General features: G+C 42.8%; 2 protein-coding genes across 5 annotated transcripts; one reads left to right on the top strand and one right to left on the bottom strand.

Moving 5' to 3' along the window:
- The first annotated feature begins 34,693 nt into the window (after positions 1-34,693).
- Positions 34,694-44,478, top strand: LOC135969331 (nuclear RNA export factor 2-like). 2 transcript variants are annotated; one of them, XM_065538786.2, is made up of 20 exons: positions 34,694-34,877; positions 35,104-35,254; positions 35,554-35,637; positions 35,749-35,853; positions 35,969-36,049; positions 36,209-36,278; positions 36,435-36,523; positions 36,683-36,751; positions 36,938-37,047; positions 38,757-38,793; positions 39,192-39,260; positions 39,347-39,402; positions 39,551-39,658; positions 39,779-39,837; positions 39,969-40,084; positions 40,180-40,222; positions 40,818-40,890; positions 41,425-41,607; positions 44,023-44,083; positions 44,230-44,478. In XM_065538786.2, exons 1-20 carry the CDS (start codon positions 34,843-34,845, stop codon positions 44,272-44,274), a joined length of 1,644 nt encoding a protein of 547 aa, XP_065394858.1. In that variant the 5' UTR covers positions 34,694-34,842; the 3' UTR covers positions 44,275-44,478. The 2 variants fall into 2 exon arrangements, with proteins under 2 accessions (XP_065394858.1, XP_073886274.1); XM_074030173.1 differs by having other exon boundaries at positions 36,644-36,751; positions 44,230-44,477.
- A 9,645-nt stretch (positions 44,479-54,123) lies between these two features.
- On the bottom strand, positions 54,124-116,825 carry LOC102133037 (nuclear RNA export factor 2). Of its 3 annotated transcripts, none has more exons than XM_074030172.1 (22): positions 116,714-116,825; positions 73,738-73,833; positions 63,728-63,917; positions 63,351-63,501; positions 62,968-63,051; positions 62,752-62,856; positions 62,556-62,636; positions 62,324-62,393; positions 62,079-62,167; positions 61,851-61,958; positions 61,555-61,664; positions 59,809-59,845; positions 59,344-59,412; positions 59,202-59,257; positions 58,946-59,053; positions 58,767-58,825; positions 58,520-58,635; positions 58,382-58,424; positions 57,714-57,786; positions 56,997-57,179; positions 54,521-54,581; positions 54,124-54,374 (listed from the first exon to the last, which is right to left on the bottom strand). In XM_074030172.1, the coding sequence occupies exons 2-22, from the start codon at positions 73,778-73,780 to the stop codon at positions 54,330-54,332; spliced, it is 1,881 nt and encodes a 626-aa protein (XP_073886273.1). In that variant the 5' UTR covers positions 73,781-73,833; positions 116,714-116,825; the 3' UTR covers positions 54,124-54,329. The 3 variants fall into 3 exon arrangements, with proteins under 3 accessions (XP_073886273.1, XP_065394012.1, XP_005594223.3); XM_065537940.1 differs by having other exon boundaries at positions 61,851-61,919; XM_005594166.4 differs by lacking the exons at positions 73,738-73,833; positions 116,714-116,825 and adding an exon at positions 72,575-72,742 and having other exon boundaries at positions 61,851-61,919.
- Positions 116,826-144,179: the final 27,354 nt, after the last annotated feature.

Here is a 144,179-nt window from a genome sequence, read left to right as displayed (position 1 = left end):
TGGTCCGAGAGTGTGGCTGGTATGATTTCAGGGTTGTTTTTGAATTTTTTGAGAATTGCTTTACGGCCGAACATGTAGTCAACCTTATAATATAATTGTTTGGTTTTGAAAGATCTATATATAACTGTTTGCCTCTGACAGATCTTCTTGTTACGGATGTCTGTTTTTACTGCACTGTGGTCTGAGAGTGTGGCTGGTATGATTCCGGGTTTGTTTCTGAATTTTTTGAGAATTGCTTTATGGCTGAGCATGTGGTCGACCTTAGAGTATGTGCCCTGTGCAGATGAGAAGAATGTATATTGTGTTGTTGTTCCGTGTGATGTTCTGTGGATATCTGTTAGGTCCATTTTGTCAAGTGTTGAGTTTATGTCCCGAATATCTTTGTTAGTTTTCTGCCCCAGTGATCTAGCACTGTCAGTGGGGTGTTGAAACCTCCCACTATGATTGTGCGGTTATTTAAGTTTTTTTGTAGGTCTCTAAGTGATTGTTTTGTGAATCTGGGTGCTCCAGTGTTGGGTGCACATATATTAAGGATAGTTAAGTCTTCTTGTTGAATTGAACCCTTCATCGTTATGCACTGCCCTTCTTTGTCCTTTCTGATCATTGTGGGTTTAAAGTCTGTTTCGTCTGAAATAAGAACAGCAACCCCTGCTCTTTTCTGTTTTCCGTTTGCTTGATAGATCCTTCTCCATCCCTTTACTTTGAGCCTGTGATGGGTGTCATTGCGTGTGAGATGGGTCTCTTAAAGACAGCATGCAGTTGGGTCTTGCTTCCTTATCCAACTTGCCACTCCCTGCCTTTTAAGTGGGGCGTTTAGCCCATTTACATTCAAGGTTAATATTGATAGGTGAGGATTTGATCCTGTCACTGTGCCGTTAGCTGGTTGTTATGTAGACGTGATTATATAGTTGCTTGGTAGTGCCAGTGGGCTGTGTACTTAAGTGTGTTTCTGTGGTGACAGGCAACGCTCTTTTGTTTCCATGTTTAGCAGTCCCTTAAGGACCTCTGGTAATGCAGATCTGGGGTTAATGAGTTCCCTTAGCATTTGCTTGTCTGAAAAGGATTTTATTTCTGCTTTTCTTATGAAGCCTAGTGTGGCTGGATATGAAATTCCCAGTTGGAATTTCTTTTCTTTAAGGATGCTGAATATTGGCTCCCAATCTCTTCTGACTTGTAGGAGTTCTGCTGAAAGATTCACTGTTAGCCTGATGGGGCTCCCTTTGTATGTGACCTGCCCCTTCTCTCTGGCTACTTTTAGTAGTTTCCCTTTCACCTTGACCTTGGAGAATCTTATGACTACGCATCTTGGGGGATGGTCGTCTTCTGTAGTATCTCACTGGGGTTCTCTGACTCTCCTGAATTTGCCTCTCTAACCTATCTAGCGAGGTTGGGGAAATGTCTGTGGACAATATCCTCAAATACGTTTTCCAAGTTGCTTGCTCTCTCCCTTTCTTTGTGGGACGCCAGTGAGTCATAGGTTTGGCCTCTTCACATAATCTCATATTTCTCAGAGGTTTTGTTCATTTTTGTTAATTCTTTTTTTCCCTTGTTTTTGTCTGATTGGTTTGATTCAAACAACTGGGCATCAGGATCTGAGATGATTTCCTCAGCTTGTTCTAGCCTGCTGTTAATATTTCTGAGTGTGTTATGAAATTCTTGTAGTGAGTTTTTTAGCTCAAGGAGGTCAGTTTGGTTCTTTCTTAAAATGGCCATTTAATCTTTCACCTCTTGTATTGTTTTATGGGATTCCTTAGATTCCTTGGCTGCCATGTCAACTTTCTCGTGAATCTCAATGATCTTTGTTGGCATCCAGATTCTAAATTTTATGTCTGTCATTTCAACCACATAGGTCTGGTTAAGAACCATTACTGCACAGCTAGTGTGGCCATTTGGAGACAAGAAGACACTCTGGCTTTTAGCATTAACAGAGTTCTTGGGCTGGTTCTTCCTCATCTGTGTGGGCTAACATTCCTTTAATGTTTGAAGTTGCTGCCCTGTGGATGGGCCTTTTTGCTTTTATATTCTTTGATGACCTTGAGGGTTTGATGTGGTATAAGTCAATTTAGTCAGCTGGCTTCATTTGTGGATGATTACTGGGAGCCAAGCCACAGCTCAGTGCTCCTGGGCTGCATGCTCTAGCCCTGGGGGGCTGGGACGTGTCCACGGTTTTTTTCTCTGGACTCTCAGGGTTTACTACCTGCCCTTCTGGAGGGGCTGAGGTGTTCCCATTCCACTGGCAACAGCACTCTGATGGGATGTGCCAGCCAAAGTACTTCCATGGAGCAGCGGTAGGGCAGCAAGGACCCCGGAATGCATGGGCTCACCAGTGAAGCAGTGCAGGAAGGCTATGGGTGAGAGTGCATCGGTGGAGGAGGGATGCGGGAGGGTGCACTTGTCTGCAGGGGCCCGCCTGCAGAAGATCCCTAACTGTTAGGCAGCATCTGCCAGTGAAAGAGCTACGGTGGTGGCTGCTGGCAAATGCCTCATCTGGGAAGCTGAGGCTGTGCTGCAAGTGGGTGCGGCCAGGGAGGGACGCTGGGATAGGCCAGCAGACAGCGGGACACTCAGATCAGACTGGCCGGATCCCGTGTCCAAGATTTCCCTGCTGTGTCCAGGTCCAGCAGCCAGCAAACACTAAAGCCACAGAGAGGAGTATGGTGAGGCTTGGGGTTGGGTGCCCATGGCCACGCTTCAGTGCCGCTGTTCCCATGCTAAACCCTCTGGACTCCATGCAGGCAAGAATTCTGTCTCTGCCAACTCTCCCGGCAATTCTCCCTGCAATCTCAAATGTCTGTGGGGGTCGTGGGGTCTCCTGCAACTCGGATTCCAGAGGTCCAGGGCGAGAATGAGCCACTCTATGCTTGTTTTACTCGCCCCTTCCCCAGGAGTCACTCAGGCCCAAAAATGAGTCCTGGTCCTCAGCAACCTGATGCAGGGTTCCCAGCTTCCTCCCCTTTCAGCTCAGGGTCTGTGTCCTTCCTCCATCCACTATCAATGCCTTCTTTCCAAAGATCTGTTTGGAATGTGCTGGTCTTCTTGATGATCCGGTCTCTTATTGGGAGGAGTTCTTCCTGTCTGCATCTAGTCCGCCTTCTTTGCCCCAAAGCCTTCAGTAATTTTTAAATCTGAGAATGTGTTAATTTCCCCTTCCATTTTTGAAGGATGGTTTTGCTGGATATGTAATTCCTGATTGACAGGTTTCTCCTTTTTTAGAACTTTGAATATATCGTCCACTGCTCGAGGACTACATATCTCTTATGAGATACAATCTCCTTACTAGTTATAGTAAGCAGTTATCAGTAATAGGAATTATCAGTAATCAAAACTTTCCAACAAAGTCAAGTCTTGGGCCAGGTGGCTTCATTGGTGAATTCTACCAAACATTTAAAGAAGAATTACCACCATTCCTTCTAAATCCCTTCCAAAAAATTGAAGGAGAAGGAACACTTCCTAACTCATTACATAAGGCCAATGTTACCATGATACCAAAGTCTGCCAAAGCCACAACAAGAAGGCTACAAAGCAATATCCCTTATGAATACCGATGTTCAGAATCCCGGATAAAACGCTAGCAGGCAGAACCCTGCAGCATACTGAAAGGGTCACACACCATGACTGAATGGGAATAATTGCTGAAATGCAAAGATGAGTCAACACATGAAAATAAATCCATACACTATTATAACAGACTGATGATAAAAGACCACATCTCCATGTCAACTGATGCAGAAGAAAGCACCTAACAAAATCCAACGTGGTTTTATAATAAAAAGCCTCAACAGATTAGGAAGACAAGGATACTCTTCTCTTAAGAGTATAAATCGTGTATGGAAATACCTATAGCTAACGTCATACTCAACGGAAAAGACTGAAAGGTTTTCCCCTAAGATCGGGAACAGGACAAGGATGCCTGCTTTTGCCACTTCTAACTCAATGTACTATCGAAGGCTCTAGACAGAGTAATTAGGCAAGGGTAAGAAATAAAAGGCATCTAAGATGGAAAAGAAGTTATCCCCTGTCACAGACGACATGATGTTCTATGTAGAAAACCCTAGAGATTACACACACACACACACACACAAAAGCTGCTAGAGCTAATAAATTAATTTGTCAAAGTTGCAAGATCGAAAATCAATACACCATAACCAGTTGCATTTGTGTACGTTGACAATCAACAGTCCAAAAATAATTAAGAAAATAATTACATTTACAGTAGCACGAAAAGAATAGAATACTCAGGAGTAGACGTAATCAGCATTTACCCTGAGCACTACAACACTTTGCTTGAAGAAATTAAAGAAGACATAAATAAGTGGAAAGACGTCCTGTGTTCATGGGTTGTGGTTACTTTTGCGAAAAAGTCTTTCCTGCTCAGAGGACATAAACTTAGTCACTCTCATAATTGTTCTAATATTTTTAAAAACTTCAATAGTTTGGGGGCATACAGGTGGATTTTGGTTAGGTGGATAAGTTCTTTAGTGGTGATTCCTGAGATTCTGGTGCACCCGTAACCTGAGCAGTGTACACTGTACCCAACGTATAGTCTTCTTTTATCCCTCACCCTCCTTCCACTTTTCCCTCCTAGTCCCCGAAGTCCATCATGTCATTCCTATGCCTTTGCACCCTCATGGGTTAGCTCCCACTTACAAGTGAGAGCATACGATATTAGGATTTCCATTCCTGAGTTACTTCACTTACAATAATGGCTTCCAGCTCCATCCAAGTTGCTGCAGAGGCCATTATTTCATTCTGCTTTATGGCTGAGTAGTGTTCTGTGGTGTATATATGCCACATCTTCTTTATCCACTTGTTGATTGATGGGCAATAAGGTTGTTTCCATATTTTTGCAGTTGTGAAATACGCTGCTGTAAACATGCATGTGCTTGAGTCTTTTTTCATATAATGACTTGTTTTCTTTTGGGTAGATACCCAGTAGTAGGATTGCTGGATCGAATGGTAGTTTTACTTTTAGTTCTCTAAGGAATCTCCATACCGTTTTCCAGAATGGTTGTACTAGTTTGCATTCCCACCAGCAGTGTAAAAGTGTTCCCTTTTCACCACATCCACTCCAACATCTATTATTTTTTGACTTTTTAATTATGGTCATTCTTGCAGGAGTAAGGTGGTATCTCATCGTGGTTTTAATGAGCATTTCCCTGATAATTAGTGATGGTGAGCATTTATTTTCATAATGTTTGTTGGCTGATTGTATATCTTTTTTTTTTTTTTTTTTTTTTTTTTTTTTTGAGAATTGTCTATTCATGTCCTTTGCCCACTTTTGGATGGGAGTTTTCTTTTTTCTTGCCGATTTTTGTTAAGTTTCTTGTAGATTCTGGATATTAGTCCTTTGTTGGATGCATGGTTTGTGAATATTTTCTCCCACTCTGTGAGTTGTCTGTTTACTCTTCTGAGTATTTCTTTTGCTGTGCAGAAGCTTTTTAGTTTAATTAGGTCCCACTTGCTTATTTTTGTTTTTGTTGCATTTGCTTTTGGGTTCTTAGGAATGAATTCATTACCTAAGCCAGTGTCTACAGGAGGTTTTCGGTGGTATCTTCTAGAATTTTTGTGGTTTCAGGTCTTAGATTTAAGTCTCTGATCTATCTTGAGAGTTGATTTTTGTAATAAGGTGAGAGATGAGGATCCAGTTTCATTCTTCTATATGTGGCTTGCCAGTTTTACCAGCACCATTTATTGAATAGGGTGTCCTTTCTTCACTTTATGTTTTTGTATGCTTTGTCAAAGATCGGTTGGCTGTAAGTATTTGGCCTCATTCCTGAGTTCTTTATTCTGCTCCATTGGTCTACCTGCGTATTTTTATGCCAGTACCATGCTGCTTTGGTAACTATAGCCTTGTAGTGTAATTTGAAGCCGGATAATGTGACGCCTCCTGATTTGTTCTTTTTGCTTAGTATTGTGTTGGTTATGCGGGCTCTCTTTTGGTTCCACATGAGTTTTAGAATTTATTTTTTTCTAATTCTGTGAAGAATGATCATGGTACTTTGATGGGAATTGCACTGAATTTGTAGATTGCTTTGGGCAGTATGGTCATTTTCACCATATTGATTCAACCCATCGATGAGCGTGGGATATGTTTCCATTTGTTTGTGTCATCGATGATTTCTTTCAGCAGTGTTTTGTAGTTTTTCATTTAGATATCTTTAACCTCCTTCTTTTTCCACTAAGGTTTTTTTTCTTTTATAATTTCTGGAATTTATATTTGTGTATGGAGTGAGATACCAATCTCCTCTCTAAAAAATGGGTATAACCAATGGATTCAGCACTATATATTGAATAGCCTGTCTTTTCTTCAGCTAGCCTTCAGTGGCAAACCTCTCGTGCCAAGTTTTCCTATATTTAATGGACTCTCTATCCTATCAATTATATTGGCCTAGTTGTCATATGAGTGAACTATCTTACTATCTTAATTATTAAAACTTGCTATCTTGTAAGTGATGTCCCCTCCGGTCCCCTCTACTTTGTTCTACATATTCTTGGATATTATGTGCCCTTGGTCCTTCAGTACACATTCTGGAGTCATAGAGTCTATTGTTCCATAGAAAGCTGTGTTGGATTTTTTATTGGAATCACGTCAAATACACAGATTAAGTGGAGAAAACTGTCATCTTTATCATACGGGTTCTTCCATGAGCATGCTTTATATCTGCCTAATTTGGAGTTGATAGTTCTCGATAACATTTGATAATTTTCTCATTTAAAGTCTTAAGCATCTTTGTTAGACTTATTTCTGTGTACCTTACTATTTTGTGGCAGTTATAACTGGTGCTCATTGAAGAGTTGTTTTTCCTCTAAGTGGTTGTTGCTGATTTATAGGAATACAATTGACTTTCTTCTTAGCTGCAATTAATGCCGAGAGTTTGTTGATTATCTCAGGTTTTTCCATACAGGTAAATAATATATTGTCTGTATAGATATGATCGTTTGGTTTTTTTTTTTAATTCCAATCATTATATCTTTTATATCTTTTATTTATTGCACTGGCTAGAGCCACCACTGTTGAGCACAAATGACAATATTGAGCAATCTTGTCCTGTTCTTGATTTTTAAGGATAATCCATGTTAATCTTCACCAGTGTGCACAAATGTTGGTGCAGATTATTTTGTAGATATGCATTTTTCCATCTGTTTTTTTCCGGTTTGGTAAGAGTTGTGTTTTGGTTTGTTTTTGTGTATTCCATGAACAGGCACTGGATTGTATTAAATGATTTTACCCTGTCTATTAAAATGGTAGCCCAATCTTGTTTCTTTCCATTAATGTGATGATTTACATTAACATGCCTTTCTAATGTTAAAGCATTTTTACACTGCTGTGATAAACCAAACTTGTTCTGGTTTATTATCATTTCTGTGCATCACTTGAGTCTGCAGTATTTAATTTAGCATTTAGCTTGAATTATACATTTCCTTTCTCCTGTTATACTTATCTCATTTTAGAGTCAAGATTATCCTCATAAAATATACTTGGGAGTGTATGCTGTTATCTCAGTCTTTGGTAAAGTTTGTATGAACTTGGAATTATCTACTCCTTGAGGTTTTTTTTTTTTTTAAACTAAAGATCTATTATTTTTAATGTCAACTTTTATTTTTAGATAGAATGGTTACACATACAGGTTTGTTACATGGGGATATTGTGTGATGCTGAGGTTTGGGGTGCAGATCCCATCACTCAGGTAGTGAGCATAGTATCCAATAAATAGGGTTTCAACCCATATCTGCTCCCTGCTCCCTCTAGTAGTCCACAGTAATTTCTTTAATGATTGTTAAATCTAGTCAAGTTTTCTATTTCTTCTATAGTTAGTTTAGGCAGGATATGTTTATCTTTCAAAATTTCTACATTGTCTAGGCCTTCATTTATATCAGTATGAAATTGTTTTTGGTATTATCTTTATTGTTTATGTCTAATCATATTCTGCTTTTTAATTTTTAATATTGTTCCTTTGTGTTCTCTCTCTCTTTTCTCGTGCCCACTGCTCTCCATCTTTCTCTCTTCACCAATATTGCCAATGTTGGCTATTTTGTCAGTCTTTTCAGAAACCGACTTTTGGTTTGGTTGATTTTGTTGATTCTCTCTAGTGTACTTTTCTCTTTCTTGCTTTCTATATATAGGTGTATATATATATGTGTGTGTGTATATATATGTGTGTATATATATGTGTGTGTGTGTATGTGTGTGTGTGTATACATATATATATATATATATAGTTTTTTGTTTGTTTGTTTGTTTGAGACAGAGTCTCACTCTGTCGCCCAGGCTGGAGTGCAGTGGCGCCATCTCGGCTCACTACCGCCTCCCTGGTTCAAGCGATTCTCCTGCCTCAGTCTCTTGAGTAGCTGGGATTACAGGCACGTGACACCACGCCCAGCTAATTTTTGTATTTTTAGTAGAGTCGGAGTTTCACCATGTTGGTCAGCCTGGTCTCGAACTCCTGACCCCATGATCTGCCTGCCTCAGCCTCCCAAAGTGCTGAGATTACCATGCCCGGCCTCTATTGTACTTTTCTTTTATTCTTCATTGCTTTCTCTCCTCATATTATTTTTTCTTTTCTTTTTTTTTTTTTTTTTTTTTTTGGTTTTCTTTTGCTCTTCTTTCAAACATGGGTATGACTCTACACAGCTGCACTCAGGGGTGGCCTTTAAAGACAGTGGAGAGAAAAGTATCTCCTCAGTGGGAAGGACTTCATGTCGTACACTTGGTAGTCCACTTTGTGTGGAAAGAGAAATTGCTGGAGGTTAGAATATATGTTGACTCATAGCTTGTAAGGAGAAAAAATGGAGGCCCAGGGATAGGAAGCCTAAGAAGACATACATGGTTGGAAATATGGGAGTGAGCTTGCAGTGTGAAAATTTTTATATCACAAGCTCACACTCAATGGACAGCATCCAGCATCAAAAAGGCTTTGAACAACCAAGAAGACAGAATGACTCGGTCAGCTGATGTCACTTAGCCTCTCTTAACTGCTACCTCATTTCTGTTAGGATGTGAACGTGCACAAAGCGTCAGACAGATTATATGTCTGGGCCTAACAAGATGGGTCTTTGCATTTCATAGGCAAATCTAGCTATGCTGCTGTTCAATGTCCAAACTTCCAGCAGCAGAAATTAGTGTTGAGTGTCAAATATGCAAGTGCATTGAAGAGATTTGGACTCTTCGTTGTGGAATGGCCAATGATCCTTTTGAGAGAAATACAGACATTTTCCATGCCTTTATCTGCCTTCACTTTCATCTAAGATCTTACAGAATGTTTGACCCGCTGTGATGGGATCCCCATAGAATATCCCAGCAGATCAGGAGACCGAATTTACAGCAATGGCCTGTGGAAATAGACCCATGAACATGAGAGCCGATGGTTGTATGACCTTTTGTGCCAAGCAGAAGCTGCTTCCCTAATAGGACATCGGAACGGACTGCAGAAGGAGGCAAAATTTTAATATCATTGGGAGTCATCGTCTGAACTCAGTATACACCTGGAGTGAAGGACATTTGAAGAGCTCTGTGTCCTCAGAAATAAAATAAATAAAATAAAATAATAAAATAAAAATGGATGTGGAAAATAAGAAGTGCAAGCAGGAGTGCCCCAACTTGCCATCACTCCAGTTGACCCAGTTGGGGAAATTTATACAGCTGTACCGGGAACAATGGGTTCTGCTGTGTCAGAAGCCCTGGTCCTCAAAGAAGGATCACTTTCATTAATTGTCACTGATGAGACAAGAGTCTCACTGAATTAAAAGCTACAAATTCCACCTGAGCCCCTTTTATCCTCTCTATGCCCATCAACTAACCGACAGAGAGAGGAGTCAGTGTCCTGACAGGGGTAATGGAATCTGGTCATTGGGAAAAGTGGAGATGTTATTACACGTTGGAATCAAGGAGAAATGTATTTAGCTTCTATGCAATCCACTCAGTGCTTCTTGGTACTCCCCAGGGTTGTCAATAAAAGTACAAGGGAGCAATCCAGACTTGAGAAAGGCAGGGTGACAAGGGATGAAGGTCCAGACAATGCCACCTATAAGCCATTAAGACCATCATACTTAGAAGCTGAAGGTGAAGGGAATCTAGAATGGATGGTGAACGGAGTTAAGTACCTATTTGGCCACAGGACTAGCTGCAGCAGTCTGGTGCGGGCTAGAGTGTGTTCTGGTAACCATCTTCTTCTCAGTTTTCCTTAGTAATGCAGACTCACTGGATCCTGGAGAAGCCCCTCCCCGGGTGCATATGGAGAAGTGGATCCAATCAGTGCAAAGGTAGACTGTGACAGGCACAGAGACATACTTACTAGATCCCCGTGAACTCAAGTAAAGTCTTGTTGCCCCACTTGCTGGCACGGATATCAGCAGATAGCCTTCAGCTGTCACTATTTTCAGGGATAACCCGCTGCTGAAGAGAGCTGTCTTGCCCAAGGTTGGGTCCTTCCTGTGGTATTCCACAACCAGTGACCGATGTAGGTGGGGTATAAATGCCAGCCACTTGGGCCCAGTGCCAGCCAACTCTGGTTCAGCATTTTTTAGCTCCACAACTCCCCATGGGGTTCCCGAAAGCTGTCACTGGGCCTGCACTTGCAGACTGACTTTTCCCTTAGTGTGATCCTACTTTCTTCCTCTTCCTCTCCTGCTGCAGATGTTGGCTCCAGGGAAGTCCCTAGTAAACATCTAACCTACGAAGCTCCACCCCACTGCTTCCTGTGAACAAACTTGGGAAACTCTCCAGCTTTCCTGAATAAGGATTTGCATAATTACCTGGTTTGACTACTGCTGTGTCATCAGCATCTAGGATGGCACCTGGGACACAGTAGATCCTTAATAATTATCGGTTGAATGGAAATATAAAATGGTATAACTACCTTGAAGAACAGTTTGGCAGTTTCTTAAAAAGCTGAACTTACACCCATCATACTTTCTAACCATCTTACTCCAAGACAATTAACCAAGAGAAATGAAAACATATATCTACCCAAAGACTTATACATGAATTTTCATAAAAGCCTTACTAATAATAGCCCATACCTGGAAACAACTGAAATATTCATCATATTATTTGGTGACTGGAAAACACTTGTGGTGTACTGCTTGGTGATTAAAAAGGAAAAAAGTAACACGGTACATACACTCAACAACATAGATAAATTTCCAAATAACTGTGCCTAATGAAATAATCCAGAAGAACAAAAAAGAAACAAACTGTAGGATTCCATTTATATAAAGCTCGGGAACATGCAAACTGATTTACAGTAACAGAAAGCAAATCAATGATAGTCTGGAGATCGTGGAAAGGCTGAGGGACAGAGTGGGGAGGAAGTAACAAGGGACATGAGCAACTTTAGGTAGAGATGAATTTACTCATTACCTTTTAGTGATTGTGACTCCATGGATGTACACGTGTGTCAAAACTTATCAAATTGTGCAATCTAAATGTAAGTGTATACAGTTTATTGCTTGCCAGTTACATATAAATAAAACTGTTGAACTAATTGTTGTTTGAATAAACGAATGAGCTTGTAAAACTCATAACCTAGGACAATCATTTCTCAGATTTCCTACTCAAACGCATAATCATCTGTTTCATATTTCAGAGTCCAGGAACCAGGCCCCTGAGTGTTCACTCTCTAAGGTTTCTAGGAATGGGCGTAAAAGACATGACTACTCTCTCCAGACCCATTCTTTATATGAAAGACCCAACAGCCTTGGTCAAGTTCCAAACCTTAATAAAAGTGGTGCTTAAGTAAATGCTTTTCAGACAAGCAGCCCTGATCTGGCCAAAACTAGATAGCAATAAACACAGCTGATTTTTCATGGATAAATAAATAAATAAACAAATAGGTTGGCTGACATTGTTGGCTCAGCCAGGAACCAAAGTTCCAGCTCAAGAAGTCTGTTGAAAAGATACTTGGTCCTTGGGCTCAAAGACCTATGGTAGGAAGCTCTGAGTAGGATGTGAGAAAAATCAATGTGACAGTGAAAAACAATTATTATATACAACTCTTTTATATTCTAAAGAAGGGGGTTAAGAATAAAGGTCCTTGATGTGCTGATCAGGGTGATGAGTCTGAGGATTCAGTCATCAGAACCTCACAGGGATAAATGGCTCCACAGAGAAAAGAGATTTGAAGGGAATGAGACTGTTCAGGAAGAACAGGAGCTGATGCCCATCCATCTCATGAGGGTATGAGGAAGAGAGGCAAGATTGTCTAACGCAGACTGTTTGGTGACATTTCACTGGGACATGTGCCATTGAATCTCCCCCGTTTGTCCCCATGAAGACGTCTATAAATGCACATTGAAAGTTTTGGTAATCAGATTTATCATTGGTTTGGGGGTCGGAGGTGAATTTCAGCATCTACTGTCAAAGCAGGGCAAGAGCAAAGGTGGCTCTTGGCGCCCTAATAATACTTTGCTTCAGTAAGTTAGCTGCAGTCATTGCAAATTATGTCAGCGGAAGTCGAGTGGTTAAACATGAGCTTTACTTCAGAGATATGGAACAATTCTGAAAGAGAAGAAAAAAGAGAAGATCCAAACTTGCCACAGCTACATGCAGCAGGTTCTCAGTCCTCTTTAGAGTGGTTTAGCTGTTTAAAAACATTGGGTGGGTTCTGGCACGTGCCTAGTGTTTTCCACTCTTACCCTGTTTATGCACCTCTGTCCTGCTTCTTTGATCACCTGCCCACCAGTCCTGAGATTCTCCCAACATGGATGACTTCTCAGTCATACAGAAGAGAATATTAGAGAAGGTCTAGATCGTTATGTTCTCATTTGGCAGTTTAATTGTTAAAAGGAACATTCACCAATATACTCCCACCTCGACACCCACAGAATGTAAAAATAAACCATTGTAGGATGTGGTACAGTGGCTCTTACAGGGTCTTCTAGAGAAGAATGAGGATGTGAAGAAAACTGGGGTTCATATTGAGCCTGGGGTGGAAATCCTGGCTGTTCAGCATGTTGGAAAGTGTAGGGGTGATTGCTCTCCCTATGATGCCTTCCTTGAATACTCCAGGAATTATCCACATTTTCTAGTCTCTGACCATTTTTAGCACCTCTAATACCAGAGTTCTGAAGTTTGTTTCTTGCTGAATTAGTTTCTGTGGTCTTCTACGGACTTACGACTTATTCGTCTGTTTTCTAGCTTATAAAATTTTGCTAACATAGTTGTCTTGGTCTGGTGTCGTTGTCTGATACCTTCTGATTTTTTTGTCCTGCTTTGCACCCCCCATCCCCGGACTTCGTTATTAGGAGTTTTCTGGTGGGAGCATAAAAAGCATTTGCACTCAGTATTCCTGAAGTGATCAGAAGTAGATTGATAGATTCTCTAATGTTCCAGTACCCTTTCATTCCTGGAACGAACCCTTTTTTAATAGACATACACTAGTTAAGTTTCGTAATAATTAATTTAGAAGTTTTGCATCTATAATTATATATGTGATAATTTTTACTGCTCATACTGTCCTTTTTGAACTTGTAGTGTCTAATTTTACCAGCTTCATGGTAGAGACTTTAAAAATAATCTCATTGACTTTACTGACAAATGTCTTATTATGTCTGAAACATAATGGATCTAGAACCTAAAAAAAAATAGTTAATAAAATGCACTCAAATGGATGGAAAGTAGGATACTCTTCTACAGTTTTTAAAAATTGAGGCATCTACTGAGTCGTATAGTGGCCCCTGCCAAATTCCTGTCCACCCTGAACCTGTAAATGTGGCCGTATTTGGAAATAGTGTTTTTTCAGACACAGTCACATTAAGATGAGATCATATTGAACTAGGGTAGGCCCTAACTCCAATATGACTGCTGTCCCTATAAATAGAGGTAAATTTGGACAAGGAGACACAGACACATAGGGGAGTCGCGTGGAGACACAGACGGAGACTGGAGTAAGTCATTACAAACCAAGGAGTGCCAAGGACTACCAGCATCTACCAGGAACTAGGAGAGCTAAGAAAGGCTTCTTCCCTCAGATGGAGCATGGCCCTCCTGACATCTTGATTTGTACTTCTAGCCCCCAGAACTGTGTGAGAATAAATTTATCTTGCTTTTAGCCACCCAATTTAGGTATTTTGTTATGGCAGCCCTAAGAAACTAATGCAGATTTTAGTGCTAAGACGTGGGTTGTTCCTGTCACAAATGTCTAAAAATATGGAAGTGGCTTTGTAATTGGATAATGACTAGAGGCTGGAAGACTTGAGGCACATGATATGAAAACCCTAGATTGCCTCAAAGAGACTGTTGGTAGAAATATGAATGCTAAAGGTGATTCTTGTGAGAGCTCCAGAAGGAAGTGAGAAGAGTTGTAAAAAGTGTTTATCATCTTAGAGAACACATATATCATTATGAACAGAATCATGCTAGAAATATGAATATTGAAACTGCTTACTATGCGGTCTGAGATGGAAATTAGACACATGTTAATGAACACTGGAGGAAAAGTGACCCTTGTAATAGAGTGTCAGAAAACTTGACTGAATTGTGCAGAAAGCAGGTCTTGTAAGTGATGAACTTGGATATGTAGCTAGCTAGGAGATTTCCATGCAAACTCTGGAAGGCGTGGCCTTGTCTCTTTATACTAAAATGTGAGAGGCAGGAACTGTTAAGCCAAAAGGAACCATGCTTGATGATTTGGAAAATTCACAGTCTACCCAGATAGTGCACTATGGAAACAGGGCGAAAGGTGTGGCTGAACAGCCATTTGCTCATGAGACTAGGCATGTGGACCCAACCAACCGTCTTGGCATAAGCCAGGAAACGAGATAGGGTAATCCAGGAAGGACCCACACAGAGCCTACATATCTAGTTGCGTGGATTCCTTTGGCATCCACAAAAACCTGGCAAAGATTTTGAGAGTTTTATACTAGCAGAAATGCTGCCAGCCTGGACTGAAATGGCCGGAGATGGGACAAAAATGAAAGAAGCATGTCTCTGAAGGCAGAAACATGGAAGACCAGACCAGAAATGGCATTGTCATTACCCTGGAGGGCTAGATGGACTGAGTCCCTGACCCAGAAAGCCAGGAAGATGGGGCTGCCTCCCTGGAGGGTCCCAAAATTTGGGGCTGCCTCCCTGAAGGGCCCATGGGGCAGAAGATTGAACCATGGAAGTTTACTCTCGGCCTGAATCTTAATGGACTTTTTTCCTGCTGGGTTGTGAACTTGCCCCAGAGCGACAATCCCTTTAATCTTTCCACCGTCTCCCTTTTGTGAAGGGGACGTCTAACCTACGTCCGTCCCACCGTAGTATTCTAGAAGTAGATAACTTGTTTTCTAGCTTCATAGGCCTGCAGACAGAGAGGAACATTGCCCCAGGGTGGACCTTACCCAAAGTCTACTCGGTAAGATCCTGACAATTTTAGATGAGATTTTGGATTTAGGGTTAATGCTGGAATAGGTGAAGATCTGGGGGATTTGGAGATGGGGTGACTATATTTTACTCACGGTAAGAATGTAAATATTGGGGAGCCAGAGGGTAGACTCTATTGGGTTGAATAGTGCATGCATCCCCCCACCCCCGCAAATTTATGTCTACCTGGAATCTGTGAAGGTGATTTTAATTGGAAGTAAGGTCTCTGTAGATGTAATCAAGTGACGATAAAGTCACACTGGACTAGGGCGTGCCCTAATCCAATGACCGGTATCTTTATAAGAAGAGGAAAATTGGGACACAGAGACAGACACATAGGGAGATTGCCATGTGACAACCGAGGCAGAGATTAGCGGTAAGCTGCCACAAGCCAAGGGATGCCAAGGATTGCCAGCAACCACCAGAAGCTAAGAGAGATGTGTGGTACAGATTCTCCCTTTAACTGCCACCCCCAGCACAAGGTACCGATCTTGCTGACACCTTGATTTCAAACATTTGGCCAATAGAAATGTGAGAGTATAAAATTCTGTTGTTTTAAGCCACCCATTTATGGAAATTTGTTATAGCAGCCTGAAGAAACGAATACAGCACTTGAGTCCTGTTTAGCAAGGATCAAGCTAGAGCTCTTTGGTCACTGTGTCTAGCCTGGTGAACATCAATGGCTGCTTGGGGCAGCCATATGGACATTATTTGTGATTGTGGATCCCTGAGATGGGCCTAGGGATGAACCCCTGTCAGTTACTACAAAAAAAGAAAGAAAGAAAGAAAGAAAGAAAGAAAGAAAGAAAGAAAGAAAGAAAGAAAGAAAGAAAGAAAGAAAGAAAGAAAGAGAAAAGGAAGGAACCCATCACCCCAGGGAGACTTAAGCATGGCACCAAGTTGGTTAACAGTCATTGTTTTTCAGGCGTGAGTACCACAGTTCCTGCCGTAGCATACATTCTCCTTACCCTCAAGGGTATTCATGTGCGTAGCCATGGCAGCCGGTGTCCCAGGGACCGATGATTAAATAAAGAGGGTGTAGAGGAGGAGCGTTTGGCACTCAGCTGCTCCCACAGTGCTAAACCACTCAGCCCTTATTCTACACAGAGCTTTATGTAAGTTTCATTTAATTCTCACACCAAAGTGAGGGTCATTACGGATAATTTTGTCTATAGCTAAATAGAAAGCTGAAACTAAGAAAGGTCAAGTGTCATGAAGTAAAAGAGAGGTTCCGTTAGTAATAGCAAAATGTTGGACTTCAAGTTCTGTGTTCCTTTCATTTGTTTTTAAATTTTATTTATTTATTTTTTAATTTTACAAAATTGTATATATTTACGGGGCACAATGTGATATTTTGATAAGTGTATACATTTAGAAAGACTAACTCAAGCTAATTAATATATCCATCATCTCACCTACTTATCACATTTTGTGATGAGAAGATCTAAAATCTACTTTTAAAGCAATATTGAAATATATGATACATTATGATTAACTCTGCTCACTATGCTGTGCAATCGGTCACCAAAACATATTCCTCCTGTCTAACTGTGCTCCAGTCCCAAATCCTCAGTAGTAAATGCCCCTGTCTCTCCTCAGTGAAACCACTCTTGATTAATAAAGTAGTCTTAGTGTAGTCTTATCTGGGGCTTAGTTGTCCCAGATCTTTCCTGCCATCCACCAGAACCTCTTTGCCTGTAGAGAGTCTTCTGAACTTGAGAAGCTGCAGGATTATGAAAGCCCAGCATGTCATACACTTGCCTGCTCATTGCCCCTTCTCTCACCTTGGCTCTCTTGTCTCTCATAGCAATGTCATCTCAGTATCGGGCATCATGCACGTAACTCTCCTGGCCTGTCACAGAAATGAAGTAAATAAAGTGATGGAAGGAAAAAAAAAAAAAAACATAAAAAAACCCCACAATACCAGTCACAAGTCAAACCATTTAAAACTGTTACTTTTGTATTAGTATCAGACAAAAAAATCAATGTTGAGACAACAATAATTATTTGGAATAAAGAAGGCCACCAGGTAGTCATGATAGAACATTTATCAAAGAGCTAAAAAGTCTGAACTTACGTGCACTCAAAAACATAGCCAAGAAATATATAAAGCACGATGTTCAGAGTTACAAGAAGGTTGCCACAATAAAATCTAAAAGTGCACTATTTTAGAGTTGGGGCAGTTCCAAGAGGTAGCAAGATCCAGGGAGTGCCCATGAGCATGGCAGTCAAATAAGAGGTCTTGCGACCATGAGGCTTGGAATCAGATTGGTTTTCTACATGGACATTGAAGTCACCCGAGATTGTGACAAGATTAGGTGTAGAAACTCTGAACGGGACGTAAAAATCTTTGACCGAAAGACCAATATGTTGGTTTTATTTTAGAAAGCCATCTTTGTAAGATGTCCAGGATGGCCATAAAATTGAATGTGTATTGGCCAGGGATATTTAAACTACAACTAACAGAAAGTGCAAGTCTCGCTGGGTTATCCGATAAGGAAAGACATTTGCTTATATAACTGAGAGTTCAGAGGCAAGGTGAGTTTCATGGTTAACTGAGCCAGTAACTGAAAGATGTAAAGATCCAGGCTAAGTCTTGACCCAACCACTGCTGGATTGGGCATTGGATTATTGGATTAGATTAGACTAATTCTGGGCCCACTCTTGGAGCTAAGAATGTGACCATATATGCTCAAGCACATGACTCTATTGGGAGGAGATACACTGATGGAGGCCTGAGCCCAGTCAGGAAGGTGAGGAATGTATATTGTGTAGGTAAACAAAAATGTCACCTGCAGGTACAGACTCAAATTATATATACCACTATGAGCATAGTAAGCACAATATTCAAGTCCTTCTTGTTTCCTAATAGAGTGACTCTTCGGGTAACAAAGACAGATACTTTATTCAGGAGCTACCTATATTAAATTCATGAATAGGCAGTTACAAAGCATGAGAGCTCTCCCCTGTGCAGTATATGTTTTGGAAGAACCTCAACAGGCATCCACTGTGGGATGCTTGAATTCCATTTTCATTCTTTTTCGATTCGTTGGCAAAGTTTTCTATTCGCTGTTGTCCTGAGATGATGTCGTGTCGGGATTATTTGACCAGAGGTAAATGAATTCTTCATAGTTACTGTTAAGTTTTGTCTTTCTGTAAACACGTGACACAGACTTCATAAAGACATCAAAGATCCTCAGATTTCAATATGGAACAGCCTTAAAAGCCCTGGGTCTTTAGAAGAAAGTCAGACTCAGCCGGGCGTGGGGGCTCACGCCTGTAATTCAACACTTTGGGAGGCCAAGGCGGGTGGGTCACGCGGTCAGGAGATCGAGACCATCCTGGCTAACAAGGTGAAACCCCGTCTCTACCAACAACACAAAAAATTAGGGTTTGGTGGCACGCACTTGTAGTCCCAGCTACTCAGGAGGCTGAGGCAGGAGAATCACTTGAACCTGGGAGGCGGAGGTTGCAGTGAGCCGAGATCCCACCGCTGCACTCCAGCCTGGGCAACAGAGCGAGACTCCGTCTCAAAGAGAGAAAAAAGAAGAGAGTCAGACTCCTATAATGTACCAAAATTGAACAACAACCTTTTCCTCTAATGCACGCATTTATTCACGCTTTGAAAAGAATATGTTTCCATAACGATACCAAATATGCATATGAAAAGAAAATTAAGAATAAGATAATCACCCAATCTGCGAATATGCAGATTTGAAAATTAATTATCAATATATAAATGGAAGCTCTTAATAAAGACGTTGTAGTATCACATAGACAAGATATGTAATGTGTTTTTGCTCATGTTTTGCCTTAGTCTGCATCTACACTGTCAAATGAGCTTAATCGTGTTCACTGGTTCATTATTTGCTAACTCCTTGATGGACTTAGCCAATTGAGCAATCCAACCAGTGAGTCATTCTATAACTGTTGATAAACTACGTGATGTTTTAAATCCAAGGATTAAAAGAAAACACAAACGTTATATATCTTGCATTTTTTCACAGGATCTAATCACTGATAATAATTTATCAGTGATAAGCTGATCACAAGAAACAAAGTGTAAATTTTTCATACATTAAAAAGAAAACAATGTGGCTGGCTATATTTTAAAAATTATCTGAAAATGTTTTCCAACAGAGTATTTTGAGCTATTTTTTGAATTGCAAAATATAGTTGCCTTGAGCAGATAACAAGAAGCAATCTGGGAAATTTAAAATTCTCTACTTTCAATACATTAGAAATCTTTGAATCATAATTGCTCATTTTATTAAATGGTCTTCACAGTGGAGGGGGTTTGCACATTGGACCAGAGAGCTGCATCTTCACATGTGGCACTACTCTTGAGTAAACACCCTCTATGGAATCCCTACCTTTTCACTCCTCTCCATCCTTTGCCTGAAGGAAGTTTTCATTGTAGATGTAATTTTGTACTTGTATGCTGTGGTAATCCTCAAAGAGTGAGCCTATTACCTAGAGCTGTTGAATTTTACCTTGCATTGAGGGGTTGGCATATTGAGTAATTTGCCAGGGAGCACTATCTGCAACTGCTTCTCTTTTTTTCCTATTGCTTGGCACTGACATAAAGTTACTTCTAGCTACGTTAATGAATTTCACAAAGGAACACAGAAAAATATGTCTTGAATGCATTGCCCATAATGATAGAGTCCCATCTTATGCTTTCCCTTGTATGCTGTTGCTAGGTCAGTCATTTTTACTTTCTGAAAGTTAATTTACATAGGACACCTAGTTCAGGTGTATGTATCTGTGTTCAAACCAAAAGCCTTAGAGTATGTTTAATTTAACAACGTCACAACCGTTCTGATACTTAGGGGAGTTCTAAGTAAAGTAAGTAAGTTCTAGAAAGGGGAGTTCCAGTACTCCCCTTTCTCTCTTTTCTGTTAGGTAAAGCCACTCCTCCTAAAACCACTAGCATGGATCCCCAAAATGTCCACCACAGAACGAAAAGGTAAAAGAAGGTGAAGTTGTTCCCGTTAAATCCTGCCATATCACATGCAAGAGAAATGGCTTATCAACCTGTCTCACCCCAGTAGACACAGCGCCTAATAAATTCAGTGCCTAAACTGGACCCCAGACATACGAGTCTTTGTCTGTAGAGTTACCTTCCCCCATTGTTTGTGTATATTAGAGCACTGACAGACTTCCATTGGTGTAACTTAAAATCCTAACAAAGTCCTGATAATCATCTCAGAGAAAGAGCGAATGATATGAGTATCAGGTCTGACAGGAGGAAACTATGACTTAATGTAAGAGTTATAATCAGGATTTGTCTTTTGGTGAAAGAATTTGACCATCATCAATACTGTGTAAGTTCCAGTTGAGCATAGGTGGGCTAGATAAAATTCTGCTCTGTCTTTTACTGGTGATCTGTTCATCTGTATGTAATGATAGAAACTGGGGCCAGGGCAGATACCAGGTCTTGAAGTAGGCTTCCATCCTGTGACTTTGTATAGATACTTCCTAAATCCAACTTGAACTTTCATAATAGGCTCTTTCATAAATATGTAGCCCCATTTTATATTCTCTATTCACATGAGTCCCATAAATAATTCTCCAGAATTATCCGAGACCCACTGATTGGCACTTCCTAGTCTTTCACTCCAAATATCATGACTTCAGTCTACGGCCATACCACCCTGAACGCACCCGATCTCGTCCAAATGTCATGACTTCCTTTGATAACCTTAAAGCCACAAACACAGCCTGTTGTCCTCACTAGTATATTCAACTTTAACTGTGGTGGAAAATTTGGTCTGTTGAGTTTTCTTCTGCTTATTCATGTAGCCAGGCCCCAGTGCGGGAACCTAGCAAAGTAATCCCAACGCTTGTATAGCATTGTTTGCCTCTGCAAGCAAACCAGAAAGACTCCACTCCACCAAATTTATTTTGGACATGCAGATGAAGCTGCAGTTTCCCACGCAAATCAGCAAAACAGGTGGTCGTGAAATTGTGATTAACAACAACTGCAGTGTGTACTCTCCTTCTCTATCCTTTCTGGGGAGACACAGGCAGAATAAAAATACAGTAAAATCTAATTATAATTCAGATTCCACTCGTACAAAATTGTTGCAGTTCAGGCCAGAGCCAGGTATGATGTTTTAAAAGTGCCAATCTTTCTCTTTTCAGTAATCTTTTTTAAAGAAGGAAATGTTTTCAGCTAACCTCAAACATTTTATACTGACTTTCGTATACACATATTTTATATATTAATAGTAGGTTTATATGTATACATTTAAATGAATCTCCTGAGGTCCTTAATTAGATTCAGCGTTGACTGGTGCTAATTACTGATAGTAATTGAAATTACTTAGTTGGTATTTCAATGAGAACATCCAAGACCTCAACTCTCAGTAACCGGGTCTGTCTTCCAGTTTTTGTGAATTAATATGGCTGAACTAAAATTAATTTCCTTTGGAAAACCCGGGGGGTGGTCAGAACAGTCTAGCACCATACTGCCTGGGAGAGACAGCTGGTTTGCCACCTGCAATGTCTGTGACCTCTTAGGCAAGTGATCTTAACGCCTCTGTGCTTCAATTTCCTCGTCTGTAAAATTCTGGTATACCGCCCACTCCATAGAGTTAGCACTCTTAAATGCGTTAACCTTTTGGAGTGTGTGGCACATACTAATCACTATACACATTTTCTTTTTCAAATGAACAACTAAAATTCATTAGGTTTGCCTTAATTTCCTTTGGCCCTGTATGAAATTAAGTCAACGGTGCTTACCTGTACGAACTGCTTAGGCTCTTGCAGTAGTGTCAACGATTATGGTTTTAGTGAGGGCCTTTTTCATCGTGAAGTATTAAATTTCAAGTGTTGTTAGAAATGAAACACATAAAATATATTAAAGAGGGATGGGGGACCAGGAGCGGTGGCTCACACGGTAATCCCAGCACATTGGGAGGCCAAGGTGGGCGGATCACCTGAGGCCAGGAGTTTGAGACCAGCCTGGCCAACGTGGTGAAACCCCATCTCTACTAAAAAAATACAAAAATTAGCCGGGCGTGGTGGCGGGCGCCTGCAATCCCAGCTACTTGGGAGGTTGAGACAGGAGAATCGCTTGAACCCGGGAGGCAGAGGTTGCAGTGAGCCGAGATCGTGCCATTGCACTCCAGCCTGGGCAACAAGAGCAAAACTCCGCCTCAAAAAATAAAAATAAATAAATAAATAAAACGTGGGATGGGGTAGCAAAAGCTCAAGTTTGTGTGCTGTGGAAGGTTATCTGGAGGTACCACCATCTCAGTAATACGGGCAGTCTCAGAGAACATACCGGGTCTCATGAACAGAACGGTCCCCTGAAACATGCAGATCAGGAGAACTCTACAGTGGTTGGATTCTACTGTCAGGAAATTGACCCAAGCTGACCCACCTATCCTGGGTACTTGAGCCTTGCAGGATCCCAAGGCTGCAAGTCATGTGGATGCCACCATCATGTGAACCCTACAATTGTGAGTCCTACTGACAGGGCCCTGCTGGTCATATCAGCACCAAGGGTTCTAAAACTTTGAGGTCATGTGGCCTCTCTTGTCGTGTTGCTCCTATGGTCATGTGATGGGCCCAGCTCTTCCAGTCACTGCAGTATGGTGGACTCCTGAACCCTGTTGCTCACATGGATTCTTCCCTCACCTGGCCATTACTGGCCACCAGCATGTGGAAGTCTCAGCCCTCGAAGTCATATAGATGACCTACTGTTTAGGGTCATGTGGATGTTATGGTCATGTACACTGCTCCCACCCACCCCTCCCCATGGCCACAGTGTCAGGTTCATTCCTCTCTGTCACGTGAAGATTGTGAGCTGCCGAACTCTGCAGATGCGTGCGTGGGCAGCCAAGTGGCTCCTATCATCTGGTGGCAGGCAAAGCCTTTGTGGTCCTGTGAGCACCGCAGCTAACCAATGGCTGTTGTACATGTGACTCTTATGGTCACGTGAGATTCCGCACCCTCCCATTCATGTGAAGATTGAGTGCTCCAAATCCCGTCAGAGAGGTGCTTCCGGCTCCACGCCCTGACTCAGGCGGAAGTTTTATTGGACTGCAGCTCCGATCTCAAGCCTTCCAGCAACTTTCATATCCTGCCACGCTGGAAGGAAGTCTGGTGCGAGTGGAACCAGCCGGTACTAGAAGTTTACTGAGAATTGGGCTTTAGGGGGTGGCTGAGCAATCTCCAAATAGCAGAGGCTCTGAAGGGGTGGGGTGGGGTGGTGAGGGGGGTGGAGGGGTGGTGATGTTGGGGGGGTGGGGGGTGGGGAAGGGTGGGGGCTGCGGAAGGGTCGGGGGTATGGGAGGTTTGGGTGAAGGTAGCGGAGGACTTTCCTAATGTGGCCAAACTTGTGAACACCTGGCAGAGAAACTCGTGTGTGTGTGTGTGTGTGTGTGCGCGCGCGCGCGCGTGCGTGCGCACGCGTATGCACCCATGCATCTATGTCTGCCATTCGCCTTGATCCTGGACTCACAGGAGCTGTTGTTGGTAGAGAGTGAAGTGAAGGAGGAGAAAGCACTGGGGCAGAATATGGGGTTGGCGGGATAGGGGTAGGGTTGGTAGTGGGGCGGCGGGAATTCATGAACTTGTAAGTCGTTTCTCCCGGGTAGGGCTGTGGAAGCCTCATGGGATCCCCCCTCTTCCCGCCCCCACACGAAAAACCCTACCCTTGCCAGTCACCCTGCCTGATTCACCGTCCGTGCCAGGTGATTCTGTCCTCTGCCCCTCCTCAGATCATATTGTTATTAAGGACACTCGAGACTTCCTAGATCCCAGTTTGTATAGACGATTCCAGATCCAATCTTAGTTTCTGTCTCTTTTTCCATTATGTAAAGATTCTCTTTGTTTCCATGATTTATTTTTCTACTAAATTTTCTAAACATGGGCTCAGGGGGTGGGCGAAAGGGAGAGAGGGGTATCGGGAATTTTTTTTAAAGAGAATTTGATATTTCAATAAAAGTGTCCAAGTCGTCATGATGTGAAGATTCGGAATTTACTTGTTATACTTTGTTTGAACTTCACTGGCTTTAAAAAGTACATTTGGGAGTGGGGTGACAATTTTTTGTGTGTGTATGTGCTTAGGATGTGTCAGTGGCTTATAGTAGTATAGCTTGGCACTCTTTTGTTTCTGATTCTTCCCCCATCAACCCCTGGTTTTCTAATGATGGCTTCTTAGGTTCCTTCCTGAAAACTCTCTCCTTTTCTTCCTGTGGAAAAGTATAGTGAACGGATTTAAGTTACAATCATGGGTGATAACATTTGGTATGTCATGAAAGCGGTATTGGGTGAATGAAGTTGAGCAAATAGCAAGATTGTGCTTAATCTTACGGGGTTTTAAATATTGCTTGGCAGATGGTCAGAGAATGTTGTCACTTGTGATATTTGATATTACATGTAGCTTGAATAATCTATTTTTCTCTCATTTCAGCATTTCCAAGTTTGTTCTGTGAGACTCTAGGGTCAGGACAAAGCAACAACAACATGTGCTCTACTCTGAGGAAGTGTGGGACATACAGAACTGAAGGTAAACGAATACTGTAGGAGTTTTTTAGATGATATACTAATATACAACACGAGTCTCAAAGGGAGGGCTACTTTCCCCAACTTGTATGGGAATGGAACATTTTTTTTCCACAGAGCATTTGAGGTGCCAGTGTTCTTCAGGAAATATTTGGGGAAACCCGGTTCAGACTACATCTTCTAACACTGTAAAACCTTGTGCCTTTGTTTACTCAGCACAATGGAATGTGGGTTTATAATAGTTGTAATCTATTCTGCTCATTAAGAAATTGATTATTGCTCTTTAATTCATTTTATCTTATGTCATCAGTCAGTCTCTGCTGCTTGAATCTTCCTACTTGTTTACTCTTCAGAGATGCCGCCAAGCATGCGTCTGATACCATGGTGGTGGCAAACAATATGTGCCTAAATGCAAGTCGTTAGGAAATGTTACCTGTGGCAGCAAATAAAGTGCCCCACTCTTGAAAACAAGATACAACTTACCTGTCAGGACAAGCAGATGCAGTACCTATTGTTACTTAATAATTACAACTGCCATAGTTTGAGCCCCTGTCATATGTCAAGCACTGTGATAACCTCAGCCGTCATGCAAGTTGCTGCATTTAACCCTCAGGAAAATCTTGAGAGGGTGTTATTTTAATTGACAGATGAGATATATGGGTCAGGAGAGGCTGAGTGTAACGCCGTGCTTATTGGCCACCCCCAGACCTCAGTGGCTTATTTCTCACTCCTGCTGCATGTTTATGGCAGGTGCAGATCCTTCGGGGGATGGTGGATGTAGGGTTCTGAGCGATTCTTATTGGAATGACTCAGAGACCCAAACTAATGGAGCAGCCACCATCTAGAAAAGGGTTACTCACTGCGTCAGAGTGGGAGAGAGCCCTAGAGGGTCTCAAGCCAGCAACCAAAGGTTCTGACCCAGAAATAACCCATGTCACTCATCACTCACAACCCATTGGCCAGAGCTAGTCACATGCACGGCCCTGCCCCAAGGAAGACAGTCGGGTCGGGCAGTCCTACCAGGTGCCTGGTACAGGGGAGAATGTAAACACTTGGTAAATGGCAGCACTGACAACTGCATGAAGGAATCGAAGCTGGGAAGGATTAAGTACTTGCCTAACATCACATCGGCCGTAAGTGACAGAATCAGGATTTGAATCCACCCAGGTATGATTTCTTTTACATCCTTTCTGCTTCTTTCTACGCTGCCTGCTCTTCTCTTAAAGGAAGCTTATAGTAAAAATTCTTTTACATCAATGATGCAATGCCCTCTTCCTTAATCATCTGATAGTTTAATTGAATAGACACGATGGCGCTGGTTAAAAAGACCAACATTGATAAGCCAGAGGTCTTTTCCAAACGAGGGAATGTATTGGATATTTGAATATCCATTGTATTCAGCTATAAAAATAAAACCAGGTGGTAGATGAAAGGACTTTTCATTGATCATTTACTTAATATGGAATAATCTCCATGTCTTTCCATTATGTTAAGGAAAAATGATAAAAAATAGAGCCTACCTTGATGAAACTGAAAACAGATGTGAGAGAGTTGAACAAAATTGCTAGATGTCAGTGTTTCAGAAGCACAGGATAATGATAAAATCTCTGGCCACATGGGCAGAGAAAATTAGCGAGATGGTGCAGGTAAGCCACTTTTGGAATGAAGATAGTGTCACACTTACAGTGACATAAAAGATTGAAAAAGATCACATTATGAAAAAGATGTGAAAATTTGAAAACTTAGATTAAATAGATGAATTCCAGGGGAAAAATATATGTAACTTTCCAAACCCAAAGAATAGAAAACATTGGTTTATTCAGTGTATTCTTGACAAGGCAAAATTACTAGCCAATCTGAATTAGTTACATAAACGCAAATAATGTGAATCAATTAATAGCAAACTAAACCCAACAATGGGTAAAACAGATAATACAGCATAACAAGGTTGTGTTTAATCCCAAGCATGCAAGCTGAGTTTAACATTTTAAGAGATCTGTAATGTAATCTAACACATTAGCTGAATAAAGGGAGGAGGACAGGACAAATACAACAAAAGATCCAGTTAAAAAAAAAAAGTATGCAATAAATTAACCAACCGGGATTGAACAACCACAATAACAATAACTCTCAGCAGATCGGTAATATAGAAAGCTATCTCTTTAAACTGACAATGGGTATCAAAACAATACACCCCATCAGACACCACCCTTAATAGTAAAACATTAGAAGTATTCTCCTTACAATCAGAAAAGGGATAAAGATGACTGGTATGACGAATTCTGTTCAATGTCGTACTGAGTCTAGTGCAGTAAGCCATATATCATACTAGGCAGTGCGGTAAGCTGTCATACATGGATGCCTACGCACACAAATTAATGCATGTATAAAAGTGAAAATAAAGCTGTCAATGTGACTATCTTCATATGAAACTCAAGAGAAGCTACAGAAAATTAAAATTAATAATGGAGATCAACAAGTTTGTTGGATATAAGATGAATATACACAAACCATGTTAACAAATAGAAAATACCATCTTTATTGTAAATATACCATTTACAACGGAAAACATGTCTTGGAAATATACGATGAATCTGCTTACTTGGCAACTATTCCAACGCTCTTAAACATTCTTATATGCTTTCCTGTACTGTAGAGACTAGAAAGTTGGAACATGAAAGGAAACATACATGCACATGACCACACACATGTGTGCACACACTCTCGCTCTTTATCTTTCTCTCTCTCTCTGTCTCTCTCTCTCTCTCTCTCTCTCTCTCTCTCTCACACACGCACACACACGCACACACACACACACACACACACACACAAATACACTCTCACACACATACAATTTACCAGAGTCCCTTGCAGTTAGGGTCCCAAATGGGATACCTATTGCATCAAGCATATGTGCCAACATGAGACTCAGAGGTGGAACTGAATAACATGGGAGCCATATGTGGGGTGGACTACCTGTGATGAGGGAGGTCTCCAGTTGTTATGGGGCAGCCATTGCAGAGTTTCTAGAATTCAGTCTCTGTCATGCATGTCAATTAATGGGCAGGCAGCAGTGGTATTTCAGCGGTAGCAGTTCCATAATGTGGGTGGACTTCTCCTGGCTGTGCAGCATCCAGGCCTGCTTTTCTGGCCCTCACAGAGTTTTTGTAAGCTATGTAATATATTTTATTACAGATATCTTGTTTGTATAAAAGAACTAGAGTGAATTCTGGCATAGGCAAGTTGGGACCTTGATTAACACAGTGCTTGGCAGTAAAATTGGTTGCAAGCAAAAGACCTTGAAGGAAATGGGGATCTGGGATAGATTTGGCCCACAGGACATAGTTGCTGACACCCGCTCTAAGCTAATAGACTCATTGGGTCCCCAAAACAGTGCTGAGTGGGAAGTGAGCAGAATGAGGGGGCAGCTATTCCTAGGATCCTCTGGCAAGCATAAGCCAAAAGCTTTAGCACAGTTGTTTTCAACCTTGGTTGCACACTGCAATTCACGTGGAGAGTTAAAAAAAAATGTGGTTGCCTGGATCTAACCACGGTTCTGCTTTGACTGTTCTGGGTGTGTCCTGGTGCTAGTGAATTGTCTCAGTGTCCCCAAGTGGCTGTAATGTGTAATCATGGTTGAGAACTGCTTGAACAATTTAAATGATAAGAATGCAAGCCTTTTACAATATGTAATTTAAAAATGTTATAATTGTGGTTTCAGAATGATAATATTACAATAATAATAAATACATAGTTACACTGGAAAATATGAAATAAAGATTCCCATGTAAGAAATCGAGACGATTGTCTTTTTCAAAGAGAAAGGAAATGGGAAAACACAGTGGTAAAGCCGGGGCCACCACAGTTTGTGTCCGGCTTGAAGCTAAACTGCCGGCAAGGCCAGAGCAAGGTACGGATTAAAGCTAATCAGCCCAGGGCTGATTCTGCAGTGGAGCCTCCTCTGCAGAAGACAGTCACAACCCAGGATCAGCATGGAAGGATGGCACAAACTCAACAAATCCAATAATTGGCACTGAGGGAACAGAAAAAATGGAAGAGGCTGAAACAGAATTAAGATAGTATTTTCCCAGAGAGACAAAGGAGTGATAAAGGATGAAATTGTGTCTATTACAAAAGAATAGAAGACTGCCCAAGAAAGATGGCTTTTTGAAGTCAAGGATCTCCTTTCACTTCCTCCTGAAACTTCGTTAAAACAACAACATAAAAGGTGAACAAATTATGGTATATCCATCAAGGGGCTTTTACTCAGCAAGGAAAAGTCAAGAACATGGATGGGTCTCAGAAACAGTATGCCGAGTTAAAGAAGCCAGACCCAAAGGGTACAGCTTGTATGAGTCCATTTGTATGAAATCCTAGAACAGGAAGACGAATCTATAGTAACTGAAAGTATATCAATGTCTGTATGGGGCCAAGGGATGAAGAGGAGATCAACTGGAAACCTTTTGGGGTGTGTTATAGGTTCTATATCTTGATTGAGGTGGTAGCTAGCCCTAATCTCTGAATTTTACATATAAGAAACCTGGGATCAGGAGAAGTTGAATGAGTCGTCAAAAGTGAGGTTAGCATATTAATCGGAGAGAAGATATTCACACCTGATTATCAGTAATAGATGGTTTCCATTATGCTGTATATGGGTCAATAGGAAAAGTGCTTCTCCCCAAGCACTTGACAAAACCCTGACCCAGCCATAAACATCCTCTTATACAAGTATAAAGTGTAGGTGTGAAAGTATAACCATTCTGCATTCCAGCCACCTACTTCTACACATGGTTGACATTCTCACATGTCCCTTTACCCTGACTTGTTTGTGTTTATATTTACAAATGAAAACATAGTTTTTCATTAATATTTTCTTCTGAGGAATCATACCGTAATATACAGTTTTATAACCTGACTTTGTTTTTCTTTCCCTTTGTATCGTGTGGTGTGACGAGTATTCTGCCTTGCTGCTTATAGTCTGCCACTTAAACCTGAAACATTTCTTGCATAATAATACATTTTTTTCCTCAAAGATTGGAAACGGGGACTTAAGCTCCCTACTGAATCCTTCCACATAACCTGTTTCATGCTCTGAGCTTTCAGTTTTGGTTCCCTTAATCCGTACGTCAGATGATTCCCCACTGGAGCCGGGGCTGCCCTGTTTTACTACTGCCGCTTTGTAAAATACATTAATAGCTGACGTGGCAACCGGATGCCACTCACTCATCTCTTGTCATTTACAGGAGGACTAATAACAACGAATGCAACTAACATGTATTTCTCCCTCGATAAATGCCAGATGTTGTACTAAGTTCTCAACATAGTAGTAGACAGCTTATTTATAGTGCTTGTTAGGTCACGGGCATTTCTCCTGGTGCTTTTCACGTATTTCCATGTGTTAACTCACTTAATTTTTACAGTAGCCCCATGAGGTAGAAACTGTTACTATCTTTGAGTTAGGGGGAAAACAAGCAAAAAGAACTTGAGTCACAGCGAGGTCAGTTACTTGCCTTGGATCGTAGCATTTAGCACCAGGATTGAAATCCTGATGGATCTGACCTCAAATCCTATGCCCATAACCAATAATGTGCGACTCTGTGTCAAGGCTGAAATGAGCGGTACGACAGGGCCCACTCAAAGTCTGCTGGGCAATGATGGGTGTGGTTTCTGGAATGAATGTCCCGACTCCAGCCTTCTGTCCAAGAGAGTCATCATTGCACACTGTTGCCTTGTATCATCTCTCCTTTTTTCGGACTGTGTGGGAACTGTTTCTCTGGTGTCCATCTTGAAGTGAAGTAACAGGGACAGACAAGATGTACATGGACAGGAAGGAAGGAGAGTTTTCAGAGGGGAGCGTATCACCAGGATGAATTCAGTTCCCTGGAAGCGTTTTCAATGTGTGTTTCTTTGTCTTCTCTGTACTCACCCTCTTCTTTCTGACCCACACATCCATCCCTTGGCCTTTTCTTTCACCCTGTGTGTCAGGTACTCATGCCCCTTCCTTGCCATGTCTACTTCATTCCAAGGGCAGTCATTTCTACCTCTCCCCTTGACAATATCAGCCACTCTCTGGTCCCATCATCCTTGTGTCCCAAAGAACCTGTAAAGCACAGCCCTATAATTATATGTATGTATTTAGACAGAGAGTGATTTATGTAATACATTCAAAAAGTGAAAAGTCTGGATCAAAGTGTAAGAATGACTTTCTGAATGGTTAGGCATATTGCAGAAAATTAGACTCACACACGGTTAGTGGAAGTGTATATTGGTGTAAATATCATTGAAAATCCTTAGGAAAATATCACTTTATGCTTAAAAGTGCTCATGTGCTTCTCCTGGGAAGCTGTAGAGCAGGGACTCAAAATCTTAGACCCACTTTGAAGCCCTGGCTGTGTTCCACTGGGTTTTTTGGCCACCCCCGCTGGAGGTGCTCTGCAACCCTGGTCAACCTGTGGATATTGTTCCGTTAGTTTTGTGTACAGGGAACTTCATTACTTTCTTATTTTAAAACTGTCAGTTCAAATATTAAAACACCGAGAGGTAAAAAAGAAAAAAAAAAGCACTAAAAAGCATATTCTGAACAAGAAACAAAATTTGGCCATATATAATACATAACACATGAAAAGAAATGTGCAGTGGGATCCAGTGTTGTGTGGCAATGTGTTTACCAACATGATTTGGAGTACGCATATCTGTAACCTAATTGTAGAAGCATGTAATACAAAACACTAACACTTGCTTGCATGGGCAACACGGACACACAGACCACACATTCTTCCCTTCCTCTGAGACAGAGATGATGATGCTTCCTGTCTGTCACAAGGCTGAGTGAACACAACATGCCTTTAGGTCCAGAACATTCTTCCTACAGAGACCAGATGTCCAGAAAGCTCTGTCTGCTGGATTCAGGGAACGCCTCTCCTCATTTCTGTCACCACTATTTGCAAAAGCCTCCTTCTCTGGGATCTTCAAAGCTGCAGTTCTAGCCACAGTCTGCAGGGAGGTACTCAGTTCTATTTCTAAGGATACATTAATGAAAAAATATTAATGTTGCAGAAGAAAAAATTAATTCATTCTAGTTTTGCAGGCAGGTTATGAAATAGTTCTGCAGCCCGAATAGCTCTGGAATAAATATAAATAGAGGTCGGTAGAAATGGTTCAGATGGATGTATTCTCAAAAGTGGTTTTGTTGATGATCTCAAACCTACATCACATGCATTCATTTAACAAATACTAATTAGGTCCTTGTTCTGTGCCAGACACTACCAGCCCAAAGTGACTCCTAATCTGAAAACCCATGGCCCAAACAGATTACACCCATCTGGTCCAAGACAGAGATCTCCACCTTATCCAAGACGCCTGGTTCCCACCCTGACAGGAGTGACTAGCACAAAACATCATCCCTGGCCTGCTCAACAAAAAAATCTGTCGATGAGACTTGAAAGCTTGCCATTTAAGGGAGAACCAGTGCAGTCTCTGGAGGAACACTCAGGGTATAGAGGCAGACCAATATACATGAGGACATAATTCTTGTTCTGCCACTGACTTGGCTGGGAAATGTACCCGACATCTGTGAACCAAATATTCATGATCTGAAAAGGGACTGTGGATAGAATTCTCATGGATTTTCTGTGAGGAGGTCGAGAGAAACCTAGTGAGTCTGCCCAACACTGAGCAAATGTTGGTTGCCACTGGGCAAGGGTTGGTCTTCTTCGTATCCCATTCTTTCCGTGCCATAGCAGGGATGCTGATGCCATGCACTCAGTGGCACGGCAGTGATGTAGGCAGAATTCCAGACTAACATAGGAAGTACCAGTAGGAACGCACGTGATGTCATAAAGGTTACTCACTACTATGTCTGTGTGGGAGGATCAGCCAGTACATGGTGGGGCCTGAGCGGAAACCCAGGCGGTCTGGGTGAGAAGTACTAGCTGCTTTATAATACTCTTGAGATCACCTGTAATTCTGGCAGCACAACTGCGAGACAGGGATTGTGCTGAGATGCCAGAGTTCAGCAAGTGGACGTGCGCCTGTGTGTGTTTTTGTCTTCGGCATCTCTCTCTGTCCGGTCCCTCTGTGGCTTTTTATCACATGTGCTCTTGTCCAACACAAGGCCTTGCCTGAGGCTGTAGCTGTAGCTGTTGGCTAGCTCACTTTTACACCTTCTTCCCCTCAGTGACGTTATTTCTGAAGTAATGCGTATTCTCAAAAATGACTCTGACTCAGGAATACCTGTGCTCCATATATTGACCATGTGCCCTTAACCCTCACTTTAATCTTTGATTTTTTTTCCCTTTCATCTATGGACTTTCATGAAAATGAGTTGGTTTCTGGACATCCTCCAAATGTCACCAATAGGGGTCTTTGTTGTTGTTGTTGTTGTTGTTGTTGTTGTTGTTGTTGCTGAGTACTGTTATGGACTCATAGCTTTTTAACATACTGATGGGCTCCAAACCCCGGTTAAAGCATTTTGAGTAAAGGAATGGCAAGATTTGACTTATGCCTTAAAAAGTCACTCTGCCTCCTGTGTTGAAAATAGATGGTAGGGGAGTCAAGGGCCAAAGCAGAAGGACAATTTGGAAGGCAGCATAATCCAGGAGACAGATGTTGGTGACCTGGCCAGGGTAGGTAGCAATGGAGGGGGGTGAGAAGTGGCCAGACTCTGGATATCTTTTAAAGGTGGAGCCAAGAGAAGATACATCCATCCTGATCCGTTGGATGTAGAGTGTGAGAGAAAGAGAGCACTCCAGCCCCACCTCCAAGTTGTAGGGACCAAGCATCAGGAATGTCTGGGTCAGACACTCTGCCCACATTTAATTTCACTTCTAATGGCACACAGGGAAAGTCCCAACAGTCGAGAGGAGCAGGACTGTCCTGACAGTGGGTCACACACGGTGAAAGCAATGACCCCCCTACAGAAGTTCATCTGAGGCCTGGCCATAATCAGTACATTGCAGAGAGGTCAGCAGTGACCGAAATTTTATTCATAAGGGTGCCCTGAGACAAGGTGTACATTTCGAAATTGGTTGAGGTCTGTTTGACGGTCCAGGAGATGGTCTACCTTCGTGAATGCTGCAAGACAGTAGAGGGGAAAAAAAAGCGCTCTGTTTTCATTGATGGGTACAGTGTGTTGGGTACAGTGTTTAATTTATGTCATTTAGATCCTGTTACTGTAGTGGTTTTCAATATCTGCTGATTTTCTTTCTAGTAATTCTGTCACTTGCTTAGGAAGAGTTGTCTCTTGGGCTGAAAGCATTTCGGGCTGGGCAAAAAGAAAGCTTGCTCTGGATATTTCAAACTGAGTATTGTTGAGGGCAAGGCTGGAGGCAGGAGGGCAGCTTGAGAAGCTGTTACATCAGACCCACCTGTCATTAAATCTTGTACTATACCGGCAAAGAAGTATAACTTGCTGATTGTTCACAGAATGCATTTGGAGATTGGATTTGGGAGTTGTGAGAGAGCTTGTCTCCCAGGTGTTGGTGTGGTTGTTAGGTTAGAGAAGCCTGAGAGAAGGCAAGATTAGGACCCCTTCCAGGGGTGTGACTAGTGTCTAGTCCAACCCATGGACATACGCACCTCTGTTCTTTATAATTCCTGCTCCATTTCTTAAGAGGTTCGACACAGTTGCTTCCTCTCCCAAGATTCCTCCCCTGATTGTGCCACCTGTGAGATAAGGTTGTTGTATCTGGACAGGCAGAGGAGTTTGTTTTCTGGGGCTTGTGTGGCGGGTTGGCACTTTACTTGCCCTACCATGGAGTTAGCTCACGACATGGTACATGGTAAGTGGACCATTGATGTGTCTCAAACGTGTCTTTTTGTTCTCAGTTGCAGAATGCCATGACCATGGTAGCCCTTTTCAAGGAAGAAAGAAAGGTGGGAATTCTCTCCGGGATAATTCTGACAAGAGGAACTGTCATCATGAACATGGTGGGTACGAGCGTCCGTCTTCACACTGCCAGGAGAATGATGGAAGCGTGGAGATGCGGGATGTCCACAAGGACCAACAACTAAGACAGTAAGTGACCAGGCAGCTTGGTTTGCATGTAGCAGCCCCCGGGACTGTGCAACCCTTTCATTCTCTGTGGTCTTCCTTTTCTTCTCTCATTAGAGAGCTGAAGAATGCTGGAAGTGGAATAGTGGCTGAGCAATCCTAATTGTAGCCCTGGCGTCAGTGAGTGGAGCATGTAGAGAAGACGTTCTTAGATTTAATGGATACCCGCCTTCTCTCCTCTTCCCCACAGCACTCCTTATAGCATCCGATGCGACAGAAGAATGAAATGGCATAGTGAAGACGAAATCTGTATTACCACGTGGAGAAATAGAAAACCTCCAGGGAGAAAAATGAGGCAGAACACACAAGATGGATACACAAGGAACTGGTTCAAGGTCACAGTGAGTATCTGGGTGGGGTCTGCATTAGGTAGACTATTCTGGAACCTGATAGAAGGAAGACCACTTAAAACACCCTAAGCTGATTATTCGGAGGAGAGCTTCGGAATGGGGGAACGGGAGTTTAGGGAGTCCATATTTGGCACAAAAATAAGAAATCATGTCAGCGGTCCTTTCTTTAGAGGTCTAAGCTAAGTAGAAGGTCGGAAAAAAAGAAAAAAAAACAGCTGGTTGGTTCTGTTCTCCATCCTTAGTTCCGTGTTGTCTCTCCCTTCTCTCCTATTTCTTCTTTTTACCTTTAGATTCCTTACGGGATAAAGTATGACAAGTCATGGCTAATGAATTCAATCCAGAGCCACTGCAGTGCCCCCTTCACTCCGGTTGATGTAAGAGAGGATGGTGAAGCCAGTTGAGTGGGCACGGGGGACGAGGAGAGGCCTGGCTCAGCAGGGGCCATTGGCCTCTGATGCTGTTGCTCTTGCCTTCACTCCCTGTAGTTTCACTACATCCGAAATCGGGCATGCTTCTTTGTCCAGGATGCTACTACTGCCTCCGTATTGAAGGATGTCAGTTATAAGATTTGTGATGACGAGAACCGAAAGGTGTGTGTTGAGGGCATTCCCTGTACTTAGTCTCTGGGCAGGAGGACAGGCCAGGGGGCTGGTCGTCCTCTTTGGGATTAGAGGTCCTGGTACTTACCACGCTGCCTCCCTGCAGATATGTATATTTGTCAATCATTCTACTGCGCCCTACTCTGTGAAGAATAAGTTGAAGCCAGGCCAAATGGAGATGCTTAAGGTAATACAGACTCAAGGATCATTGTATGCTCACTTCCTGGACCCACCTCTTCTTCCCCTGGTCCCCTCTTTCCCCGTCACCACCACCACCACCACCACCACCACCACCACCACCACCACCAGAGCCTCAGAGCCTCTGTCTTCATCTCTATCTCTGCAGCTGACTATGAACAAACGGTACAATGTCTCCCAACAAGCTCTTGATCTCCAGAATCTCCGCTTTGACCCAGGTATGGCTGACAGCAGCAATTCTAAGGCAAGCGGGGGCAGAGCGGTCTGCCTGAGAGGGAGACTTAGGGATGGCAATTTACGGAGCGGTTGGTGCTGGCTCTGGTCCAGCCAGGGCCCTCCCAGCCTTCTGATTCCCTTCTCCTGGCTTCTTCAAGACTTGATGGGCCGTGACATTGATATAATCCTGAATCGAAGAAACTGCATGGCTGCCACCCTGAAGATCATTGAAAGAAATTTCCCTGAGGTGAAGCCTTAGGCCCAGTGCTGGTATTTAGTTAGAGGGGTGGAATAGGTAAGGTGGAGGGCAGATTTGTCTCCGAGGCCCAAGATAGTAGCCCCCACTCTAACTCTTCTTGACCCAAAGCTATTGTCTTTGAACTTGTGCAACAACAAACTGTACCAGCTGGATGGCCTGTCTGACATTATAGAGAAGGCTCCCAAAGTCAAGACCCTGAACCTCTCCAAAAATAAGGTGAGAAGGGGGAGCCAGATCAACTTTGGATGGAGGGTGGATGGCAGTACACATCAGGATAATGGCAACAGGCAGGCAGAGGTACCTGTGGGTGACTATGAGGGCTGGGGGAATTCGGGACCCACGGTCCCAGGTGTCTCTCTTTCCCTGGCCCTCCTTCTCCAGTTTCCTCCCCATCTTTCTTAGCTGGAGTCGGCATGGGAGTTGGGCAAGGTGAAAGGGCTGAAGCTCGAAGAGCTATGGCTAGAAGGGAACCCCTTGTGCAGCACCTTCTCGGACCAGTCCGCCTATGTAAGGTCAGTGGCAACCCCTATCGCCCTTCCTGGGCACCTTTGCTCCTTGGGTGACTGAGCTGTGTCTGAAAGTGCCCTTCTGCAGGAAGGAGTGGCCTTGGTCCTCTAGGAGGACCACAAACCTCCCCTCCTACACACACACACACACACACATACACACACACACACATACACACACACACACTCCTTTCTCTGTGTCACTCACTCATCTGTGCTTAGAGGTCTCCTTTCCTTCCTCTGACATGCTCCCCTTTTCACCTGCTCTGGGGTGCATTTCCTGCCTGTCTCCACCAAGCCTCCTCCAGCGTGCCCTCCGTGAGTGTGCTCCAGGAAGCAGGACTCCCCCACCTCCCCAAGACCAACAGTGTTCAGATGCTGGTGCCCTGGACTGAGAAGAGTCCTTTAGTCCAGGGCCTCATGTGACACAGGCCTTCCTGCCTCCATGCTGAGATGGGGCTTCCCTCCCCTGTCCTGAGAGGCGTTCTCCTTCTCTTGCTCCAGAAAGGTCCCCCCACCTGTCCTGGGCTGGCATGGGGGCTTCCCTGTTTCATACTGAGGGCCGAGGCCCTGGGTGGCTGCTGTCATGCCATCTCTTCCTCTGGCCCAATGCCAGGAGCTGGGCCCTCCTTGGGGAGAAACCTGGGTTTCCTGAGTCAAGGGACCGGAAGCGAGCCACGTTCCTGAGGCAGGAGTGGAAGGCAGAGGGCCGAGGAGGTTGGGGAGACAGAAGGACAGGCCTCTCAGGGCACTGCCTCTCCTTCCCTCCACACCTCACATTGTCCTGCCTGGGCCCTCAGAGGAGTCCTGGGTAGCCCGAGACGGGTAGCATTCCTCGGTCAAGGCGTCAGCACAGAGGGTCACAGGAGTCAGTGACCATCAGAAGAGAATGCAGTGGTCGGGAGAGGGGGTCCCCAGACTCTGAACCCCATGCTGAGCTGGGGCCTGACCCTTCACTCCTCCTGGGAGAAGGTCTCCTGTCCCCGTGGCTGCTCTGTTTCCCATGCGCAGCTCAGACTGGGCCCACACAGGTGAGAAAGGCTCCAGCTGTATCCAGTGGGCCCCAGCCCAACAGGTGCATGTTTTCCTTTCCTGCCTCCGTCCCCAGGGCCAGCCAGGGGGCAGTGAGAGAAAGGGCTGCATCAGGGGAGCCCTTTTCTCCTCTATTCCTCCCTAAACTCCACCTCCACAGTAGAGCGTCTTTCCTTCCCCTTTGCATTGCATCCTGTTTCTCCCTTGTCTCTCCTCTCCTATGTCTCACCCATCTCTCCCTCCCCTACCTTCGCCCCATTTCTGATGTCGTCCCCTCTGCCTTCCCCTTTCTGCCTCCTGAGCCCGGCCTCACTCACCTCCCTGTCCCAGCATCCTGGGCCATCCCTAAGGGCTGACCTGGTCTTGGCCAGGGCCTGGTCAGGCAAGTTGATGGACGGCCAGTGAGGTAGCAGAGCTCTGGGCTCCCACCCCATTTTCTGCTCCCTGCAGAGCCTTCCACAGTGACTTGGACAAAGGGGAGGGAGGGAGGGAGGGAGGGGAAGAAAGCCCTGGAACCTGGGCTCCCAGTGCTGCTTCGTGTGGCACTGGAGAAAAGGGAGTCAGGACAGTCTAGATGGAAGCTAACCAGGAGGAAGGAGAGGGAGGAGAGTGAGAGGGAGTGGGAGAGAGACTGTGCCACCCTGAACTGTCAGTCACTTCATTCAATTTTTGGTTTTGGACAGTGCCATCCGGGACTGTTTCCCCAAGTTGTTACGCCTGGTAAGTATGTATAATACCGTCATCATTGTCTCCTCTTACTCAAGAACATGACCTCCACACCTGCCCTTAAGTCCTTTGGGTCTTGCCTAGATTACATGCTTGTATCAGATCCTCATCCATTTTACAGGCAAGGATTCCTGAAAAAGACAAGAATATTCTCCCTGAAAATGTGTGTACACACACACACACACACACACACACACACACACACACACACACACACGTTTGCATGTAATAGTAGAGATGTCCAGCACCCCATGAGAAAGCTGCCCACTGGAATTTCCAGGCCCATTTCCCACCTGGCCTCTGATGCTTGTCTCCCTGGGCATGTTCATCTTATCGGTCATCGAGCTCCACCTCCTTGGTCTCCACTGCTGACTTCCTCTTTCCTTCTCCAGGACGGCCGAGAGTTATCTGCACCAATGATTGTTGACATTGACAGCTCTGAGATAATGAAACCCTGCAAGGTGAGGAAGAAGGACCAAGCAAGATTTGGGGTGTTGTAAGGGAGGCTTTGTCCACCGCATAGATCCAAATTGTCTTTTGATTTCAGGAAAACTTTACTGGATCTGAGACCTTAAAGCATTTAGTCCTGCAATTCCTGCAGCAGTGAGTATCCCTGGAACGCTGGGACCATGAGGAAGGGGAGGGCTGAGACAGGCTGGGCTACCCATGCACAGGTCAGCTCATGGGAGTTTTCAAGTCTCATCTGGGGCCCAGGCCACAGAGGTAGCCTGTCCTCACTGCTTCCCCACAGGTATTACTCGATCTATGACTCTGGAGATCGACAGGGTCTCCTCGGTGCTTACCACGATGAGGCCTGCTTCTCCTTGGCTATTCCCTTCGACGCCGAGGACTCAGCCCCGTGAGTATCACGACTCAGACCCTGCTCTGGGGCTGTGTGTCTCCCCAGCAGACACAGGCCAACTCCTGGAAATGCCTGCACTGGCCGGGCCACCCACTCCTGCTCCTTTTTTTCTCCTAGGAACAGCTTGCGCAAGTACTTTGAGGATAGCAGGAATATGAAAACACTCAAGGACCCCCGTAAGTGTGTGATGGGGAAGAGTGGGCAAGGTAAGGGGGTGTGATGGGAACAATCACAGGGGCCAAGGACCAGGGTGTGGCAGCCCCCTGCCCCGCCCCACCCTGCCGTTCCTTGCTTCTCTTCTCTACAGACCTGAAGGGGGAACTGCTGAGGCACACAAAACGTGACATTGTGGACTCCCTCAGTGCGTTGCCCAAAACTCAGCATGACCTCAGCTCCATCCTGGTGGACATGTGGTGCCAGACGGTGAGCACCTGCTTCCTCCCTTGGGCAGGCCCAGAGAGCCAGAGGTGGGTAGGAGGTTAAGGAGGATCCTGAGCACCTGAGCTCTTCCCTTTCAGGAATGGATGCTCTGCTTTTCTGTCAATGGGGTTTTCAAGGAAGGTGAGTGTCTGTAGAGTCCCCTCCCCAGATCCGCCACTGCTCCCTCCCCCTGGCTGGGCTCCCTCTCAGAACTCCCCCAGCTTCCCTGATTTCATTCCTTTCCTTTCCTTCCTCTTCTTCCCTCCGTGTTTTCCCACCCCCACTCTGCCCTCAAACCACCCTGCTCTGACCTAGGTCCATGCCTGTCTGCCCTGCACAGCTCAGGCGTGTGTTAAGGACATAGACTGTGGAGTTTGGCAGCTCTCATCCCAGGTCCTTACTCTGTGAACTTGTGGTTGGTTACTTAACCCTTCAGTTTCCTCATTTGCAAAATGGGGCTAATAACCTATCTCTTGGGCTACTGTGAAATAGGAATTAAGTGAACTTGTGGTTTTCACAGGGCCCCACATATGATAGGGGCCCTGTCACTGGGAGCGGATTCTTCCTGTTGCTGCCCTCCCCATTCCTGCCACATCCGCCTGACTCCAAGTGAACAATTGTCCTGGTCTGCCCCACCTTCTGTGTGAGTGTCAAGCAAGACTCTGACGGGGGATCACCGTGTGAGCATGTTAAAGCCTGTGCAACTCTAAGGTGGTGGTGTTTGTTGTCTTTGAAGTGGAAGGACAGTCTCAGGGTTCTGTTCTCGCCTTCACTCGGACCTTCATCGCTACCCCTGGCGGCAGTTCCAGGTTAGTGCTGTGTTGTGGGTGGGAGCACCCATCCAAGCTTGGGGCCCGTGTCGTGGAAATGTGGTGGGTGCAGTCCTCGGGGTGTTCTCAATGTTGTGGAAGGCCAACAGGAAGATCCAAGGAACAGTCTAGCCTAGTGTTTAAGAGTGTGGACCCTGGAGTCAGAATACAGATTCTGTTCCTCACCCCGACATTCACAAAGTGTGTGACCTTGATCAACTTATTCGACCTCTCTGTGATTCAGTGCCTTTTTCTGAAAATTGGAATAAGACTATCCACTTCGTTGGACTGTTGTACAGGGTAAATGCGTTGGGGTTAGAGCTAAAGGTCTAGTGAAGCTGGTAGACAACCTCTCCAAAGGTGGACTCTGTGGGAGGGTTAGAGGGCACCAGCCAAAAAATCTGGGAGGCAGGCACAGTTAGGGATATGGAAGGAGTTTGGTTGTTGAGTGGCAGTGGTTAAGAAGGATCCTGTTGTTGGGGGTGTGGAGTTATCTACCTGTCCAGTTTGAGGGTGCATTTTTCTTTCCTCCAGTCTGTGCATCGTGAATGATGAGCTGTTTGTGAGGGACGCCAGCCCCCAAGAGACTCAGAGTGCCTTCTCCATCCCAGTGTCCACACTCTCCTCCAGCTCTGAGCCCTCCCTCTCCCAGGAGCAGCAGGAAATGGTGCAGGCTTTCTCTGCCCAGTCTGGGATGAAACTGGAGTGGTCTCAGAAGTGAGTGCTGGGAGTACATGGGGATGGGGGGAGTTGGGACATCAGAGGAATGAGTAATGGAAACTCACATGCAATTTGGAAGAATAACTATCTGGATATTTTGCTTCCAAAAAAAAGTGGGCCCATGAAAAAGGTATTATACTTTTATACTGATATATGTAAATACTTTTTAAAATGGCATAATGCCCAGATGACATTACCTTCCATTTGTAAAATCTGAAAGAATCAACCACAACAAACTACTGATAAACCAGTTCAGCAAGGTTGAAAGATACAGCATAGAAAAATCATTTGTACTTCTATGTAGTTGCAATGGACAATCCAAAAAATGAAATTAAGAAAATAAGTCCATGTACAGTAGCATCAAAAATTATTAATAAAGTGTGTAGGAACAAATTTAAGAGAAGAAGCGCAGATCTTATGCTCTGAAATCTGCAAAACATTGCTGAAAAAAATTAAAGAAGACCTAAGTACATGGAAAGACATCCCACGTTCATAGATTGGAAGACTTAATATCATTAAGATGGCAGTACCACCCAGAACAATCTACAGATTCATTGCAGTCCCTGACAGAATCCCAACTGACTTCTTTGCAGAAATTGACAAGGTAATCCCAAAATTCATGTGGAAATGCAGTGGACCCCAAACAGCCAAAACCATCTTGAAAGAGAACAACGACGTTAGAAGACTCACACTTCCAGATTTCAGAACTTGCTACAAAACTACATTAATCAAGATTGTATGGTACCGACATAGGAACAGACGTGGGAATCGATGGAATATAATTGAGAGTCCACAGATAATCTCACATATTTGTGTCTAGTTGATTATCATTCAGGGTGCTGAAAAAATCCAATGGAGAAAAAAAAATAGTCTTTTTTAGCAAGTGGTGCTGGGAGACGTGGCTATCCACTCGCAAAAACAATTAATTTTGACCCCTAACTCACATCATGTGCAAACACTGGCAGAAAATGGATCAATGACCTAAAATAAGAGCTAGAACTGTAAAACACTGTGAGTGTACATCTTCATTACCTTGAATTAGGCAACCGTTTCTTACATATGAAACCAAAAGCACAAGCAACCAAAGAAAAAAATAGGTAAATTGGACTTCATCTAAATTAAAAGCTTTTGTGCATCAGCAGACACTATCAAGAAAGCAGAAAACCGACTGATGGGAACAAGGGAAAATATTTGCAAATCACATCGCTGACAAGAAGAACCCTTACAACTCAACAACAAAGAGACAAGCCACCCAATTAAAAAATGGGGAAATGATTTGAATAGACGTTTCTCCAAAGAAGATGTACAAATGACCAAGAAGCGCGTGAAAATCTTCTCAACATCATTAGTCATTAGGGAAACGCATGTCGAAACCACAGTGAGTTACCACTTCATAGCCACTACGATAGCTTTAGTCAGTAAAAGGAAACATTACAAATGTCGGTGAGAATGCAGAGAAATTGGAAATCTCATGTATTACTACTGGGACCATAAAACGGAGCAGTTGCTGGGCAAAAGATTTTGGTAATTCCTCAAAATCTTAAACATGGAGTTACCACATGATCCGGTAATCCCTCTCCTAAGTGTATACCAAAAGAAATGAAAATATATGCCCGTTCAACAACTTGCACATGAATTTCCATAGTGGCGTTATTCCAAATAGCCAAAAAGTGGAAACACATCGATTGACCTTTAGCTGAATGGATAATGTGGTACATCCATATGGTGGAATATTATTGGAATATTATTCATTCATGAAAAAGGATGTAGTTGTGATATACGCTATGACGTGGATGAACCCTGAAAACATTATGTGCTAAGTGAGAGCAGCCAGTCACAAAAAGCCACATAATTATATGATTCCATTCATATGAAGTGTTCAGAATAGCCAGATCCGTAGAGACTGAAAGCAGAGTAGTGGTTGCCAAGATCTGGGGAAGAGGGAGAACAGGGAGTGATCTCTAACAGTTAAGGAGTTTCTTTTTGAGGTGATAAAAATAGTTTGGAATTAGATAGTTGTGATGGTCGCACAATCTTGTGAATAGACTTAAAAGCACTGAATTGTACACCTTAAAATGGTGACTGCTACGGTATGTGCATTATATCTCAATTAAAAAGAAACGTATTATTGAATTTCCACTTGTTATTTCTTGAACATCTTTCTTTATCAATATGTATTAAGCTCTCTTGTTCATTTGAATACCCCTGTGTTTCTGATTTGAATTCCAGTGGGTATTAATGTCAGGGATAGGCGTTTTGGTTTTCCCTAGGCCTTTTTTCATTGTTACAATAGTGCTCATATTGGTACATGTGACCCACCAAAAAGGTAGCATAGATTAAGGGTGGCGTTGCATAGTCAGCGTGTCTGTCCTGGGGTAGTAATGGAGAGCACCTGTTCTTCTCCCACCCCAGGTGCCTTCAGGACAATGAGTGGAACTACACTAGAGCTGGTCAGGTCTTCACTATGCTCCAGGTGAGGTCTGGGAATCAAGTGGGTAAAAGACAGCTGTCTCTGGGTCGTCAGGAGGGCCAAGAAGATGGAGGCCGGGTAGTGTGGGGATGGAACCCAGGGCACCTGGCTTTATTAACATCCCAACTCCTGTTCTTTACTTTCTGTAGACCGAGGGCAAGATCCCAGCGGAGGCCTTCAAGCAAATCTCCTAAAAGGAGCCCTTCGATGTCTTCTTTGTCTTCGTTCACATCCTCTTTGTTTCCTTTTTTCACCAGCGTAAGGCCTGGCTGACCAGGAAGCCAGAGTTAACTTGCAGGCCGCATGACATAACCACCCAGAGAGCCAGTTGCTCTGTGTATTCGCCCCACTCATGATCACCGTTTTATTTTCATAATAAAGAGTGACGTTACATGTTGTATGTTGTGTGCCCTGGATTGCTCTTCCCCTGCCCCAACCGTGAGCCAGCGGGGCCAGGACTGAAAGCACTGCATCCCTGTTCATCCCTGGCTGGCCTTAGCAGATACATCAATCTGGCTTGCCTTCATAGGTAATTTTGTCAATAAATCCTGATGAGAAAGGACACACGCTCCTTCCAGAGATTGGCCTTGAGAGACAGTGGGACTCTGTCAGATGCTCGACCTGGAGGCCCACAGAAGCAGGCATGTTACCTTGGCACACCAGGGGCTTCCATCCACCGTCCCAACCCCTCCCTTTCCCGAAGGTGCACTTTTCAAGGAGGAGTCTCAGGGTAGCACCTGCGGTGGGGGTGATGAGGGGAGACTCAGCCCATCTGCCCAGCACGCTCCTCAGAGAGCTGACACCGGGCACTCCATGTCCATGTTCTTGAAGGGGTTCAGCCATTTATTTTCACTTCTAAACAAACAGTGGTAGCACACAATCTCACCCTATGGTCAGTTCTCAACAACTGGCATTTATAGCAGTTCCGAATTGCAGGCAAGAGTTGAACGGAACATTTGCGCAATTTATTGTCCACACTTCTGTGATGTACTGGCACATACCTTAAAAACATTATGCTAACTAAAATAAGTCAGATGCAAAAGGTCATATACTGTATGATTCCATTTGTATGACATGTCCAGAATAAGCATAGCCATAGTGACAGAAAGGACATTAGCTGTTTTTTTAGGGTTGATGACCCCTACTGATAAACAAAGCTAAAAGTTAGAAATATTTTCTTTCGTTGTCTCTCTCTATATATATACACACCCATATATGTGTATACACACACACACATATATATACACATACACACAAAATGTATATGCTGATTTATAATTTATGTAACTGAATTAACACCATAACATAGATACAGGAAAAGGAAAATACAAAACAGTTACTTGTTTTTGGCAGAAATTTTACATTAATTTTATAATCAGGTGAAGTAAAATAATATTTTTGAAAACACAGGATAAGCCTGTTTGTGAAGCAAACCAAAAAAATAACATGTTAGAAATGTGTTATATTACTTGGAAAATATGCTGTTACATGAAAAAGGCATGTTGTAAAGAGATGTTATGACAAGATTACATTTTCCTTTGAAAATATATCTCTATATATTTATTATATGTCCATACCTCACACATATGTATGTGTGTATACACACACATGCAAAGTTATTTCAGCTGAGAGTGTAGCTGAAGGGAACATGCTATGGTTTAAGACACTGTATGCTATGGAGGAAAGTCAATTCCAATAGTTTGTTATAAGAGCTCACATATTTTGAATTAAGGCATTCTGGTAAGAACATGATTTATTTAAGTTAATGTTTCACTTTTCTAAATATATAGATCTACATATGAAACCTTTTTTGCCTATGGTAACTAAATAATTCATCCCTATTTGCATTCTCCATTTCGACTGAGGTAGACAGCCCTCACTTTCACGATTAAATTGCATTCAAACTCTTCGGGCAAGAAAGTCAACGGATCATTCTTTTCATAATTAAAGGCAGAGTGCATGTTTTACTTCCAGTAATGGCAAAGTAAGTCACATTGAACCAAACCTCCCATAGTTAGCAATTATAAAGTGTGGGAAACAAATAACTATCTAAAAGCACTTGAGGACACTAGAACTTACTCCTTATATCTAACTGTATGTTTGTACCCGTTAACCAATGGTATCCCATTGTGCATATATGCCACATTTTGTTTATCCATTCATCAATTGATGGCCACTTAAGTTGATTCCCTATCTTGGCTATTGTGAATAGTGCTGCAATAAACATAGGGGCACAGGTATCCCTTTGATATACCAATTTCCTTTCTTTTGGATAAATGCCCAGTAGTGTGATTACTGGATCATATGGTAGTTCTATGTTTTGTTGTTTGAGAAACCTCCATACTGTTTTGATAGCACAGTAGGCTTACTATAGTTAACAATTTATTGTATATTTCAAAATAGCTAGAAGATTTGAAATACTCCCAACACAAAGAAATTATAAATGTTCTAGGCAATGGATATTTTAAATACCCTAACTAGATCATTATACATTACATGTATGCACCAAAACATCACATGTACCCCATAAATGTGTATAATCATTATGTGTCAATAAAGCTTTTTTTAAAATTTCCCATTAATACCTACTTGTCTCCTTGGAATATTTATGAGATTATCATAGTACATACTTCTATATCATGGTTTGCTTAGAGCATTGTATGATGTATACATTTTCATACCTTAATAATGACATTTGTGCATTCTTGTTGCTTCATGCTAAGATTTAGTGATGCTTATTTTCTGTAACTGTGTCACAGAATAATTAACATTTATTGTTCATTATTTTAAAGCACTTGAGAAAGATTGAAAGCAAGCAGAGATTGGAGAGAAGTTGACATTTGGAAGAGGAACTGTTTCTGGGTGCCTGCTTTTACGGCTTTTTGCCTTGTTACATGTGGAGTGGCTAAAACTCAGATAAATCTGTAGTCCCTCACCGGGGACCCACCCCTTTCTGCCCGGGAACGTGTCTGCCTCCTGCTGCCGTTCATGTTGCCCAGGCTGTAGGTGCCAAGGGACACCCTGCAGGCCAGCACTGAGCTGCCCTCAGCCACCCCTTGGCTTCCCTCCTATGCTCGTCAGTGCCCAAAGTCTGGGCTGCCAGTCCCATGGACCAGAGCAGGAACTTGTGGTGCTCTTTCTGGGGACTGGCAGCCCAGACTTGGGCTGGGATCGGGCTGCCAGTCCTTCGGACTGGAGTTGGAACTTGTGGTGCCCTTTCTGGGCCCCCCCATGGCCACCCATGGACCAATTGGCATGCACTTCCTCCCCTCTGAGGCCCATAAAAGCCCTGGGATACGCCAGAGCTGAGCAGACGTTGGGACGACCAGCTGCAGAGAGGAGCAACCCATCCTAGGGTCTCCTCTCTGCTGAGAGCTGCAGAGACGGTGAAGAGACAATGGGGAGATGACGGGATGACCTGCCTGCAGAGAGGAGCCACCCACTCTCTAGGGCCTCCTCTCTGCTGAGAGCTGTGCAGATGATGGGATGACCAGCTGCAGAGAGGAGCTACCCTCTCTGCTGATAGCTGAACACTTGTCAGGTTGACTTGCCTAACAGAGAGAAGCTACCCTCTATGCTAGCAGCTGAACAGTCATTGAGACACCCTGGGTGCAGAAAGGAGCTGCTCCCTTCAGGTATCCTCTGAGCTGTTCTATTGCTTAATAACGCTCCTCTTCATCTTGACCACCCTCCACTTGTCTGCATACATTATTCTTCCTGGGCACAGGATAAGAACTCAGGACCCAAAGGATCTGTAACACAAACAGGGCTGAGACATGCCCCTTACTCACCATGTTGCAGGCGAAGAGAAGGAAAGAAGAGCTGCGGCCGTTTGGGGAGCCCAGACTGAGGAGTTCACTGAGCCAGGGCTGTGACTCTGTCTTTAAGGCACTGCAGTTCCTGGCGTCTCCAAGCTTCCAGGCACCACAGCGTTCCCTGGTGCCAACTGCGGAAGCCGTGGTGCAGCTGGTCAAGTTGCAGCCTAGTGGAGAGCTGACCCATGCTGGCACCTGGAGCTCCCCACCCGCTGCAGCAGCCGGCGTTTCTGACTGTGCAGTGGTTGGACAACACACTTGCTCACACACCCCTCGCTGCTCTGTGCAGTCTCCCGTGGCAGGCGTGTGATCCAGGCCGGTAGCATGGGCTGAGTGCAGCCTGCCAGGTCGTGTGGGTGGAATGAGTCCAGTGGGCCCAAGAAAAATTCAAGCAAAGGTGCCACCGGCCACAGAGGTTTCCAGCCAGAAAAGTGACACCCCAAAGATCCCGTAACAGCATGAACATCATAGAGTGTACTTGCACAAAACTAGATGGCATAGCCTACTACACACCTAGGCTATATGCTATAGCCTATTCCTCCTAGGCTACAACCCTGTACAGCATGTTACTGTACTGAATACTTTAAGCAATGGTAACACAATGCTAAGTGTTTGTGTATATAAACATAGAAGAGGTTCAATAAAAATATGGTATAAAAGATACAAAATAGTCACCTGTATAGAACAGCTCCATTATAATCTGATAGAACTACTGTCATATATGTGGTCCATCGTTAACTGAAACACTGTGTGGAGAGAGAGAGAAAGGGTGGGGGGGGGGAGAGAGACAGAGAGAGAGACAGAGAGAGAGAGAGAGAGAGAGAGAGAGAGAGAGAGAGAGAGAGAGAGAGAGAGAAGCAGTAATGCTCATTGTTAACGAGAAATCCTAAACAGCACATTTAGGTTCATTGATTTTCTTCCCAGATAATGGAGCGGAAAAACAATGGTACTCTGCGTAATTATAGGCTTTGAGTTCCTGGACATTAATTTACAAGTTTATTTCTCTAGGGAAAGTTACTTAACTTCCCATAACCCCTGTACCCTGATCTGAATAATATCAACAATGAACAGTAACTTGAATAGCTGTAAGAATTAAATTAGATAAATTACCTGTTGATTAAAATCCTTGTGCAAACATCAATAATCTTTTGCAGGCCACCTTCCAGAGAGAGCAACAACTCTGTTTTCACGTAAGCCTTGCTTAACACCTCAGGGACCAGCTCAACCATGTGGCTCCTACACCCAGGTTTACTGGCACAAGGTTTTTATTCCTATACTGAATGTCATGTTGAGGGAGTACCCAGGTGGACACGATTCTAGGACAGCTTAAAACAATCACTCCTTAGGCTTTGGAAGCCCATCATCTAAAAGGGAGGATAATGGGCATATTGTGAGGAAGGAAAGAGAGAGAAGCCCATTCCTGCTCATGACTTGATGTGTGACCCTGAAAAAGCATAGTGTTCTGTGGGTCTATCCTCGATCATCTGTAAAATGGGAATAAGGTTACCTTCCTCAGAAAGCTCTGGTGGAGAAAAAAGGAGAAATCCTATAGAAATGCCTGGCACATTGTAAGATTTGGAAAATCATTAGTACTGCCCATTTCACTTCCTCCCATAAGAGAGATGTCTTTAAAAAACTATAGAGCATATCTATCTTAGAGAACACCTGGAAATATAGCCAGAAAAGAGAAATATACAGATATTTACCTAATGTATGAGTTTTTGGTGTCATTTCTGTGTCTTGGGAAAAGCAAGGAATTTTAAGGAGAAGAAAATAATTTGCTTTTATTTCAGGTGATTTCCAATCTTCTTATTTCCTTTCTAGTTTGATACCAGAGAAGCATTTCCCACCAAGTCTCTAAAAAAGAGCATAAATGAGAATAAAGCAATATTGGCCCCCATGGTGAACCAGAGGAACTTGGGTGAGTCCCTCCTCCTGTGCTGGCCTCAGCTCTAACAGAGAAGAAGATGCAATACAGAAACAGTGGTTGTGGGTGTGGGGTTTGTAGAGTGAGATACATGTGGATTTGTCCTTTAGTTGAGAGACACTTAATCTTGAGTAAGCAATTTCTTTCTCTGGATTTCACCTTTCTTCGTGGGCTATATGGGAATTGGGATGATACTTGCCCCTTAATGTTGACATGAGGATTAAATGGATCATTGCATTGAAAGCAAGCAGAGCAATGATATATTAGTCCATTTTCACACTACTATAGAGAACTACACGAGACTGGGCAATTTATAAAGAAAAGAGATTTAATCGACTCACAGTTCTGTAGGCTGTACGGGATGCATGGCTGGGGAGGCCTCAGAAAACTTGCAATTATAGCAGAAGGCAAAGGGGAAGTAAGGCACATCTTACATAGTGGCAGGAGAGACAGACAGAGAGAGAGAGACAGAGAGAGAGAGAAGAAAGTGTCACACTTTTAAACCATCAGATCTTTTGAGAACTCACTATCAATCATGAGAACAGAAAGGGGGAAAGCTGCCACCTTGATTCAATCACCTCCCACCAGGCCCCTCTCCTGAAACTTGGGGATTATAATTTAACATGAGATTTGTGTGGGGACACAGAGACAAACCATATCAAATGCCCAGCATCTTCTAGTGATGAATACACGTTTGCATCATTCATTGTGTTTATTGTTATGACTCCCAACCATCCAAAGGGGGAGTCATGGTTGTAGAATATTCCAATGTAAGAATGAGCCATATGTATTTTTTTTTGAACTAATGGTGACGAACATTTTTGTTTTTCCTACAGCTTTGCTCTCACAGACAATGCTGAAGTTACCATGATTACAGATGAGGCCATGTACGGACATGCCAGACATTCCCTAGTTCCTTGCTGCTCAAAGTGTGATCCATGAAATAGTAGCTTCAGTATTACCTGGTATATTAGGGATCTACCAAGAAACAGATCCAACAAGGGGTGGGTGGGTGTGTTTTTTTTTTTTTGTGTGTGTGTGTGTGTGTGTGTGTGTGTGTGTGTGTGTACTTTTTTAGAAATTGGCTCCCATGAATGTGGAGCCTGGAAAGCCTGCAGGGAAGGCTGGCAGGCTGGAGACCCAGTGAAGAGCTGCAGTTCAAGTTGAAGGCAGTTTGCTGGCAGAATTCCCTCTTCCCTCAAGGGAGGTAAATCTTTTTATTCCTGAAGGCCTTCAACTGACTGGATAAGGCCAACCCACATTGTGGAGGGTAATCTGCTTTACTCAAAGTCTACACATCTAAATGGCGATCTCATCTAAAAATACCTTCACAGAAACAGTTGGAATAATGTTGGACCAAATATCTGGGCAGGTGGATAGGTATGTGGCCTACCTAAGTAGGCCTAAATTGACACATAAAATTAACCATCATACCTGGGATCCTGTTACAAATGCAGATTTTGAGGCCGTGCCACAGACAATCACATCCCCAAGCCCCCACAAACTGTGTCTTCCTGTCATTACATCACCACCTTTCTTTGATGCAGGTTAGAGTGCTAAGAACACCCAGACGCCACTTCTCCCCACTTTATTTTATTTTGGTGGGAGTGAGGAACAGTGCCTAACCTTGCATGACCTAGGTTTGAGGTTTCTGCTCTTGGATATGGTCATTGAAGGGGAGAAGAGTTCATATCCAACCACTGGCTTTCTCCAGCACAGGGGTAACAGGAGGGTGGGATCATAAGGAGTGCTGCATGGAGGGGAACTCTGAGAGCATTAAGGGAGTAACGCCATTAAGGCCTCATGAGCAGACAACTAGGATGAATGGAATCCATATTTGCAAAGATCAGCAGCAGTTATGCACTAGGGTTGAGGGCAGGAGCTATAGGCAGGAACCCCAGGGGCAAGGGAATCAGTTGGAGGCAAGTTCTGGGACAAACTATTAGGAGTGCAGATGAATACACAGGAGCCAGTGGTATTCTGAGGCAAGGCACAAAAGTTACTTGGAGATGAGGGATAGAAAAGGGTATCATCGAGGCCACTCACCCTGGAGTTCCTGCAGTTGCTTCTGGACTCCTTCCACATGGAGGTTCCTGTGCTCTGATGAGGACAGGGAGGGGTCCACCACCCACCCACACCAGCAACCCTTGTAAGAAGTGCGACTTTGCTGGGTGACTGTAATCCCAGCTACTCTTGAGGCTGAGGCTGAAGGACTGCTTGAGCCCAGGAGTTTGCACCCAGGAGTTAGAGTCCAGCCTGGGCAACATAATGAGACCCCAACTCTTAAAAAAAAAAAAGTACACCCTGTTGGAGGTGTCTATAAACTTGATGCCATCATATGCAATGGTCAGGAAAACAAGTGACATATGGGAAATAATGTCTCTTCTCAGGGATGAGTCCTTATGAATTCCACAGCCCCAGCCACCCTGCCACCCTGTCCCTAAGGAGAGTGTGCCAAGGCCCAAGGAAAAGAACAGAGCAGCTGTGGATGGACTCTCCTGGCTGTGGCTGCCATATGCTGCTTTCTGTCCTAATCAAAGTTTCCCCTCCACACTCCACACAATTAGCACATAAATGAAAAATGTCAAGCACAAAAGAAAGTCATCACTGCAGATCTACATAAAATTATAGCATGATGACATGAATAGCTTTATGTTAATGACTTTGTTAACTAAAATGTAAAGGATATAAAACTGTATCTGCATTATGATTACTTTTACATAAAAGTGTGTGCATATATGTATTTATGTGCACATATATATGTATTCAAGTATTTATGACTGAATTGTTCTCAATGATTCTGAAAAATGGCTATGTCAATTTAAATGCTCGGAAACAATATATGTGAGTACTCATATCTCCTCCCTCCAACTTCACAAATCATCTTGGGAAGCATACACTTTGCCTCACCATTTAAACTCCCAAGATTGTGTCCTAATGGACCATTTGCAGAGAGACGTGTGTGTGTGTGTGTGTGTGTGTGTGTGTGTGTGTGTGTGTATAGAGGTAGAGCGCATGAGACATGAGTGAGTTCAGGTGTCAGAGTTAGCATGTGCTGGGAGCACAGGACCACAGGAAATCGTGGGAATTGGCAGGAGGATAAGTGACTGGAAGACGAAGGCGTCTGAGCTGGCTAGGGAAGGAGGTCAAGGCTGTGGAAGCCTCACGTACAGAGAGGAAGTAGAGGGGCCATGTGATGGGTTCCATGGGTCCTATCTACAAAGGACCCCTGGCAGCTCTGAGAGCCTGAGCTGAACAGACACTGTGGTTGATGGGTAACATGGGAGATGATCTCTAGTCCCCACGATGAGTCTGAGAAGCACACAGTGTGGTCTCTGTTCCCTGGGTGAGAGGACCAAGGCTTAGAGAGGTACAGGAGCTTGTCTTTGGCTATTGAGGCACTACAGGGAAGAACAAGGTTGGCATTATTCTTTTTGTAACGGCAACTATCCCCTTAGTTCCGAGTTTTATGAAATTCACACTCCAACATATGGCTCCCTAATGTACATGTACATAAAGAACTGAAAAGTGGCAAGTGGTAGGAAGGCGGCAAGTGGCAGGAAATAACGTATGCCAAACACGAAAGTGGAGGCATAATTTGTCAACTGGTGGTACCTCTCCTATGTCCCATTTATAGGACTGTGACTTGAAAACGTCACACTGCTATTATTTTAATTTCAAAAAGTATGCCTGCTGATTGCCTAACATGCAAGCATCACAGAAGTGTGGACAATAAATTGCGCAAATGTTCCGTTCAACTCTTGCCTGCAATTCGGAACTGCTATAAATGCCAGTTGTTGAGAACTGACCATAGGGTGAGATTGTGTGCTACCACTGTTTGTTTAGAAGTGAAAATAAATGGCTGAACCCCTTCAAGAACATGGACATGGAGTGCCCGGTGTCAGCTCTCTGAGGAGCGTGCTGGGCAGATGGGCTGAGTCTCCCCTCATCACCCCCACCGCAGGTGCTACCCTGAGACTCCTCCTTGAAAAGTGCACCTTCGGGAAAGGGAGGGGTTGGGACGGTGGATGGAAGCCCCTGGTGTGCCAAGGTAACATGCCTGCTTCTGTGGGCCTCCAGGTCGAGCATCTGACAGAGTCCCACTGTCTCTCAAGGCCAATCTCTGGAAGGAGCGTGTGTCCTTTCTCATCAGGATTTATTGACAAAATTACCTATGAAGGCAAGCCAGATTGATGTATCTGCTAAGGCCAGCCAGGGATGAACAGGGATGCAGTGCTTTCAGTCCTGGCCCCGCTGGCTCACGGTTGGGGCAGGGGAAGAGCAATCCAGGGCACACAACATACAACATGTAACGTCACTCTTTATTATGAAAATAAAACGGTGATCATGAGTGGGGCGAATACACAGAGCAACTGGCTCTCTGGGTGGTTATGTCATGCGGCCTGCAAGTTAACTCTGGCTTCCTGGTCAGCCAGGCCTTACGCTGGTGAAAAAAGGAAACAAAGAGGATGTGAACGAAGACAAAGAAGACATCGAAGGGCTCCTTTTAGGAGATTTGCTTGAAGGCCTCCGCTGGGATCTTGCCCTCGGTCTACAGAAAGTAAAGAACAGGAGTTGGGATGTTAATAAAGCCAGGTGCCCTGGGTTCCATCCCCACACTACCCGGCCTCCATCTTCTTGGCCCTCCTGACGACCCAGAGACAGCTGTCTTTTACCCACTTGATTCCCAGACCTCACCTGGAGCATAGTGAAGACCTGACCAGCTCTAGTGTAGTTCCACTCATTGTCCTGAAGGCACCTGGGGTGGGAGAAGAACAGGTGCTCTCCATTACTACCCCAGGACAGACACGCTGACTATGCAACGCCACCCTTAATCTATGCTACCTTTTTGGTGGGTCACATGTACCAATATGAGCACTATTGTAACAATGAAAAAAGGCCTAGGGAAAACCAAAACGCCTATCCCTGACATTAATACCCACTGGAATTCAAATCAGAAACACAGGGGTATTCAAATGAACAAGAGAGCTTAATACATATTGATAAAGAAAGATGTTCAAGAAATAACAAGTGGAAATTCAATAATACGTTTCTTTTTAATTGAGATATAATGCACATACCGTAGCAGTCACCATTTTAAGGTGTACAATTCAGTGCTTTTAAGTCTATTCACAAGATTGTGCGACCATCACAACTATCTAATTCCAAACTATTTTTATCACCTCAAAAAGAAACTCCTTAACTGTTAGAGATCACTCCCTGTTCTCCCTCTTCCCCAGATCTTGGCAACCACTACTCTGCTTTCAGTCTCTACGGATCTGGCTATTCTGAACACTTCATATGAATGGAATCATATAATTATGTGGCTTTTTGTGACTGGCTGCTCTCACTTAGCACATAATGTTTTCAGGGTTCATCCACGTCATAGCGTATATCACAACTACATCCTTTTTCATGAATGAATAATATTCCAATAATATTCCACCATATGGATGTACCACATTATCCATTCAGCTAAAGGTCAATCGATGTGTTTCCACTTTTTGGCTATTTGGAATAACGCCACTATGGAAATTCATGTGCAAGTTGTTGAACGGGCATATATTTTCATTTCTTTTGGTATACACTTAGGAGAGGGATTACCGGATCATGTGGTAACTCCATGTTTAAGATTTTGAGGAATTACCAAAATCTTTTGCCCAGCAACTGCTCCGTTTTATGGTCCCAGTAGTAATACATGAGATTTCCAATTTCTCTGCATTCTCACCGACATTTGTAATGTTTCCTTTTACTGACTAAAGCTATCGTAGTGGCTATGAAGTGGTAACTCACTGTGGTTTCGACATGCGTTTCCCTAATGACTAATGATGTTGAGAAGATTTTCACGCGCTTCTTGGTCATTTGTACATCTTCTTTGGAGAAACGTCTATTCAAATCATTTCCCCATTTTTTAATTGGGTGGCTTGTCTCTTTGTTGTTGAGTTGTAAGGGTTCTTCTTGTCAGCGATGTGATTTGCAAATATTTTCCCTTGTTCCCATCAGTCGGTTTTCTGCTTTCTTGATAGTGTCTGCTGATGCACAAAAGCTTTTAATTTAGATGAAGTCCAATTTACCTATTTTTTTCTTTGGTTGCTTGTGCTTTTGGTTTCATATGTAAGAAACGGTTGCCTAATTCAAGGTAATGAAGATGTACACTCACAGTGTTTTACAGTTCTAGCTCTTATTTTAGGTCATTGATCCATTTTCTGCCAGTGTTTGCACATGATGTGAGTTAGGGGTCAAAATTAATTGTTTTTGCGAGTGGATAGCCACGTCTCCCAGCACCACTTGCTAAAAAAGACTATTTTTTTTTCTCCATTGGATTTTTTCAGCACCCTGAATGATAATCAACTAGACACAAATATGTGAGATTATCTGTGGACTCTCAATTATATTCCATCGATTCCCACGTCTGTTCCTATGTCGGTACCATACAATCTTGATTAATGTAGTTTTGTAGCAAGTTCTGAAATCTGGAAGTGTGAGTCTTCTAACGTCGTTGTTCTCTTTCAAGATGGTTTTGGCTGTTTGGGGTCCACTGCATTTCCACATGAATTTTGGGATTACCTTGTCAATTTCTGCAAAGAAGTCAGTTGGGATTCTGTCAGGGACTGCAATGAATCTGTAGATTGTTCTGGGTGGTACTGCCATCTTAATGATATTAAGTCTTCCAATCTATGAACGTGGGATGTCTTTCCATGTACTTAGGTCTTCTTTAATTTTTTTCAGCAATGTTTTGCAGATTTCAGAGCATAAGATCTGCGCTTCTTCTCTTAAATTTGTTCCTACACACTTTATTAATAATTTTTGATGCTACTGTACATGGACTTATTTTCTTAATTTCATTTTTTGGATTGTCCATTGCAACTACATAGAAGTACAAATGATTTTTCTATGCTGTATCTTTCAACCTTGCTGAACTGGTTTATCAGTAGTTTGTTGTGGTTGATTCTTTCAGATTTTACAAATGGAAGGTAATGTCATCTGGGCATTATGCCATTTTAAAAAGTATTTACATATATCAGTATAAAAGTATAATACCTTTTTCATGGGCCCACTTTTTTTTGGAAGCAAAATATCCAGATAGTTATTCTTCCAAATTGCATGTGAGTTTCCATTACTCATTCCTCTGATGTCCCAACTCCCCCCATCCCCATGTACTCCCAGCACTCACTTCTGAGACCACTCCAGTTTCATCCCAGACTGGGCAGAGAAAGCCTGCACCATTTCCTGCTGCTCCTGGGAGAGGGAGGGCTCAGAGCTGGAGGAGAGTGTGGACACTGGGATGGAGAAGGCACTCTGAGTCTCTTGGGGGCTGGCGTCCCTCACAAACAGCTCATCATTCACGATGCACAGACTGGAGGAAAGAAAAATGCACCCTCAAACTGGACAGGTAGATAACTCCACACCCCCAACAACAGGATCCTTCTTAACCACTGCCACTCAACAACCAAACTCCTTCCATATCCCTAACTGTGCCTGCCTCCCAGATTTTTTGGCTGGTGCCCTCTAACCCTCCCACAGAGTCCACCTTTGGAGAGGTTGTCTACCAGCTTCACTAGACCTTTAGCTCTAACCCCAACGCATTTACCCTGTACAACAGTCCAACGAAGTGGATAGTCTTATTCCAATTTTCAGAAAAAGGCACTGAATCACAGAGAGGTCGAATAAGTTGATCAAGGTCACACACTTTGTGAATGTCGGGGTGAGGAACAGAATCTGTATTCTGACTCCAGGGTCCACACTCTTAAACACTAGGCTAGACTGTTCCTTGGATCTTCCTGTTGGCCTTCCACAACATTGAGAACACCCCGAGGACTGCACCCACCACATTTCCACGACACGGGCCCCAAGCTTGGATGGGTGCTCCCACCCACAACACAGCACTAACCTGGAACTGCCGCCAGGGGTAGCGATGAAGGTCCGAGTGAAGGCGAGAACAGAACCCTGAGACTGTCCTTCCACTTCAAAGACAACAAACACCACCACCTTAGAGTTGCACAGGCTTTAACATGCTCACACGGTGATCCCCCGTCAGAGTCTTGCTTGACACTCACACAGAAGGTGGGGCAGACCAGGACAATTGTTCACTTGGAGTCAGGCGGATGTGGCAGGAATGGGGAGGGCAGCAACAGGAAGAATCCGCTCCCAGTGACAGGGCCCCTATCATATGTGGGGCCCTGTGAAAACCACAAGTTCACTTAATTCCTATTTCACAGTAGCCCAAGAGATAGGTTATTAGCCCCATTTTGCAAATGAGGAAACTGAAGGGTTAAGTAACCAACCACAAGTTCACAGAGTAAGGACCTGGGATGAGAGCTGCCAAACTCCACAGTCTATGTCCTTAACACACGCCTGAGCTGTGCAGGGCAGACAGGCATGGACCTAGGTCAGAGCAGGGTGGTTTGAGGGCAGAGTGGGGGTGGGAAAACACGGAGGGAAGAAGAGGAAGGAAAGGAAAGGAATGAAATCAGGGAAGCTGGGGGAGTTCTGAGAGGGAGCCCAGCCAGGGGGAGGGAGCAGTGGCGGATCTGGGGAGGGGACTCTACAGACACTCACCTTCCTTGAAAACCCCATTGACAGAAAAGCAGAGCATCCATTCCTGAAAGGGAAGAGCTCAGGTGCTCAGGATCCTCCTTAACCTCCTACCCACCTCTGGCTCTCTGGGCCTGCCCAAGGGAGGAAGCAGGTGCTCACCGTCTGGCACCACATGTCCACCAGGATGGAGCTGAGGTCATGCTGAGTTTTGGGCAACGCACTGAGGGAGTCCACAATGTCACGTTTTGTGTGCCTCAGCAGTTCCCCCTTCAGGTCTGTAGAGAAGAGAAGCAAGGAACGGCAGGGTGGGGCGGGGCAGGGGGCTGCCACACCCTGGTCCTTGGCCCCTGTGATTGTTCCCATCACACCCCCTTACCTTGCCCACTCTTCCCCATCACACACTTACGGGGGTCCTTGAGTGTTTTCATATTCCTGCTATCCTCAAAGTACTTGCGCAAGCTGTTCCTAGGAGAAAAAAAGGAGCAGGAGTGGGTGGCCCGGCCAGTGCAGGCATTTCCAGGAGTTGGCCTGTGTCTGCTGGGGAGACACACAGCCCCAGAGCAGGGTCTGAGTCGTGATACTCACGGGGCTGAGTCCTCGGCGTCGAAGGGAATAGCCAAGGAGAAGCAGGCCTCATCGTGGTAAGCACCGAGGAGACCCTGTCGATCTCCAGAGTCATAGATCGAGTAATACCTGTGGGGAAGCAGTGAGGACAGGCTACCTCTGTGGCCTGGGCCCCAGATGAGACTTGAAAACTCCCATGAGCTGACCTGTGCATGGGTAGCCCAGCCTGTCTCAGCCCTCCCCTTCCTCATGGTCCCAGCGTTCCAGGGATACTCACTGCTGCAGGAATTGCAGGACTAAATGCTTTAAGGTCTCAGATCCAGTAAAGTTTTCCTGAAATCAAAAGACAATTTGGATCTATGCGGTGGACAAAGCCTCCCTTACAACACCCCAAATCTTGCTTGGTCCTTCTTCCTCACCTTGCAGGGTTTCATTATCTCAGAGCTGTCAATGTCAACAATCATTGGTGCAGATAACTCTCGGCCGTCCTGGAGAAGGAAAGAGGAAGTCAGCAGTGGAGACCAAGGAGGTGGAGCTCGATGACCGATAAGATGAACATGCCCAGGGAGACAAGCATCAGAGGCCAGGTGGGAAATGGGCCTGGAAATTCCAGTGGGCAGCTTTCTCATGGGGTGCTGGACATCTCTACTATTACATGCAAACGTGTGTGTGTGTGTGTGTGTGTGTGTGTGTGTGTGTGTGTGTGTGTACACACATTTTCAGGGAGAATATTCTTGTCTTTTTCAGGAATCCTTGCCTGTAAAATGGATGAGGATCTGATACAAGCATGTAATCTAGGCAAGACCCAAAGGACTTAAGGGCAGGTGTGGAGGTCATGTTCTTGAGTAAGAGGAGACAATGATGACGGTATTATACATACTTACCAGGCGTAACAACTTGGGGAAACAGTCCCGGATGGCACTGTCCAAAACCAAAAATTGAATGAAGTGACTGACAGTTCAGGGTGGCACAGTCTCTCTCCCACTCCCTCTCACTCTCCTCCCTCTCCTTCCTCCTGGTTAGCTTCCATCTAGACTGTCCTGACTCCCTTTTCTCCAGTGCCACACGAAGCAGCACTGGGAGCCCAGGTTCCAGGGCTTTCTTCCCCTCCCTCCCTCCCTCCCTCCCCTTTGTCCAAGTCACTGTGGAAGGCTCTGCAGGGAGCAGAAAATGGGGTGGGAGCCCAGAGCTCTGCTACCTCACTGGCCGTCCATCAACTTGCCTGACCAGGCCCTGGCCAAGACCAGGTCAGCCCTTAGGGATGGCCCAGGATGCTGGGACAGGGAGGTGAGTGAGGCCGGGCTCAGGAGGCAGAAAGGGGAAGGCAGAGGGGACGACATCAGAAATGGGGCGAAGGTAGGGGAGGGAGAGATGGGTGAGACATAGGAGAGGAGAGACAAGGGAGAAACAGGATGCAATGCAAAGGGGAAGGAAAGACGCTCTACTGTGGAGGTGGAGTTTAGGGAGGAATAGAGGAGAAAAGGGCTCCCCTGATGCAGCCCTTTCTCTCACTGCCCCCTGGCTGGCCCTGGGGACGGAGGCAGGAAAGGAAAACATGCACCTGTTGGGCTGGGGCCCACTGGATACAGCTGGAGCCTTTCTCACCTGTGTGGGCCCAGTCTGAGCTGCGCATGGGAAACAGAGCAGCCACGGGGACAGGAGACCTTCTCCCAGGAGGAGTGAAGGGTCAGGCCCCAGCTCAGCATGGGGTTCAGAGTCTGGGGACCCCCTCTCCCGACCACTGCATTCTCTTCTGATGGTCACTGACTCCTGTGACCCTCTGTGCTGACGCCTTGACCGAGGAATGCTACCCGTCTCGGGCTACCCAGGACTCCTCTGAGGGCCCAGGCAGGACAATGTGAGGTGTGGAGGGAAGGAGAGGCAGTGCCCTGAGAGGCCTGTCCTTCTGTCTCCCCAACCTCCTCGGCCCTCTGCCTTCCACTCCTGCCTCAGGAACGTGGCTCGCTTCCGGTCCCTTGACTCAGGAAACCCAGGTTTCTCCCCAAGGAGGGCCCAGCTCCTGGCATTGGGCCAGAGGAAGAGATGGCATGACAGCAGCCACCCAGGGCCTCGGCCCTCAGTATGAAACAGGGAAGCCCCCATGCCAGCCCAGGACAGGTGGGGGGACCTTTCTGGAGCAAGAGAAGGAGAACGCCTCTCAGGACAGGGGAGGGAAGCCCCATCTCAGCATGGAGGCAGGAAGGCCTGTGTCACATGAGGCCCTGGACTAAAGGACTCTTCTCAGTCCAGGGCACCAGCATCTGAACACTGTTGGTCTTGGGGAGGTGGGGGAGTCCTGCTTCCTGGAGCACACTCACGGAGGGCACGCTGGAGGAGGCTTGGTGGAGACAGGCAGGAAATGCACCCCAGAGCAGGTGAAAAGGGGAGCATGTCAGAGGAAGGAAAGGAGACCTCTAAGCACAGATGAGTGAGTGACACAGAGAAAGGAGTGTGTGTGTGTGTATGTGTGTGTGTGTGTATGTGTGTGTGTGTGTGTGTGTAGGAGGGGAGGTTTGTGGTCCTCCTAGAGGACCAAGGCCACTCCTTCCTGCAGAAGGGCACTTTCAGACACAGCTCAGTCACCCAAGGAGCAAAGGTGCCCAGGAAGGGCGATAGGGGTTGCCACTGACCTTACATAGGCGGACTGGTCCGAGAAGGTGCTGCACAAGGGGTTCCCTTCTAGCCATAGCTCTTCGAGCTTCAGCCCTTTCACCTTGCCCAACTCCCATGCCGACTCCAGCTAAGAAAGATGGGGAGGAAACTGGAGAAGGAGGGCCAGGGAAAGAGAGACACCTGGGACCGTGGGTCCCGAATTCCCCCAGCCCTCATAGTCACCCACAGGTACCTCTGCCTGCCTGTTGCCATTATCCTGATGTGTACTGCCATCCACCCTCCATCCAAAGTTGATCTGGCTCCCCCTTCTCACCTTATTTTTGGAGAGGTTCAGGGTCTTGACTTTGGGAGCCTTCTCTATAATGTCAGACAGGCCATCCAGCTGGTACAGTTTGTTGTTGCACAAGTTCAAAGACAATAGCTTTGGGTCAAGAAGAGTTAGAGTGGGGGCTACTATCTTGGGCCTCGGAGACAAATCTGCCCTCCACCTTACCTATTCCACCCCTCTAACTAAATACCAGCACTGGGCCTAAGGCTTCACCTCAGGGAAATTTCTTTCAATGATCTTCAGGGTGGCAGCCATGCAGTTTCTTCGATTCAGGATTATATCAATGTCACGGCCCATCAAGTCTTGAAGAAGCCAGGAGAAGGGAATCAGAAGGCTGGGAGGGCCCTGGCTGGACCAGAGCCAGCACCAACCGCTCCGTAAATTGCCATCCCTAAGTCTCCCTCTCAGGCAGACCGCTCTGCCCCCGCTTGCCTTAGAATTGCTGCTGTCAGCCATACCTGGGTCAAAGCGGAGATTCTGGAGATCAAGAGCTTGTTGGGAGACATTGTACCGTTTGTTCATAGTCAGCTGCAGAGATAGAGATGAAGACAGAGGCTCTGAGGCTCTGGTGGTGGTGGTGGTGGTGGTGGTGGTGGTGGTGGTGGTGGTGGTGACGGGGAAAGAGGGGACCAGGGGAAGAAGAGGTGGGTCCAGGAAGTGAGCATACAATGATCCTTGAGTCTGTATTACCTTAAGCATCTCCATTTGGCCTGGCTTCAACTTATTCTTCACAGAGTAGGGCGCAGTAGAATGATTGACAAATATACATATCTGCAGGGAGGCAGCGTGGTAAGTACCAGGACCTCTAATCCCAAAGAGGACGACCAGCCCCCTGGCCTGTCCTCCTGCCCAGAGACTAAGTACAGGGAATGCCCTCAACACACACCTTTCGGTTCTCGTCATCACAAATCTTATAACTGACATCCTTCAATACGGAGGCAGTAGTAGCATCCTGGACAAAGAAGCATGCCCGATTTCGGATGTAGTGAAACTACAGGGAGTGAAGGCAAGAGCAACAGCATCAGAGGCCAATGGCCCCTGCTGAGCCAGGCCTCTCCTCGTCCCCCGTGCCCACTCAACTGGCTTCACCATCCTCTCTTACATCAACCGGAGTGAAGGGGGCACTGCAGTGGCTCTGGATTGAATTCATTAGCCATGACTTGTCATACTTTATCCCGTAAGGAATCTAAAGGTAAAAAGAAGAAATAGGAGAGAAGGGAGAGACAACACGGAACTAAGGATGGAGAACAGAACCAACCAGCTGTTTTTTTTTCTTTTTTTCCGACCTTCTACTTAGCTTAGACCTCTAAAGAAAGGACCGCTGACATGATTTCTTATTTTTGTGCCAAATATGGACTCCCTAAACTCCCGTTCCCCCATTCCGAAGCTCTCCTCCGAATAATCAGCTTAGGGTGTTTTAAGTGGTCTTCCTTCTATCAGGTTCCAGAATAGTCTACCTAATGCAGACCCCACCCAGATACTCACTGTGACCTTGAACCAGTTCCTTGTGTATCCATCTTGTGTGTTCTGCCTCATTTTTCTCCCTGGAGGTTTTCTATTTCTCCACGTGGTAATACAGATTTCGTCTTCACTATGCCATTTCATTCTTCTGTCGCATCGGATGCTATAAGGAGTGCTGTGGGGAAGAGGAGAGAAGGCGGGTATCCATTAAATCTAAGAACGTCTTCTCTACATGCTCCACTCACTGACGCCAGGGCTACAATTAGGATTGCTCAGCCACTATTCCACTTCCAGCATTCTTCAGCTCTCTAATGAGAGAAGAAAAGGAAGACCACAGAGAATGAAAGGGTTGCACAGTCCCGGGGGCTGCTACATGCAAACCAAGCTGCCTGGTCACTTACTGTCTTAGTTGTTGGTCCTTGTGGACATCCCGCATCTCCACGCTTCCATCATTCTCCTGGCAGTGTGAAGACGGACGCTCGTACCCACCATGTTCATGATGACAGTTCCTCTTGTCAGAATTATCCCGGAAAGAATTCCCACCTTTCTTTCTTCCTTGAAAAGGGCTACCATGGTCATGGCATTCTGCAACTGAGAACAAAAAGACACGTTTGAGACACATCAATGGTCCACTTACCATGTACCATGTCGTGAGCTAACTCCATGGTAGGGCAAGTAAAGTGCCAACCCGCCACACAAGCCCCAGAAAACAAACTCCTCTGCCTGTCCAGATACAACAACCTTATCTCACAGGTGGCACAATCAGGGGAGGAATCTTGGGAGAGGAAGCAACTGTGTCGAACCTCTTAAGAAATGGAGCAGGAATTATAAAGAACAGAGGTGCGTATGTCCATGGGTTGGACTAGACACTAGTCACACCCCTGGAAGGGGTCCTAATCTTGCCTTCTCTCAGGCTTCTCTAACCTAACAACCACACCAACACCTGGGAGACAAGCTCTCTCACAACTCCCAAATCCAATCTCCAAATGCATTCTGTGAACAATCAGCAAGTTATACTTCTTTGCCGGTATAGTACAAGATTTAATGACAGGTGGGTCTGATGTAACAGCTTCTCAAGCTGCCCTCCTGCCTCCAGCCTTGCCCTCAACAATACTCAGTTTGAAATATCCAGAGCAAGCTTTCTTTTTGCCCAGCCCGAAATGCTTTCAGCCCAAGAGACAACTCTTCCTAAGCAAGTGACAGAATTACTAGAAAGAAAATCAGCAGATATTGAAAACCACTACAGTAACAGGATCTAAATGACATAAATTAAACACTGTACCCAACACACTGTACCCATCAATGAAAACAGAGCGCTTTTTTTTCCCCTCTACTGTCTTGCAGCATTCACGAAGGTAGACCATCTCCTGGACCGTCAAACAGACCTCAACCAATTTCGAAATGTACACCTTGTCTCAGGGCACCCTTATGAATAAAATTTCGGTCACTGCTGACCTCTCTGCAATGTACTGATTATGGCCAGGCCTCAGATGAACTTCTGTAGGGGGGTCATTGCTTTCACCGTGTGTGACCCACTGTCAGGACAGTCCTGCTCCTCTCGACTGTTGGGACTTTCCCTGTGTGCCATTAGAAGTGAAATTAAATGTGGGCAGAGTGTCTGACCCAGACATTCCTGATGCTTGGTCCCTACAACTTGGAGGTGGGGCTGGAGTGCTCTCTTTCTCTCACACTCTACATCCAACGGATCAGGATGGATGTATCTTCTCTTGGCTCCACCTTTAAAAGATATCCAGAGTCTGGCCACTTCTCACCCCCCTCCATTGCTACCTACCCTGGCCAGGTCACCAACATCTGTCTCCTGGATTATGCTGCCTTCCAAATTGTCCTTCTGCTTTGGCCCTTGACTCCCCTACCATCTATTTTCAACACAGGAGGCAGAGTGACTTTTTAAGGCATAAGTCAAATCTTGCCATTCCTTTACTCAAAATGCTTTAACCGGGGTTTGGAGCCCATCAGTATGTTAAAAAGCTATGAGTCCATAACAGTACTCAGCAACAACAACAACAACAACAACAACAACAACAACAACAAAGACCCCTATTGGTGACATTTGGAGGATGTCCAGAAACCAACTCATTTTCATGAAAGTCCATAGATGAAAGGGAAAAAAAATCAAAGATTAAAGTGAGGGTTAAGGGCACATGGTCAATATATGGAGCACAGGTATTCCTGAGTCAGAGTCATTTTTGAGAATACGCATTACTTCAGAAATAACGTCACTGAGGGGAAGAAGGTGTAAAAGTGAGCTAGCCAACAGCTACAGCTACAGCCTCAGGCAAGGCCTTGTGTTGGACAAGAGCACATGTGATAAAAAGCCACAGAGGGACCGGACAGAGAGAGATGCCGAAGACAAAAACACACACAGGCGCACGTCCACTTGCTGAACTCTGGCATCTCAGCACAATCCCTGTCTCGCAGTTGTGCTGCCAGAATTACAGGTGATCTCAAGAGTATTATAAAGCAGCTAGTACTTCTCACCCAGACCGCCTGGGTTTCCGCTCAGGCCCCACCATGTACTGGCTGATCCTCCCACACAGACATAGTAGTGAGTAACCTTTATGACATCACGTGCGTTCCTACTGGTACTTCCTATGTTAGTCTGGAATTCTGCCTACATCACTGCCGTGCCACTGAGTGCATGGCATCAGCATCCCTGCTATGGCACGGAAAGAATGGGATACGAAGAAGACCAACCCTTGCCCAGTGGCAACCAACATTTGCTCAGTGTTGGGCAGACTCACTAGGTTTCTCTCGACCTCCTCACAGAAAATCCATGAGAATTCTATCCACAGTCCCTTTTCAGATCATGAATATTTGGTTCACAGATGTCGGGTACATTTCCCAGCCAAGTCAGTGGCAGAACAAGAATTATGTCCTCATGTATATTGGTCTGCCTCTATACCCTGAGTGTTCCTCCAGAGACTGCACTGGTTCTCCCTTAAATGGCAAGCTTTCAAGTCTCATCGACAGATTTTTTTGTTGAGCAGGCCAGGGATGATGTTTTGTGCTAGTCACTCCTGTCAGGGTGGGAACCAGGCGTCTTGGATAAGGTGGAGATCTCTGTCTTGGACCAGATGGGTGTAATCTGTTTGGGCCATGGGTTTTCAGATTAGGAGTCACTTTGGGCTGGTAGTGTCTGGCACAGAACAAGGACCTAATTAGTATTTGTTAAATGAATGCATGTGATGTAGGTTTGAGATCATCAACAAAACCACTTTTGAGAATACATCCATCTGAACCATTTCTACCGACCTCTATTTATATTTATTCCAGAGCTATTCGGGCTGCAGAACTATTTCATAACCTGCCTGCAAAACTAGAATGAATTAATTTTTTCTTCTGCAACATTAATATTTTTTCATTAATGTATCCTTAGAAATAGAACTGAGTACCTCCCTGCAGACTGTGGCTAGAACTGCAGCTTTGAAGATCCCAGAGAAGGAGGCTTTTGCAAATAGTGGTGACAGAAATGAGGAGAGGCGTTCCCTGAATCCAGCAGACAGAGCTTTCTGGACATCTGGTCTCTGTAGGAAGAATGTTCTGGACCTAAAGGCATGTTGTGTTCACTCAGCCTTGTGACAGACAGGAAGCATCATCATCTCTGTCTCAGAGGAAGGGAAGAATGTGTGGTCTGTGTGTCCGTGTTGCCCATGCAAGCAAGTGTTAGTGTTTTGTATTACATGCTTCTACAATTAGGTTACAGATATGCGTACTCCAAATCATGTTGGTAAACACATTGCCACACAACACTGGATCCCACTGCACATTTCTTTTCATGTGTTATGTATTATATATGGCCAAATTTTGTTTCTTGTTCAGAATATGCTTTTTAGTGCTTTTTTTTTTCTTTTTTACCTCTTGGTGTTTTAATATTTGAACTGACAGTTTTAAAATAAGAAAGTAATGAAGTTCCCTGTACACAAAACTAACGGAACAATATCCACAGGTTGACCAGGGTTGCAGAGCACCTCCAGCGGGGGTGGCCAAAAAACCCAGTGGAACACAGCCAGGGCTTCAAAGTGGGTCTAAGATTTTGAGTCCCTGCTCTACAGCTTCCCAGGAGAAGCACATGAGCACTTTTAAGCATAAAGTGATATTTTCCTAAGGATTTTCAATGATATTTACACCAATATACACTTCCACTAACCGTGTGTGAGTCTAATTTTCTGCAATATGCCTAACCATTCAGAAAGTCATTCTTACACTTTGATCCAGACTTTTCACTTTTTGAATGTATTACATAAATCACTCTCTGTCTAAATACATACATATAATTATAGGGCTGTGCTTTACAGGTTCTTTGGGACACAAGGATGATGGGACCAGAGAGTGGCTGATATTGTCAAGGGGAGAGGTAGAAATGACTGCCCTTGGAATGAAGTAGACATGGCAAGGAAGGGGCATGAGTACCTGACACACAGGGTGAAAGAAAAGGCCAAGGGATGGATGTGTGGGTCAGAAAGAAGAGGGTGAGTACAGAGAAGACAAAGAAACACACATTGAAAACGCTTCCAGGGAACTGAATTCATCCTGGTGATACGCTCCCCTCTGAAAACTCTCCTTCCTTCCTGTCCATGTACATCTTGTCTGTCCCTGTTACTTCACTTCAAGATGGACACCAGAGAAACAGTTCCCACACAGTCCGAAAAAAGGAGAGATGATACAAGGCAACAGTGTGCAATGATGACTCTCTTGGACAGAAGGCTGGAGTCGGGACATTCATTCCAGAAACCACACCCATCATTGCCCAGCAGACTTTGAGTGGGCCCTGTCGTACCGCTCATTTCAGCCTTGACACAGAGTCGCACATTATTGGTTATGGGCATAGGATTTGAGGTCAGATCCATCAGGATTTCAATCCTGGTGCTAAATGCTACGATCCAAGGCAAGTAACTGACCTCGCTGTGACTCAAGTTCTTTTTGCTTGTTTTCCCCCTAACTCAAAGATAGTAACAGTTTCTACCTCATGGGGCTACTGTAAAAATTAAGTGAGTTAACACATGGAAATACGTGAAAAGCACCAGGAGAAATGCCCGTGACCTAACAAGCACTATAAATAAGCTGTCTACTACTATGTTGAGAACTTAGTACAACATCTGGCATTTATCGAGGGAGAAATACATGTTAGTTGCATTCGTTGTTATTAGTCCTCCTGTAAATGACAAGAGATGAGTGAGTGGCATCCGGTTGCCACGTCAGCTATTAATGTATTTTACAAAGCGGCAGTAGTAAAACAGGGCAGCCCCGGCTCCAGTGGGGAATCATCTGACGTACGGATTAAGGGAACCAAAACTGAAAGCTCAGAGCATGAAACAGGTTATGTGGAAGGATTCAGTAGGGAGCTTAAGTCCCCGTTTCCAATCTTTGAGGAAAAAAATGTATTATTATGCAAGAAATGTTTCAGGTTTAAGTGGCAGACTATAAGCAGCAAGGCAGAATACTCGTCACACCACACGATACAAAGGGAAAGAAAAACAAAGTCAGGTTATAAAACTGTATATTACGGTATGATTCCTCAGAAGAAAATATTAATGAAAAACTATGTTTTCATTTGTAAATATAAACACAAACAAGTCAGGGTAAAGGGACATGTGAGAATGTCAACCATGTGTAGAAGTAGGTGGCTGGAATGCAGAATGGTTATACTTTCACACCTACACTTTATACTTGTATAAGAGGATGTTTATGGCTGGGTCAGGGTTTTGTCAAGTGCTTGGGGAGAAGCACTTTTCCTATTGACCCATATACAGCATAATGGAAACCATCTATTACTGATAATCAGGTGTGAATATCTTCTCTCCGATTAATATGCTAACCTCACTTTTGACGACTCATTCAACTTCTCCTGATCCCAGGTTTCTTATATGTAAAATTCAGAGATTAGGGCTAGCTACCACCTCAATCAAGATATAGAACCTATAACACACCCCAAAAGGTTTCCAGTTGATCTCCTCTTCATCCCTTGGCCCCATACAGACATTGATATACTTTCAGTTACTATAGATTCGTCTTCCTGTTCTAGGATTTCATACAAATGGACTCATACAAGCTGTACCCTTTGGGTCTGGCTTCTTTAACTCGGCATACTGTTTCTGAGACCCATCCATGTTCTTGACTTTTCCTTGCTGAGTAAAAGCCCCTTGATGGATATACCATAATTTGTTCACCTTTTATGTTGTTGTTTTAACGAAGTTTCAGGAGGAAGTGAAAGGAGATCCTTGACTTCAAAAAGCCATCTTTCTTGGGCAGTCTTCTATTCTTTTGTAATAGACACAATTTCATCCTTTATCACTCCTTTGTCTCTCTGGGAAAATACTATCTTAATGTCTGTTTCAGCCTCTTCCATTTTTTCTGTTCCCTCAGTGCCAATTATTGGATTTGTTGAGTTTGTGCCATCCTTCCATGCTGATCCTGGGTTGTGACTGTCTTCTGCAGAGGAGGCTCCACTGCAGAATCAGCCCTGGGCTGATTAGCTTTAATCCGTACCTTGCTCTGGCCTTGCCGGCAGTTTAGCTTCAAGCCGGACACAAACTGTGGTGGCCCCGGCTTTACCACTGTGTTTTCCCATTTCCTTTCTCTTTGAAAAAGACAATCGTCTCGATTTCTTACATGGGAATCTTTATTTCATATTTTCCAGTGTAACTATGTATTTATTATTATTGTAATATTATCATTCTGAAACCACAATTATAACATTTTTAAATTACATATTGTAAAAGGCTTGCATTCTTATCATTTAAATTGTTCAAGCAGTTCTCAACCATGATTACACATTACAGCCACTTGGGGACACTGAGACAATTCACTAGCACCAGGACACACCCAGAACAGTCAAAGCAGAACCGTGGTTAGATCCAGGCAACCACATTTTTTTTTAACTCTCCACGTGAATTGCAGTGTGCAACCAAGGTTGAAAACAACTGTGCTAAAGCTTTTGGCTTATGCTTGCCAGAGGATCCTAGGAATAGCTGCCCCCTCATTCTGCTCACTTCCCACTCAGCACTGTTTTGGGGACCCAATGAGTCTATTAGCTTAGAGCGGGTGTCAGCAACTATGTCCTGTGGGCCAAATCTATCCCAGATCCCCATTTCCTTCAAGGTCTTTTGCTTGCAACCAATTTTACTGCCAAGCACTGTGTTAATCAAGGTCCCAACTTGCCTATGCCAGAATTCACTCTAGTTCTTTTATACAAACAAGATATCTGTAATAAAATATATTACATAGCTTACAAAAACTCTGTGAGGGCCAGAAAAGCAGGCCTGGATGCTGCACAGCCAGGAGAAGTCCACCCACATTATGGAACTGCTACCGCTGAAATACCACTGCTGCCTGCCCATTAATTGACATGCATGACAGAGACTGAATTCTAGAAACTCTGCAATGGCTGCCCCATAACAACTGGAGACCTCCCTCATCACAGGTAGTCCACCCCACATATGGCTCCCATGTTATTCAGTTCCACCTCTGAGTCTCATGTTGGCACATATGCTTGATGCAATAGGTATCCCATTTGGGACCCTAACTGCAAGGGACTCTGGTAAATTGTATGTGTGTGAGAGTGTATTTGTGTGTGTGTGTGTGTGTGTGTGTGCGTGTGTGTGCGTGTGTGTGAGAGAGAGAGAGAGAGAGAGAGAGAGAGAGACAGAGAGAGAGAGAAAGATAAAGAGCGAGAGTGTGTGCACACATGTGTGTGGTCATGTGCATGTATGTTTCCTTTCATGTTCCAACTTTCTAGTCTCTACAGTACAGGAAAGCATATAAGAATGTTTAAGAGCGTTGGAATAGTTGCCAAGTAAGCAGATTCATCGTATATTTCCAAGACATGTTTTCCGTTGTAAATGGTATATTTACAATAAAGATGGTATTTTCTATTTGTTAACATGGTTTGTGTATATTCATCTTATATCCAACAAACTTGTTGATCTCCATTATTAATTTTAATTTTCTGTAGCTTCTCTTGAGTTTCATATGAAGATAGTCACATTGACAGCTTTATTTTCACTTTTATACATGCATTAATTTGTGTGCGTAGGCATCCATGTATGACAGCTTACCGCACTGCCTAGTATGATATATGGCTTACTGCACTAGACTCAGTACGACATTGAACAGAATTCGTCATACCAGTCATCTTTATCCCTTTTCTGATTGTAAGGAGAATACTTCTAATGTTTTACTATTAAGGGTGGTGTCTGATGGGGTGTATTGTTTTGATACCCATTGTCAGTTTAAAGAGATAGCTTTCTATATTACCGATCTGCTGAGAGTTATTGTTATTGTGGTTGTTCAATCCCGGTTGGTTAATTTATTGCATACTTTTTTTTTTTAACTGGATCTTTTGTTGTATTTGTCCTGTCCTCCTCCCTTTATTCAGCTAATGTGTTAGATTACATTACAGATCTCTTAAAATGTTAAACTCAGCTTGCATGCTTGGGATTAAACACAACCTTGTTATGCTGTATTATCTGTTTTACCCATTGTTGGGTTTAGTTTGCTATTAATTGATTCACATTATTTGCGTTTATGTAACTAATTCAGATTGGCTAGTAATTTTGCCTTGTCAAGAATACACTGAATAAACCAATGTTTTCTATTCTTTGGGTTTGGAAAGTTACATATATTTTTCCCCTGGAATTCATCTATTTAATCTAAGTTTTCAAATTTTCACATCTTTTTCATAATGTGATCTTTTTCAATCTTTTATGTCACTGTAAGTGTGACACTATCTTCATTCCAAAAGTGGCTTACCTGCACCATCTCGCTAATTTTCTCTGCCCATGTGGCCAGAGATTTTATCATTATCCTGTGCTTCTGAAACACTGACATCTAGCAATTTTGTTCAACTCTCTCACATCTGTTTTCAGTTTCATCAAGGTAGGCTCTATTTTTTATCATTTTTCCTTAACATAATGGAAAGACATGGAGATTATTCCATATTAAGTAAATGATCAATGAAAAGTCCTTTCATCTACCACCTGGTTTTATTTTTATAGCTGAATACAATGGATATTCAAATATCCAATACATTCCCTCGTTTGGAAAAGACCTCTGGCTTATCAATGTTGGTCTTTTTAACCAGCGCCATCGTGTCTATTCAATTAAACTATCAGATGATTAAGGAAGAGGGCATTGCATCATTGATGTAAAAGAATTTTTACTATAAGCTTCCTTTAAGAGAAGAGCAGGCAGCGTAGAAAGAAGCAGAAAGGATGTAAAAGAAATCATACCTGGGTGGATTCAAATCCTGATTCTGTCACTTACGGCCGATGTGATGTTAGGCAAGTACTTAATCCTTCCCAGCTTCGATTCCTTCATGCAGTTGTCAGTGCTGCCATTTACCAAGTGTTTACATTCTCCCCTGTACCAGGCACCTGGTAGGACTGCCCGACCCGACTGTCTTCCTTGGGGCAGGGCCGTGCATGTGACTAGCTCTGGCCAATGGGTTGTGAGTGATGAGTGACATGGGTTATTTCTGGGTCAGAACCTTTGGTTGCTGGCTTGAGACCCTCTAGGGCTCTCTCCCACTCTGACGCAGTGAGTAACCCTTTTCTAGATGGTGGCTGCTCCATTAGTTTGGGTCTCTGAGTCATTCCAATAAGAATCGCTCAGAACCCTACATCCACCATCCCCCGAAGGATCTGCACCTGCCATAAACATGCAGCAGGAGTGAGAAATAAGCCACTGAGGTCTGGGGGTGGCCAATAAGCACGGCGTTACACTCAGCCTCTCCTGACCCATATATCTCATCTGTCAATTAAAATAACACCCTCTCAAGATTTTCCTGAGGGTTAAATGCAGCAACTTGCATGACGGCTGAGGTTATCACAGTGCTTGACATATGACAGGGGCTCAAACTATGGCAGTTGTAATTATTAAGTAACAATAGGTACTGCATCTGCTTGTCCTGACAGGTAAGTTGTATCTTGTTTTCAAGAGTGGGGCACTTTATTTGCTGCCACAGGTAACATTTCCTAACGACTTGCATTTAGGCACATATTGTTTGCCACCACCATGGTATCAGACGCATGCTTGGCGGCATCTCTGAAGAGTAAACAAGTAGGAAGATTCAAGCAGCAGAGACTGACTGATGACATAAGATAAAATGAATTAAAGAGCAATAATCAATTTCTTAATGAGCAGAATAGATTACAACTATTATAAACCCACATTCCATTGTGCTGAGTAAACAAAGGCACAAGGTTTTACAGTGTTAGAAGATGTAGTCTGAACCGGGTTTCCCCAAATATTTCCTGAAGAACACTGGCACCTCAAATGCTCTGTGGAAAAAAAATGTTCCATTCCCATACAAGTTGGGGAAAGTAGCCCTCCCTTTGAGACTCGTGTTGTATATTAGTATATCATCTAAAAAACTCCTACAGTATTCGTTTACCTTCAGTTCTGTATGTCCCACACTTCCTCAGAGTAGAGCACATGTTGTTGTTGCTTTGTCCTGACCCTAGAGTCTCACAGAACAAACTTGGAAATGCTGAAATGAGAGAAAAATAGATTATTCAAGCTACATGTAATATCAAATATCACAAGTGACAACATTCTCTGACCATCTGCCAAGCAATATTTAAAACCCCGTAAGATTAAGCACAATCTTGCTATTTGCTCAACTTCATTCACCCAATACCGCTTTCATGACATACCAAATGTTATCACCCATGATTGTAACTTAAATCCGTTCACTATACTTTTCCACAGGAAGAAAAGGAGAGAGTTTTCAGGAAGGAACCTAAGAAGCCATCATTAGAAAACCAGGGGTTGATGGGGGAAGAATCAGAAACAAAAGAGTGCCAAGCTATACTACTATAAGCCACTGACACATCCTAAGCACATACACACACAAAAAATTGTCACCCCACTCCCAAATGTACTTTTTAAAGCCAGTGAAGTTCAAACAAAGTATAACAAGTAAATTCCGAATCTTCACATCATGACGACTTGGACACTTTTATTGAAATATCAAATTCTCTTTAAAAAAAATTCCCGATACCCCTCTCTCCCTTTCGCCCACCCCCTGAGCCCATGTTTAGAAAATTTAGTAGAAAAATAAATCATGGAAACAAAGAGAATCTTTACATAATGGAAAAAGAGACAGAAACTAAGATTGGATCTGGAATCGTCTATACAAACTGGGATCTAGGAAGTCTCGAGTGTCCTTAATAACAATATGATCTGAGGAGGGGCAGAGGACAGAATCACCTGGCACGGACGGTGAATCAGGCAGGGTGACTGGCAAGGGTAGGGTTTTTCGTGTGGGGGCGGGAAGAGGGGGGATCCCATGAGGCTTCCACAGCCCTACCCGGGAGAAACGACTTACAAGTTCATGAATTCCCGCCGCCCCACTACCAACCCTACCCCTATCCCGCCAACCCCATATTCTGCCCCAGTGCTTTCTCCTCCTTCACTTCACTCTCTACCAACAACAGCTCCTGTGAGTCCAGGATCAAGGCGAATGGCAGACATAGATGCATGGGTGCATACGCGTGCGCACGCACGCGCGCGCGCGCGCACACACACACACACACACACACGAGTTTCTCTGCCAGGTGTTCACAAGTTTGGCCACATTAGGAAAGTCCTCCGCTACCTTCACCCAAACCTCCCATACCCCCGACCCTTCCGCAGCCCCCACCCTTCCCCACCCCCCACCCCCCCAACATCACCACCCCTCCACCCCCCTCACCACCCCACCCCACCCCTTCAGAGCCTCTGCTATTTGGAGATTGCTCAGCCACCCCCTAAAGCCCAATTCTCAGTAAACTTCTAGTACCGGCTGGTTCCACTCGCACCAGACTTCCTTCCAGCGTGGCAGGATATGAAAGTTGCTGGAAGGCTTGAGATCGGAGCTGCAGTCCAATAAAACTTCCGCCTGAGTCAGGGCGTGGAGCCGGAAGCACCTCTCTGACGGGATTTGGAGCACTCAATCTTCACATGAATGGGAGGGTGCGGAATCTCACGTGACCATAAGAGTCACATGTACAACAGCCATTGGTTAGCTGCGGTGCTCACAGGACCACAAAGGCTTTGCCTGCCACCAGATGATAGGAGCCACTTGGCTGCCCACGCACGCATCTGCAGAGTTCGGCAGCTCACAATCTTCACGTGACAGAGAGGAATGAACCTGACACTGTGGCCATGGGGAGGGGTGGGTGGGAGCAGTGTACATGACCATAACATCCACATGACCCTAAACAGTAGGTCATCTATATGACTTCGAGGGCTGAGACTTCCACATGCTGGTGGCCAGTAATGGCCAGGTGAGGGAAGAATCCATGTGAGCAACAGGGTTCAGGAGTCCACCATACTGCAGTGACTGGAAGAGCTGGGCCCATCACATGACCATAGGAGCAACACGACAAGAGAGGCCACATGACCTCAAAGTTTTAGAACCCTTGGTGCTGATATGACCAGCAGGGCCCTGTCAGTAGGACTCACAATTGTAGGGTTCACATGATGGTGGCATCCACATGACTTGCAGCCTTGGGATCCTGCAAGGCTCAAGTACCCAGGATAGGTGGGTCAGCTTGGGTCAATTTCCTGACAGTAGAATCCAACCACTGTAGAGTTCTCCTGATCTGCATGTTTCAGGGGACCGTTCTGTTCATGAGACCCGGTATGTTCTCTGAGACTGCCCGTATTACTGAGATGGTGGTACCTCCAGATAACCTTCCACAGCACACAAACTTGAGCTTTTGCTACCCCATCCCACGTTTTATTTATTTATTTATTTTTATTTTTTGAGGCGGAGTTTTGCTCTTGTTGCCCAGGCTGGAGTGCAATGGCACGATCTCGGCTCACTGCAACCTCTGCCTCCCGGGTTCAAGCGATTCTCCTGTCTCAACCTCCCAAGTAGCTGGGATTGCAGGCGCCCGCCACCACGCCCGGCTAATTTTTGTATTTTTTTAGTAGAGATGGGGTTTCACCACGTTGGCCAGGCTGGTCTCAAACTCCTGGCCTCAGGTGATCCGCCCACCTTGGCCTCCCAATGTGCTGGGATTACCGTGTGAGCCACCGCTCCTGGTCCCCCATCCCTCTTTAATATATTTTATGTGTTTCATTTCTAACAACACTTGAAATTTAATACTTCACGATGAAAAAGGCCCTCACTAAAACCATAATCGTTGACACTACTGCAAGAGCCTAAGCAGTTCGTACAGGTAAGCACCGTTGACTTAATTTCATACAGGGCCAAAGGAAATTAAGGCAAACCTAATGAATTTTAGTTGTTCATTTGAAAAAGAAAATGTGTATAGTGATTAGTATGTGCCACACACTCCAAAAGGTTAACGCATTTAAGAGTGCTAACTCTATGGAGTGGGCGGTATACCAGAATTTTACAGACGAGGAAATTGAAGCACAGAGGCGTTAAGATCACTTGCCTAAGAGGTCACAGACATTGCAGGTGGCAAACCAGCTGTCTCTCCCAGGCAGTATGGTGCTAGACTGTTCTGACCACCCCCCGGGTTTTCCAAAGGAAATTAATTTTAGTTCAGCCATATTAATTCACAAAAACTGGAAGACAGACCCGGTTACTGAGAGTTGAGGTCTTGGATGTTCTCATTGAAATACCAACTAAGTAATTTCAATTACTATCAGTAATTAGCACCAGTCAACGCTGAATCTAATTAAGGACCTCAGGAGATTCATTTAAATGTATACATATAAACCTACTATTAATATATAAAATATGTGTATACGAAAGTCAGTATAAAATGTTTGAGGTTAGCTGAAAACATTTCCTTCTTTAAAAAAGATTACTGAAAAGAGAAAGATTGGCACTTTTAAAACATCATACCTGGCTCTGGCCTGAACTGCAACAATTTTGTACGAGTGGAATCTGAATTATAATTAGATTTTACTGTATTTTTATTCTGCCTGTGTCTCCCCAGAAAGGATAGAGAAGGAGAGTACACACTGCAGTTGTTGTTAATCACAATTTCACGACCACCTGTTTTGCTGATTTGCGTGGGAAACTGCAGCTTCATCTGCATGTCCAAAATAAATTTGGTGGAGTGGAGTCTTTCTGGTTTGCTTGCAGAGGCAAACAATGCTATACAAGCGTTGGGATTACTTTGCTAGGTTCCCGCACTGGGGCCTGGCTACATGAATAAGCAGAAGAAAACTCAACAGACCAAATTTTCCACCACAGTTAAAGTTGAATATACTAGTGAGGACAACAGGCTGTGTTTGTGGCTTTAAGGTTATCAAAGGAAGTCATGACATTTGGACGAGATCGGGTGCGTTCAGGGTGGTATGGCCGTAGACTGAAGTCATGATATTTGGAGTGAAAGACTAGGAAGTGCCAATCAGTGGGTCTCGGATAATTCTGGAGAATTATTTATGGGACTCATGTGAATAGAGAATATAAAATGGGGCTACATATTTATGAAAGAGCCTATTATGAAAGTTCAAGTTGGATTTAGGAAGTATCTATACAAAGTCACAGGATGGAAGCCTACTTCAAGACCTGGTATCTGCCCTGGCCCCAGTTTCTATCATTACATACAGATGAACAGATCACCAGTAAAAGACAGAGCAGAATTTTATCTAGCCCACCTATGCTCAACTGGAACTTACACAGTATTGATGATGGTCAAATTCTTTCACCAAAAGACAAATCCTGATTATAACTCTTACATTAAGTCATAGTTTCCTCCTGTCAGACCTGATACTCATATCATTCGCTCTTTCTCTGAGATGATTATCAGGACTTTGTTAGGATTTTAAGTTACACCAATGGAAGTCTGTCAGTGCTCTAATATACACAAACAATGGGGGAAGGTAACTCTACAGACAAAGACTCGTATGTCTGGGGTCCAGTTTAGGCACTGAATTTATTAGGCGCTGTGTCTACTGGGGTGAGACAGGTTGATAAGCCATTTCTCTTGCATGTGATATGGCAGGATTTAACGGGAACAACTTCACCTTCTTTTACCTTTTCGTTCTGTGGTGGACATTTTGGGGATCCATGCTAGTGGTTTTAGGAGGAGTGGCTTTACCTAACAGAAAAGAGAGAAAGGGGAGTACTGGAACTCCCCTTTCTAGAACTTACTTACTTTACTTAGAACTCCCCTAAGTATCAGAACGGTTGTGACGTTGTTAAATTAAACATACTCTAAGGCTTTTGGTTTGAACACAGATACATACACCTGAACTAGGTGTCCTATGTAAATTAACTTTCAGAAAGTAAAAATGACTGACCTAGCAACAGCATACAAGGGAAAGCATAAGATGGGACTCTATCATTATGGGCAATGCATTCAAGACATATTTTTCTGTGTTCCTTTGTGAAATTCATTAACGTAGCTAGAAGTAACTTTATGTCAGTGCCAAGCAATAGGAAAAAAAGAGAAGCAGTTGCAGATAGTGCTCCCTGGCAAATTACTCAATATGCCAACCCCTCAATGCAAGGTAAAATTCAACAGCTCTAGGTAATAGGCTCACTCTTTGAGGATTACCACAGCATACAAGTACAAAATTACATCTACAATGAAAACTTCCTTCAGGCAAAGGATGGAGAGGAGTGAAAAGGTAGGGATTCCATAGAGGGTGTTTACTCAAGAGTAGTGCCACATGTGAAGATGCAGCTCTCTGGTCCAATGTGCAAACCCCCTCCACTGTGAAGACCATTTAATAAAATGAGCAATTATGATTCAAAGATTTCTAATGTATTGAAAGTAGAGAATTTTAAATTTCCCAGATTGCTTCTTGTTATCTGCTCAAGGCAACTATATTTTGCAATTCAAAAAATAGCTCAAAATACTCTGTTGGAAAACATTTTCAGATAATTTTTAAAATATAGCCAGCCACATTGTTTTCTTTTTAATGTATGAAAAATTTACACTTTGTTTCTTGTGATCAGCTTATCACTGATAAATTATTATCAGTGATTAGATCCTGTGAAAAAATGCAAGATATATAACGTTTGTGTTTTCTTTTAATCCTTGGATTTAAAACATCACGTAGTTTATCAACAGTTATAGAATGACTCACTGGTTGGATTGCTCAATTGGCTAAGTCCATCAAGGAGTTAGCAAATAATGAACCAGTGAACACGATTAAGCTCATTTGACAGTGTAGATGCAGACTAAGGCAAAACATGAGCAAAAACACATTACATATCTTGTCTATGTGATACTACAACGTCTTTATTAAGAGCTTCCATTTATATATTGATAATTAATTTTCAAATCTGCATATTCGCAGATTGGGTGATTATCTTATTCTTAATTTTCTTTTCATATGCATATTTGGTATCGTTATGGAAACATATTCTTTTCAAAGCGTGAATAAATGCGTGCATTAGAGGAAAAGGTTGTTGTTCAATTTTGGTACATTATAGGAGTCTGACTCTCTTCTTTTTTCTCTCTTTGAGACGGAGTCTCGCTCTGTTGCCCAGGCTGGAGTGCAGCGGTGGGATCTCGGCTCACTGCAACCTCCGCCTCCCAGGTTCAAGTGATTCTCCTGCCTCAGCCTCCTGAGTAGCTGGGACTACAAGTGCGTGCCACCAAACCCTAATTTTTTGTGTTGTTGGTAGAGACGGGGTTTCACCTTGTTAGCCAGGATGGTCTCGATCTCCTGACCGCGTGACCCACCCGCCTTGGCCTCCCAAAGTGTTGAATTACAGGCGTGAGCCCCCACGCCCGGCTGAGTCTGACTTTCTTCTAAAGACCCAGGGCTTTTAAGGCTGTTCCATATTGAAATCTGAGGATCTTTGATGTCTTTATGAAGTCTGTGTCACGTGTTTACAGAAAGACAAAACTTAACAGTAACTATGAAGAATTCATTTACCTCTGGTCAAATAATCCCGACACGACATCATCTCAGGACAACAGCGAATAGAAAACTTTGCCAACGAATCGAAAAAGAATGAAAATGGAATTCAAGCATCCCACAGTGGATGCCTGTTGAGGTTCTTCCAAAACATATACTGCACAGGGGAGAGCTCTCATGCTTTGTAACTGCCTATTCATGAATTTAATATAGGTAGCTCCTGAATAAAGTATCTGTCTTTGTTACCCGAAGAGTCACTCTATTAGGAAACAAGAAGGACTTGAATATTGTGCTTACTATGCTCATAGTGGTATATATAATTTGAGTCTGTACCTGCAGGTGACATTTTTGTTTACCTACACAATATACATTCCTCACCTTCCTGACTGGGCTCAGGCCTCCATCAGTGTATCTCCTCCCAATAGAGTCATGTGCTTGAGCATATATGGTCACATTCTTAGCTCCAAGAGTGGGCCCAGAATTAGTCTAATCTAATCCAATAATCCAATGCCCAATCCAGCAGTGGTTGGGTCAAGACTTAGCCTGGATCTTTACATCTTTCAGTTACTGGCTCAGTTAACCATGAAACTCACCTTGCCTCTGAACTCTCAGTTATATAAGCAAATGTCTTTCCTTATCGGATAACCCAGCGAGACTTGCACTTTCTGTTAGTTGTAGTTTAAATATCCCTGGCCAATACACATTCAATTTTATGGCCATCCTGGACATCTTACAAAGATGGCTTTCTAAAATAAAACCAACATATTGGTCTTTCGGTCAAAGATTTTTACGTCCCGTTCAGAGTTTCTACACCTAATCTTGTCACAATCTCGGGTGACTTCAATGTCCATGTAGAAAACCAATCTGATTCCAAGCCTCATGGTCGCAAGACCTCTTATTTGACTGCCATGCTCATGGGCACTCCCTGGATCTTGCTACCTCTTGGAACTGCCCCAACTCTAAAATAGTGCACTTTTAGATTTTATTGTGGCAACCTTCTTGTAACTCTGAACATCGTGCTTTATATATTTCTTGGCTATGTTTTTGAGTGCACGTAAGTTCAGACTTTTTAGCTCTTTGATAAATGTTCTATCATGACTACCTGGTGGCCTTCTTTATTCCAAATAATTATTGTTGTCTCAACATTGATTTTTTTGTCTGATACTAATACAAAAGTAACAGTTTTAAATGGTTTGACTTGTGACTGGTATTGTGGGGTTTTTTTATGTTTTTTTTTTTTTTTCCTTCCATCACTTTATTTACTTCATTTCTGTGACAGGCCAGGAGAGTTACGTGCATGATGCCCGATACTGAGATGACATTGCTATGAGAGACAAGAGAGCCAAGGTGAGAGAAGGGGCAATGAGCAGGCAAGTGTATGACATGCTGGGCTTTCATAATCCTGCAGCTTCTCAAGTTCAGAAGACTCTCTACAGGCAAAGAGGTTCTGGTGGATGGCAGGAAAGATCTGGGACAACTAAGCCCCAGATAAGACTACACTAAGACTACTTTATTAATCAAGAGTGGTTTCACTGAGGAGAGACAGGGGCATTTACTACTGAGGATTTGGGACTGGAGCACAGTTAGACAGGAGGAATATGTTTTGGTGACCGATTGCACAGCATAGTGAGCAGAGTTAATCATAATGTATCATATATTTCAATATTGCTTTAAAAGTAGATTTTAGATCTTCTCATCACAAAATGTGATAAGTAGGTGAGATGATGGATATATTAATTAGCTTGAGTTAGTCTTTCTAAATGTATACACTTATCAAAATATCACATTGTGCCCCGTAAATATATACAATTTTGTAAAATTAAAAAATAAATAAATAAAATTTAAAAACAAATGAAAGGAACACAGAACTTGAAGTCCAACATTTTGCTATTACTAACGGAACCTCTCTTTTACTTCATGACACTTGACCTTTCTTAGTTTCAGCTTTCTATTTAGCTATAGACAAAATTATCCGTAATGACCCTCACTTTGGTGTGAGAATTAAATGAAACTTACATAAAGCTCTGTGTAGAATAAGGGCTGAGTGGTTTAGCACTGTGGGAGCAGCTGAGTGCCAAACGCTCCTCCTCTACACCCTCTTTATTTAATCATCGGTCCCTGGGACACCGGCTGCCATGGCTACGCACATGAATACCCTTGAGGGTAAGGAGAATGTATGCTACGGCAGGAACTGTGGTACTCACGCCTGAAAAACAATGACTGTTAACCAACTTGGTGCCATGCTTAAGTCTCCCTGGGGTGATGGGTTCCTTCCTTTTCTCTTTCTTTCTTTCTTTCTTTCTTTCTTTCTTTCTTTCTTTCTTTCTTTCTTTCTTTTTTTTTGTAGTAACTGACAGGGGTTCATCCCTAGGCCCATCTCAGGGATCCACAATCACAAATAATGTCCATATGGCTGCCCCAAGCAGCCATTGATGTTCACCAGGCTAGACACAGTGACCAAAGAGCTCTAGCTTGATCCTTGCTAAACAGGACTCAAGTGCTGTATTCGTTTCTTCAGGCTGCTATAACAAATTTCCATAAATGGGTGGCTTAAAACAACAGAATTTTATACTCTCACATTTCTATTGGCCAAATGTTTGAAATCAAGGTGTCAGCAAGATCGGTACCTTGTGCTGGGGGTGGCAGTTAAAGGGAGAATCTGTACCACACATCTCTCTTAGCTTCTGGTGGTTGCTGGCAATCCTTGGCATCCCTTGGCTTGTGGCAGCTTACCGCTAATCTCTGCCTCGGTTGTCACATGGCAATCTCCCTATGTGTCTGTCTCTGTGTCCCAATTTTCCTCTTCTTATAAAGATACCGGTCATTGGATTAGGGCACGCCCTAGTCCAGTGTGACTTTATCGTCACTTGATTACATCTACAGAGACCTTACTTCCAATTAAAATCACCTTCACAGATTCCAGGTAGACATAAATTTGCGGGGGTGGGGGGATGCATGCACTATTCAACCCAATAGAGTCTACCCTCTGGCTCCCCAATATTTACATTCTTACCGTGAGTAAAATATAGTCACCCCATCTCCAAATCCCCCAGATCTTCACCTATTCCAGCATTAACCCTAAATCCAAAATCTCATCTAAAATTGTCAGGATCTTACCGAGTAGACTTTGGGTAAGGTCCACCCTGGGGCAATGTTCCTCTCTGTCTGCAGGCCTATGAAGCTAGAAAACAAGTTATCTACTTCTAGAATACTACGGTGGGACGGACGTAGGTTAGACGTCCCCTTCACAAAAGGGAGACGGTGGAAAGATTAAAGGGATTGTCGCTCTGGGGCAAGTTCACAACCCAGCAGGAAAAAAGTCCATTAAGATTCAGGCCGAGAGTAAACTTCCATGGTTCAATCTTCTGCCCCATGGGCCCTTCAGGGAGGCAGCCCCAAATTTTGGGACCCTCCAGGGAGGCAGCCCCATCTTCCTGGCTTTCTGGGTCAGGGACTCAGTCCATCTAGCCCTCCAGGGTAATGACAATGCCATTTCTGGTCTGGTCTTCCATGTTTCTGCCTTCAGAGACATGCTTCTTTCATTTTTGTCCCATCTCCGGCCATTTCAGTCCAGGCTGGCAGCATTTCTGCTAGTATAAAACTCTCAAAATCTTTGCCAGGTTTTTGTGGATGCCAAAGGAATCCACGCAACTAGATATGTAGGCTCTGTGTGGGTCCTTCCTGGATTACCCTATCTCGTTTCCTGGCTTATGCCAAGACGGTTGGTTGGGTCCACATGCCTAGTCTCATGAGCAAATGGCTGTTCAGCCACACCTTTCGCCCTGTTTCCATAGTGCACTATCTGGGTAGACTGTGAATTTTCCAAATCATCAAGCATGGTTCCTTTTGGCTTAACAGTTCCTGCCTCTCACATTTTAGTATAAAGAGACAAGGCCACGCCTTCCAGAGTTTGCATGGAAATCTCCTAGCTAGCTACATATCCAAGTTCATCACTTACAAGACCTGCTTTCTGCACAATTCAGTCAAGTTTTCTGACACTCTATTACAAGGGTCACTTTTCCTCCAGTGTTCATTAACATGTGTCTAATTTCCATCTCAGACCGCATAGTAAGCAGTTTCAATATTCATATTTCTAGCATGATTCTGTTCATAATGATATATGTGTTCTCTAAGATGATAAACACTTTTTACAACTCTTCTCACTTCCTTCTGGAGCTCTCACAAGAATCACCTTTAGCATTCATATTTCTACCAACAGTCTCTTTGAGGCAATCTAGGGTTTTCATATCATGTGCCTCAAGTCTTCCAGCCTCTAGTCATTATCCAATTACAAAGCCACTTCCATATTTTTAGACATTTGTGACAGGAACAACCCACGTCTTAGCACTAAAATCTGCATTAGTTTCTTAGGGCTGCCATAACAAAATACCTAAATTGGGTGGCTAAAAGCAAGATAAATTTATTCTCACACAGTTCTGGGGGCTAGAAGTACAAATCAAGATGTCAGGAGGGCCATGCTCCATCTGAGGGAAGAAGCCTTTCTTAGCTCTCCTAGTTCCTGGTAGATGCTGGTAGTCCTTGGCACTCCTTGGTTTGTAATGACTTACTCCAGTCTCCGTCTGTGTCTCCACGCGACTCCCCTATGTGTCTGTGTCTCCTTGTCCAAATTTACCTCTATTTATAGGGACAGCAGTCATATTGGAGTTAGGGCCTACCCTAGTTCAATATGATCTCATCTTAATGTGACTGTGTCTGAAAAAACACTATTTCCAAATACGGCCACATTTACAGGTTCAGGGTGGACAGGAATTTGGCAGGGGCCACTATACGACTCAGTAGATGCCTCAATTTTTAAAAACTGTAGAAGAGTATCCTACTTTCCATCCATTTGAGTGCATTTTATTAACTATTTTTTTTTAGGTTCTAGATCCATTATGTTTCAGACATAATAAGACATTTGTCAGTAAAGTCAATGAGATTATTTTTAAAGTCTCTACCATGAAGCTGGTAAAATTAGACACTACAAGTTCAAAAAGGACAGTATGAGCAGTAAAAATTATCACATATATAATTATAGATGCAAAACTTCTAAATTAATTATTACGAAACTTAACTAGTGTATGTCTATTAAAAAAGGGTTCGTTCCAGGAATGAAAGGGTACTGGAACATTAGAGAATCTATCAATCTACTTCTGATCACTTCAGGAATACTGAGTGCAAATGCTTTTTATGCTCCCACCAGAAAACTCCTAATAACGAAGTCCGGGGATGGGGGGTGCAAAGCAGGACAAAAAAATCAGAAGGTATCAGACAACGACACCAGACCAAGACAACTATGTTAGCAAAATTTTATAAGCTAGAAAACAGACGAATAAGTCGTAAGTCCGTAGAAGACCACAGAAACTAATTCAGCAAGAAACAAACTTCAGAACTCTGGTATTAGAGGTGCTAAAAATGGTCAGAGACTAGAAAATGTGGATAATTCCTGGAGTATTCAAGGAAGGCATCATAGGGAGAGCAATCACCCCTACACTTTCCAACATGCTGAACAGCCAGGATTTCCACCCCAGGCTCAATATGAACCCCAGTTTTCTTCACATCCTCATTCTTCTCTAGAAGACCCTGTAAGAGCCACTGTACCACATCCTACAATGGTTTATTTTTACATTCTGTGGGTGTCGAGGTGGGAGTATATTGGTGAATGTTCCTTTTAACAATTAAACTGCCAAATGAGAACATAACGATCTAGACCTTCTCTAATATTCTCTTCTGTATGACTGAGAAGTCATCCATGTTGGGAGAATCTCAGGACTGGTGGGCAGGTGATCAAAGAAGCAGGACAGAGGTGCATAAACAGGGTAAGAGTGGAAAACACTAGGCACGTGCCAGAACCCACCCAATGTTTTTAAACAGCTAAACCACTCTAAAGAGGACTGAGAACCTGCTGCATGTAGCTGTGGCAAGTTTGGATCTTCTCTTTTTTCTTCTCTTTCAGAATTGTTCCATATCTCTGAAGTAAAGCTCATGTTTAACCACTCGACTTCCGCTGACATAATTTGCAATGACTGCAGCTAACTTACTGAAGCAAAGTATTATTAGGGCGCCAAGAGCCACCTTTGCTCTTGCCCTGCTTTGACAGTAGATGCTGAAATTCACCTCCGACCCCCAAACCAATGATAAATCTGATTACCAAAACTTTCAATGTGCATTTATAGACGTCTTCATGGGGACAAACGGGGGAGATTCAATGGCACATGTCCCAGTGAAATGTCACCAAACAGTCTGCGTTAGACAATCTTGCCTCTCTTCCTCATACCCTCATGAGATGGATGGGCATCAGCTCCTGTTCTTCCTGAACAGTCTCATTCCCTTCAAATCTCTTTTCTCTGTGGAGCCATTTATCCCTGTGAGGTTCTGATGACTGAATCCTCAGACTCATCACCCTGATCAGCACATCAAGGACCTTTATTCTTAACCCCCTTCTTTAGAATATAAAAGAGTTGTATATAATAATTGTTTTTCACTGTCACATTGATTTTTCTCACATCCTACTCAGAGCTTCCTACCATAGGTCTTTGAGCCCAAGGACCAAGTATCTTTTCAACAGACTTCTTGAGCTGGAACTTTGGTTCCTGGCTGAGCCAACAATGTCAGCCAACCTATTTGTTTATTTATTTATTTATCCATGAAAAATCAGCTGTGTTTATTGCTATCTAGTTTTGGCCAGATCAGGGCTGCTTGTCTGAAAAGCATTTACTTAAGCACCACTTTTATTAAGGTTTGGAACTTGACCAAGGCTGTTGGGTCTTTCATATAAAGAATGGGTCTGGAGAGAGTAGTCATGTCTTTTACGCCCATTCCTAGAAACCTTAGAGAGTGAACACTCAGGGGCCTGGTTCCTGGACTCTGAAATATGAAACAGATGATTATGCGTTTGAGTAGGAAATCTGAGAAATGATTGTCCTAGGTTATGAGTTTTACAAGCTCATTCGTTTATTCAAACAACAATTAGTTCAACAGTTTTATTTATATGTAACTGGCAAGCAATAAACTGTATACACTTACATTTAGATTGCACAATTTGATAAGTTTTGACACACGTGTACATCCATGGAGTCACAATCACTAAAAGGTAATGAGTAAATTCATCTCTACCTAAAGTTGCTCATGTCCCTTGTTACTTCCTCCCCACTCTGTCCCTCAGCCTTTCCACGATCTCCAGACTATCATTGATTTGCTTTCTGTTACTGTAAATCAGTTTGCATGTTCCCGAGCTTTATATAAATGGAATCCTACAGTTTGTTTCTTTTTTGTTCTTCTGGATTATTTCATTAGGCACAGTTATTTGGAAATTTATCTATGTTGTTGAGTGTATGTACCGTGTTACTTTTTTCCTTTTTAATCACCAAGCAGTACACCACAAGTGTTTTCCAGTCACCAAATAATATGATGAATATTTCAGTTGTTTCCAGGTATGGGCTATTATTAGTAAGGCTTTTATGAAAATTCATGTATAAGTCTTTGGGTAGATATATGTTTTCATTTCTCTTGGTTAATTGTCTTGGAGTAAGATGGTTAGAAAGTATGATGGGTGTAAGTTCAGCTTTTTAAGAAACTGCCAAACTGTTCTTCAAGGTAGTTATACCATTTTATATTTCCATTCAACCGATAATTATTAAGGATCTACTGTGTCCCAGGTGCCATCCTAGATGCTGATGACACAGCAGTAGTCAAACCAGGTAATTATGCAAATCCTTATTCAGGAAAGCTGGAGAGTTTCCCAAGTTTGTTCACAGGAAGCAGTGGGGTGGAGCTTCGTAGGTTAGATGTTTACTAGGGACTTCCCTGGAGCCAACATCTGCAGCAGGAGAGGAAGAGGAAGAAAGTAGGATCACACTAAGGGAAAAGTCAGTCTGCAAGTGCAGGCCCAGTGACAGCTTTCGGGAACCCCATGGGGAGTTGTGGAGCTAAAAAATGCTGAACCAGAGTTGGCTGGCACTGGGCCCAAGTGGCTGGCATTTATACCCCACCTACATCGGTCACTGGTTGTGGAATACCACAGGAAGGACCCAACCTTGGGCAAGACAGCTCTCTTCAGCAGCGGGTTATCCCTGAAAATAGTGACAGCTGAAGGCTATCTGCTGATATCCGTGCCAGCAAGTGGGGCAACAAGACTTTACTTGAGTTCACGGGGATCTAGTAAGTATGTCTCTGTGCCTGTCACAGTCTACCTTTGCACTGATTGGATCCACTTCTCCATATGCACCCGGGGAGGGGCTTCTCCAGGATCCAGTGAGTCTGCATTACTAAGGAAAACTGAGAAGAAGATGGTTACCAGAACACACTCTAGCCCGCACCAGACTGCTGCAGCTAGTCCTGTGGCCAAATAGGTACTTAACTCCGTTCACCATCCATTCTAGATTCCCTTCACCTTCAGCTTCTAAGTATGATGGTCTTAATGGCTTATAGGTGGCATTGTCTGGACCTTCATCCCTTGTCACCCTGCCTTTCTCAAGTCTGGATTGCTCCCTTGTACTTTTATTGACAACCCTGGGGAGTACCAAGAAGCACTGAGTGGATTGCATAGAAGCTAAATACATTTCTCCTTGATTCCAACGTGTAATAACATCTCCACTTTTCCCAATGACCAGATTCCATTACCCCTGTCAGGACACTGACTCCTCTCTCTGTCGGTTAGTTGATGGGCATAGAGAGGATAAAAGGGGCTCAGGTGGAATTTGTAGCTTTTAATTCAGTGAGACTCTTGTCTCATCAGTGACAATTAATGAAAGTGATCCTTCTTTGAGGACCAGGGCTTCTGACACAGCAGAACCCATTGTTCCCGGTACAGCTGTATAAATTTCCCCAACTGGGTCAACTGGAGTGATGGCAAGTTGGGGCACTCCTGCTTGCACTTCTTATTTTCCACATCCATTTTTATTTTATTATTTTATTTTATTTATTTTATTTCTGAGGACACAGAGCTCTTCAAATGTCCTTCACTCCAGGTGTATACTGAGTTCAGACGATGACTCCCAATGATATTAAAATTTTGCCTCCTTCTGCAGTCCGTTCCGATGTCCTATTAGGGAAGCAGCTTCTGCTTGGCACAAAAGGTCATACAACCATCGGCTCTCATGTTCATGGGTCTATTTCCACAGGCCATTGCTGTAAATTCGGTCTCCTGATCTGCTGGGATATTCTATGGGGATCCCATCACAGCGGGTCAAACATTCTGTAAGATCTTAGATGAAAGTGAAGGCAGATAAAGGCATGGAAAATGTCTGTATTTCTCTCAAAAGGATCATTGGCCATTCCACAACGAAGAGTCCAAATCTCTTCAATGCACTTGCATATTTGACACTCAACACTAATTTCTGCTGCTGGAAGTTTGGACATTGAACAGCAGCATAGCTAGATTTGCCTATGAAATGCAAAGACCCATCTTGTTAGGCCCAGACATATAATCTGTCTGACGCTTTGTGCACGTTCACATCCTAACAGAAATGAGGTAGCAGTTAAGAGAGGCTAAGTGACATCAGCTGACCGAGTCATTCTGTCTTCTTGGTTGTTCAAAGCCTTTTTGATGCTGGATGCTGTCCATTGAGTGTGAGCTTGTGATATAAAAATTTTCACACTGCAAGCTCACTCCCATATTTCCAACCATGTATGTCTTCTTAGGCTTCCTATCCCTGGGCCTCCATTTTTTCTCCTTACAAGCTATGAGTCAACATATATTCTAACCTCCAGCAATTTCTCTTTCCACACAAAGTGGACTACCAAGTGTACGACATGAAGTCCTTCCCACTGAGGAGATACTTTTCTCTCCACTGTCTTTAAAGGCCACCCCTGAGTGCAGCTGTGTAGAGTCATACCCATGTTTGAAAGAAGAGCAAAAGAAAACCAAAAAAAAAAAAAAAAAAAAAAGAAAAGAAAAAATAATATGAGGAGAGAAAGCAATGAAGAATAAAAGAAAAGTACAATAGAGGCCGGGCATGGTAATCTCAGCACTTTGGGAGGCTGAGGCAGGCAGATCATGGGGTCAGGAGTTCGAGACCAGGCTGACCAACATGGTGAAACTCCGACTCTACTAAAAATACAAAAATTAGCTGGGCGTGGTGTCACGTGCCTGTAATCCCAGCTACTCAAGAGACTGAGGCAGGAGAATCGCTTGAACCAGGGAGGCGGTAGTGAGCCGAGATGGCGCCACTGCACTCCAGCCTGGGCGACAGAGTGAGACTCTGTCTCAAACAAACAAACAAACAAAAAACTATATATATATATATATATGTATACACACACACACATACACACACACACATATATATACACACATATATATACACACACACATATATATATACACCTATATATAGAAAGCAAGAAAGAGAAAAGTACACTAGAGAGAATCAACAAAATCAACCAAACCAAAAGTCGGTTTCTGAAAAGACTGACAAAATAGCCAACATTGGCAATATTGGTGAAGAGAGAAAGATGGAGAGCAGTGGGCACGAGAAAAGAGAGAGAGAACACAAAGGAACAATATTAAAAATTAAAAAGCAGAATATGATTAGACATAAACAATAAAGATAATACCAAAAACAATTTCATACTGATATAAATGAAGGCCTAGACAATGTAGAAATTTTGAAAGATAAACATATCCTGCCTAAACTAACTATAGAAGAAATAGAAAACTTGACTAGATTTAACAATCATTAAAGAAATTACTGTGGACTACTAGAGGGAGCAGGGAGCAGATATGGGTTGAAACCCTATTTATTGGATACTATGCTCACTACCTGAGTGATGGGATCTGCACCCCAAACCTCAGCATCACACAATATCCCCATGTAACAAACCTGTATGTGTAACCATTCTATCTAAAAATAAAAGTTGACATTAAAAATAATAGATCTTTAGTTTAAAAAAAAAAAAAACCTCAAGGAGTAGATAATTCCAAGTTCATACAAACTTTACCAAAGACTGAGATAACAGCATACACTCCCAAGTATATTTTATGAGGATAATCTTGACTCTAAAATGAGATAAGTATAACAGGAGAAAGGAAATGTATAATTCAAGCTAAATGCTAAATTAAATACTGCAGACTCAAGTGATGCACAGAAATGATAATAAACCAGAACAAGTTTGGTTTATCACAGCAGTGTAAAAATGCTTTAACATTAGAAAGGCATGTTAATGTAAATCATCACATTAATGGAAAGAAACAAGATTGGGCTACCATTTTAATAGACAGGGTAAAATCATTTAATACAATCCAGTGCCTGTTCATGGAATACACAAAAACAAACCAAAACACAACTCTTACCAAACCGGAAAAAAACAGATGGAAAAATGCATATCTACAAAATAATCTGCACCAACATTTGTGCACACTGGTGAAGATTAACATGGATTATCCTTAAAAATCAAGAACAGGACAAGATTGCTCAATATTGTCATTTGTGCTCAACAGTGGTGGCTCTAGCCAGTGCAATAAATAAAAGATATAAAAGATATAATGATTGGAATTAAAAAAAAAAACCAAACGATCATATCTATACAGACAATATATTATTTACCTGTATGGAAAAACCTGAGATAATCAACAAACTCTCGGCATTAATTGCAGCTAAGAAGAAAGTCAATTGTATTCCTATAAATCAGCAACAACCACTTAGAGGAAAAACAACTCTTCAATGAGCACCAGTTATAACTGCCACAAAATAGTAAGGTACACAGAAATAAGTCTAACAAAGATGCTTAAGACTTTAAATGAGAAAATTATCAAATGTTATCGAGAACTATCAACTCCAAATTAGGCAGATATAAAGCATGCTCATGGAAGAACCCGTATGATAAAGATGACAGTTTTCTCCACTTAATCTGTGTATTTGACGTGATTCCAATAAAAAATCCAACACAGCTTTCTATGGAACAATAGACTCTATGACTCCAGAATGTGTACTGAAGGACCAAGGGCACATAATATCCAAGAATATGTAGAACAAAGTAGAGGGGACCGGAGGGGACATCACTTACAAGATAGCAAGTTTTAATAATTAAGATAGTAAGATAGTTCACTCATATGACAACTAGGCCAATATAATTGATAGGATAGAGAGTCCATTAAATATAGGAAAACTTGGCACGAGAGGTTTGCCACTGAAGGCTAGCTGAAGAAAAGACAGGCTATTCAATATATAGTGCTGAATCCATTGGTTATACCCATTTTTTAGAGAGGAGATTGGTATCTCACTCCATACACAAATATAAATTCCAGAAATTATAAAAGAAAAAAAACCTTAGTGGAAAAAGAAGGAGGTTAAAGATATCTAAATGAAAAACTACAAAACACTGCTGAAAGAAATCATCGATGACACAAACAAATGGAAACATATCCCACGCTCATCGATGGGTTGAATCAATATGGTGAAAATGACCATACTGCCCAAAGCAATCTACAAATTCAGTGCAATTCCCATCAAAGTACCATGATCATTCTTCACAGAATTAGAAAAAAATAAATTCTAAAACTCATGTGGAACCAAAAGAGAGCCCGCATAACCAACACAATACTAAGCAAAAAGAACAAATCAGGAGGCGTCACATTATCCGGCTTCAAATTACACTACAAGGCTATAGTTACCAAAGCAGCATGGTACTGGCATAAAAATACGCAGGTAGACCAATGGAGCAGAATAAAGAACTCAGGAATGAGGCCAAATACTTACAGCCAACCGATCTTTGACAAAGCATACAAAAACATAAAGTGAAGAAAGGACACCCTATTCAATAAATGGTGCTGGTAAAACTGGCAAGCCACATATAGAAGAATGAAACTGGATCCTCATCTCTCACCTTATTACAAAAATCAACTCTCAAGATAGATCAGAGACTTAAATCTAAGACCTGAAACCACAAAAATTCTAGAAGATACCACCGAAAACCTCCTGTAGACACTGGCTTAGGTAATGAATTCATTCCTAAGAACCCAAAAGCAAATGCAACAAAAACAAAAATAAGCAAGTGGGACCTAATTAAACTAAAAAGCTTCTGCACAGCAAAAGAAATACTCAGAAGAGTAAACAGACAACTCACAGAGTGGGAGAAAATATTCACAAACCATGCATCCAACAAAGGACTAATATCCAGAATCTACAAGAAACTTAACAAAAATCGGCAAGAAAAAAGAAAACTCCCATCCAAAAGTGGGCAAAGGACATGAATAGACAATTCTCAAAAAAAAAAAAAAAAAAAAAAAAAAAAAAAAGATATACAATCAGCCAACAAACATTATGAAAATAAATGCTCACCATCACTAATTATCAGGGAAATGCTCATTAAAACCACGATGAGATACCACCTTACTCCTGCAAGAATGACCATAATTAAAAAGTCAAAAAATAATAGATGTTGGAGTGGATGTGGTGAAAAGGGAACACTTTTACACTGCTGGTGGGAATGCAAACTAGTACAACCATTCTGGAAAACGGTATGGAGATTCCTTAGAGAACTAAAAGTAAAACTACCATTCGATCCAGCAATCCTACTACTGGGTATCTACCCAAAAGAAAACAAGTCATTATATGAAAAAAGACTCAAGCACATGCATGTTTACAGCAGCGTATTTCACAACTGCAAAAATATGGAAACAACCTTATTGCCCATCAATCAACAAGTGGATAAAGAAGATGTGGCATATATACACCACAGAACACTACTCAGCCATAAAGCAGAATGAAATAATGGCCTCTGCAGCAACTTGGATGGAGCTGGAAGCCATTATTGTAAGTGAAGTAACTCAGGAATGGAAATCCTAATATCGTATGCTCTCACTTGTAAGTGGGAGCTAACCCATGAGGGTGCAAAGGCATAGGAATGACATGATGGACTTCGGGGACTAGGAGGGAAAAGTGGAAGGAGGGTGAGGGATAAAAGAAGACTATACGTTGGGTACAGTGTACACTGCTCAGGTTACGGGTGCACCAGAATCTCAGGAATCACCACTAAAGAACTTATCCACCTAACCAAAATCCACCTGTATGCCCCCAAACTATTGAAGTTTTTAAAAATATTAGAACAATTATGAGAGTGACTAAGTTTATGTCCTCTGAGCAGGAAAGACTTTTTCGCAAAAGTAACCACAACCCATGAACACAGGACGTCTTTCCACTTATTTATGTCTTCTTTAATTTCTTCAAGCAAAGTGTTGTAGTGCTCAGGGTAAATGCTGATTACGTCTACTCCTGAGTATTCTATTCTTTTCGTGCTACTGTAAATGTAATTATTTTCTTAATTATTTTTGGACTGTTGATTGTCAACGTACACAAATGCAACTGGTTATGGTGTATTGATTTTCGATCTTGCAACTTTGACAAATTAATTTATTAGCTCTAGCAGCTTTTGTGTGTGTGTGTGTGTGTGTAATCTCTAGGGTTTTCTACATAGAACATCATGTCGTCTGTGACAGGGGATAACTTCTTTTCCATCTTAGATGCCTTTTATTTCTTACCCTTGCCTAATTACTCTGTCTAGAGCCTTCGATAGTACATTGAGTTAGAAGTGGCAAAAGCAGGCATCCTTGTCCTGTTCCCGATCTTAGGGGAAAACCTTTCAGTCTTTTCCGTTGAGTATGACGTTAGCTATAGGTATTTCCATACACGATTTATACTCTTAAGAGAAGAGTATCCTTGTCTTCCTAATCTGTTGAGGCTTTTTATTATAAAACCACGTTGGATTTTGTTAGGTGCTTTCTTCTGCATCAGTTGACATGGAGATGTGGTCTTTTATCATCAGTCTGTTATAATAGTGTATGGATTTATTTTCATGTGTTGACTCATCTTTGCATTTCAGCAATTATTCCCATTCAGTCATGGTGTGTGACCCTTTCAGTATGCTGCAGGGTTCTGCCTGCTAGCGTTTTATCCGGGATTCTGAACATCGGTATTCATAAGGGATATTGCTTTGTAGCCTTCTTGTTGTGGCTTTGGCAGACTTTGGTATCATGGTAACATTGGCCTTATGTAATGAGTTAGGAAGTGTTCCTTCTCCTTCAATTTTTTGGAAGGGATTTAGAAGGAATGGTGGTAATTCTTCTTTAAATGTTTGGTAGAATTCACCAATGAAGCCACCTGGCCCAAGACTTGACTTTGTTGGAAAGTTTTGATTACTGATAATTCCTATTACTGATAACTGCTTACTATAACTAGTAAGGAGATTGTATCTCATAAGAGATATGTAGTCCTCGAGCAGTGGACGATATATTCAAAGTTCTAAAAAAGGAGAAACCTGTCAATCAGGAATTACATATCCAGCAAAACCATCCTTCAAAAATGGAAGGGGAAATTAACACATTCTCAGATTTAAAAATTACTGAAGGCTTTGGGGCAAAGAAGGCGGACTAGATGCAGACAGGAAGAACTCCTCCCAATAAGAGACCGGATCATCAAGAAGACCAGCACATTCCAAACAGATCTTTGGAAAGAAGGCATTGATAGTGGATGGAGGAAGGACACAGACCCTGAGCTGAAAGGGGAGGAAGCTGGGAACCCTGCATCAGGTTGCTGAGGACCAGGACTCATTTTTGGGCCTGAGTGACTCCTGGGGAAGGGGCGAGTAAAACAAGCATAGAGTGGCTCATTCTCGCCCTGGACCTCTGGAATCCGAGTTGCAGGAGACCCCACGACCCCCACAGACATTTGAGATTGCAGGGAGAATTGCCGGGAGAGTTGGCAGAGACAGAATTCTTGCCTGCATGGAGTCCAGAGGGTTTAGCATGGGAACAGCGGCACTGAAGCGTGGCCATGGGCACCCAACCCCAAGCCTCACCATACTCCTCTCTGTGGCTTTAGTGTTTGCTGGCTGCTGGACCTGGACACAGCAGGGAAATCTTGGACACGGGATCCGGCCAGTCTGATCTGAGTGTCCCGCTGTCTGCTGGCCTATCCCAGCGTCCCTCCCTGGCCGCACCCACTTGCAGCACAGCCTCAGCTTCCCAGATGAGGCATTTGCCAGCAGCCACCACCGTAGCTCTTTCACTGGCAGATGCTGCCTAACAGTTAGGGATCTTCTGCAGGCGGGCCCCTGCAGACAAGTGCACCCTCCCGCATCCCTCCTCCACCGATGCACTCTCACCCATAGCCTTCCTGCACTGCTTCACTGGTGAGCCCATGCATTCCGGGGTCCTTGCTGCCCTACCGCTGCTCCATGGAAGTACTTTGGCTGGCACATCCCATCAGAGTGCTGTTGCCAGTGGAATGGGAACACCTCAGCCCCTCCAGAAGGGCAGGTAGTAAACCCTGAGAGTCCAGAGAAAAAAACCGTGGACACGTCCCAGCCCCCCAGGGCTAGAGCATGCAGCCCAGGAGCACTGAGCTGTGGCTTGGCTCCCAGTAATCATCCACAAATGAAGCCAGCTGACTAAATTGACTTATACCACATCAAACCCTCAAGGTCATCAAAGAATATAAAAGCAAAAAGGCCCATCCACAGGGCAGCAACTTCAAACATTAAAGGAATGTTAGCCCACACAGATGAGGAAGAACCAGCCCAAGAACTCTGTTAATGCTAAAAGCCAGAGTGTCTTCTTGTCTCCAAATGGCCACACTAGCTGTGCAGTAATGGTTCTTAACCAGACCTATGTGGTTGAAATGACAGACATAAAATTTAGAATCTGGATGCCAACAAAGATCATTGAGATTCACGAGAAAGTTGACATGGCAGCCAAGGAATCTAAGGAATCCCATAAAACAATACAAGAGGTGAAAGATTAAATGGCCATTTTAAGAAAGAACCAAACTGACCTCCTTGAGCTAAAAAACTCACTACAAGAATTTCATAACACACTCAGAAATATTAACAGCAGGCTAGAACAAGCTGAGGAAATCATCTCAGATCCTGATGCCCAGTTGTTTGAATCAAACCAATCAGACAAAAACAAGGGAAAAAAAGAATTAACAAAAATGAACAAAACCTCTGAGAAATATGAGATTATGTGAAGAGGCCAAACCTATGACTCACTGGCGTCCCACAAAGAAAGGGAGAGAGCAAGCAACTTGGAAAACGTATTTGAGGATATTGTCCACAGACATTTCCCCAACCTCGCTAGACAGGTTAGAGAGGCAAATTCAGGAGAGTCAGAGAACCCCAGTGAGATACTACAGAAGACGACCATCCCCCAAGATGCGTAGTCATAAGATTCTCCAAGGTCAAGGTGAAAGGGAAACTACTAAAAGTAGCCAGAGAGAAGGGGCAGGTCACATACAAAGGGAGCCCCATCAGGCTAACAGTGAATCTTTCAGCAGAACTCCTACAAGTCAGAAGAGATTGGGAGCCAATATTCAGCATCCTTAAAGAAAAGAAATTCCAACTGGGAATTTCATATCCAGCCACACTAGGCTTCATAAGAAAAGCAGAAATAAAATCCTTTTCAGACAAGCAAATGCTAAGGGAACTCATTAACCCCAGATCTGCATTACCAGAGGTCCTTAAGGGACTGCTAAACATGGAAACAAAAGAGCGTTGCCTGTCACCACAGAAACACACTTAAGTACACAGCCCACTGGCACTACCAAGCAACTATATAATCACGTCTACATAACAACCAGCTAACGGCACAGTGACAGGATCAAATCCTCACCTATCAATATTAACCTTGAATGTAAATGGGCTAAACGCCCCACTTAAAAGGCAGGGAGTGGCAAGTTGGATAAGGAAGCAAGACCCAACTGCATGCTGTCTTTAAGAGACCCATCTCACACGCAATGACACCCATCACAGGCTCAAAGTAAAGGGATGGAGAAGGATCTATCAAGCAAACGGAAAACAGAAAAGAGCAGGGGTTGCTGTTCTTATTTCAGACGAAACAGACTTTAAACCCACAATGATCAGAAAGGACAAAGAAGGGCAGTGCATAACGATGAAGGGTTCAATTCAACAAGAAGACTTAACTATCCTTAATATATGTGCACCCAACACTGGAGCACCCAGATTCACAAAACAATCACTTAGAGACCTACAAAAAAACTTAAATAACCGCACAATCATAGTGGGAGGTTTCAACACCCCACTGACAGTGCTAGATCACTGGGGCAGAAAACTAACAAAGATATTCGGGACATAAACTCAACACTTGACAAAATGGACCTAACAGATATCCACAGAACATCACACGGAACAACAACACAATATACATTCTTCTCATCTGCACAGGGCACATACTCTAAGGTCGACCACATGCTCAGCCATAAAGCAATTCTCAAAAAATTCAGAAACAAACCCGGAATCATACCAGCCACACTCTCAGACCACAGTGCAGTAAAAACAGACATCCGTAACAAGAAGATCTGTCAGAGGCAAACAGTTATATATAGATCTTTCAAAACCAAACAATTATATTATAAGGTTGACTACATGTTCGGCCGTAAAGCAATTCTCAAAAAATTCAAAAACAACCCTGAAATCATACCAGCCACACTCTCGGACCACAGTGCAATGAAAATAGAGATTAATACCAAGAAGATGTCTCAAAACCAAACAATTGTATGGAAATTAGACAACCTGCTCCTGAATGACTTTTGGGTAAAGAGCAAAATTTAGGCAGAATTCAAAGAAATTCTTCGAGGCTATTGAAAACAAAGGTACAACGTATCAGAATCTCTGGGGGCACAGCTAAAACGGTGTTAAGAGGAAACTTTATGGTGCTAAGTGCCCACACGAAAAAGTCAGACAGATCTTACATTAGCAATCTAACATCGCACCTAGAGGAACTAGAGAAACAGGAGCAAAGTGACCCCAGAGCTAGCAGAAGAAAAGAAATAACCAATATTAGAGCTGAACTGAAAGAAGTTGAGACGTGAACCACCCTACAAAAGGTCAAAGAAACCAGAAGTTGGTCCTTTGAAAAAATAAATAAGCTCGACAAACTGCTAGCTAGACAAACAAGGTAAAGAAAAGAAAGGGAGAGAGGGCTCAAATAAAACACAATCAGAAATGACAAAGGTGACATTACTGCGGACCCCACAGAAATACAGCAACAACAAAAAAATCCTCAGCGACTATCATGAACACTTGTACGCACATAATCTAGAAAACCTAGAAAAAATAGATAAATTCCTGGAACCATACAACCTCCCAAGATTCAACCAGGATGAAACTGAATCTCTGAACAGACCAATAACGAGTTTCAAAATTGAATCAGTAATAAAAAAGACCCACCAACCAGACAAAGGCCTGGACCAGACGGATTCACAGTCCAATTCTATCAGACATAGAAAGAAGAGCTGTAACCAATCCCTAATGAAACGATTACAAAAAATCGAGGAACTGGGACTCCTCTCTAACTCATTCTACGAGGCCAGCATCATTCTGATTCCCAAACCTGATGGAGACACAATGAAAATAGAACACTTCAGGCCAATATTCCTGATGAACCTAGATGCAAAAATCCTCAACAAAATACCAGCAGATTGAATCCAGCAGTACATCAAAAAAACGAATCCATCATGATCAAGTAGGCCCTATTCCTGGGATGCAAGGTTGGTTCGGCATGTGCAAATCACTAAATGTGATTCATCACATAAACGGAACTAAAAACAAAAACCACATGTCATCTCAATAGATGCAGAAGAGGTTTTCAACAAAATTCAACATCCCTTCATGTCAAAAACCCTCGACAAACTGGGCATCAGTGGAGCATACCTCAAAATAATAAGCGTCATCTAGGACAAACCCACAGCCAACATCCTACTGAAAGGTCAAAACCTGGAAGCATTCTCCCTGAGAACCAAAAAATAGCCCTGAATTACCGATGCCACTCCTCTCCCACCCCTGGCCACAGCAGCGTGGTGTGGAGAGCATCTCTGGGTGCAGGGGGAGGGAGACCACAGCATTTGTGAGGCAATTACCTCAGTGCTATCCTGTTAGAGCAGAGAGGTAAACCGGACCAAACTCAGCTGATGCCCACTCACAGAGGGAGCATTTAAAGCAGCCCTAGCCAGAGGGGAATCACTGATCCCAGTGATCAGAACCTGAGTTCCCACAAACCTCACCATGGCAGGCTACAGCACTCTGTGTCTCCAAGTAAATTGGAAAGGCAGACTAGGCCATAAAACTGCAAGTCTTAGGTGAGTCCTAGTGTTGAATTAGGCCCAGAGACAGTGGACCGGAGGTGGGGGGGGGGGGGGTGTCACACGACATACTGAGATACCAGCTGGGGCAGCCAAGGGAGTGCTGCCATCACCCGTCCCCTAACCCCAGGCTGCAAACCTTGTGGCTCAAAAAGAGACCCTTTCCTTCCACTTGAGGAGGGGAGAAAGAAAAGAGTGGTGAAGACTGTGTCTTCCATCTGGGATACCAGCCCAGCCACAGCAAGATAGGGCACCAGTCAGAGTCACGTGGCCCTTGTTCCAGGACCTAGCTACCAGACGACATTCCTAGACATGCCCTGGGCCAGAAGGGAACCCACTGCCTTGGAGGAAAGGACCTAGTCCTGGCAGCACTCACCACCTGCAAACTGAAGAGACCCTGGGCCCTGAATAACCAGCAATGATGCCCAGGCACTACACTGAGGGCCTTGGGTGAACCTCTGAGACTTGTTGGCTTCAGGTGAGACTTGGTACATAACCAGCAGTGGTGGCTATGGGGCAAAACTCCTTCAGTTTGAGAAAAGCAGAGGGAAAAGTAAAGGGGATGTTGTCTTGCATCTTAGGTACCAGTATGGTCATAGTGGGGTAGAGCATCAAGCAGACCCTTGGAGTCCCCAGTTCCAGGACTGGACTCTTGGACTGCATTTCTGGACCTGTCCTGAGCCACAGGGGAGCCCACTGCCCTGAAGGGTGAGTTCCAGGCCAGGCAGCATTCACGACAGTTGACTTACAAGACCTTGAGCCTTAAGGGAACATTGGCAGTAGTCTGCCAGTACTCCTTGGGGCCTAGGGTGGCGGTGGCTACAGGGTGAGGCTCTTCTGCCTTTGGGAAGGGGAGCAAAGAGTGGGAAAGACTGCGTCCTGTGGTTTGAGTGACAGCTCAGCCACAATACTTAGAACCACAGGTAGCCTTCTAAGGTTTTTGATGCTAGTCCCTGATTCCCAGATGGCACTTCTGGACCCACCTGGGGCTTGGTGGACCTCTCTCCAATGAAGGGAAATACACAGTCCTAGCTGGCTTTGCCACTTGCTTATTGTAGAGCCCCAGGGCCTTGAGCAAACAAAGGCAGTAGCCAAGGAGTAATCACAACAGGCCTTGGGGGAGACCCGGTGCTGTGCTGGCTTTGGGTCTGACCCAGTGCAGTCATAGTAGTGGTGGACGCATAGTGGTGGCTGCAGGGGTGCTTGTGTCATTCCACCCTCAGCTTTAGGTGGCTCAGAACAGAGAAAGAGAGAGAGAGAGAGAGACTCTGTATGTTTGGGAGAAAGTAAGGAAAGGGAACAAGAGTCTCTGCTTGGTAATCTAGAGAATTCTCCCGGACCTTGCCCAAGAGCATCAAGGTAGTACCTCTATGAGTCTGCAAGAACCACAGTGTTACTGAGCTTGGGGTGACCCCTAAAGCAGACACAGCTTAGACCCAAACACCCAGGTCCTTTCAAATATTTGAAAAGCCTTCTGACAAAGGACGGCTACGAATAAGCCCAGACAGTAAAGACCACAATTAATACCTAACTGTTCACATGCTCAGAAACTGAAGAAAAAAATATTAGCATCACAACCATCCAGGAAAATATGACCTCACCAAATAAGCTAAATAAGCTACCAGGAACCAATCTTGGAGAAACAGAGGTATGTGACCTTTCAGACAGGGAATTCAAAACAACTGTGTTGAGGAAAGTCAAAGAAATTCTGGATAATGCAGAGTAGGAATTCAGAATTCTGTCGGATGCATTTAACAAAGAGACTGAAATAATCTAAAAGAATCAAGCAGAAATTTTGGAGCTGAGAAACGCAACTGGCATACTGAAGAATGTATCAGAGTCCTTCAAGAGCAGAACTGATCAAGCAGAAAGAAAGAATTAGTGAGCCTGCAGACAGGCTATTTGAAAATACACAGAGGAGACAAAAGAAAAAAATACACAGAAATGAAGCATGCTTACAGGACCTAGAAAACAACCTTGAAGGGGGAAAGCTAAGAGTTACTAGGCTTAAAGAGGAGGGAGAGAAAGAGATAGGAGTATAAAGTTTATTCAAAGGGATAATTACAGAGAACGTCCCAAACTTAGAGAAAGATATCAATATCCAAGTACAAGAAGGTTATAGAACACCAAGCAGATTTAATCCAAAGAAGACTACCTCAAGGCATTTAATAATCAAGCTCCCAAAGATCAAGGATAAAGAAGGATGCTAAAAGCAGCAAGAGAAAAGAAACACATCATTTACAATCACGCTCCAAATGTCTGGCAGCAGACTTTTCAGTGGAAACCTTACAGGCCAGGAGAGGGTGGTATGACATATTTAAAATGTTGAAGGGGAGGAAAAAAAAAAACCAAAAAACAAAAAACGCTTTTATCCTACAATAGTATATACCCTAGAAGATATCCTTCAAACATGAAGGAGGAATAAAGACCTTCCCAGACAAACAATACCTGAGAGATTTCATCAACACCAGACCTATCCTACAAGAAATGCTAAGGGGAGTACTTCAATCAGAAAGAAAAGGATGTTAATGTGCGATAAATTATCACCCGAAGGTACAAAAGTCACTGGTAATAGTAAGGACACAGAAGAACACAGAACACAGTAACACCGTAACTGTGGTGTACAAACTTCTCTTACCCTAAGTAGAAAGACTAAACGATGAACCAATAAAAAATAATAACTAGAGCAACAACTTTTTGAGACATTGTCAATGCAGTGATATATAAATAGAAACAACAAAATATTAAAACGTGGGGGGATGAAGTTAAGGCACAGAGTTTCCATTAGTTTTCTTTTTGCTTGCTTGCTTTATGTTTGTTTGTTTGTGCAAATAGTGTTCAGTGGCTATCAGGTTAAAATAACAGGTTATAAGATAACATTAGTGAGCCTCATGGTAACCTCAAACCAAAAAAAAAAAAAAAAAAAAAAAGACAATGGATACACAAAAACTAAAAAGCAAGAAACTAAATCTTATCACCAGAGAAAACCATTTTCACTAAAGGAAGACAAGAAGGAAAGAAAGAATGAAGAAAAGACCACAAAACAACCAGAAAACAAATAATAAAACGGCAGGACTACATCCTTACATGTCAGCCGAAACACTGGATGCAAATTGGAAAAACTCTCCCATCGAAAGTCACAGACTGGCTGAATGGGTGAAGAAAAAAGGGTCATTGATCTGCTGCCTAGAAGAAACACACTTCACCTATAAAGCATACATAGACTAAAAATAAAGGGATGGAAAAAGATACCCCATGCCAACGGAAGCCAAAAAAGAGCAGGAGGCGCTATACTTATATCATACAAAACAGATTTCAAGACAAAAACTATAAGAAAAGAAAAAGAACGTCACTGTTTAATGATAAACGGGTTGATTCACCAAGAGGATGTAACTTAATTTTAAATATATATGCACCCAACACTGGAGCACCCAGATACATGAAGGAAATATTATTCGAGCTAAAGAGAGACATGGGCCCTGACACGGTAACAGCTGGAGACTTCAACACCCCACTTTCAGCATTAGACAGATCTTCCAGACAGAAAATCAACAAAGAAACCTCAGACTGAATCTTCACTGTAGACCAAATGGATCTAACAGATATGTACAGAACGTTTCATCCAACAGATGCAGATAACACATTCTTTCCCCCAGCACGTGGATCATTCTCAAGGACAGACCATACCTTAGGTCACAAAACAAGTGGTAAAACATTCCAAAAACCTAAAATAATATCAAGCATCTTCTCTGATCACAATAGAATAAGACTAGAAATCAATAGCAAGAGGAATTTTGGAAACTGTACAAGTACGTGGAAATTAAACAATACACTTCTGAATGACCAGTGGGTCAATCCAGAAATTAAGAAGGAAACTGAAACGAATGGCAATGGAAACACAACATACCAAAACCTCTGGGATACAGCAAAAGCAGTACTCAGAGGGAAGTTTATCGCTATAAATGCCTACATCAAAAAAGAGGAAATTTTTCAAATAAACAATCTAATGATGCCTCTCAAAGAACTAGAAAAGAAAGAGAAAACCAAACCCAGTATCAGTGGAAGAAAAGAAATAATAAAGGGGAGAGCAGAAATAAATGAAATTGAACCGAAGAAAACAATACACTGAACAATCACTGAAACAGAAAGTTGATTTTGCGAAAAGTTAAACAAACGAGACAAACCTTTAGCCAGACTAACTAAGAAAAAGTGAAAGAAGATACACGCAAATAAAATTAGAAATGAAAAAGGAGACATTGCAACTGATACTGCAAAAATTCAAAGGATCATTAGTGGCTACTACTATGAACAACTATACGTCAATAAATTGGAAAACCTAGAAGAGATGGACAAATTCCTAGATACAAACAGCCTACCAAGATTGAATCAGGAAGAAATTCAAAACCAGAACAGACCAATAACAAGTAACGAGATCAAAGCCATACGAAAAAATCTCCCAGTAAAGAGAAGCCTGGGACCCAATGGCTTCACTGCTGAATGCTACCAAACACTTAAAGAAGAACTGATACCAATCCTACTCAAACTCTTCCAAAAAGTAAAGGACAGAGTACTGCCAAACTCATTTTACCAGGCCAGTATTACCCTGATACCAAAACCAGACAAAGAAACATTAGAAAAAAAAAAAGAATGAAAGAAAAAGAAAACTACAGGCCATTGTCTCTGATGCATATTGATGGAAAAAAAATCCTCCACCAAATACTAGCAAGCCCAATTCAACAATACATTAGAACAATCATGCATCATGACCAAGTGGGATTTATCCCTGGGTTGCGAGGATGGTGCTACATACACACATCAATCAATGTGTTACATCAAATCAACAGAACGAAGGATAAAAGCCATATGATCATTTCAATCGATGCTGAAAAAGCATTTGATAAAAAATTTAACATCCCTTCCTGATAAAACCCTCAACAAACTGGATATAGAAGGAACATACCTCAACATAATAAAAGCCATATACAACAGACTGACAACTAGTATCATATTGAATGTGGAAAAACTGAAAGCCTTTCCTCGAAGAACTGGAATACGACAAGGATGCCCACTGTCACCACTGTTGTTCAGCATAGTACTGGGAGTCCTAGCTAGAGCAATCAGACAAGACAAAGACATAAAGGGCATTCAAATTGGAAATGAAGAAGTCAAATTGTCCTTGTTTGCTGATGATATGGTCTTATATTTGGAAAAAACAAACGACTCCACAAGAAAATTACTAATAACTGATCAACCAATTCAGTAAAGTTGCAGGGTACAAAATCAACATACAGAAATCAGTAGCATTTCTATCTGGCAACAGTGAACTACCTGAAAAACAAAATTAAAAAGTAATCTCATTTAAAATAGCCACACATAAAATTAAGTACCTAGGACTTAACTTAGCCAAAGAAGTGAAGGATCTCTATAATGAAGACTATAAAACAGTGATGAAGAAAATTGAAGAGGACACCAAAAAATGGAAAAATATTCCATGCTCATGGATTGAAAGGATCAATATTGTTAAAATGTCCATAATACCCAAAGCAATCTACAGGTTCAATGCAATCCCTATCAAAATACCTATTTTGATACTATTTCTATTCACAGAAATAGAAAAGAATTCCTAAAGCTCCGGGAGGCGGAGCTTGCAGTGAGCTGAGATCTGGCCACTGCCTGGGCGACAGAGCGAGACTCTGTCTCAAAAAAAAAAAAAAAAAACACAAAAAACGTCACGCAAAACTGCCAAATTGTTTTTCAGAGTGTCTGGGCCATTTTATATTTCCACCGACAATGAGAGACAGTTCCTTTTGTTCTTTTTCCAGCACTTGACAGTGAAACAGCATGGTACCGATAGAAAAACAGACATATAGACCAATGGAACAGAATAGAGATCTCATAAATAAGACCGCACATCTACAGCCATCTGACCCTTGACAAACCTGACAGAAAGAAGCAATGAGGTAAGGATTCCCTATTCAATAAATGGTGCTTGGAGAACTGGCTAGCCATATGTAGTAAATTGAAAACGGACCCCTTCCTTACACTTTATACAAAAATTAACTCAAGATGGATTAAAGACTTAAATGTAAAACCCAAAACTATAAAAATCCTAGAAGAAAATCTGGGCAATACCACTCAGGACATAGGCACAGGCAAAGACTTCATGACAAAAACATCAAAAGCAATTGCAACAAAAGCAAAAATTGACAAAGGAGATCTAATGAAACTAAAGAGCTTCTGCACAGCAAAAGAAACTATCATCAGAGTGAACAGACGACCTATAGAGAGGGTGGAAATTTTTGCAATCTATCCATGTGACAAAGGTCTAATATCCAGAATCTACAAGGAACTTAAACAAATTTACAAGACAAAACAAACAACCCCATTAAAAAGTGGGCAAAGAACATGAACAGACACTTTTCAAAAGAAGACATTTATGCGGCCAACAAACATAGGGAAAAAAAAAAGCTCAACATCACTGATCATTAGAGAAATGAAAGTCAAAACCACTGTGAGGTACTATCTCACAACAGTCAGAATGGCGATTTTTAAAAAGTCACGAAACAACAGATGCTGCCGAGGCTGTGGAGTTTGATCGCTTTCAAACTGTTGGTGGAAGTGTAAGTTAGTTCAACCATTGTGGAAGACAATGTGGTGATTCCTCAAAGACCTAGAAGCAGGAATACCATTTGACCCAGTAATCCCCATTACTGGGTATATATCCAAAGGAATATAAATCATACCATTATAAATATATATGCATGTGTATGTTCACTGCTGCCCTATTCACAATACCAAAGACAACGAATCAACCCAAATGGCCATCAATAACAGACTGGATACAGAAAATGTGGTACATATATACCATGGAATACTACGTAGCCAAAAAAAGGAGCAAGATCATGTCCTTTGCAGGGACACGGATGGAGCTGGAAACCATTAGCCTCAGCAAACTAACACAGGAACAGAAAACCAAACACCACATGTTCTCACTTAAAAGGGGTAGCTGAACAATGAGAACACATGGACACAGGCAGGGAAACGACACACAGTGGGACCTGTCAGGGAGACGGGGGGAGGGAGAACATCAGAATAAATAGCTTAATGCATGCGGGACTTAATACCTAGGTGATGGGCTGATAGGTGCAGCAAACCACGACACACGTTTACCTATAGAACGAACCTGCACATCATGCACATGTATCCCGGAACTTAAAATAAAATGAAACAAAATTTAAAAACACATGAGAATTTTTAAAAAAGAAAAAGTTTTAGGCCTAAAAATGACATTAACTTCATGAAAGCAGAAATCCAAGAGTTCATATTTTTAAAGCGCTGTGAAGTGAAAGCAGAAATGTCAATGAAAGTGAAATTGACAGTTAATAACTAGCCACACACAAAATTTTTTTTGAGACAGACTCTCACTCTGTTGCACAGGCTGGGGTGCAATGGCGTGATCTCGGCTCACCGCAACCTCCGCCTCCCGGGTTTCAAGCGATTGTCCTGCTTCAGCCTCCTGAGTAGTTGGGACTACAGGTGCCCGCCACCACACTTGACAATTTTTTTTTTTTTTTGGTAGAGACAGGGGTTTCACCAAGTTAGCCAGGCTGGTCTCGAACTCCTGATCTCAAGTGATGCGCCTTCCTCAGCTTTCCAAAGTGCTGGGATTACAGGCATGAGCCACCACGCCTGGCCGCCACATACAAATTTTACTTAAGATCAATGTAAATAACTATTGGATTAATAAGAAAATTCAAATTAAGAATATTTTACAAAGTCACAGTAATTTAGAGAAAGTCTTCTGACTGGAGTCAGGGGACTTGAATTTATCTAACTGCTTCTACCAATACTAGCTTAATGTTACAGAAAAACATCAATTATGGCCTTCTCCACTACTATTCACTAAAATAGAAGCTATTGTTTCAGAAAAGTGCTCAAAACATAAAAATGTCTTCAAATATTAATAAAGTAATCACATTCTAAAAATAATTATACCATATATTATTGCCAGAGAAGGTGGTGACATTCCAAATAAAACTAAATCCAGAAATTTCTCATGGAAAAAAAAAAAGAGAAGTATGAATACTTCTTGCCTTCTTCTCATCTTATTAATTGTGACACGGAGTAGACATTTTTTTCCCGTGACTTGGCAAATTTTGTTTCTCAGTTTCGAGTGTTGATCAGCTTCCACAATTTTATTCTTTGTTCCTTCTATGTCATGAATATCTCCAAGGAATCCTATAGTGTAAATTTTTTTTTTTGCAAGTGTCACTTTCACTGAGATATCTTAATCCTTTCCATCAAAACCGTTTTGCAATTTCCACTTCCAGCATTACTTTTTGTCATTTGTTTGCATGCTTTTGTCTTTGTTGGCCAATTACCTTTTTAAACTATCCAGTTCTTTGGTAAAATGTCATATGAGTGGTTCACTGGAAGACAAGGAGGAAACTCAGCTTCATTCTTGGCTGTTGATGCATGAAATAAATAATAGATACTCAGTGACCAAAGATGATTAGATTTTGAAAGAAAAGTGACATGACTGGTCACTGACCCTGATGCTCATCTATAATTTAAATAGTGATTTGTGGAGTGACACAAACAGAATTTGAAAGAAGTGACATGACTGGCCACCGATCATGATTCTCATCTGTTATTTCAGTAGCGATTTGTGGACTGAAGAGCCAGCAGCAATGTTTGGTCTTTATGTAGTTACTGACAGTTAGTTTACCATGGTAAGTGAAATTTGACCCATACTGTGAAGGGGCTGGTGTTATTTAACTAAATCACGGTAAATGACCTTAGTGCATGTCGGAACTGTGCAAAGGGAGGACTGTATGTAAAAATACGGTTGACCAATTTTTAATATTGACCTGGTATACGGCAATCTAGGTACACTCACTCATTAGTTCTAGGAGGTTTTTCATAAATTCCTAGAAATTTTATACATAGCCATCATGTCAGTAAATAGGGACACTTTTTCATGACTTCATTTGCAATCTGTGTGCCTTTTAGTACTTTCCTTTGCTTTATTGTACCGATTGGGTCTTCCAAGGAGGTATTCAATAGGAATGCTCAGAGTGATTGTCTTTGCCGCAGTGCTATCATTTCAACATGTTGAACAATGTAAACACATTAGTAATCTGTCTTCTTTTTTTTTTACTATGTCTTTGACCTGCAGTATCTTATCATTTCAACCCATAAACAATACAAATAAGTTATTAACTAGTTATTCTACATTTTTGTTTCTCACTAAGTCTTGAATATACCACGTGCATTTTACAGTTATCGTATATCACATTTTGGAGTAGCCAAATTTCTAGTGCTCAGTAGCTACATGTGGCTAGTGTTTACTATACTGAACAGTGCAACTCTAGGGGAAGAGCAGAGGGAGCAAATACATATGGAATGATGTGTACCATGAAGGAAATGTACATGGTACATTTTAAAACAGCATGATGAAGTAAGGGAAGTAATGGGAGATAAGTGGGATAAGTAAGGAGAGGGAAGAGAAAAACCTCTCGGAGGATGTAACATTTAAGCTATGGCCTGAGTCTTGATGAGCTATCCAACAGCATAAAGAGGCCAATGTGGTTTGAGCAGAGTATGCAACGGGCAAAGCAAAAAAAAAAAAAAAATATCTGGGATATAGATGGGTTAAATAACTTTCCCAAATCCCCTAAGAAAAGAGCGGGGAAACCGACAAATCATAGGAAGATCTGTACTGTGAGTGACGTCGTGTAGGGTCTTGTTTGCCTATTCAGTCTTAGCAGCAGGAACAGTACCTAGCTAATAACAGATCTTTGGTGAATCTGTGTGAAATAAGGGCAAACTGAGCCCCACGCTTCTGAGACCTAGGAAAGGAGATAGCAATATACTGATAAAGGCACCAGTAGGTAGTGGGCATAGTTTGTTTGTTGTTGTTTTTCATTTTAATTGCCAATGGTTTGTCATAAGCAGCCTAAGGCAATCATGAATACAAGAAGATTAAAGGACCTCAGTGAGTAATATTATTACTATTATTGGCTTCAGTAACCAGCATCTACTCCAGAAAAACATCCAGGAAAGGTTTCAATTGTCCTGACTTGCGTCAAGTACCCATAAGTGAACCGATCAGTGTGGACAGGGAAATGGTGTGCCACGACTGGGTCAGCCCATGTCACGTACCCAACACTGTGGTCAGTAACAAGGAGGAGGATGTAGAGGACAGTGAACAAGAGACCCACAGGACTTCGTAAAGTCTGCTGTTTCCTTCTTAGAGGTTTTCTTTTATAGAGGTCAGTTACACATCCAGTCTTCCTAACACCAGTTTCCTGGAATAGCAGAATTGTACATTATGTGTCTTTACAAATTGGGCTTCAGGCAAGAACACTCAAGTGTTTTAGTGGCCACACATCAGTGATGAAACAACTCCTTGTCCTGTGAAAATCACTCAGAGTGGGTGGTCTAGTTCACGTCGTTCTGTGGTACTGCCTGCAGCATCACCTTCAATGAGGCCTGCACTTCAGCAAGCTTGTATGTCCAAACTGCCATGAGAATGCCATTGTTCATAGCAATGGACAGGGACAGGATAAATCACGTGCTTCAACTCCATCAAGGCTGTTAAGTGCTGCAGAAGACTCGTGAGCATAGGCATTGTAATGGGGTTGAAGACAAAGCTAGAGACACAGAGGTAGGAACAGTGGTTCAGGGTTGGGATGACAACAGAGAAAGCAGAATCAGTTATCGGGCAGTTGTCTATCTCCAGATGCTGCAGGGCCCCTGAGACCATCTCCAGCAGAGCCTGGAATGGCTCAGAAACTTCCCAAGATATCTGATTGTTTGTCAGACTCAACAGTCTTAGGTGGGTAACCTGAGAGCTCTGGGATAGGACAGTGATGTCTCTGGTATAAAGTCCACAGAAAGACACATACAGTGTACACAAATGAGATGGCAGGACTCTGTAGAGAGAAAAAAGGAAGGCATTTCTGAAGAATGAGGGTTGGATTAGAGCAAGCAGTCCTGAATTATAGATACTTATGACTCTAGAATAAAGTAATCTGTATATCCATTGCAACAGCAGTTGACATTGTGAACTTTAGAGTCAGACTCAATAGATTTGTGACCCTAAGAAAGTTACTCTTCCACGCTGAGATAGTTTTTTAATCTTTCAAATGTGCACAACAGCGATTATTATAGAGGCTTGTGGGATAGATTAAGTGAAAAAGAATTTAACTTAGTGCCTACGGTATAATTAGCGTGTATCTAGTTCAGTTATTTGATGGGGATGGGTCTGGGAAAGCAGCCGACTGTGAATTCCCTTTGATGAATTTCCAAATGGCAAGTTCTCCATTCCTGTCCTAAGCCTCGGGAAAACTACAGGAACAAAACGATCTGGCGGTATTACCTATTGTGACCAGCCCATGGGGATGTGCATCAGTGCTACAGCATCAGATATTTCTCCGACTGAATGCTTCCCTTTCCTCTCTAGAAGGCTACATACTCCAATAAAAGAAGGACTGCTGTCTTTTTCACCAATATGTCGACAGAGTTATCTTAGTGTCTGCACATGGTTGATTGACTGACTGACTGACTGACTGGGCACAGCTGACTTTTCTAATCGTGTCTTTCTCCTCAGCATGAGGGACCACACTCTCTAGCTTGGCCAGTTTAAAACACCCAGTAGTGCCTGTGCTGATGTGGAAGGAGAAATAGCTTACAATGTGTTTAAGAATATCTAAGAATACTCACGACTGTAATCCCAGCACTCTGGGAGGACAAGGCGGGTGGATCACGAGGTCAGGAGATCGAGACCATCCTGGCTAACATGGTGAAACCCGTCTCTACTAAAAAATACAAAAAAATTAGCCGGACATGGTGGTGGGCGCCTGTAGTCCCAGCTACTAGGGAGGCTGAGGAAGGAGAATGGCATGAACCCGGGAGGCGGAACTTGCAGTGAGCCGAGATCGTGCCACTGCACCTCCAGCCTGGGCGGCAGAGCAATACTCCATCTCAAAAAAAAAAAAAAAAAAAAAAAAAAAAAAAGAATATCTAAGAATAGTCGCAGTCCTTTGTTCATAATGGGGCATTCAGGGAACCCAGGTCCTTCCCCAACTTCTCACCCGAAAATTTTGTCCAGCTGATCTGTGAGGCAGAAGAAAGACAAGCTGAGTTCCTGGAGGTTGTTCATCTGCTCAAGATGAGTGAGAAGAGTTGAGAAGTTTCTCCCCTTACAGGATTTTAAAAAGATTTTAGACAGAACAAGTCCGTCCTGGTGGATCATCTGTGTCAAAAGGGCTTCACTCAAATAAGCCTGATCTACTTCCAGGTGATCAGTGCATCCCAGATCCAAAAACTACAGGACGCTTTTGTGGGCAGACACTTGAGGAATTTGCAAATCTGTGCAGCAGAGATACAAGGACCCAAGGCTCTGCTCAACTTTACCCAAAAGGAAAGAAAAGAACTGCCTTGTTCTCAAGGTACCATCAAGGGAAATGTCCACTAACAATCCCATGCATTCCCTGGATGGGCTGAGACTCACACTCTAAATGCACAATTTCCAGGCACCTAACACTTCGCTTGGCTTCTTCTATTTTCAGGATAGAGTGTTGAGAGTAAACACAAGACTGAAAACAAAACGAGAATGTGCTCCTGATCTCAGAGCACGTGGTTCTGCTGTCTGGGTCCTGCTTTAAATCCAGGACCTCTGTTTTGGCCGTCTGCAGGAAGAGGAAGAGACAGAATATGAAAGGTAGCCGATTTTAATATAACCCAGCAACATCAATGAGGGGAAGGAGGGACAAACCTTTATCTTCGCTCTTCACTCTGTAAACAATCTACCAACAAAGTTTTTTTCCGTACAAACTCAACATCTTTTACTGTTTTTCCCATCCTTCCTTCTCCTCCAATCCTCCCTAGTCTCAATGTCCATGTTGTTCTTCTATGTAATCATACCCAGTAGGTAAATCCATCAATAGTATTCTCAATCACCTCTATTCCATAATCACCTCTGTAAGACATTAGAGTCCTCGAGGTGACCCCAAGCGTTGGATCAACAACCTCACAGAGATCCTCGGCATTCACCATCAACTACGTTTGGGAGACTGTTAGGCCACCCCCTGCCTCAGGCTCCAGCATACCCTCCTGATGACTCACTACGTCTCTAGTGTACATAGGGTTACCAAGAGGAAGAGCTCTGGGCAGGGAAGATCTGCGGACCATCAATCGTGGCTCCCAAGATTTCATAGTGTGACTCCTGTACACTCAATGGTCCAACATGGAGACAATGGGAGGGCCAAATCCTCACCATGGCCTTCAGTTTCATCTTCTGCCCACCTAAGAAGGCAGTGATGAACAATGGAACAAAGAGGTCTCATGGGAGCTCCTCAAGAGCATGGATAGCTGCAGGCTCATCACTCAGCCGACTCCATGCAGCAAGCTCTAGCAGTGTGGCTGGCACCTTTTGGTCCATCGACATGAACCTGCTTTAGGGTGAGGAACATTCACATATCCTGAGAGGATTTTCACAGTCTCTTGCCTGCCACCAAAGATAGCAATAAATGAAATATGTATTGAACAAGTATATGGTGAATCAAACAACCACTTCAAGAGACCTCTACTATTGACATGGAATAGAAATAGACTTGTATGTGTGTATAAATGTCTCTGTGTGTGTCTGTCTGTCTGTGTGTGTATACACACACATATATATTTAGATAAGATAAAATGCCATTTGAAATCAGCTGTAAGTCAACAGAAGGCAATGTCGACCACCCAGGCACCTGCCTCCCAATGTTTCGTGTCAAAAGGATATAAACCAATCAGAAAGGAAGAGGTAAATCTATACAGAAGCCACATCCTCATCGTTACTTAGAAACAGATAATGCCAAATCTTTAGTAGTGAGTAAAAGGAGAAAAAGCATGAAATCCCAGCACATGATCTGTCATGCTCCCATCACTAGGCTTTGTGGCAAGCAGAGACAGACCCAGAAAAGCTGCAAGAGACACAGAGAAAGGAAGAGGCAAGGGGCCTAAAGTTGATCCGAAACTACAGTTAAAATGACTGAGCCCAGACTAAGTCTAAAAAATACCAAAAAGGTGTCCCAGATAATAAGAGCAGGGACTATAGGGAAGAACCCCTAAAATATGTGTAATTTAAAGAGGTAGAGATGATCTTAGAATGCAGTCTTTGGGTTGGGTGCAGTGGCTCACGCCTGTAATCCCATCACTTTGGGAGGCCTGAGGCAGGAGGATCACTGAGTCCGGGAGTTTCAGACCAGCCTAGGCAATATAGTGAGACCTCGTCTCTATGAAAACTTAAAACAGCGGCCGAGTGTGGTGTTGTGCGCCTGTGGTCCAAGCTACTCGTGAGGCTGAGGTGGGAGGATCGCTGGAGCCCAGGAGGCAGAAGGTGCAGTGAGCCGAGATCACACCCCTGCACTCCAGCCTGGGAGACAGAGCGAGACTCTATCTCAAAATAAATAAACAAACAAACAAACAAACAAACGTAGCCTTTGAAATGCACAGCTTCTGGGGAAGAGTAGGGGTGGCAAACGGAAAGGGAGAAGCATGCTTTGCCACTTTGGTAATGATGGGGAAGGAAACAAAAGGGGAAAATGAAGAATCTTACAAGACATAAGAGAACCACAGAATCAGAGCACTCGTAACTTCTTTGTCCACTACCAAAACAAGCAAGCGAAATCAGTAAATTTAAGGCCTGAATTTTTCTACACTGACAGAAAATAACACCATTAAAATAGGAATCTGGTAAAACAAGCCAATATCATAAAAATGAACAAAAGGAACGATAATTCCTTACAAAAACATTCCAGAAAGAGTAAAAGAGCAGAAGACAAAATTTCACACATATTAAACAACCATGAAACAGAAGGAAACTGTACGTCAACCTTCCAGACAGAATTACTTCCATTCAAACAAGCATTTGAGGATATAAAACCTGCCTTGAATTAGAATATTATTTAAAATTCTAAACTCAGAAATGGGCTTAGAAAAAAGTCTGAAGTAATGATTTGATATCCAGCTCAGCTGATCCTTCACAAGTATCACAGCTTATAGAAAAGCAGACAGGAACTTAGGAAATTACGTGCCCATCAGCCCTTCCTGAGTACTCCACTAGAGCAAGGGTCTGCAAACTATGGCCCATTGGCTGGAATATTTACTATATGGCTCTTTACAGAAAACGTTTGCTAACTTATATTCTAAAGGATAAACTGGGATTGTGATTCCACAGGTAATGACAGGAAAATCTTCCCTACGACATCTGATGGCGAGCATTTGGTATCTAATACTAAAATAAAGGTGGAGCAAGGAAAACGACTAATGTGCATTTATTTTATATTGTGGAAAAAAGAAATAGTGCAAGTAAAATAAGAGAAGTGAGAGAGAGAGAGAGGAAAAAAAAAGAAAAGAAACTTTTTTTTTTTTTTTTCATAAGGCAGTAGACGAGCGTTAAAAGGAGATTGGGGGTTAAAAACAAACTAGTGGACCAGAGAGTAAAATGTTCAATAAGAAAGCAGGTGCTAAAAATAATTTTTTTAATGTCAAAGTTTACATGCCAACGTTAAAATTGAAAATTCACAGTGAAGATATAATACTTAGGAATATTTATGCACCAAATAACATAGCAACCACCTTTGTAATGCCAAAAGGTATGGAGACATGGAAGCACAGTAATAATAGGAGATTTAATACATGGCAAGTCTCAGTACAAGGCAACTCCAGTGGTACAATAAAGAGACGCATACCGAAAATGTAAACAACACAATTAATAAGATACATTGTGTGTTTGTATACACACATAGGCATACATACACACACATAAATCTATACCTTGGAAATAAAGAATATACCACCTTGTCAAAAGCTGATGGCACGTTAACAAAACGTGATCAAATTACCTCACTAATTTCCATAAAGTAGAAATATTACAACCAACCCTCTGCAATCACGATGCAACAAAAGTAGAACTTACTAACACAAACTGAAAGCAGAAAGGATCTTCTGCCTGGAAAAAATGTTAAGCCTTCTATTAAGCAAATGTCGAGATAAAGAGGAGATGCAAACTGAAGTTACAGAAATATTTAAGAAGAGTGACAATGAGAGCTTACATATGAGAATCTGTAGAAGATATTTAAAGCACTGATTGGAAGCAGATTCAGAGCACTAAATACTCTCATCAGTGAAAATGAACGAATAAAATTAAATAAAGTAAAGCATTGCCTCAAAAATCTAATAAAAGAACAACCCAGGAAGCCAAAATAAACACAAATAAAGAAATAACATAAAATCAGAAATTGCCGGGTTTGGTGGCTCACACCTGTAATCCAACCACTTTGAGAGGCTGAGACGGGAGGATCTCTTGAGGCCAGGAGTTTGAGACCAGCCTGGGCAACATAGGGAGACCCTGCCTCTACAGTAATAATAATAATAATAATAATAATAACAACAATGATTCATTAGCTGGGCATGATGGAACATGCCTGTAGTCCTACTTACTGAGGAGGCGGAGGTGGGAAGATTGCTTGAATCCAAGAGCTCAAGGCTACAGTGAGCTATGATCACAACGCTGCACTCCAGACTGAGTGATCCAGGGAGACTCGGTCACTAAAATGAATGAATGAATGAATGAATGAATGAATGAATAAATAAGCAGACATTAATAAGATACATAGTAGAAAAACAATGTGTGTATATTTATTAAATCAAAATCCTATTTTTTTAATTGGACAAACTCACTAGCTAGACTAATGAAGGAAGAAAGGGAGAGAGCACAAATATGCAAAATAATAAATGACAAATGATAATCATTTAAACAGAAAAGATTAGGTTACTTTTCAAACCTGTATATAAAGAAATCAAAAATACACATGAAATAAATAATTTCCTAGGAAAATACAGATTATCAAGATTTTTACTCTAATGCTGGAAGGCTTAAATTGGCCAATTTTCACAGAAAAAAAAAATAGAAAAAGTTATTAAGGAATAACTCCCAAGGAGCACCTGGCTCAGATGCTACTACAGGTGAATTCTACTGAACCGTCAAAGATCAGATAGTACCACAGTGCCAATGCTCTATAAATTATTCAACAGCATTATAAAGGAAATTTCCATAACTCCCTTTACGAAGCAAGTGCGACATGGATAGATAAGTGTAGATGCAAAAATGCTAGATAAAATATTAGCAAACAACATCCAACAACACATTTGAAAAATCATAATATACTTTGGCAAAGTGGGATTTCTCCCATCAATGCAGATTAGTTCAATATTAGAAAGTACCTTGATATCACCCACCATATTAATACACTTAAAGACAAATATCATATGGTTATCACCGCAGATGTTGAAAAACCTTTGGAAAAATTCAATTCCTCTTTCTGTTAAAAAATAGAAAAGCCTTAAGAAAATAGGGACCACGGGATGCTTTCTTAACATGATAAAACATATATACCTAAGTCCTAATGCTAGCAACTCATTTAATGGGGTTGCTGGGGGACACTCAAAGTTTTCCCCTGGGATCAGGAACAAGGAAAGCATGCCTACTACCTCACACCTATTCAATCTTGTATTACAAGTATTAGTCAATTGACTAGAGAAATCGATCATTTTCCTAGGAATGAATAAGAAGAACTAAAAAGCACAGCAAAGAAAACAATCAAGAAAATGAAATGGCAACTTACACATTGGGAAAAAAAATACTTGTGAACCACATATATGAACAAGGAGTTAATATCCAAATTTTGTAAGGAAATCACACAACTCCATAGCAGAAAAGCAATCAAATTTAATCAATGGGCAAAGGACCTGAATAGACATTTCTCCAAAGAAGACATACATAATGACTAACAGGTATATGAAAAAGTGCTCAACATCATTAATCATCAGGAAAATGCAGATAAAAGCTACTATGAGGCAACACCATACAACCATTAGGATAGCTATTATCAAAAAGTCAAGAGATGGCAAACATTACCGAGTCTGTGGAGAAAAGGGAACCCTTGTACACTGTTGATGGGAATGTAGATAGGGACAACCATTATGGAAAACAGTATGGAGGTACCTAATAGATTCTTTTTTCTGTTTTAGAAATAAAATGGTCGTTCTAGATTTTTCTATTTTACAAAAAAAAAAAAATATGGTAGTGAAAAACAGAACTATCATACGACCCAACAACTCCTTTGCTGGGTATCTACTCAAAGGAAATAAAATAACTACCTTTTAAAAGCAGCTGATCTTTGAAAAGTATCTGAACTCCCATGTTCACTGCAGCATTAATCACAATAGCCAAGATATGGAAACAATCTAGGTGTCCATCAAGGGACGGACGGATACAGAAACTGTGTTGTATATATACACTTAAAAAGGAGATCTTGCCATTTGCCAAAACATGGATGAATCTGGAGGACATTATGCCATAACGATGAAATAATAGTGAAATAATCCAGATACAGAAAGAGAAATATTGCATGATCTCACTTATATGTGAAATCTTAAAAACTGAAAGTAAAATAAAACTCAAATATACAGAGACACAGAATAAAGCAGTGGTTATCAGGGTCGGGGTGGGGCGGAGGGGATGGGAGGAGGAAAGGGGAAGATGTAGGTAAGAGGATGCAAAGTAGCAGATATATAGGATGAAAGAGACTAGAGATCTAGTGCACAACATGCTGGAATACAGTTTATACAATTGTACTATTAAATGCAATGTGGGATTTCTGCTAAATGAATAGATTTTAGATACGATGTGGGATTTCAGCTAAATGAATAGATTTTAGCACCTCCTGCTACCAAAACCAAAAATGGGTAACTATGTGACATAATGGGTGTGTTAATTTGTTCCACTATAGTAACTATTTTACTATCTATATGTGTCCCATAACACCATGTTGTATACCTTAGATATACACAATAAAACTTACTTTTTACAAAGAAAAGTAAAGCCATCTCTATGTGCGGATGATATTATAGTATACCTGAAAACCCCTATAGAAACAATGATAAATCAACTGAACCAGTAAAAGAAGTCAGTAAGGTAGCAAAGTATAAAATTAACATACAAAAAAATCAGCAGTCTTTTAATACACACACACAAAATAAGCAGCTGGAGGACGCATTCACAGACAAGGCCCCATATACACTAGCAACAAGGATTTAAGTTTAGGAATAAACTTGGTAACAACATGTATACAAGAAAAATTGTAAAATATGCCTGAATGACACCACGGGAGACTTGAACAAATGGAAACACATACGCTGTCTGAGACGGTCTAAATGTTTGTGTACCCCCAAAATTACTATCTTGAAATCTCTACCCGCAAGGTGATACCATTAGGAGGTGGGGCCTTTTGAGAGGTGACTGGGTCATGAGGGTGGAGCCCTTATGAATGGGATTAGTTCTCTCATAAAAGAGGCTCCAGAGAGCTGCCTTGTCCCTTCCACCATGTTGAGGAAACAATTAGAAAGCACCATCGATGAGGAAGAGGGCCCTCACCAGACACCAAATCAGCCAGCATCTTTATCTTGAACTTGTCAGTCTCCAGAACTGCAAGAAATAAATTTCTGTCATTTATAAACAACCTAGTCTACGGTATTCTGTAATAGCAGTCCAAACAGACTAAATCACTGTCCTAGATGGAATAATTCGGCATTAAAAAGATGTCAGTTCTTCCTCAATTGGCGTATAAATTTAATTCAGCCTCAGAAATGCCAGCACACATTTTTATGCATTTAGGAAAATTGATAATAAAGTTAATATACTTTTTGAAAACATGCAAGCATAGCCAGGAAACATGTGAAAAAGAAAATCTATGAGAGGGGACTTATGATACCAGCCAGAAAAGCACACTATAAAGCCCCTGTAATTATGACATTGTGGCACTGGTGCAAGAATAGACTAATAGCCCAGTGGACTAGAATAGAAAACTCAGAAATACAACCAAATCGTATGAAAGTTAGTACATGATAAAGATGGTATATAAACTCTCTAGGGCAAAGATGGACATTTAATAAATGGTCCTGGAACAACTGAGACGTCCAGAAAAATAAAGGTAGATCCACATAACACAGCGTACACAAGAATAAACTGCAAATAGGTTAGGGATCTAAACATAACAAATGAAACCATGTAAGTTCTTGAAGAAAACATGGCAGTGGTCGGGGAAGGAGGGGTGGCTCACGCCTGTAATCCCAGCACTTTGGGAGGCTGAGGCGGGTAGATCGCCTGAGGTCAGGAGTTTGAGACCAGCCTGGCCAACATGGTGAAACCCCGACTCTACTAAAAATACAAAAATTAGCCGGGCGAGGTGGCAGGCGCTTGTAATCCCAGCTACTCGGGAGGCTGAGACAGGAGAATTGCTTGAACCTGGAAGGCAGAGGTTGCAGTGAGCCGAGATGGCGCCACTGCACTCCAGCCTGGACGACAGAGCGAGACTCCATATCAACCAAAGAAAAGAAAGAAAAAGAAAAGAAAAGAAAACATGGCAGAACCCCAGTGTAGGGAAAGGCCTTCTAACTAAGATTCAAATTCCGGAGGCAATGAAAGAAGAAAATAATCTATTGATTTGACCACATAAGGATAAATGAAAGTGATGCAAATGCTTCATAAATATATCAAAGAGCAACTGACGAATTGGTATAAAGTACTTGCAGCATATATCGCAGACAACTGGATAACATTCCAAATATATAGAGAACTCTTAAACATTGAGGGACGAAGGACCACAACAGCAATAAAAATATGGGGGAAATATATGAACAGATAATTCCAACAAAAAGTATAAAAACAGTCCTCAACATATGATAAGTGTCAAAACTTACTCACAAATGTAGACAAAGGTACATCACAGAAACAGTGAGATACCATTTCTCACCTAACCTGTAGAAAAAAGTTTCAAAACTAAGGCGACGTGTTCTGTTAGTGAGGCTGTGGGCAAACTGTCATTCTCTTATATTGCTAATGGAAACGAAAACCAGTACAATCCTTCTGGAGAGAAACTTGGAAACACCTGAGAAAACTACATGTGCACTTAACTTTTGGCCCAAAAATCCTATTAGTGGGAATATACCTTGAAGGTACATTTCTACCAATACAAAAATAAAATAAAATAAAATAAAAATCATGTCCAGGTTTATTCGCGGGAGCAATGTCTGTAACTGTAAAATCTTGGAAGGGATTTAAAAGCCCATACAGGCCAGGCACCACGGCTCATGCCCGTAATCTCAGCACTTGGGAGACCAAGGCGGGAGGATCACTGGAGGCCAGGAGATCCAGACCAGTCTGGGCAACATAGCAAGGCCCTGTATTTAAAAAAAAAAAAAAAAAAAAAGTCTTTATTTAGCCAGGCATGGTGGCACACACCTGTAGTCTTAGCCACTTGGGAGGCTGAGACAGTTGTGAATTGCTTGAGCCCAGGAGTTTGAGGTTACCATGGGCTATGATTGTGCCACTGCACTTCAGTCAGCCTGGATTATAGAACGAGACCTGGTTTCTATATTAAAAACCAAATGCCCAAACGTAGGTGAGTGGTTGAATAAACTATGTGTGGTACAGCCACACAATGGAGTACAATGCAGCTGTAAAAAGGAACGATGAAGATCTCTGTGAAACAATATGGAGTGATTTCCAAGAATGCTGTTAAGTAGGAAAGGCAAAGTGCAAAGGAACATGTATAGTATGCTATCCTTCGTGTAAGAAGGGAATATAAGAAAACGTGTATGTATTTGCTCATTTGGGCAAAATAAATACAGGAAAATTTAAACCGGAAACTGAAGGGTTGATTACCCTACAGGGAGGGCCAGAGAAAGAAGTGGAAAGAAATGGGGAATGGGAACAGGGTAGAAGGGATGACGAAGGAGTGACACTTCCCCAAGTATAGGTTTTTGTATACCCCTGACTCTTTGGATCATAGTAATGTTGCACATACCCAAAATATAAATAAAAAATTAAAATCAACCAGGATATTGGGGTGAGGGTACCCCAAATCAAACAGAAACAGGTTCAACTAACAATATTACAAATGTGTGTCTTAACCACCCTGAAGGAGACAGGAAGAAAAGATCTAAGATACATAACTTTGGATAGCAGTATTTTGACCATATCCTCTAAGGCCAAAGACAAAAACAACTGTACAAAAATATAAGTTATTAATATGTTTGCAACAGGGGCATTTGTTAGCAATTCAGATGCTACTTTATGTATCTACTGACCAGAAATAAACAGGTATATAAACTATCTGATAATGAAAGCCAGGTCGGAGAACGAATCGACCAGAAAGTCTAGAATGACTGGAATTGAAAGTATCAATACAAGCTCCTGGCTTTTAATAGTTATACATACAGATAGATACCAAAATAAATGTACATGTGTCTATAGGCATGGGTATATACATACATTATTTCCTACCCCTTTCCATAGAGAGCCTTAGCGGCAATGAAACGCCATTAATAATGAACGCACACCAAGATACTGGTTGGTAAATGTCATTCCCCATGAAAGGGAACCAGGGCTCCTTGTAGAAGTTGTTTTAATCCAGGGCTATAAGGGGTGTGTGTGTGTGAGGCGAGGGGGGCACGCACATGATGAATCTGAACATCTTATAGTGCCAGAAAAAGGTACCAAAAAAGGATAGGGTCATATCAAAAGACCACAGAACCAACCAAAATGAGCTCCCAATGGCCAAGGCTAGAAGAGTTCAAGGAACAAAATAATGATATAATTAGATTAAATTTTTATTTTAATTTATTTCAAGTTCCGGGATACAAGTGCAGGATGTGTAGGTTCATTATATAGGTAAACCTGCGCCCTGGTGGTTTGCTGCACCCATCAACCCGTCACCTGGGTATTAAGCCCGGTATGTATAACATAATTATTCAAGAGCCCATACTGAGATAAATAAGTTGAAGAAATAAGTAAATGAGGGAGTAAAGACAGCTCTTCCTTACAGAAGAATTCCAGTTAAAAAATGTAGCAGAAATTAGGACAACAGAAAATCACCATTAGGTAACATTTGCTGTAGGCAAGATCCCTAGACAGATTTTAACAGTAGTGGGTCAAAGTCTGCAAAGAAACAGGAATATAAGAAGATCTATTGTGTTTCTTCTTAAAGAACTTTTCATACTATATTTATTACTAACAAAGAAGAAAATAGTAGCATTACACTGGGGCAAGATAACTCCCACCCCTTTAACCAAGTGATCAAGGTGAACACCACCAGTAACACAAATTATGGATGTCATGTACCCGATATGATCCTCACAGAAGGAAACAAAATCATGTTTGCGGTAATGTGGCATAAGACCTAAAATTAGAGGCCCAATTAGATGGATGCCTTGACATCTGGGGAAGAACAGGAGGACCCTGAATGGCCTCACCACAGGTTATCTTCCCTATTGGGTTCCCAGGGAGAAAGGCCCCCTAGCCAAAGTACCCTCCTTATTATTGTGTTGAATAGACACAGTGCCTGCTTATCTCTGGGTGGCATGTTTCAGGTCCCCACCAGCCTGCAGAATTATTTAAACAAGCCAGTCGTCCTCCTCTGAACCAACGGTCACTTCATCCTCTGGTTACTACAAAGACTTCCCCCTGAAAGCCCCTGCTTGTTCACTCTCTTCCAGAGTGTGACACCGTGTGGCTCTACCTGGCGTGAGGTGCCCTCCTCTCTCCGGCTGTGAGTAAATGTTACTAATAAATTGCTGTGGATTCCATCTGCCCAGTATAGGGTACCATGTGTTCAGTCACCCCCATAACACTAGGGTGGGAATCCCTCCCTCACCACTGGGAAAGGGAGGAGAATAAAACAGGTGTGCTTGCTACAAATGCACAACTTCAATCTAATCATAAGAAAACATGAGACAAACACAAATTGAGAGACATTCCACAAAACACCTGACTGGTATCTCCGAAAGTGTCAGGGCTGTGAAAGACCAATAAAGATTAAGGAAATGTCAGCCTGGAGGATTCTAAGGAGAAATGAGGACCAAATGCAATGAAGTGTCCTGAATAAGATCCTAGAATAGAAAAAGGACATCAGTGAGATAACTGGTGAAATTCGCATAAAATCTGTAGATTAGTTAATAGTTATAACATCAACGTTAAATAATATGTAATGTTATATAAATGTATATAATTATACATTTATATACATATATAATTATATGTATATGCATATATACATATACAATTACAATTATACAATGTTATATAAATGTAATAACATCAATGTTAACTTTTGGTAATTAGCATCGATGTAGTACTGTTAATTAGTACATCAATGTAATGTAGTAATTAGTTTTGGTAATTTTTCTATGGTTGTATAAGATGTTAACATTACGGAAATCCAGGCGAGGGCTCTCCGTATAATCATTTTTGTAACTTTTCTGTAAGTCTAAAATTATTTCAGAGTAAAGAATTTTAAAAGACAGAATCAGTGGCTAAAGGGCTGGCAACCTATAAACCACGCTGCTTAACAATAACCACCTGAAACATAGTTAGAAGGATGCATACAAACAGGGATACATGCTCATACCACATCATTCATTAAAAAGGTTATAAGAGATGAAAGCCCAGTGATCTTCAACACATAGGTGAATATGTATTTACTCTTCGGATGAGGAAAGCATTTTTAAGTATAAAAGGCATGAAATACAATAGAAAGAAAAATATCTATACAATCCAATATTTACAATTTAAAGCCCACCATATCAAAATTAACCAGAAACAAAACTAAGATGCAAAAGAGAAATACAACTTTTTGAAGAAGAGAAAACCTGCCTGAGGAATTGTAAAGAGAGAGCAAGAAGTGATTAGCCATACAATTGAAGCTAATCACACGTGAGGATAAGGGACACATAGAGAGTGGAGTGGAGAGTGGACCACTGAGCAATCCAGCTGGATTTGCCTTTCCTATTAATCCCTAAACCTTGACCCTAGGTAATGTAGGCCAAAATAGGCCTAATTTATAGAAAATTTACAGAAGGGCCGGGCGTGGTGGCTCACGCCTGTAATCATAGCACTTTGGGAGGCCGAGGTGGGGGGATCACCTGGGGTCGGCAGTTGGAGACCAGCCTAACCAATATGAAGAAAGCCCCTCTCTACTAAAAATACAAAAATTAGCCTGGCATCATGGCGCGTGCCTGTAGTCCCAGGTACTTGGGAGGCTGAGGCAGGAGAATCGCTTGAACCCGGGAGGTGGAGGTTGTGGTGAGCCGAGATCGCGACATCGCGCTCCAGCCTGGGCAACGAGAGCCAAACTCCGTCTCAAAAAGAAAAGAAAAGAAAATTTATAGAAAAGATATTGTTGTAATTTACCTAACTGGAAGAAGACTTGGAACCAACCTGGGAGCTACACTTCCTCTCAGAATCTTGCCACAAACAAGACGCAATCTTGTGACTGGGGCCCAGCGTCCTAAGGGTTCCTTCTCGAAGCAGTGGGGAGAGGACTTCAATTGGCTCAGCTTGATCAGGTGACATCCTTTGGCCAATCAGCTCTATACTGGGAGGTGGAGCCAGGCTCCTGTCCCTCCCTCTCCTGGAGCTGGCGGGAAGGGGAGCTGGCGGGAAGGGGAGCAGCGAAGGAGATGGCGGAGAAAGCAAGGGTGGGAAAGTGGGAGGGGCGGGAAGGATTGTGGGACAGCGGGGTGGGAGTGTGTGAGGTGGAAAGGGAGGGGTGCTCTGATTATAAGCCTGCCCCACCCGCTGATTTCGTCTTAGGTGAAAAGTGAGGCACAATTCCATTGTGCACGGCCTGGGTACTGACCAGCCAGGGTTTCTTTCCTTTTTCTGTTCTTTCTTTCTTTTTTTTTTTTTTTTTTTTTTTTTTTTTTTTTTTTTTTTGAGATGGAGGATGGAGTCCTGATGCCCAGGCTGGAGTGCGTTGGCGGGATCCCATCTCATGCAACCTCTGCTTCCCGGGTTCAAGCGATTCTGCTACATCAGCCTCCCGAGTAGCTGGTATTACAGGCGCCTGCCACCACGCCCGGCTAGTTTTTCTATTCTCAGTGGAGACGGGGTTTTACCATGTTAGCCAGGATGGTCTCGCTCTCTTGACCTCGTAATCCGCCCGACTCGGCCTCCCAAAGTGCTGGGATTACAGGCGTGAGCCACCGCGCCCGGCCCCAGCGAGGGTTTCTACCAGGCCACGTCTCAACACAGGCAGTTAAAAGCTCAAATTTAGTGGACGCGTAGCAGGAGATGTGTACTTTAAAAACCCGTGGCCACTTGATGGCAAAAGGCTGTCAGATATTAGTGTCTCTGGTTCTCTGATATATTAAAGAAGGAACTGAGTCCTGACCAAAGATAGGAAAAATGTGTTGTTCTCTGCAGTGAAGCCAATAGAGCATTTACATTGATGCCTGGCAAAGGCGGCACAAAGGAGAAAACTTCCACTCATCTAATGATACTATCAATTGCAAGGCAGCCAATATTTGTTTGAATGTCCAACCCTCAGGCCACCCTCCTGATTCCACTTCTTCCCTATTTGATTTTTCCCCCCACAGTCATCTTCTGAAATACCATATATTTTACTCAAATGCTGTTTTTGGTTTTTATTGTCTGTCTCCCATGGTGGAAAAATACAAATTCCAGAAGGGCGAATATCTTTGCCTATTGCTCATTAATGTATCCTAAGTGCCTATATCAATGCCTGCTTCAGTGGATACTTTGAATGAATAAATGGATTTTTCTCCAGCCACACTAGCCTCCTTTTTGTTGCTCTAAAACTAGCTCAGCAAGCATACTCCCATACCATTATGTGTTTTTCTGTAACAGCCTGGCCTTAGATATCAATATAGCTACCTTCCTTACTTAGTGTACATCTCTGATCACCTTATCAGACATGTGGTACTTTTCTTCATGACAGTTAGCATGTCACTGTGTTGTTTTTATGTTTTGCTTTGTTGTTTTCTTTTACTCTAATTACAGGTAAAGAAGCAGATCAGCTATGTCTGTTTTAATTTTTGCAGTACAGTGTCATCTTTCAGTAGATGGGGTAATGGGCATCAGATATCTTAGGATTCAATCCGTGGCATTGCCACTTTGTAGCTAAATAACCTTGGCCAGGTAAACTCTTCCAAACTTTTATTATACGTCTTTAAACTGGGAATAGTAATAAATTCAACCTCGTAAGGCTGTGATGACATTTCATTAAGACAGTCCATATTCAGTCATGCACCGCATAATGACTTTTTGTTCAGTGATAGGCCACATATATGATGGTGGTCCCATCATATCGTAAGGTGATAGGTGCAGATTCCTGTTCTGATACCATCCTAAGAAGCTAGATTGCTTGTTCACCTTGCCTCTTCACAGATGGCTGGGGTGGGAGCTGAACTTTTACCCTAGCCCCCCTGAGAACATTTCCAATAAAAAAGGGGGTACCAATTCACAACACTTTGTTACCTCAGAGGTGGGGTGGGGGAGTATAGGCACAGTTCCTTGCTAGGCTTCAGGGAAAGGGGAACTGGATGGCTGACTCAACGTATTGTTGCTGCAGTGTGGTGGGACAGAAGCCTAGGTCCCCACTGGTCTCTGAGAACATCAGGGGAAGAAGGGGGAAAGGAGACTGCCAACAAACCCTGCCTCCCACCACCTGATTCCATCTTGATGATGGGTGGACGCGGAGGCACAGCTCTCCATAGGGCCTAGCTTGCACAGAATGCCTGAGGGGGAAAGCAGAGTGTCGATTAGCCCCACCTCACACCACTTCATTGAGTTTGGATGAGTGTAAAGGTTCAATTTGCCACTGGGCATCACTGACACCAGAGATGGGGATAAATGGAATGCTTACTAGTCCCAACTTGGACTGCCTTGTTCAGTGTTATTGATGTCAGGTGAAGGTGAAGGCTCATCTTGCTGCTGGACACCACTGACACTACCCTGACTGGTGAATTGGATCATCACCATCTGCTTCAGAGAGGCAGGATAGAAGACAAGTTTCCTTCTTGTTCCCTGAAACCTCGGGGGGTGGGGGAGGTAAGGTTTTTCCATTGTTGTTTGTCTAGTGTAGGGGAGGGGAATCTGTCACAAAGGTTTTTCAGTCTTTAGATCACTTTTTTTCTGGTCTTTCGGCAGAGGAAATAGGCTTTTCTTGGAGCTTTGTGTCTGCCATTGTTGGTGGTTCTGGACTGTGGGCTTCTGCAGTACCCTGTCTGGGATATTAGGTGGAATTAGAAAAACCAAGGGAATGCACTGCCTGTGTTCTTGCTCGAGTCCTGAGAGCACGAGTCAGTCTGCTTTCCCCTTTCCACGTTTCAGAGTTCCTTTTGCTGGTTTGCTGTTACATTCAGGGTGTTCTGATGTAGAGGGACCTTCTGGGAGGAAAGGGCAAACTCCAGCTTGGCCAGAACTGAAGGTCTCTAGGATGTTTAGTTTTGAGAATTTTATTTTGACATCTCTTGTGGGCCTACCAAGATCTGACCATCTCTTGATCTTCTATTAGCTGGAGAGCAAGCGGTTTCTCGATTAGTAGATGTAATCATAAACCTGCCTTTGTGATCTTTTTCTTCTCCCTGTACTTCCTGATTTCTGAACTCCTATGACTCATGATGCATTCCCAATAAAATCTGCCATATTAAATTCATTTTCTAGCCTGTCATGTTTCCAAGTATGCCTATTTAACTCTCTGAGATGTATTTCTTTACTTATTTATTTTTTAATATTTGTTTCTCTCAGCAGTGACCAAACACTAGTTGCAAACTGGTAAGTTTTCCTTACACAAGATTTTTTTTTACAAGTCAGAGTCTGAAAGGTCTGGCCTGACTGGCGGATGGAATCTATATGAAAGAAAAGGACATCTTTATGGAAGATACTGGTAAACTTTTTGTCAGCTTAGAGCCCGTTGTCCTGGCTTTGCTCAGAAGGTTCGACACTGAAAGACTGTGAAACCTTCTGAATGTGAAATAGTGTATTGGAAGTGTGTCTTTGTTTAATTAATTCCATAGGTTGGGGGTCATGACATTCTAAAGTAAATATGAAAGGAGACTATTTTCTGAAGAATAGAAAAGGCGCGTATAAAACTCATTACACTGACCAAGCATCCACTCTCAGGCATCTTCTTACAGTGACTTCTTAATACAGGCCAATATCTCTGATGAATATCGATGCAAAAGTCCTCAATTAAACACTAGCAAACCCAACTCAACAATACATCAGAAAGATCCTTCATCATGACCAAGTGGGATTTATCCCTGGGATGCGAGGATGGTTCAACACATGCAACTCAATCAACGTGACACATCACATCAACAGTATGAAAGATAAAAACCATATGATTATTTCGATTGATGCTGAAAAAGCATTTGATAAAATTCAGCATTCCTTCCCGATAAAATTCCTCAACAAACTGGGTATGGAAGGAACATACCTCAACATAATAAAAGCCATATACAACAGACTGACAGCTAGTATCATACTGAATGGGGAAAAAGTGAAAGCCTTTCCTCTAAGATCTGGAACATGACAAGGATGCCCACATTCACCACTGTTATTCAACATTGTACGGCAAGTCTTTGCTAGAGCAATCAGATGAGAGAAAGAAGTAAAGAGCATCCACACTGGAAAGGAAGAAGCCAAATTATCTTTGTTTGCTGATGATGTGATCTTATACTTAGAAAAACCTTAAGACTCTACCAGAAAACTATTAGAACTGATCAACCAATTCGGTAAAGTTGCAGGATACAAAATCAACCTGCAAAACTCACTAGCATTTATATATGCCAATAGCGAACACCCTGAAAAAGAAATCAAAATTAATCTTACTTAAGACAGACACAAATAAAATTAAATACCTCGGAATTAACCAAAGAAGTGAAAGATCTCCACAATGAAAATTATAAGACATTCATGAAAGAAATCGAAGAGGACACAATAATGGAAAGTTATTCCACGTTCATTGATTGGAAGAATCAATGTTGTTTAAATGTCCATAATACCCAAAGCAATCCACAGATTCGATGCAATCCCTACAAAAGCACCAGTGACATTCTTTACAGAAATAGGAAAAGCAATCTGAAAATGTATATAGTACCACAAAATACCCAGAATAGTCAAAGCTATCCTGAGCAAAAAAGAACAACACTGGAGGAATCACATTACCTGACTTCAAATTATACTACAGAGCTATAGTAACCAAATCAGCAAGGTACTGGCATTAAAACAGACCCATAGACCAGTGGGACTGAATAGGCAACCCAGGAACAAATCCACACACCTACAGTGAACTCATTTTTGACAAAGGTGCCAAGAACATACATTGGGAAAAGGACAGTCTCTTCAATAAATGGTGCTGGTGCTGGGAAAACTGCGTATCCCTATGGAAAAGAATGAAACTTGACCATTATCTCTCATCTTATATAAAAATCAAATCAGAATGGATTGAGACATCAGCCTATGAAACTACTACAAGAAAACACGGGGGAAACGCTCCAGGATACTGTTCTGGGCAAAAATTTCTGGAGTAATACCCAAGACGCACTGGCACCCAGAGCAAAACTGGACAAATGGGATCACACACAACTAGTTAAAAAGCTTCCGCACAGCAAAGGAAACAACCACCAAAGTGAAGACACAACCCACAAAAAGGGAAAGAATGTTCGCAAACTACTCATCTGACAAGGGATTAATTACCAGTATAATATATAAGGAGCTCAAACAACTGTACTGGAGAAAAATCTAATAATCCGGTTAGAGAATGCACAAAAGATTTGAATACACATTTCTCAAAAGAAGACGTACAAATGGCAAACAGGCAGATGAAGAGGTGCTTAGTATCACTGATCTTCAGAGCAATGCAAATCACAGCCACAATGAGATATCGTCTCACCCCAGTTAAAATGGCTTATATCCAAAAGACAGGCAATAACAAATGCTGATGAGGGTGTGGAGAAAAGGGAACCCTTGTACACTGTTGGTGGGAATCAAATTAGTACAACGACTGTGGAGAACACTTTTCAGGTTCCTCAAAAAACTAAAATTTGAGCTACCGTATGATCCACCAATCCAACTGCTGAGTACATACCCAAAAGAAAGGAAATCAGTATATGGAAGAGATATCTGCACTCCTGTTTGTTGCAGCGCTGTTTACAATAGCAACACGTGGAAGCAACCTAAGTGCCCATCAACAGATGAGTGGATAAAGAAAATGTGCTACATATACCCAATGGAGTACTATTCAGTTTTAAAAAGAATGAGATCCAGTCATCTGCAACAACGTGGATGGAATTGGAGATCTTTATGTTGAGTGAAATAAGCCAGGCACAGATAGACAAACATCGCATGTTCTCACTTATTTGTAGGACCTGAAAATCAAAACAATTGATCTCGTGGACGCAGAGAGTAGAAGGATGGTTACCAGAGGCTGGGAAGGGTAGTGTGGAGGCAGCGGGTAGGTGGGGATGGTTAATGGATACAAAAAATTATAGAAAGAATGAATAAGGTGGGATATCACAGCATTTTGTCTAAAGTCAATAATAGTTGAATTGTACATTTTAAAGTACCTAAGAGGGTATAGATTGTTTGCAACACACATGACAAATGCTTGAGGGGATGTGATGTGATTAGTACACATTGCATGCCTGTTCCAACATATCTCATATACTCCATAAATATATACACCTACTATGTACCCACAAAAATGTAAAAATGAAAACATTTAAAAGAACTTCAGGCTAATGAACTAGGATATCTGGCAGTAAAAATAACTAAACAGCAAAACATTCAAGGTACTGCGTGACTTTGTTCAGCCACTCAGGCAAAAATGAGGGGAGAGAGAAATGCTTTAAAGATGGAATTTGTAAATTAAAAGATAGGGAGAAGGTAAATATGTTGAAAAATTTCACCCTAGCCATGTAAAGAATGAAAAAGCGTGTTTAGGAGTGCAAACTAAAGACATGGCCAAGTGACCACTTTGCTAATGAGATTACCATGGATAGAAGGGAAAGGGGTGCTATTCAGTAAGACAAAGACAACTGAAGAAAGGCCCTGATGAGATTTCAGAGTTTTCCAGGCTGCTCCTCCAGTCACATGTCCAGGGCACAATGCGAAGGCAAAGTTTCCAGAGAGACGCCCACGGGACCTCAACATCTGCTGCCCTGTGCTGCTTTAAGTGTCTGCTCCCCACACCTTCGTGCAGCACTCCTCGGCTGTCCCAGCCATAGTTCAAGGCGGTGGGGGGGGGCCGTGTGCTGAACAGGCTGCCGGTCTGGAAGGCTCAAGCAGTGGACCTTGGCGGCATCCAAATGGTGCTAATTCTGCAGGTGCACAGTGTTGACGAGCTGTGGGTCTGTGATGGCCTCCACCTAGATTTCGCAGAATGCTGCAGACAGCCTGAGGACCCATGTAGAGACCTGCCACAGGGGCAGAGCTGCCAGAGAGAGTCCCCACCAGGCCAGTACCTGGTGGGGCTGTGGGAACAAGTCAGTTGCAGAGAGTCCCAATTTGGGTAATGTCTAGTAGAGGTGTGGGAGCTGGACTGCTACTAAGATCCCAGAATTTCAGAGCTACTGGCATTTAATGTTACCCTGGGAGAGCTGGAGGAATAAGACTCCAACCTGTGAGAGCTGCTGGGTGGACTGAGCCTAGCAAAGCCATCGAGGCATGGCTGCCTGAGAATCTGGCGGCCCAATCCCTGCCTCAGTGTGCCCAGAAGGCAGAACTTGAACATTATTCTCAAGCCTCAAAATTTAATGTTGTTTGTTCTGACGGGTTTCGGACTTTCTTAGGATCAATTATGCCTTTTCTCTTGCCTCTCTCTCCCTCTTGGAATGAGAATGTCTATCCTACACCTGTCCCACCATTTTATTTTGGGAATAGACGACTTGTTTTGATTTCACAGACTCACAGCTAGAGGAAATTTGCCTCAGTCTGGATCCTGCCTTGAGTCTCACCCATCTCTAATTTAGATGAGACTCTGGACTTTGGGTGCTGGAGTGAGTTAAGACTTTGGGGCTACTGGGATGGAATTAATGTATTTTGCATGTAAGAAGGACATAAATTTGGGGGGCCAGGGACAGAATGCAATGGTTGGTTTGAATGTGTCCCCAAAAGAGCATGTGTTGGAAACTTAGTCCCCAGTGCAACACCTAATGGGAGGTGTTTAGGTCATGAGGGTTGCACCTTCATGAATGGATTAATACCAATTATAAAAGCGCTTGAGTCTATGAGTTTGATCTCTTGCTTTCTCTCACTTGTGCACTCTAGCCCTCCCACCTTCTGCCATTGGATGACACAGAAAGAAGGCTCTCATCAGATGCAAGCCCCCCCACCTTGGACTTCCCAGCCTCCAGAACTGTAAGATATAAATTGCTGTTCTTTATAAATCACCCAGTGATACAGTTTGGCTCTGTGTCCCCACCCAAGTCTCATCTTGAATTGCAATCCTCACGTGTGGAGGGAGGGACCTGGTGGGAGGTGACTGGATCATGGGGGCGGTTTTCCCCATGCTGTTCTCATGATAGTGAAGGAGTTCTCACGAGAGCTGATGGTTTTAAAGTGCGGCACTTCCTTGCTCTCTCTCTTGCCTGTCACCATGTAAGACATGCCTTGCTTCCCCTTCGCCTTCTCCCATGATTGTAAGTTTCCTGAGGCCTCCCCAGCTATGCAGAACTGTGAGTCAATTGAACCTTTTCTGTTTATAAATTACCCAGTCTCAGGTAGTATTTTTATAGCAGTGTGAGAACAGACTAACATACCGTACAGTGTTGGGTGTTCTCTTATAGCAGCACAAAATGGACTAAGACAGGTATCCCAGGGTTCACTTTGCCCTCATCCTCAGGACAATGGAAAGCACTCAGCCTGGGCCCTTGCCACCTACTACCTCTAACTGAAAGTGAGTCTGCTGGGTGTCCTGTGGGTTGGAGTGGGAGAGAGGGCCCAGAACCCTTCATGCCCTGTGAGATCCTGAGGCCAAGGATTGGCACTGACCAATTCACCCATGGTGTGGCACGTGGGAAGTGACCTGTCACCACTGTCTTCACACGGTGTTTGTGAGGAGAATCTGTGAGATCTGGAGCTGGGGTTCAGAGAAAATTGAGGGGATCTGTCAAACAAGGCAAGAGTAGGCCTCAGACCATTTTGTCAGGGTCACATGAGCAAGGTGGAGTTTTCAAAATAAGTCATTTCCTGAAGGGCATAGTGAGGAGAGCCCTGGGAGCCAGAAGAGACTCTACTTCCTGTTCTTAGTGCCCCCTGAGTTTGCTACCAACACCCAGGGAGCTGTTTCCAATTGAGTCACCCCTGCAGAGCAAGCTAACTATAGTCAGGAGACCTGGAACCCAGGTACTTGTAGCTACGGACATGGGGGAACTCTGAGGGCCTGCTGCATGCCAGGTTCTGTGCTTGCTGCATTACATTACATTTTCTTCCTCCATGTACTCCTCATAACAGGATTCTGACAGGCAGAATTACCAGCTTCTTGGCCTGTCTTAGGTTGCTGAAACTTAATGAGTTGCAGAAGCTTGTCAGGGTTCAGTCAGATGCTACGTGAAATTGCCAGCATTAGAACTGAGCTCTATTGGATGGGCGTGATTTCACCATACATAGTTTTAATAAACTCTTGCTTATCACATATTCTTAAGGAAGGACAAAGTTACAAAAATATCTGAAAATAGCTGAATGACAGAAAAAAAAAAAGTTCAGTCCATCTCAGAGAAGGCATATTAGAGACAGACATGGAAAGTATAAAGGACATAGGAAAGATAATTTAGTGGCCACTGGAATGAGAGTAGAAAAAAGAATCACACCTTTTCCTTTTAAAGTACTGAATGTACACAGATGCTATCTGTTTGTCAGAATCAGACTTATAACCCCAAAAGTCTCCGGACAGATCAGTTTGCAAGGGGAAGGGAGTGATAAAAGGGACTGATATGCAGTGCATCAACCAGAAATTTCTATAATTGTCCATCCCTTAAGAGCAATCCCTTCTTGTGTCTCTATGCCCCGAGAGAGGACACCCAACCCCTGAGAGAGCAGAAGATAAGTCCGCACATGAGAGTTTTAACATTCTGAATGATGGAATTGTAATATACAAATCACACACCTACACAGGTAGGGGTAACTCCCAAGTCAAGAGTTATAATCTTTCTTTAAAAAAAAAAAAAAGCATAGCATGAACACTTCTTAAAACAAAAATATATGGGTTTTTTTGTTGTTAATTTGCTATTACGTATTTTCAAGTGTTTCTCTCAAGAAATTTTCCTAATTAAAAAATGCTAAACATTATAAATGTATATTTAGAAGATGAAATCATTCTACATCTTCCCATCACTGCGACCCATACATATTCAATGTAAAAAGATTGGTGTATATTTTTCAGATGTGTTTCTCTTTGGGTAAGATGTCTACCTACCTGTCGTAGTCTGTTTTCTACTGCTATAATCAGAACACACAGGCTAGGCAATTTATAAAGAAGACAATTTTATTTGGCTCACTGTTCTGGTGGCTGGGAGGTCTCAAGAGCGTGGCACCAGTATCTGGCAGGGGACATTGAAGGTGTCACACGGTGATAGAGTGTGTGAGACAAGAGAAAATGGGGTTCGGACTTAGCCTTTTATCAGGAGCCCACTGTCATGATAACTAATGCACTCTCACAATAACGACATTAATCCATTCATGAGGGCTCTGAACCTAATCTGTTCTGAAAGGTCCTACCTCTCAACATGGTTACAACAGCAATTAAGTTTCCAACACATGAACTTTGAAGGACATATTCAAAGCATAGCAGTACCTTAAATATATTTTTAAGTATTCGTTTGTAGGTTCTTTTTAAAATTTGCAATCACATAAATAATTTTCTTCAAATTGGCTTCATTACTTATTTGGACATCAGATTTTCATTTCTTCAATTAGTGTGGTTTTGTGGCAGGCCAAGTCTCACTAACACCGGCCTCCGTATCAACTGTTTCAGTTCTGACTCAGTGGTGAAGTTAAATATTAAAAGCTGAAAGAGCCAGTGCCCTCGTCCAAAGGCTGGAATGTAACAAAAGCCCACCAAGAGTTTTGCCTAGGCCTTTCCTGGGCCTTAAAGCATGACAAGATAATGAAGGAATTCTTAACAGGAACCATTCAGGATTAAATGACTTTCACTGGGGATCTGAAGAAACTCCCCAGGTCTCCACAAACAAGCTTTACTGGGGACTCCAGGAGACAAGATAAGGGTATTCACCCCAGCACAGGGACCCATTTAGATTAAGTAAATGTTCTGAGGCTCCAGAAGAAGGTCTTCAGGACTCAGATCTTAGTCATAGATTAGGAGAAGCTAATCACTTGTGTCTTTCGATGAATGCACACTTACACATAGACATAGAGCTTATAAGGTATATAAGCTCTGGAAAACTTTGTAATTCTGCGTTGGTCTGGCGATAATTTCCAGGCCTTCTCCCTGTAACCGGTCACAGAAATAAAAACTCCCTTCTCTCCTAGTTCATCGGCATCTTGTTATTGGGAATCAAGAAAAAGCAGCCCGACCCTCGGTTTGATTCAGGGACAGTCTGACATGTGTCCATAGGTTTACTGGAAAATCATTTTGCTTTTTAGGCAAAGTATCTGTTGACATCTTTTGCCCCATTCTCTACTGATTAGCAAAAGTCCTTTGTGGTCAAGCATATTAGGATCAAAGTCTGTAATATTGTTCACAAATATTTACTCACGGCTTTTCACACTTCTGGCGGTGCAAAAAATGTTTTAATTTATTCATTGATTTTTTAAATATAAAAATAATGCAACCCATGGTGGAAAACATAAAACTGAGCAATTGTGTTGTATCAACTACTCAACCACTGGAGATGCCAGCCTTCAAAGGCTTGAAGGCTTCAGAACACAATGGAAAAAAGCTTTAGACCTAATTCTATATTTGTGAGCAATGGGAATAATTGAATGCGTGTTTGGCTTAAAAGTGATACCATGTATAGTGCCTCTGGCTTAAAGTAATTCTGTAAATGTTAATTTCCTTCCCTCCCTGGAGGTCTTTTTCCTGTGCTTCTGCCTGAACTCCACACACCACCAATCCATGCGTCCCTATATCCAAGCCTCTAGAACTGAGGGGCAGGATTTCATCTCCACCATCATCTTCGCCGTCAAGTGAGGGGGATGTTTGTGTACCTTGTGGGCATGACGTAGACACCAGGGTACTTAAAACTAGACCTGTGACCCTGGAAAAGCTTTTAGTTATATTACAAATTTATTTAGATAAATTAAGGCAAAATTTAAAAAGACATCCATCCACACCTCACCCCCCCCTCCCCCGAGAAAGTCACATATAAAAATGTGAATTATTGAAAAAAATATTTGGAGCATATTTTGTAAGCAAATGCTTGGTATGTAAATACATCTGACTGCCTGAAAAAGTATTGTTCAAGCTCTACAGTGAAATAATTCAGAGAAGAAGTATACATCATGATCAAATGTAAAGATAAAAGTAAAAAAAGCAATGAGATATATAAATATAAAGGCAAATTAAAGATTAGTGTGTGCATATATAGTGAACCAGACTTTGAAGAGTATATATGCCCCTATAAAACTAGCTTTACAATATTATACACATGGAAATATATCTAGAAAATAAAACCTAAATTACCAAGAGCAGACATCTTGTTGTGCAAAATGATTGTTAAAAGAAAAGCTTCAGGCAAATTACGTTTAACAAAGTTTGAGCAAAGAACAATTTACACATCAGGGATCAGTCAGTGCCAGAAGTGGTTCCGTGAGTTCTGCTCCCCAACTTGAGCAGTATTTACAGACAGAACATAGAAGCAAAGTACAGAAATAACTTGATTGGTTACAGCTAGGCATCTGCTTTATTTGGACGTGGTCTAATCAGTTGGCAGCCTGTGATGAGCTGAAGCTGAGCCTCCTGTGATTTGCTAAGATTCTGTTGTTCGTTATACTCCTAGTTCGGTTTTCAATTTGTTTACAAACTAAGTTAGGTTGCAGTTTGTTACCTAGGAAGTCAAAGTAGGAAAACAGACTCAGGCCAATGAATACCTGCTTATTAAATTTAACAGGGTGAAAGGAAGATACAAGAAAATTTATCTAATAAGGACGTATTTTTCCATTTCATTTACGTTTAGAACAAATGTATTAATTTTGAAATCATCCAGAGTAACTGACATACAATTTTTGTAATTTTGTGATACATTCTGGGATACGAATTTCATCACAAAAATGTTGTGTAAATATATTTCTGGATATGAAAAGATAACACACACACAGAGTATTTATGTCCCACCACACACATATGTGTGTGTGTGTGTGTGTGTGTGTGTGTGTGTGTGTGTGTGTGTGTGTATACGCATACACCACACCCCATGTAGCTTTCTTGACATCAGTGGTCAGTGACCTCCGATTTCTAAGTTTTCTTCAGTGAAAATTATTTGGAAAAATAAAACAATACTTACTAAATGTTTTTTTCATTCACAAATGCTGAAAGAAAGTAAAATGCAATCATGATGAAATCTCCTTACTCAGCAATTCTCTTCTTTATTGTGACACACACGACTATCATAGTGACCCTCCTCTGCACTCGCTGAAACTAAAGCCCCTGTCACTGCACTAAGACACTCAGTTTATGCCTCCCCTCCCTTACACACTCGGCTGAGGGAGCTAGTGGCTATTACAGGGTTGGGGTCACAGCAAAGATGGCAGAAATGTGATTTTTATTGAGATAGTGAAATATTTTCTGCAGTCTGGAAATAAATGAATTATACATAAGAAAAGAAAAGTCATGATCAACACCCTACTCAGCAATAATCACCACGTGGCTGGTTCCCGAGAAGCTGTAGTGTGCAGGGACAAGCCCAAGTTTGGGCTTGTGGAAGAGCCAAGAGACATATATAAAGTCACCAATCTGCTTCTTTGTGGATAAAACTTGTTACGTGATCTCCTTCAATCGTCGTGAAACCTTTCACAATAGGTATTACCACTGTCCTACCTACAAGGAGGGGAAAAGTTAGAGCTGATTAATAACTTGCCTGCTGGGGCTGCTCTTTAACACTGATCAATCCAGAGGCTGAAGTTCTAAGACCTCCAGGTATTCTTCATTAACTTTTTAAACACGAAACCCATATTACTTCTTTAATCATAAAAATCTATTATAATTAAAAAATAAACTACTTGCAAAAAAAGTAAAAGATATATGAAATAATTGGGAAGACAACTTGGCAAATATATCTCAGATGAGACATTAACATCCTTGATACAGAAATAACTTTATAGAGGAATAAGAAAATGATGTCAACCTAGAATTATCATGAAGAGCAACAAATATGCCAAATAAAATGCCATGAAAATGTTCCCAGTTACAGTAACTACAGAAGTTGTAATGCAAAACTTGAGATAATGTACTAAATGAAAAGACAAATTTTCAGAAGTGCGAAGGCTGGGACATCGAATAGACTTTCTTTTTTCCCGATGGGAAGGGTGTCAGGAAACAGGCTCTTCTTATGTACTGTGGGTTTTCATGTCAAAATTTTAAGTTTCACTTGGCAGAATCCATTGAAATTTAAGATGTTCATACTATTTGCATGAAATTTAAAATGTTTATGCCCTTGGTGTAGAGAGAGCCCCAGGGAGCTGATGAGGAGCCAGCATAACATGGGGCCCCTTTTGAATTTCTCCTTATGGTCAATATCCCTGCTCCCTATTGACCCTGCTGCTAAGGGTTAGGGGTTAAAAATTTTCCCAGTGTGCTGATGAGAAATTCTGTGTGGAAGGCCCCATAGAGAAGCTCATCCTCAGACATGCAGACACGGCTCCATACTTGTGTATTCCTTTACACCAGAGCCTCTAGCCTCACAAACCTCTTCCCTGGTGACGTTTCTGAATTTGCAGTTTACTCCATACTTAGGGCCCAGTGGAGTTTGTAGTCAGTAATGGCCACAGCTTTATCTCCTTGCGTGCAAACTGACCCTGCTCTGCACTCGCTGAAACTAAAGCTCCTGTCACTGCACGAAGATACTTAGTTTGTGCCTCCCCTGCAGACACACAAAGTCACAGATGGACAGGCAGACATGAGAGACAAGGGAGTTCATGCTCAGTGAAGGTGGAGGTGTATTCATAGGGGTCCAGATATGTGTTGGAGGGCCCTAGTTGTCATACATTTTACAGATCACAGCCTGCATGAGGTGGTGGGTACTACCACTCACCCTGTGCCACACGAAGCTGTAAATAAGAGTTTGGGGGCTCAGGAGAGAAGAGTGGGCTGGGAAATTAGACTAGTGCTGGCACTTTAGACTAGGGCCTGGCACTTAGATGATGAGGTTTGTTAAAGCTGTTAACATTTCCAAATGCTCTACCTTGAATTCTGGAAAATGAGCCACTGGCTCTTCTGCCTGAAGATGCAGGTGCCATTTAATTGTGAAAAACTGAAGACGATTGTTGCTCTATAGGCCTCTTTAGCTGACGGAGTTATAATTAAACCTTTCAGGCAAAGATCTGTCTGAATATTTAGGGAATTGAAACAAACAACTAACAAACACTGTTCAGACTTGCTCTGACTTCGACATATGTGACCTATGTTCTTTGCCACGTAGGCCGCGCCAAAAACTGCTTGAATGTCCTCACAACATGGCAGCTAAAGCCTCCAGAAGAGGGGATGAGCGAGAGTGAGTGCAGCGGGCCGTGGCCAGTCTCTTAAGTTGCACCCTGTCATTTCTCCTCGTTTTTCTAGATTTATCCCCACTTCCTAAGAGCAATCCAATCCAGAGCAAATCTTGACTTCCTTAAGCCCCCGACAAAAGTCAATAAACACAAGCCCAAATCCTAAAATAAGTCATCCCTAACACCCTCTTATTGGGAGATCCCCCATGGGTCTCCCTGGTTCTCCCTCACTGCAATGAGTCAAAAGCCCACGTTTGTTTGGCTCCAGGTATGCTCCTGGTGATCTTTTGGCCAGAGAACACTGCCAGAGGCATGGTCCTGAATTGGCTAGCCACCCAGGGGTGGTGATGCAGAGTTTCTTAAGCCTCATCACTCCTTGTTTCCACAGTATCTGGGCTCCACGCTGGTCAAAACAATCTGTGAGGGACAGCGTCCACTGCAGATGCCTGTACCAAGCTGCGGGTAGATTATCTGTGGTATGGTGAGGAGTGTGAGGTATAAGTAAGGGCTGATTAGGATGGAGGGCAGCAAACGGCAGCCACAGCCAGGAGGGTCCAGCTACAGCTGCTCTGCTCGTGTCGCCGGGCCCTGGAGCACTCTGCTTAGGGATATGGTGGCAGGGAGGCCTGGATTATGGAGTTCATGAGGGCTTAGCTCTGAGAGGAGGCATTATTCCCCATATGTTGCTTCTCTTCCTGCCCATCACGTACGAAGGCATCAAGTTCCTAAACACCTCCAACAAGGGGTGCTTCTCACAGGGAGCCTCCGTGGGGAATGAGCCCAGAAGCAGCTGTAGAAACTCCTGAGGAGAGTAGCCTTCAGGCCCTTTTCCATCCCTTATCTCCAACTAACTTGTGTGCCTTCCCTCAGAATACCTCTGGCTCCTGTTATTACTCTACACTCCTAAGAGTCTGTCCCAGAACTTGCCTCTGAACTGATATCCTTACCCTTGGAGTCCCTGCTTATAGCACCTGCCCTCAGCCCTAGTGCATAATTGCTGCTGATCTTTGCAAATATGGATTCCATTAGTCCTAGTTGTCTGCTCATGAGACTTTAATGGCATCATTCCCTTAATGATCTCAGAATTCCCCTCCATGCAGCACTTCTTGAGATCCCAACCTCCTGTAACACCCCTGCTAAAGAAAGCCAGTGGTTGGATGTAAACCCTTCACCCCTTCAATGGCCATATCCAAGAGCAGAAACCTCAAACCTAGATCACTGTTCCTCACCCACACCAAAATAAAATAAAATGGGGAGAAGCAGTGTCTGGGTGTTTCAGCACCCTAACCTGCATGAAGGAAAGCTGGTGATGTAGTGGTGAGAGGGCGCACTTTCTAGGGGTTGAGGAGGGAGGTGATACAGGCACGCCCTGAGGGAAACCAGTAGTCAGGGAATCCCAGGACACTGCTTGCCCCCCAGGAGAATGTCACTGTTGAGCAGGAGATCTGTAGGCTGGACTCATCAACAGCGCTCTGCCAGTACCTTCTTCGTACTTAGCAATTGCTTGATGTGTACATGAAGTCTTCGCTATCACTCAGTCTAATTCCTCTGTATTCAGTGGTGTATTAGTTTGCTAGGGGTACCATAACAAAATAGCACAGACTAGGTGGCTTAAACAACAGAAACTAATTATTTCACAGTTCCAGAAACCAGAAGTCCAAGATCAAGGTATTGGTAGGCTTGGTTTCTTCTGAGGCCTCCCACCTTCATTTGCAGATGGCTGCCGCTTTGCTGCCTCTTCGCATGGTAGTCCCTCTGTGTGAGTGCATCCCTAGTATCTCTAATACTATATGTCCTAACCGCCACATTTTACAAGGACACCCGTTAGATTGGATGAAAGCACACACCAGTGGCCTCGTTTTAACAGAACTACCTTGTTAGAGGTCCTGCCTTCAAATACAATCACATCGTGAGGCACTGGGGGTTAAGCTTTCAACGTGTGATTTTTGGGGGACCATAATTCCGTACATAACAATTGGTGACATTAAAGCACAGAGGAAGGAAGGGGCTTGCCCAACACTTCAGTGACAGGTTCTCCTAGGTCAGGCAAGGTCTGCATTTTGCCCAGCCTTCCTCCTTTGTCGACATGGAGGCCCTATTTACCAAACCTTCGGTCTAATACTTTATGTGACATTCTCCCAATTTTCTTCTTTGGGGCGCCTATGCTCTCCTGGGCAACAGATTTTAAGATGAGGTCATACTGGCGTCCTTATAAAAGGGGGTAAATTTGTACAAGACATGCACAAAGTGAAAATAATGTGAACAGACATAGGGAGAACACAGCCATCTCTAAGTCAAGAAGAGAGGCCTGGAACAGATCCTTCCCTCTTAGCTCTCAGAAGGAACCACCGTCGCTGACACAGATGTCTAGCCTCCACAACTGTGAGAAAATGCATGTTTGTTGTTTAAGCCACCCAGTTTGTATACTTTATTATGGCAGCTCCAGCAAGCTAATCCACCTTTTACAGAGCTCCCTGCTGCCCTCTCAGTACCAGGGTGGATGTTGCTGTTAAGTGTCAAGAGAAAATGATGTTTTCCAAAATATGTGTGGCTCTGGATCCCAGACAACTCTTGGCACTCCCAACGTCATTGGAATCTTATGTGTGTCCCAAATCTTACCACCTGCCTGGTGGCAGTGGGGTGTTTAGGAGCAGAGGCTCTGGTAACAGACTGCCTCCGTTTGATTCTGGGCTCAGACACTCACTAGCTGTATGATCTTGTACAACTTTCACTGTGCCTAGTTCCTCAGCTGTAAAAACTGGGATATAGTGCAACCAATCTCAGAGGCTTCTTTTGAAGACTAAATGGGGCAACTTAGTTACAGACTGTGTAACTGTAGCTCACATTGCCAGTATAATAATCTCTCTGGTCCAGATTATGCCTGTGCTGGTGCTCTGCGTAGGGGCATGGTGACACAGGACAGGCATCAGAAAGAGAAGAAACAGCCCCTAAACCCCCAAATTATTTCGGTTGTAATCTGTTTCCTCCCAGGATCTGACACAGGAGACCATCCTGACTTTGGGGCGGGCATTTAAGGTGGCCGATCAGCTAGCCCTAAAGGCCCAGAAGTCCAGGCCGATGGAAGATTTTGCAGCTGGGAAACTGAAACAAAATCTTCCAAACCAGTCTTTAAGCTTCAAGTTGGCATAAGGAAATTGGAAATACATAGATTCCAGTCCCCAAGGCTCTCTACCTCCTCTCTAGCCTTGGGATTTGAGGTCTTTACATGGGACTGCATGCAGAGAGGGTCTTCCCATACTTCTAGAGACTTTGCCCCTCCAAAAAAAAAAAAAAACTTCCTTCTTAACTACTTTCTCTGCTGCCAAGGTCTTTGCCTTGGGGGGGCAGCCACCACTCTGGCACCAGGTGGACAGTGGTCAG

The sequence above is a fragment of the Macaca fascicularis genome, chromosome X (genome assembly GCF_037993035.2).
Source record: "Macaca fascicularis isolate 582-1 chromosome X, T2T-MFA8v1.1".
NCBI classification, from domain to species: domain Eukaryota; kingdom Metazoa; phylum Chordata; class Mammalia; order Primates; family Cercopithecidae; genus Macaca; species Macaca fascicularis.
The sequence above is the reverse complement of the archived record's forward strand: the minus strand, read 5'-3'. Positions and strand labels throughout refer to the sequence as shown.

Excerpts from the sequence above, each read along its gene's own strand:
- LOC135969331 (XM_074030173.1), top strand. The coding sequence starts at position 34,843 with ATGCGGGATGTCCACAAGGACCAACAACTAAGACA. Across the intron at positions 35,854-35,968 it reads GTGATGACGAGAACCGAAAG|ATATGTATATTTGTCAATCA; the intron begins GTGTGTGTTGAG and ends GCCTCCCTGCAG. Across the intron at positions 37,048-38,756 it reads GACCAGTCCGCCTATGTAAG|TGCCATCCGGGACTGTTTCC; the intron begins GTCAGTGGCAAC and ends GGTTTTGGACAG.
- LOC102133037 (XM_074030172.1), bottom strand. The coding sequence starts at position 73,780 with ATGTGCTCTACTCTGAGGAAGTGTGGGACATACAGAACTGAAG. Across the intron at positions 63,502-63,727 it reads AAGGACCAACAACTAAGACA|CACTCCTTATAGCATCCGAT; the intron begins GTAAGTGACCAG and ends TCTTCCCCACAG. Across the intron at positions 57,787-58,381 it reads CAATGGGGTTTTCAAGGAAG|TGGAAGGACAGTCTCAGGGT; the intron begins GTGAGTGTCTGT and ends TTGTCTTTGAAG.